At 46.2% G+C, this 142,250-nt stretch overlaps 5 protein-coding genes across 5 annotated transcripts; 3 read left to right on the top strand and 2 right to left on the bottom strand.

The window, feature by feature from the left end:
* Positions 1-31,474: 31,474 nt before the first annotated feature.
* LOC148047191 (major histocompatibility complex class I-related protein 1-like) lies at positions 31,475-43,919 on the top strand. Its single transcript, XM_087711118.1, has 7 exons — positions 31,475-31,507; positions 34,263-34,608; positions 36,303-36,578; positions 37,182-37,469; positions 37,998-38,050; positions 39,238-39,597; positions 43,668-43,919. Exons 1-7 carry the CDS (start codon positions 31,475-31,477, stop codon positions 43,917-43,919), a joined length of 1,608 nt encoding a protein of 535 aa, XP_087567244.1.
* Positions 43,920-54,263: 10,344 nt separating this feature from the next.
* LOC106545318 (major histocompatibility complex class I-related protein 1-like) lies at positions 54,264-57,803 on the top strand. The gene is made up of 4 exons (XM_087711117.1): positions 54,264-54,270; positions 54,644-54,880; positions 56,577-56,852; positions 57,460-57,803. The coding sequence occupies exons 1-4, from the start codon at positions 54,264-54,266 to the stop codon at positions 57,801-57,803; spliced, it is 864 nt and encodes a 287-aa protein (XP_087567243.1).
* A 26,144-nt stretch (positions 57,804-83,947) lies between these two features.
* LOC148047189 (uncharacterized) lies at positions 83,948-116,831 on the top strand. Its single transcript, XM_087711249.1, has 13 exons — positions 83,948-84,185; positions 84,691-84,966; positions 87,643-87,930; positions 88,911-88,973; positions 94,292-94,437; positions 96,131-96,227; positions 96,852-96,901; positions 98,569-98,665; positions 103,202-103,471; positions 108,370-108,645; positions 114,816-114,989; positions 116,012-116,043; positions 116,640-116,831. The coding sequence occupies exons 1-13, from the start codon at positions 84,071-84,073 to the stop codon at positions 116,664-116,666; spliced, it is 1,911 nt and encodes a 636-aa protein (XP_087567375.1). The 5' UTR covers positions 83,948-84,070; the 3' UTR covers positions 116,667-116,831.
* On the bottom strand, positions 100,838-101,714 carry LOC148047190 (uncharacterized). Its single transcript, XM_087711338.1, has one exon. The coding sequence runs from the start codon at positions 101,712-101,714 to the stop codon at positions 101,097-101,099; it is 618 nt and encodes a 205-aa protein (XP_087567464.1). The 3' UTR covers positions 100,838-101,096.
* Positions 116,832-124,690: 7,859 nt separating the features above from the next.
* On the bottom strand, positions 124,691-134,472 carry LOC148047188 (major histocompatibility complex class I-related protein 1-like). Its single transcript, XM_087711116.1, has 4 exons — positions 134,364-134,472; positions 128,677-128,952; positions 127,775-128,098; positions 124,691-124,761 (listed from the first exon to the last, which is right to left on the bottom strand). The coding sequence occupies exons 1-4, from the start codon at positions 134,455-134,457 to the stop codon at positions 124,691-124,693; spliced, it is 765 nt and encodes a 254-aa protein (XP_087567242.1). The 5' UTR covers positions 134,458-134,472.
* Between the last annotated feature and the right edge of the window lie 7,778 nt (positions 134,473-142,250).

Below are 142,250 nucleotides of genomic sequence, written 5' to 3'. Positions count from 1 at the left end.
TGTCCCCACTATTATTTATATTGACATTGGAAGTATTAAATGGAAACATCAGACAAGATATAGAGATAAAAGGTGTGGAAATTAAAAAGGAACAATATAAACTATAGGTCTTTGCAGATGACTTGGTTTTTATTTTGGAAGATAGCAATAGGAGTAGATCCACAAGAAACAGGACCTACATTAATTAAAAAAATAGAAGAATATGGAGAAGTGGCAGGTCTGAAAATAAATAACGAGAAAGCCAAAATCCTATTTTAAAATCTTACAGATAAACAGAAAAAAAGAGCTAATGAAGGGAATAGAGAGTCAGATTGTAAAGAAAGTAAAATATCTAGGGATCCAGCTGACAGTAAGATGTGTAACGATTAAGGAAGACAATTTCTATAAACTGTTGAAACAAATCAAAATAGATCTGGAAAAATGAAAAACACTGCAATTATCTGTAGGAAGAAGAGCTACAATTAAAATGAGATTATTGTATTTATTTTAAACAATTTCAATAAAATTGGGAAAAAAATATTTTGAAGAACTTAATAAAACAATACATAAGTATATTTGGCAAGAGAAAGTACAGGAGGTTTTGGATTACCAAATTGAGAATTGTACTATCAGGCAGCTGTATTAACATGGATGAACGAATGGATAGTATTGAGGAATACAAGATTATTGACCTTGGAAGGGCACGATTTACAATTGGGTTTGCAATCTTTTTTGTGGCATGGGAAAAATAAGATACATGGATACTTTCAGAGACATTATATAAGGAATGCATTAATATTAGTATAGGAGAAAATCAAAGAACAGCAATATTTGAGGATGCCAGTTTGGCTTTCAACAATGAAAGCATTGATTCACCCAAATGTCATTAATATGGGAAATATTGTTAGATATAAAGACATTTGGAATGAAAAGGGGGAACTTAAAAGAAGAAATGAGTGAGCAAGGGATTGATTTAACATGGTACAAGTGCAGATACAATCCAGATATGAGAAGGATGCTAAACTGCATGGCTTTTATAAAGAATTAACAGAATTAGATAACATATTAATAGGAACAGAAGAAAGATTGATAAAGAAATTATATAGTTACTTATTAGGCATAAAGTTGGAAGAGGAATAAGTAAAAGAGACAATGATTGCATGGTTGAAAATTTTTGGCTATCCAATAGAATTAGATAAATGACAGAAACTGTGGGAAAGGAATTATAAATTAACAACGTCAACTGCATATAAAGAGAATTTGTATAAGATGTTTTATATGTGGCACCTGGTACCGGAAAGACTGGCAAAGAGCCAAGGTGGCGCAGTGGTTAAATGCAGCACTGCAGGCTACTGCTAGATCAGCAGTTCAGCGGTTCAAATCTCACCGGCTCAGGGTTGACTCAGCCTTCCATCCTTCTGAGGTGGGTAAAATGAGGACCCAGATTGTTGGGGGCAATATGCTGACTCTCTGTAAACCGCTTAGAGAGGCCTGAAAGGCCTATGAAGCGGTATATAAGTCTACTGCTATTTAAGATGAGTCAGCTAAATGTTGGAAGGGCCACCAGATGCCTGGATCTTACTCTCATATGTGGTGGGCATGGGTAGAAGCAAAAACAAATTGGACAAAATTAAAGACATGGCTGGAAAGGATAATAAAACAATGCATTGAGTTAACACACGGGGATATAATAAATATATTGCTGTATTTATAGAATTCTTTAATGGCCAAGTGGACACTCAAGGAATTTGTCTTTGGTGATGCTCTTGCATCATTTATGTGATACAAGGTGCATTTTTTTACATTCAACTAATCTGCCAGCAGATGTTCCATCATGGGGGAAGCTGTTTATGCATGGAATCTGGAAAGCACTTTAATCAGAAGGCTGACCTTAATGCATGGGTCGTCAACCTGGTCCCTACCGCCCACTAGTGGGCGTTTCAGGATTCCAGGTGGGGGGTAGGGACTCCTTTTGAGCGAGTGGACAGGTGCAAGCACACACATCAATAAACCAACGTGCGCCTGCACGCAAACAAGCAAACACGTGGCAAGGGGAAGGGGAGGAGTGGAAACTGATAGCAGGGACAGGCAGAAGCCAAGCAGAGCAGTTGCAAAACAGGAGAAAGAAAAGTTATAGGCAGGAGAGAATTGTTATTGGCTAATAATAATAAGTAGGCTAACTAGTTCAGCCTTACTTTTGTACATTGCCCTAAGGAAGGTAAAAAAGGAGATAAAAAGGAAAAGATGAAAAAAAATTATCAAAAAAGGGAAGAAAAATAGAGAAAAGGAGGTAAAATAAAGGAGGAGAGTAAGCAGTGTTTAGTCTGGCTCATAAATTAAGTTTTGTTATCTTATGAAATAAAAGAAAGAAATAAGTAAAGGAAGGAGAAAATAAAAAAGGGAAAAAGAGATCCTTGATATAGTGAAATACTATAAGCAAGGTAAAGAAGAAGAAGGCAGGAAAAGGATTTTTTTTTTATGGTGACACTTAATAAAAATGGGCACCTAATACAGCATTGTTTTTGGTGTTTGTAATAAAGGGGAAAGAAGAGGGGGAAAAGCACTGTGTGAAGTGCAGATCAAAACATAAGAGTAAAAGTAGTTGCTAAATTGTGAAACAAATTTAGAACCCATGTCTGAAAAAAAGAAATATGCTCGTGGCTATTTACCAGAGTATCTGAAGATGGGTTTCATTGAATCTGTTACAAATAAACAGCTTCCAATGTGTTAACTGTGCCACAAGACATTATCTAATGAAGCAATGAAGCCGATTGCAAGAACATCTTGCTACAAAGCATTCGCAAGATAAAGATAATCCCATTGAATATTTTCAAGAAATCTATAAAAGATTTCAAAATTGTTCAACAATAGCTGCATCATTTCAAAAACAACATGCCAAAAATGAGGATGGATTAACTGCAGCTTATCGTATATCACACTTAATTGCAAAAAGTGGTAAAAGTCATAATATTGGAGAAACTTTGATAATACCCTCTATCAAAGAATTTATCTCAACAGTAATGCATCAGGATATACCTGAAGTTTTAAAAACATTGCCCCTTAGCGATAACACAGTAAAGAGATGCATTGACGAAATGGCAGCTAATGTTGAAAATAAACTTATTGGTATTCTCCAAAACTCTTCATTTTCCATACAATTGGATGAGTCTGTCATTGCAGATAATAATGCTCTACTGACGACATATGTACGGTACCTTGATGAAAACAATGCATTGCAAGAAGAAATGCTATTCACTGTCAATCGGAGTACAGATACAAAAGGATTATCAATATTTAATGCTGTGAAATCATACTTTGCAAAAAATAATATACCGTTGAACAATATTGTTACATGTGCTACTGATGGAGCACCATCAATGGTAGGCTGCTATCGTGGGTTTGTTGCTTACTTGAAGGAAGAAGTGCCAAATGTTTTGTGTATTCACTGTGTTGTGCACAGACAACATATTGTAGGAAAACATTTAAGTACAAGTCTCCATTCATTATTAAGTATAATAATTAAAGCTGTAAATAAGATCAAATCTAATGCCAAGTGTGATAGAATGTGTTGGGAGTATACTCCTAGTGTTGAGTAGGTGATATATATATACATACATACATACACACACACACACACACACACACACACACACACACACAATAACAAATGGTCATTGTTGCTTTAAATGAGTGGATGTACTTAACAACTGTAATTAACTTTACTATAAGAAGGAGTCAAAAGAACTCACTCTCTCTTTCTGCTTGTCCTATGCTTGATGACTTGATGACTGGAATGTGAACTGCGACTGTAAGCTATTGTTTGTTCTTTGAATCGTGTTTGGACTAATATCTACTATCTACTATCACTGCTTGTGAAGCAATTATCAGTAGTAAAGCTACTTGTTTTTACTAGCAGTGTCTGAATCTCTATTCGTGTGTTTCTACTAGCAACATTCTTTCTCTCTATCTGTACATTCCGCTGCACTACTTTCTGTCTCCCAATGGAGATACCCCTAACAGAATGTTTCGACAGCTGTGCCAGGACAATAACGAGCAGTTTATTAGGTTACTTTTACACACAGAAGTTCGATGGCCCTCAAAGGGTACATGCTTGTCTCGTTTTGTTGCATTATTTGATAGTGTCGTACAGTTTTTTTAAAGTGATAATGAGGCTGGTCTCTATGAACAGTTAAAAACCATAAAGAATGATGCCTTTTATTTGGCAGACATTTTCAAGAGATTTAATGAAATTAATTTGCAGCTTCAAGGAGCCAATATAACTCTTATAAGTTGCAAAAATATTGTGTCATTATTAATCGAAAAGCTTGATCTTCTCCGTCATAATATTTTAAAGAGAGAATTTCATCAGTTTCCTGAATTGTCCTCTATAAACAATGATGTAACTCCGGGGGAAATTGGAAGGTTCAGTAGCCACCTCAACAAACTCAAATTGGTTATGGAAAAATGATTTCAAGATATTTTAAACTTAAAGGTACATGACTGGATGATAAATCCTTTACAGCAAATGTTGCTGAGGTTGATATAACTTGCCAAAAAGAACTATTAGAACTTAAATATGACGAAGAGAGTAAATGTAATTTTGGCAGTGGTGGATACCAAAAACTCTGGAAAAATAAAAAAATGCCTGCGTTATATCCAAATATATGGAAAATGGTGTTCAATTTATTGATACCTTTCCCTACCACATATCTTGTAGAATCAGGCTTTAGTGCTGTTAATCATATTATGAGCAAACAGAGAAACCGTCTGAATATCACCAAAAGCGGAAAGCTTGGTTTGTTCCTTACGAAAATCGAACCAGATATCAAATATTTAGTCTCGCAGCATCAGCCTCAAAGATCTCATTAATCACAAGTAAAGCTAATTTCAATTTACTTTATTGTTTTCTAATTAAACTTTATAAAGTTAAAAACATTATAAATATGCATAAAGTAGAAATAAAAAGATGAATGTACGTACATATCTTTTTTTTAAAAAAGACACCCTCCTTTCTAAAAAATATTCCGCACTTGCGCAAAAACTGGTGGGTGTAAGGACATTTTTTCACCAAGAAAGATCCATTAGTGGGCGGTAGGTAGAAAAAGGTTGACTACCACTGATTTAAATGTTGAGACGGCATATCTCCATGCACCGTTACAACATACTGTATATCTAAAGAAGCCTTTAGGGTTAAACACTGGTAATAACACTGATTGCTGGAAGTTAAAAAAAGAGTCTTTATGGCTTAAAGCAATCAGGCTATGAATGGAATCAATGCATAGTGAAAAAGTTAACTAAGATGGGTTTTAAAGCTGGCATAGCTGATCCATGTTTATTTAAAAAAGAAAGTAATGGTGTGATTTCATTGTTGCTATTGTTCACTGATGACATAACATTAATCACTAAAACTGAGCAAGAAGCTACTGAGATTATTACACTGTTAAGGACGAAATTCAGTATAAAACATCTCGGTGAGATTAGGCATTATCTTGGTTTACAAATAAATAAAACTAGGGGAGGATACAAAATCTCACAAACTGAGAAGATTAACCAGCTACTCAGAATGTTCAGTATGGAACTGTGTAAACTAGCTAAAACTCCAATGGGACTGGAATTTAGCCATGATGATATAAAAAGCCCTGTGTTTGATAAGGGTATTTATCAATCATTAATTGGTAGCTTATCGCATCTGAGTAATTGGTCAAGGCCCAACATAGCATATAGTGTAAATCAATTAGCCAGGTTTAATGCTGAACCTACTGAAAGGCACTAGCAAGCGATCTGCGCATGCGTGAGAATGGGAGATGGCTGCCGAGTCTCACCGCTCCGGCTATCGAAATCAAAAAAACAAAAGACTTCAGGTGACCAAGACCCCGGACATGAGAATGGAGGGGTCCCTCCAAGATACTAACGCTCAGGCTTCCTGGGGAGGTAATTATTTGAGGAGGGGGCTGCCTCTGGGTGGCTCCTGGACGGTGTTACCTCCCTCGACGATCTTCTTAAACAGCTGGTCGGCGGCGGCTTTACGCGAGCGGTGGTGGTTCTGGCCTCGCCGCCCTGAGAAGCTGCCCCATTGCCCTGGGAGACCCGGTCTATCACTAAATAACTTTTATTGTTGGCGTGCGGGCTTATGTCCCAAACAGGGGGTGGGGAATCCTATGGAAGTGCCTGCCTGGACTAGAGAACTAGCTCTCTCCCCTCACTACAATCCTGCAGCTCTGCAACGCAGTCCAGCTGATTTTCCCTTTTCCCCTTTGGCACGGCATTTATCTTACATCTTGCCATTACCTTCGTCGGCTTCCACCTATTGTTTAACTGCCGGGGCTGTGACCCCAGGACTTCAACGACAGGTTCCTCGCTGTGCTGGCTGTGTTGGTTATTGTTTGCTGCTGTTGCCATCTCAAGAGAGCCACGTCCGACGGAACTATTTACGGAACTCTTCTACATTGGACGCCATTGCTCTGGAAAGGCAAGGTACCTGGAGCTTAGACTCCCTCCAGTGGCCACTACTGGTACTTTTTTTCATCTTTGGGCTGGTTTACTATTTTAGACTCCCCCTGTGGCCATTACTGGTACTTTTTTCATCTTTTTTAACATCTACCCACCCTTTCTGCAATTACATCCTCTGGGCTTCCACACGCGCGAACAAACTGTATCTGCCCGACCAACATTACTTTTCGCCACCCCAGGGAAACCATCTCAGTCACCTAGACTTTGCCTTCCCCAACATCGTTGGCAAACCGGACTAAACATCGTTGGCGGTCTTTTTAACCGCCTAGACTCTTGGGACCTTTCCAACTGCGTAAGAAGGGAAGAAATGCCATCTTCCCCTTCTGTATATTTTTTGTATGACCTTTTGTAACATCTTCGCACGCTGCGCAAATTTTTTAAATGGTATGGTGAGTGTATGGGACTTGTATGTGTGAATTGAATGATCCCACTTTTATTGTTATTATCATTGTATTTTTGTGTTTTAATTATCATGTGGGGATTGTTTGTGTGAGCGCCTGAGTATGTCTGATTCGGAGGACCTGCCGGGGAATGCGGGGGTCACTGGGGTGGTTGGGGGGACCACGGCCACGGGAGTGGGTCGGAGCATTGCGGTCGTAACAGGGAGGGGCAGATATGGCGGGGACTTTAGGGCTGGCCATTACTGGGGAAGGAGGGTTCGCTACATCACAGAGATCCCTCCTTCCGGCCCTATGAGTCCCACTCCGAGGCCAGATGGCGCGAGTAATCAGGACCCTGGTCTCAGGCTGCTGGCGCTAAATGCCAGGTCTGTTGTTCACAAGGCTCCCCTCGTCCAGGACCTAATTTTAGACGAGAGGGCAGACCTGGCATGTATTACTGAAACCTGGCTGGGCCCGGAGAGAGGAGTCCCCCTCGTAGAGATGTGCCCAGAGGGTTTTCAGGTGCTTCATCAGCCGCGATCTCAGAAAAGGGGTGGGGCTGTGGCTATTGTTATCCGACAGTCTCTAGTACCTCGTAGGATCCCTGCTCCGGAGCTTGTCGGGATGGAGCGCAGGAGTTCATGGCTTCCATGACAGCCATGGGCTTGACCCAGGTAATCCGAGGCCCAACCCACTCAGCGGGTCACACACTCGACCTCGTATTCCTCTCGGAGCAGTGGATTTGTGATCTTGGTCTGAGGGGTAATGAGATCATACCCCCGTCGTGGTCAGACCACTGCCTACTGAGGCTAGACTTCCGGAGGCCAAACCCCCACCGTAGGGAGGAGGAACCGACCAGGTGGTTCCGCCCCAGGCGACTTATGGACCCCTTAAGGTTCCAGACGGAGCTTGGGGCTATTCCTGATACTCTCGCCCACAGTTCGGCAGAGACTCTTGTTGCTGCCTGGCACTCGGCAGCATCGGAGTCTCTTGACCGGATTGCGCCACTACGGCCCCTCCGGGTCGGCGGATCCCGGAGGCCTCCTTGGTTCACCGAGGAGCTCCGGGAGATGAAGCGCCGGAGGAGACGCCTAGAGCACTTGTGGAGGTCCGATAGGTCCGAATCGAACCGAGCACTTCTGACAGCATGCACCAAGGAATACATCCGGGCACTAAGGACAACTAAAAGAACACACATTACCACCTTGGTTGCGTCCGCCGAGTCCCGCCCAGCTGCCCTGTTTAGGATAACCCGCTCCCTCCTAAATAGGAGGGAGGCAGGGGACCCCTTACAGGGTAAGGCTGAGGAGTATGTCCAGTTCTTGGCGGACAAAGTTGCTCGGTTTCGGTCAGACTTGGACTCCACTCCTGCAGATCCAGCCGAGACACAGGGGGATAACTTGGCAGACCATCTCTGGGTTGAGTTTCAGGATGTTGCCTCCAGGGATGTGGACAAGGCTATGCGAGCTGTGAGCGCCTCCACCTGTATACTGGACCCATGTCCCTCCTGGCTGGTTGCCAACAGCAGTGAGGTGACACGAGGCTGGATCCAGGCGGTCGTTACCACCTCCCTTCGGGAGGGGCACTTCCCCGCCGCACTTAAAGCGGCGGTGGTGAGACCCCTCCTGAAGAAACCATCCTTGGATCCAGCCGTTCTTAATAACTACAGTCCAGTCTCCAACCTTCCCTTTGTTGGGAAGGTTGTTGAGAAGGTGGTGGCCTTCCAGCTTCAGCGTACCTTGGAGGAAGCTAGCTATCTTGACCCCTTCCAGTCCGGCTTCAGGCCCGGCTACAGCACAGAAACCGCTTTGGTCGCATTGACCGATGATCTCTGGAGAGCCAGAGATGGAGGCCATGCGTCCATCCTGGTTCTCCTTGACCTCTCAGTGGCTTTCGATACCATCGACCATGGTATCCTTCTGCGACGACTGCGGGAGGTGGGAGTGGGAGACACTATTTTGCAGTGGTTCTCCTCCTACCTCTCGGACAGGTCGCAGTCGGTGTTGGTGGGGGGGCAGAGATCGTCCCGAGGCCCCTAACTTATGGGGTGCCGCAGGGCTCGGTCTTATCCCCCCTACTATTCAACATATACATGAAACCGCTGGGTGAGATCATTCGGAGGCACGGAATAAAATACCATCAATACGCGGACGCTACACAGTTGTATCTGTCCGCCCCGTGCCAACTCAATGAAGCGGTGGACGTGATGAACCGGGGTCTTGAGGCCGTTAGGGACTGGATGAGAGCTAACAAACTGGTACTCAACCCAGACAAGGCCGAGTAGCTGTTGTGTTTTCCTCCCAACAATTTGACCAACGTTCCATCACTCAGGCTGGGGGGTCAAAATTTATACCCCTTAGACAGGGTCCGCAACTTGGGAGTCCTCCTGGACCCACAGCTGACTTTTGACCACCATTTGTCAGCTGTGACCAGGGGGGCATTTGCCCAGGTTCGCCTGGTACGCCAGTTGCGGCCCTACCTGAATCGGGAGGCCCTCACAACAGTCACTTGAGCCCTTGTGATCTCTAGGCTGGAATACTGCAATGTGCTCTACATGGGGCTGCCCTTGAAGAGCATCCGGCGACTTCAGCTAGTCCAGAATGCGGCCGCGCAAGTGATCGTGGGCGCACCACGGTTCGCCCACATAACACCGATCCTCCGGGAGCTGCGCTGGCTACCTGTTGATCTTCGGGTGCACTTCAAGGTGCTACTTACCATTCATAAAGCCCTCCATGGTAGTGGATCTGACTATTTGAGAGACCGCCTTCTGCCAATTACCTCCCTGCGTCCCATCAGATCGCATAGAGTAGGCCTCCTCCGAATTCCATCCGCCAGTCAGTGCCGACTGGCGACTACGCGGAGGAGAGCCTTCGAGAGCAGCTCCGACGCTTTGGAACGATCTCCCCGTGGAGATTCGCACCCTCACCACAGTCCAGACCTTCCGCACAGCCCTCCAGATCTGGCTATCCCGTCAGGCCTGGGGATAAGACCCTAACCTCGCCCCACCCGAATGCTGAATGAATGTTGTGTTTTACTGGTTTATTTTTTTTATTCACATTTTTCTTTTTCTTTTTTGTGTTCTGTCTTGCACTCCCTCCCTATTAATTGTAAGCTGCCCTGAGTCCCCTCAGGGAAAAGGGCGGCCTATAAATGTCAAATAAATGACAAATGACAAAATGAAAGCTGCTAAGAGGATATTAAGATACGTTAAGCAAACGATGCATTATTTTTATGTATGTATTTATTATGTATTTAGAACCTAGAAATGATCTGAGCTTGACTGCATATGCTGATGCAAGTTTTGCTACAGATGCGTCTACACGGAAATCAACATCAGGGTTTGTTGTATTTCTGGGAAAGGCACTAATTGGATGGCAGTCTATTAGACAAAAACATTTAAGTCTATCAACTATGGAGGCTGAGTTCTCATGTCTGTCATTATTATGTACAGATTTGGTGTGTTATAAACAACTCCTACTGGCTATGGGAATTAATATACAAAAGCCTATTGTTGTTTATGAAGACAATCAAGCAGCAATTCAATGGTATACAATCTTGCTGTAAAAATTGGGTCAAAACACACTGATATAAGATATCTGAATGTACGGCAAAGTGTGAATAGTAAATTAATTTCACTGGAGTATTGTATGTCTGAAGACAACATTGCAGATCACTTTACTAAGGCTCAAGGTAATATAAAGCATAAATGTTGTTGCGAGGAATACGGATTAAGATTGTAAGATTCATATATTGTCCTACCCAAAGGGGAGAATGTTAGGAATATAATTCTAACGGTTGGGTTGGCAATATATAAATCATGTAACAATGCTATACCTGTTTCTTTAAAGCATACTGTACAATGTGATTGGTTGCTGTTTTCCTCAATCGGCCATAAGAGGGAGCCAGAACGTCTGTTAGCTCTCTCTCTGTTAGATGCTGGGCTGATCTGGAAGTGCCTTGAGCTATTGTAAGTTTTGCAACTGTTAGCAAAATTTGAATACTGAACTGATTATATGATACTGGACTATGTTATTTGGATTATCCCTTAACTGAAAGACATTGATGACTGACTGTCTTATCCGTGTATGACTTGGACTGTTTGATGGACTCTGAAAGCTCTATTTCCACGAAAGTAAAAGCCAATTGAAACTGCAGTGTCTCTGTATGTTGGTTTGTGTGTTTCTCCAACACAACTCTAACAACGCTTCGCTGAACGTACTCGCTTTCCCACAGGGAGCTTACCTAACACCTACCGTACTATCAGGAACAATCTATTTGTTCAACTTTGGTTGAATTACTTTCCCAAAAATGTGGAGGGATGAGGGCGGCATCTTCATGTCCTTTGCTTCATGCACTGTCTTGGATGTTGTCCTTCTTTTCCACTGACATACACACCTGCACAATTTCACATCTGTTGGTGCTGCACCAACCTCAGAGCCTGAAACCACCAAGAGAGGCTTCTAAAAAAGGATGAAAGGGCAACGGATGGAGAGACAGTGCAGATGTTGATCAAAAGAACTTCTGAGAAGAGCAGTGTTTAGCAACTTCGTGGAAGTTAACTTCAGTGGGGAGGGGCACCAAATGGGGCAGGGGGTTGGGGAAGTCCTCCTCTTCCTTCCCTGTAGCCTCCTTCCACACGCAGGACATCCAGAGTCCATTGAGGGTCCCTGTGGACCTTGTTGACCCAGGATGTCTATGGAGATTCTCAACCATCCAGGTCTGGGTGGTCTCAAAGGTTTCTGTTTCCAAAAGGCAACTGGACTTTCTTAGGTTTTTTGTCCTTGAAAACGTTTCCCTTCTCATCCAAGAAGCATCTTTTGGAGAATTGAAGAAGCTTCTTGGATGAGAAGCAAAATGTTTTCAAGGAAAAGACCAAGAACATCCAGGTACCTTTTGAGAAAGCATCTTTGGGTTGATCCAGGATCCTCCAGGGAAGAGCCAGAAATCTTTCTCTTCTTTCATTGCTTCCTTCATGATGCTCCAGTTTGTGGCAGCTCTCTCGTGGAACAGGCAAGAAATGACACCCCAAAGAAGACAAGATTCCCCCAGAGGAGACAAGACAGTGATTTTTGAGGTTCCTTCTCTGTAGATGCTGGGCTGCTGTTCCTTCATTGTTCTCTCACTCCCTGCAATGACTCTGCCTGCCTGGAAAATTATTCCATAGAGGAGCCTAACCTTCCATACTCTTCAGGGTCCCTCCTGGAAGTAACAGGAGAGGGGAGGGGAAGGGAGAGGAAAGGAGAGGGGAGGGGATGTCTCCCAGTCCGAGGGAGCGAGTGTGACTTTAGGGCAAGAAAAGAAAGAATAACCTGAACTGAAAAGGGAAGCAGTAAAGGAAAGAAGAGGGGAGGGAAGAACAGAAGCTACTGGGAAGGGGAGGGAAAGGATAGGGGAGGAGAATGGGAGCTGGAAAGGGATAGGGAAAGGGAAAAGGGAGGGGAAGGGGAAGGAAGAGAGGGACCTTCGGAAGAGCAGAAGTCAAATAAGGCAGGAGAGAGAGAGAGAGAGAGAGAAACATCTCAGTTTCAAGGACACATGAGGGAAGGGGGCAAAGACCAGAAAGAGAGTTCTTCAGTTCAGTCTTTGTCAACAGCAAGAGCTCATGCCCAATGTTCCCTCTAATTTTTTTTCAGTGTGAGCAGAAAAGTATAGTGTTTGAGCGGCATATTTTCATGCCTGAGCACCTGAATTTTTTTCACAGATGTCACCTAAGACAACAACAAAATCAGTATTATTTGAAACTCAAAGTTATGTTTATTCAAGGTACCCGCTTAATTAAAAGTGTTATATAATATCAGTATCACTTAACAACGCTCCTGCTTAGCAACCAAAATGTTGGCTCAGAAAGTCTGGCATTTGAAGCACGCAAGTCTTAAAGCTGTTGTTACAAGACCCTTGCACCCCTAACCCTTTAGGGGGAAAAAACCCCAGGGGTCTTCAAACGTGACAGCTTTAAGACTTGTGGACTTCAACTCCCAGATTTCCTCCCTGGGGAATTATATATTTGGGCTGTTTCATAGTTACATTAGAGAACTACATTGTTAGAACTTAGCACAAAAGATACCTTTTATCTGAAAATCCAAATAAACCTGCTATTATCCCAGAGCACTAATGTCATTTGTCCCAATCTGTTTTACGAGTCTGTATTAAAATAGATAGAAATATTTTCACTAAATTTTATAGATCTATATTTCAGGAACCTATCAGACGTTAGGGCAAGATAAGAGTGGAAGAATGAATTTTGTTGCAGGTCATGGGGATTTTTGCAGCATCTTAAAAGTGGAGCGCATGTGTATTGAACTAGCAATACCCATTTAATAACAAAAGGAAATGGCTGAATTAAATTTGGTAAAGTTGCAAGCGAGCTGTAAAAAGCTTGTGGTTTTTAAAATCATAGAATCAGAAGGGATACTGGAGGTCTTCTAGTCCAGCCCCTTGTCCAAGGTAGGAGTCTTTATATCATCTGAGACAAATGGCCGTCCAGTCTTTTGAAAACCTGTAGCAAATGAATTAATATTCCATTGATTTTAATTGTTCTTACTGTCAGATTTCTCCTTATTTCCAGCTTGAGTCTCCTTCTGACAAGTTTCCATTGCTTCTTGTCCTGTCCTCAGGTGCTATTGCTGCTGCCTCCTCCTCCTCCTCCTCCAACAGCACCAACACATTTGCTGCCCAGCGCTGCGGCTGAGGTGAAGCCGCCAAAGCTCCCGCTGGCGCCCCCGCAGTGTTGGGCGGAAATCCGGCAGTGCTGTTGGAGGAGGAGGAGGTGAACCAGCCTGCCACCGCTGGCCACCGCCAGCCCCACCGCTCTTCCCGCCCCCTTCCAAGCCCCACAGTCCAGCAGACGCAGCAGAAGCAGCTCCGGGGCTCCGCTGCCGCTCCCCGCATTTTCTGGACGGGGTCTCGCAGGAAGGAATCCCCCTTTGAAGAGCCGTGCTCTTCAAAACAAGTCTGGGGAGGTCCTTTGCAGGCGGCCAGTTGTAGCCGCCTGCAAAGGACTTCCCCACGTTTACTTTACAGAAATCTCTGTGCGGCAGTTAGAAACTGCTGCACTGGGGTTTCTTTCCACGTGCGCGGCCGCGCAGCCGCGCACCTTAGAGGGAACAGTGCTCATGCCCCACTTTTCCTTCGTACCACAACCAACTGCAACAATCTGCTCCATATTGATTTTTAGAGAAGATGATGTTGAAAAGGCACTATGCAACCTAAAGCCATCTCTTTTTATTGATGGATTATGTGCCTACTTCTTGAAAAAGCTTTCCATTACCTTATCAGGACCCCTAAGTACAAGCTGTGAGGTATCTTTCAGAGCCAACTCCTTGCCCGACCTACCATCATTAGCCATGATCATACCTATCTCCAAAAAGAGAGACCCAGCCTAGTAGAAAATTACGGTCCAATCTCACGGTGTTGAGTCACCTGCAAAGTCATGGAATCAATTATAAACCAATCCATTACCCTCCACTTTGAGACAAACATCCTAATCTCTAATAAGCAGTTTGATTTCAGAAAAAAATCATCCTATAATCTGCAGCTCTTACACTGCAAATACATTTGGACTACTCAACTCAACCAGGGTAAAGCAATAGATGCAATTTACATAGACTTCTGCAAAGCCTTTGATTCAGTGGTACACGATAAACTACTTGTCAGCCTCTGTTTTGCTTGCTACGCTTGCTTGCTATCAGCTGCCATAGTATTGGGGAAGGGAATTATATTGTATTGGAGGAGTCTTGTTCTCACCATCTTCTGCACATGCTGGTGGCTGATGTTTGGACTTGGTCAAGGCCAACCGTTTCGCATACCAACTTGATGAGGCTGTTTGAAGATGCACCCCACATGACACCTTAGGGAGTTGCAGATTGAACAATGGGTTGGGGAATTGGGGGGAGGGTGCTGGGTAAACATTTGATGTGCGTATGTTCCCGCCTTTCTGGCTCAGATCTTGCTTTCCTTTTGCTATTTTCACTTCATATCTAGTAAAAGTACTTTATCTCTATTAAAATGGAGTTGATGTTTTCTTTTCTTGGATATTGAAGGAGGCATGCCTGACACTACTGTTAAAACTAAACTCTTATGGCATTTCCAGATCCCTGCACAAGGGTATAGCTGCGTTCCTGTACAACTGGCAACAAGTAGTCAAAAGAGGGAGTGCCCTATCAAATCCTGTACCAGTTAACAGTAGTGTCCCCCAAGGCAGTGTTTGAGGACCCACACTCTTGCTACTCTACATAAATGATCTTTGCTGATGACACAAAACTATTTAACACCACCGACAATTCTGCTGCCCTATGAAGCGACCTTGACTATGTGTCAGAATGGTCAAACAAATGGCAACTCCAAATCTCAACCAACAAATGCTCCGTCTTACACATTGGCAATAAAAGTAAGAACATCAAATACAAGCTGGGCTGACACGACCTTGTAGATGACCCTCACTCTGTCAAAGACCTAGGAGTACTCATCTCAAAAGATCTAAGCCCCAGAGCTCACTGTAACAGCATTACCAAAATGATGATATGATTTTTTAACCTAATTTTGCAAAGCTTCTTCTCCGGTAACATTGTACTGCTAACTAGGGCGTACAAAACCTTTGCCAGACCAATTCTTGAATACAGCTCACCTGCCTGGATTCCACACTGTGTATCGGACATTAATACAATTGAGCAAGTCCAGAGGTATTTCACAAGAAGAGTCCTCCACTCCTCTGCTCACAATAGAATCCCTTATGCCACCAGGCTCAAAATTTTGGGCTTGGACAACCTAGAACTACGCTAACTACGGTCTGACCTAAGTGTAGTACACAAAATTGTCTGCTACAATGTCCTACCTGTCAATGACTACTTCAGCTTCAACTGCAATAATACACACACACACACACAATAGATACAAACTCAAGATAAACTGCTCCAAACTCCAAACCCACAGGGAGGTTTGGGGATGAGGGATCCCTGCCAATTGTGCATGAAATCACCAGAAGCTTCTCACCAGGGAAAGAACCAGCTTCACGACTGGGGCATTTGAGCCTAAGAGTGTCATGTGAATAGAGCCCAACAGATGCCAAATCTGGGTCATTCTGGCATTTTAGCTGAAAGATAAACGGGCTCTAGGGTGATGCTGGGGTTATTCAGCCATTGCCACGGCCCTTGGGAGCAAAGTTTCCATCTTTGGAGAAGGAGGGTCACAATCTTTTGGGGGACTGTGAAGGCTATGGGAGGGGAGCCTCCTTTCCATCTCCCAGAGAGAGGGTCCCTTCGAGGGGCTTTGGGGAGCGACAGGCCCAAAGAGCGAAGAGCTATTCTTTTAGTCTCCATGAAATTCCTTCTCCAAGCCATCCCTGGAGCTAAATCTGCAGTCCTCTCTCCAGTCTTCTTCTGGTATTTTGTGTCCAGGTGCTGGAGCCCCTCCTCAGGGAACTTCTCCCCCACCCTGAAGATGCAGAAGCCTCCCCTGTTGTTTTTTTAAATAAAATTCTAGAGGGCACACAGGACCTGCCTGTTCCCCCAAGCACTGGGTAGGTCAGAGTGGAAGGATGTGTGATCTTTTTTTTATTCCATTTTATTCTTTTTTGCTTTATGATGTTTCCCTGAAGCGTATATATTGCTGTTTGTTCTGTGTAAACTGCCCACAATTTCGTTTCAAGAGTGGGATAACTTTCCAAAGGTTTTCAACAAAAGATAAAAATAAGGTAAGACTAAAATTTCCAGCGAGGCAGTTTAATTGAGGGAGGGGCTTAGACTCTTCTCTCCATTGAAACCTGCCCCTTCCCACCGGAGGACTGGTTGAAATCCTGGCTAGGAATCATTTTGCCCAGATTGGGCTGCAACACCAGCTGACCCTCTGTGGTTGAGTGAGAGTCCCAGGCCCCGCCCCCACTTTTTCCCCCACCCCCACGTTGAGATCAACAGCAGCGATTGTTGAACCAAAAACCTGACCGGCTATTTGCGGTGGGTCAGAAAACCCCACAGCGCTGGGTAAAATCGGCCCTCCGGCAGCCCCTTTGCCAGGAAGGGAGCAAAAGGGAGCAGCTTCCAGGAAGGGTGGGAAGGGCAGTGAACCCACAAGGTTAGGGAAGGGACAGTCCCACCGAGGAAATGTGCGTGTGTGTGGTGCGGGTGTGTAAAGAGCCCATGGACTCCCCAGCCAGCCCTCTCAGAGACAAATCCCTAGTACAGATCTCCTGCATGAACAGGGAGTTGGACTAGATGACCTCCAAGGTCCCTTCCAACTCTGTTACTGTTACACGCTGTTACTGTTACCCCCCTAACCTCGCCCCACCCGAATGCTGAATGAATGTTGTGTTTTACTGGTTTATTTTTTTATTCACATTTTTTTTTCTTGTGTTTTGTCTTGCACTCCCTTCCTATTAATTGTAAGCCGCCCTGAGTCCCCTCAGGGAAAAGGGCGGCCTATAAATGTCAAATAAATGACTAAAAAAAAAAAATGGATGCCACCTAGTTTGGGTAGTGAAACTGAGTACTGAAAGGTCAGCAAGAGAACAAGGAAGTTCAGGTATCAGTAAGGGGCTCCCATTTCAACTCTAAGCTGCAAACATTCTCTGTCAACCTGCAAAATGACTTCAACTGAAACCATGCTTGTTTCATTCTGAGGCAGGTGGGAGAAGATAAACCAAAACATCACCTGGGTATAGGAGCCCCCTGGCTCTAAATTCTTATTAGCCTCTGAGCATTAATACATACTTAATCTATACTTTTATTAAATTTGATCTTATTTACTCTGTGTTAACGTATATTACTGGAACAGTGTGGCAAGACGCTGTAAAAGGGGGGGGGGGCACAAGCCAAGCCAAGCGGGGGTGTAAGATAGAACAGCGGTGAAACTGCGGTTAGCTTAAGACATTATAGGAATTCTCTTTTTGTATTTTTCCTATGCACTTCTTTTTTTGTAACATTCCAAACTGAACTTCTCTTTTTCAAAATGTTATGTTTGTCTCTTGTATGGAAACACCGTGAGAAAGCTCAGTTTGGAGAACGGTATAAAACTAACGTGCTGGGCGGAGCCCAGGCAGTTCACATCTTGGTGTGTTAGCACTCTGAACTCGATGCATCAATGAACCTGTATCTCTTTTACCTTTGTGGTCTCATGTCCCGTTCTTAGAATTGACATGTGGTAAAAGCTACTGGCTGCTGCTACAATTCAAGAGTGGAGGGAAACCTAGGAATGTGGTGCCTTATAACCTGGCATGTGAACCAAGATCATGTCATCGGATACCTGTCAGAGCCAGTGACTGGACTGATTGGCCCATGTGACCTGAGAGACCCCGGGTGGGTGGGTGGGTGGGGGATCCTATTCTTTTAACTATCCCTATGTGTGGGAAATGGAGGGATGCGGTGGCTCAGTGGCTAAGATACAGAGCTTGTCAATGAGAAAGGTAGGCAGTGTCTGGTGATGGTGTGATTCAGGGAGGGTCCTGAGTTGTAGATGTAACAGCATTGCCAAAAAGGCATTAAGAGTTGTTAACCTAATTTTGTGAAGCTTCTTCTCCGGTAACATTGTACTGCTAACTAAGGCTTACAAAACCTTTGCCAGACCAATCCTCAAATTCAGCTCATCTGCCTGGAATCCACACTGTATATTGGACATTAATACAATTGAGCGGGTCCAGAGGTATTTCACAAGAAGAGTCCTCCACTCCTCTGCTCACAACAGAATTCCTTAGGCCGCCAGGCTCAAAATTTTTGGCTTGGACAACCTGGAACTATGCCACCTGCAGTCCAACCTAAGCATAGTACACAAAATTGTCTGCTACAACGTCCTACCTGTCAATGACTTCTTCAGCTTCAACCTCAATAATACTCAGGCAAACAATAGATACAAACTCAAGGGAAACCGCTCCAAACTCAATTGCAGAAAATACAACTTCAGCAACAGAGTGGTCAATGCCTGGAATGCTCTACCTGACTCCATTGTTACATCCTCAAACCCCCACAGTTTCAACCTCACACTGTCTACCATGGAACTCACCCCATTCCTAAGAGGTCCATAAAGGGGGCGTGCAAGCCTGTGCTGCCAAGCCAGTTCCGTCTTTTGGCAGGCCCAGCCAATCACCACGAGCAACTTAAAGGCAGTCATGAATAAAAGGCGGGAGCGTCTTGGGAGTAGATTCGGCCTCCGCAGAAGGAAATGTGTGATGGACGGGAGGGAAGCGGCAGTGGAGAGGGAATTGCGGTGGTACCTCAGTTCGGATGGGCACGTCGAATCCTTTTTGCTGTGTGGTCTGGGGGGCGCTGGGGCTGCTCCTGGTGGTTGCCTCCTCTTTCCCTGAGGGGAGAGCGGAGCGCTTCAAGCTCCCGAAACCTGCAGCCCCCCCCCCCCCCCCCGTTGCTTATTGGCGTCTATCCGGGACTGTTTTTTGAAGCTCTGAGTGCGTAAGGCAGGCAGCGAGTCCGCAAATTCTTTTCCTGAAAGTAATCTCCACTTAACGGAGCGGAGCTTCCTTGTGATTGTTGAATACTAGCGCGGGAAATACAAGCGCGCGAATAAAGGACTCCTTCCCTGATTGGTTCCCGGGCGGAGCCGGTTCAATCCTCGCCCTGATTGGTCGAGCTACTCGACGCCCCATTGGCTCCTCGTTCAAACCCGGGGGTATAAATGTTTGGCGCGAACCACGCCACGTCGAATCGCAGTTTACTATGAGCTGAATAAAGTCACTTTCACTTATCTCTTGTCGCGTCCTTCCCTTCGCTCCAAGATACAAAACTGGCGACGAAGGTGGGATCCCGATTCCCGCGACCACGGAGAAGAGCAAGCCAGCTGCCACCGCGTCTGAACCAGCTCGAACGCTAACTTCAGACTGAGAATTCCGGCAGCGAACGCGAAGTTTTTCTCCGCCTTTCCTCTCTCCCCCTCCGGCTCCACACCTCGATGGCATCTTCGCTTCCTCCTTTCGCGCCATTCGGCGGAGCCAGCGGAGAATCATGGGACAGTTTCATGGAACGTTTCGAGTGCTACCTGATCGCCTCGAAGAACCAGGCTCAGACCGACGAGGAGAAATGCAGCTTCTTCCTATCCTGCTGTGAGCCTTCCATGTTCGCCTCTGCGAGAGCCCTGGCCGCCCCGAGGCCAGCCTACAAACTCGGGTGGAGCGAGCTGATGTCCAGGCTGAGGAACCACTACGCTCCCTCACCCTCTCTCTTTGCACGCCGTTTCGCTTTCCGCCGCCGAGTGCAAAAGCCCAACGAATCCATCAGCCAGTTCCTGGAGGCTTTGCGCACAGTGGCCGCCCAGTGTGATTTTGCAGACCTGGAGGAGAACCTCGCGGAGCAGTTTGTGTGCGGGGTCCGCGACGTGCAATTGCGCAGCCGAATGCTCCGGAATCACAAGATTACCCTGATGCAAGCCGTGGAGACAGCGCGAGCGGCCGAACTCTCCGAGCAATCCACGGCCGACATGGAACGCCTCCAGCTAAACCCCCCCGCGCAAGCCGCCGCGGGGCCGTCCACCCAGACGAACCTCGTCGACGATCTCTCTCCTGCTGAAGACGAGGAGGAGGAGGAGGAAACCGTAGGGCAAATGAGGATGCAGCCGAAGCGGAGGCCACCCCAGCAACCGCCGACGCCCGTTCAGCCAGCCTCAAACGCACCTTGCCGCGGATGCGGCGGCCGCCACAGCCGCGCAGCCTGCCCGTTCCGCTCTGCCGTCTGCCGCCGCTGCCGAGGAGAAGGGCACCTCGCCAGAGTATGCCGGGCTCTCCTGCCAGCCCCGTCGTTTATGCAGCCCAGCGACCAGCGCCAGGCACCGCAACGCCGCCAGCAGCCACGTCCCGCGAGGCGCTCCGAGGACTGCCACTCAACCTACCAGCCCCCCAGCGCCGACTGCGTGGTCTACCAGGCATCCCACGTTCCCGCTGGCAACCGGAAAATAAGCACCGCCGTCCGGCTCGAAGGTCAGCTGTGCCAAATGGAGGTGGACTCCGGTTCATCCCGTTCTCTCCTTTCTTGGGCTTTGTTCTCCCGCCTTTGCCCCGGGGTCCCCCAGAGAAAGCTGCGCCCCGCCGGGGTCTCCCTCCTAGACTATCAGGGAAATGGGATTCCCACAGCTGGGATATATCACATCCGGGTGGAATATGGGAATTTTAAAGGGAAACTCCCAGTTTTAGTCGTTAGGAACAACCTGCCCGCTCTCCTGGGGTTAGAATGGTTCCCCGCCTTGGGCCTCACCATAGAAGGGGTACACAGGGTAGTTCCCCTCCCCGTAGATAGCGTCCTAGACGAGTTCGCAGATGTGTTCGATGGGAAATTGGGTTGTTACAAGGGTACCCCCATTTCTCTCTGCCTCGATCCCCAGGTCGCTCCCGTTAGGTTGAAGGCACGCAGGGTTCCTTTCGCATTGAGAGCAAAGGTAGACGCGGAACTGGATAAGCTTATTGAGCAAGGGGTACTCGAGCCCGTAGATCACGCCCGTTGGGAAACCCCCATAGTCCTCCCGGTCAAACCCGACGGATCGGTGAGAATATGTGCCGACTACAAGTCGACCATCAATTTGGCCCTGCAGGCAAACCCGTATCCGGTTCCCGTAGTGCAGCACCTACTCCACTCCTTAGGACAGGGCCGCATCTTCGCTAAGCTAGACATGGCACAGGCCTACCAGCAGCTTCCCGTAGACGACGATGCGGCTACAGCCCAGACCATCGTCACCCACCGCGGGGCTTTCCGTTGCCGCCGTCTCCAATTCGGCGTTTCGGTTGCCCCTGGGATTTTCCAGAGCCTCATGGAGCGGTTGCTCCACGGGCTCCCAGGTGTCGTTCCCTACTTCGACGACGTCCTGGTCGCAGCCCCCAGTCACTCGGAACTCCTGAAAACACTGCGGGAGGTCCTCACACGTTTCAGGGAGGCAGGACTGAAATTAAAGCGCAGCAAATGCGAAATTGCTGTTCCCAAAGTTGAATTCTTGGGGTTCCTCATTGATGCCCAAGGCATCCACCCCACTCCTTCCAAAGTTGCCGCCATCAAAAACGCACCCGCACCCACCTCTAGGGCGGAATTACAGGCGTTCCTGGGGCTCTTAAACTTCTACGCCCCTTTTATCCCCCACAAGGCGTCACTAGCTGAGCCGCTACACCGACTACTTGACCGGTCAGCGGCCTGGAAATGGGGTAGCCGTGAAGCGCACGCGCTCGCGGCTATAAAGGACATTTTAACTTCATCGGCAGTCCTAATCCAGTACAGCGATAGGATGCCTCTAATTCTGACTTGCGACGCCTCCCCCTATGGCATAGGGGCGGTCCTGAGCCACGTCCTCCCGAACGGCTCAGAAGCCCCCATAGCTTTCTATTCCCGGACACTCTCCTCCACGGAGCGGAACTACAGCCAAATCGATAAAGAAGCCCTGGCTGCAGTGTCCGGCATTAAGCGGTTCCATGACTACCTTTATGGTAGAAATTTCACCCTAGTCACGGATCACAAGCCCCTCCTGGGGCTACTGGCGGGCGACAAGCCAACTCCCCCCATTTTGTCCCCCCGCATGACTCGGTGGACGGAGTTCCTAACGGCGTATTCGTATACGCTGTTATACCGTCCGGGCAAACAGCTAGGGCACGCAGACGCCCTGAGCCGTTGCCCTCTGCCAGAGACGGACACAGCCCACGTGCCCGCACTCTCTGTTCTGTCCATCGCCGAATCCGACCTCCCCGTCTCGGCCGCGGACGTTGCAGCCTGCACAAAGGCTGACCCCGTCCTATCTCAGGTTGCTTCATGGGTTTTGAGGGGGTGGCCCACGGAAAAGGTAGCGGAAGAATTCCGCCCATTTAAAGCGCGACAAGCCGAACTCGCCCTTCACGGGGGTTGTCTTGTCTGGGGGGATAGGGTAGTGATCCCCAAAGCCCTACGGGCACGAATCCTGCCCGCACTCCACAAAAACCACCCAGGCATAGCGCGAATGAAAGCCTTAGCCCGTAGCTACGTGTGGTGGCCCTTGTTAGACTCGGAAATTGCAGACTACGTTGGCCGATGCAGGGTCTGCCAAAACTCTAGGCCGAATCCCCCCACAGCCGCCCCTCGTGAGTGGGAAATCCCTAGAGGCCCATGGTCCCGTATACACATCGACTTCGCCGGCCCCTTCCACGGCCGGAACTTCATGATAGTGGTCGATGCTTACTCCAAGTGGGTGGAGCTGGTAATCATGACCTCCACCACAGCGGAGAGTACAGTGAGGGCCCTCCGTAAGATGTTCGCTACCCATGGGTTACCGGATGTGATAGTTTCCGATAACGGGCCCCAGTTTACCTCCACCACGTTCCAAGAATTCCTGGCCGAACAAGGAATCAGACACGCGGCCACGGCCCCTTATCACCCAGCTAGTAACGGCCGGGCGGAGCGAGCAGTTCGCTCAGCGAAAGAAGCTTTGGGCCGCATGGACCAGGGCGACTGGCAAGAAAGAGTAGCGGCCTACCTCTTGAGCCAGCACTCCATACCCTGTCCGACGACCAATAAAAGTCCCGCGGAGCTCTTGATGGGTAGGAGATTGCGGACCCCCCTAGACAGGCTCCATCCATTATACGCAGGGGATCCGCCAAGCAACCTGGGGGCCCTTCCTTCCCACGCGTTTAAGTTAGGGGACCCTGTATGGGCCCGTTCCTTTTCTGGGGATCCACGGTGGGTTCCCGCAACCATCACAACTCTGACCGGCCCCTGTTCCTTCAGGGTCGCCCTGGCCGACGGAACACAATGGAGGCGCCACGTGGACCAGTTAAGGCGTCGCCTTCCCGCAGAAACAGACGGCCCAAGCCCCTCAGACACCCGCTCACACCAGGAGCCACCCTCGTTGACCTTTTCCCCAACGGACCGTTTCCACCCGGGGAACGGGAGGCATGCCGATGCGAACTTTCAAGACAGGCGCGCCCCAACCGGCTACTCTTTTCCTCGAAGCCCTTATCGAGACTCTGAACCTACACCCCAACTAGACTGCGCGGGGCCGCTACCGGACACTCCTGTTGCCACGGAGACGCTACCCCGGACAGATGGACATCGGGCACGGGACCCGGGGCCAGCGCCTCCTCTCGGGGTCACGCCGCACGCTCACCGCCCCACCACGGACACTCCTCCACCGGCGGTTCCCCCCCCGTCGACAACCGCCGGGGAGCCACGAAGATCGGGACGAGAACGCCACCGGCCCGCCTACCTACAGGACTATGTTTGCCCTTCCTAAAGGAACTCTTTGACTGGGGGGGGAGGGGTGTTGAATACTAGCGCGGGAAATACAAGCGCGCGAATAAAGGACTCCTTCCCTGATTGGTTCCCGGGCGGAGCCGGTTCAATCCTCGCCCTGATTGGTCGAGCTACTCGACGCCCCATTGGCTCCTCGTTCAAACCCGGGGGTATAAATGTTTGGCGCGAACCACGCCACGTCGAATCGCAGTTTACTATGAGCTGAATAAAGTCACTTTCACTTATCTCTTGTCGCGTCCTTCCCTTCGCTCCAAGATACAAAAGTGATAATCGTGAACAGGACCACCGGCCCCAAAGGGCTGCTGGAAGCACATTAGAGCACTCTGCCTTAGGGGAAGGGGTTGGATTTCAGGATCCCAATCGGTCTGTTGCACTTATCTATTGCAAAGTATAGGCGCGAAACACACACACACACACACACACACACACACACACGTTTAGTCTGGGAGGGGATTCCTTTCTGGTTGATTCTGAAAGTGTAGGGTCATATACCCCTTTCCCTTATCTGTCAGGGGGAGGCTTTTGCTGACACTTGCATGCTGTCATTATGTATTTTCTTTTTAAATGCTTTGAATTAGTCTTCTGTTTTTTTACCAATGGCACAAGAGAAGAAAGGGATAATTTTCAGGAAATAGAAAACTAAGCTACGGTATTGGTTCGCATCTTTTATGCATCTTTGTATTTTTACATCTGAAAATTAGTACTTACAAATCACCACACATTCCATGCATTATTATACTATTTGCATCTGAAAGGGCTGTATATTAAATGAGCCATTTAATATATTGAAAGCCAACTTTATTTTCTGTTGGTTCATCCTCTCAAAGGTGACTGATCAGATTTCTTTAGCAAGTTCAAATTGGCCTAACCTCCATGTAGATTGTTTTGGCAGCAGTAAAGAGTCTACTCGTTTTTGGGGGATCAGCCATGGTCAGCTAGGTGTTACCACCCATAGCATTGATACAGCAAATGGTTCCAGTTCTTGGATCATCATATAAAAACAAATGGATAAATATAATTTACAGCCAGCCAATATATAAATGTTGTACACATGCAACTCAATAAATAATAGGTTTATATACCCCAATTGCTAATCTACATCAATGGGTAATTTATTCACTAAGTTTCTCCGGACTTCTTGCAGTTGCGTTGGCGTTTCTCCCCAGCCAGACGTCTCTTAGTAAGGCTGCTAGCATAAGGTGGCCAGATTATAACACGGGGCGACTTACGATAGTTTGAGCGGGCGCGGCCGGCGCAAACTACCATCAGTCACCCTGCGCTCATCAAAACAAGTCCGGGGAGAGTAGGTGTTGGGCAGGAAGGCTTCTGGCGGTTCCCGGGCGGCGATCCCACCACCATCCGCTCGCGGCTCTTCTTCCCGCCCGGACGCTTAAAGCCTCCCAGCCCGCCCGGGGCGAGTCAGCTGCAGTGCAGCCGGTGTTGGGCAGGAAGGCTTCTGGCGGTTCCCGGGCGACGATCCCACCACCATCCGCTCGCTCACTCGCTACGCTACCCCACCCTACCCCACCCTACCCCACCCGACACTTATTCTGGGTGAGTTCGGAGAAGCGGCAGCCCGGGAGAGAGAGAGTGAGTTAGTTAGTTGGTGGGCAAACTTTGTTAAGTTTGTTTCTCTGTGTGTTGTGTATATATACATGTCTCAATGGGTGCAATTGTGCAAGCATTTTTTTCCTCTTTAAAAGAATTTTTGGATTTCTCCTCACCAAACCTTTAAGATTGAAAGAGTTAGAGTTGAAATATAAAGAGATTGTCAATCGCCATACTGTTAGATTGATAGGCAATTATGGACTACCTTGATTATATCCTCCTTAGAAAGAATATGCTACTGTATGGTTGAGAAAAAGATCAAACTTCATTCCATGGAAACCCAACAAAGTTCATAGGGAGCGTTTCTTTCTACGATGGGCTTTTTGGGTCAACGTGAATATCAGTTATCAAAAATGTAGGTAGAAAATTAAGCAGGCAATAGGCAATTACAAAAAGGGAAGCCAACTTTCTGAATCTGTTTCTTTGCACTTAGTGACTTATAAATAGACTAATGTTCTGAAAACCTGACCTAAATTACTATATATTTTAAATAGCTGTAAAGCTATGCTGAAAAAGTGGTTCTCATGGTATTGTGATAAATTCAATAAAAAGAAGGGAATTCTTGATGAATTTAAGGAGAAATGAGAGTATTGGATAGTAAATGGACAAATAAAATTACCAATCAAAGAGAATATTTGCACCTCAGGGTTGAAATGAGATGTTTTCTCTTATTCTTTCCTCTTCCTCTCTTCTCTCTCTCATCCTCTTTCTCTTTGTCTCTCTTCTCTTTCTCTCTCCCTCTTTTCCATTCTTCTGTCACTTTCTCCTTCTCCCTTCTCTCTTCTCTTTGTCTCTTTCTGTCTTTCACCCTCTTTCTCTTTGTCTCTCTTTCTCTCTCCTTCTTCCCCACTCTTCTGTCACTTTCTCTGTCCTTCTCTGTCTCTTTCTGTCTCTCTTCCCTCTTTTTTTCTTCCTCTCTCCCACTCTTTTATCACTTTCTCTCTACTGCCCAACCTGTCCCCATACTTATCTTCGATTGATGATGTTTGCAATAATTTACCTTCTTTCCTAAATAGGCGCAGTTCCCTTACAGGATCCCTCACTCACTCAAACACACACACACACACACACACACACACACACAAACAAAAACACAGACTCAAGCACAAAACCATTTTTCTCCATTCCAATTCGGATCCTATAAATCAATTGCTCTGTGAAACATCTATGAAAAAAATTCAGGTGCTCAGGCATGAAAATGTGCCGCTCAAATACTATAATTTTCCGCCCACACTGAAAAAAAATTAGAGGGAACATTGGTCCCAGCTCCAATCTCACGATCCTCCGGTTTAGATTACTGCGCCGTTTATTACCCTTCAAAACAAACTTTTATTACTGTGACGCCACAGATCCGCAGACTTTGAACGGGCAGAGAACTTTGTGTTTTGGTGCAGAAAGTAACCTCGGCTTCATTACGTTTGAGCTCTACCGTTGCCTGGTTCTGGACAACGTCTCCCTAGGACCCCCCCTCCCTCCAGGACCCCCGGAAGACAATAAGGGAGCAGCGTTTTTTTTTCTCTTTTCTTCGCGAACCTGGACGGAGCGGAGAATTTTGGCAGAGTTGGACTTTTTTGCGGATCCGGACGGGACCCGAACGGGGGCAGCGCCTAAGCGACTTAACGGACGGCGTCTTCGGTTGGAGGTGCACGGGGGCGCCTGGTTGGAGAGCGATGCTGCTGCACCGGGCGCCCCTCTTGCTCTTGGGAGTTGTGCTGGGGTCCTTCGTGCTTGGGACTTTTTGCGGTGAGTTTGCGACGGGGAGGGGGGAAGGAAACAGACGGGGAGGGGATCTCATGTCCTGAGCCGGGTCTTTCTCTCCCCCATCCTCCCCCCTCAGTCCCAAACGCCTTTCCCAGAAGGGAAAATCCTCCTCTTCTCGCGATTCAGTAACTGATTTGTAATCAGCCCCCATTTTTATTTCTGGGAAAACAGAGAGTAGAAGTGAAAAGAGAAGTTTTTAGACTTCAGCCCTGCCGTCTTTCTCCTGGTCGATCCTTCTCCTGCCTGGGCGAAGTCCTCACCATCCAGCTCCACGATTGTCATCAAGCTTTGCCCTCACTGGAAAGATCCTCAGCTCATTTGTTCCAGTTTAGAGAACCTGTTGGGGAGGGGCTGTTTCTGATAATAGCACTTAGATTTCTGTACAGCTTGATACTGCTTGACAGTCCTCTCTAATAAACGCTTGAAGGGGATGGTGTTGTAGTACAAACCCCACAATTCTGCTCTTCTCCCTCTTCCCTCTCCAGCCTCTCCTTCACACTCCCTGTGTTGAATGGATATCATCACCACTGGAGATCCAGCAGCCCCCTCCCCCTTTTAATCTTCCCCAGAACCCTCCTGATCTGCCTGTAGCCCTAAGCGCTGGGAAGACTGAAGCCAGAGGGGAAGGATGGGTGGCCTTTTCTTTTAAAAAATCCTTTTATTCTTCCTTTCTTTTTGGTTTTATTATTTTTCCTTTAGGGGCATGGACAGATAGACCTCGAGTTATGACCACCATTGAGCCCAACATTTAGGTTGCTAAGTGAGAATTTGTTAAGTGAGTTTTGCCCCAATTTACAACCTTTCTTGCCACCGTTAAGTGAATCATTGCAGTTGATATGTTAGTACCCCGATGGTTAAGTGAATCTGGCTTCCCCTGGTCAGAAAATTGCAAAAAGGGATCGCATGATCGGTTCTAAGTAGGGATCAGTGGCCAAGCATGTGAATTCGGATCACATGACCATGGGGATGCTGCAAAGGTCCTAACTGTGAAAAACAATCCCTTTTTTCAGTACTGTTGTAACTCTGAACTGTCACTAAATGAGCTGTTGTAAGTGGAGGACTGCTTTTGTTCCATGTAAACAACCCAGAATTTGGTTTTAAGAGGGAGGAGGCTGTTCAAAGGTTTTCAACAAAGACAAAAATAGCATATAGGAATAAAATGTCCAGTGAGACCACAGTGTAGGCCAATTGGGGAAGGGGCTTAGACTCTTCTCCCCGTTGAAATCTGCCCCCTCCCACTGGAGGACTCATTCCAGGTTACACTGCAGGTTACATTCCAGGTACACCCCTCCCAAAGATCTGGTTAGGCCGGTTAGCATACTGATAAGCGTAGGCGGAAAAGAAACACCTGCGGACTCTCTCCCATGTTTGCCCCTTTTATTACTGCAAAACAAGCTTTTATTACCGTTCATAGTTTCTTTCCTTTAACAACCAGCAGACTTTAGACTTCAGGAGAGACCGAAGGGGCGGGACGATGTCATAGACGGAGCATTTAAGGTCGGATCCTTCTTGCTGGGGGCGGCAGAAGCACCAAAGGAAAAGAGCTCTTTGGCGGGTCTCCCGAGGCCGTTGGCGGAAGGGAGCGAGGTCCGAGCCTGACGCTGCCCAAACATCCTTCCCCTTCAGATCACAGACAGCCACCTTCTGCCAAAAGGTCCCGCAAAGCCCTTTGGGGCGAAACGGGATCGATCGGAGAGGTTCCCAAGAAGAATTAGCGAAGAGGGCATCGCAGTGGCTTAGTCCAGACAACCGGGGAAACCAGGACGCTTGAACGCTAACGTTGCCCGTTTTTGGACAGTGTCTTCCTCGGACCCCTCCCTCCTTCCAGGGACCCCGGAAGAGTCCAAGGGAGCAGCGCCGTTTTCTTTCTTCTTCGAGGACCCAAACAGGGCGGAGAATTTTAGCAGAGTTTGATTACTTTCTGGATCCAGACGGGAGCCGAACTGGGGCAGCGCCTAAGCGACTTGCCCTTAGCGGACGGCAGGCGTCTTCGGTTGGTGGCGCACGGGAGCGCCTGGTTGGAGGGCGATGCAGCTTTACCGGGCGCCCCTCTTGCTCTTGGGGGCGGCGCTGGGGTCTTTTCTGCCAGGCGGCCTTTGCGGTGAGTTTCTGGAAGGATTTGCGAGGGGCGGGTGGGGAGGAAGAAAGAGAAAGGGAGGGTCGCATGTCCTGGATTGGGTCTTTCTCTCCCCCATCCTCCCCCCTCAGTCCCAAAGTCATTTCCCAGATGGAAAAACCTTCCTTCTCTCGCGTTTCAAGCAAGTTATACACCCCTCGGAGAGGGCCCGCAATTTGGGTGTCCTCCTGGATCCACAGCTGACGTTAGAACACCATCTGTCGGCTGTGACCAGGGGGGCCTTTGCCCAGGTTCACCTGGTGCAGCAGTTGCGGCCCTATCTGGACCGGGAGGCACTTCAAATAGTCACTCACGCCCTCCTCACCTCAAGACTAGATTACTGTAACGCACTCTACATGGGGCTGCCCCTGAAGTGTGTTCGAAGACTGCAGTTGGCCCAGAATGCAGCCGTGCGAGCGATAATGGGTGTACCTAGATACACCCATGTTACACCTATCCTCCACGAGCTGCACTGGCTCCCCATTGGTCTCCGGTCGCTTCAAGGTGCTAGTCTTACTTTTAAAGCCCTACATGGTATTGGACCTGGCTACCTGAGAGACCGCCTCCTGCCATTCACCTCCTAACGACCAATAAGATCACACAAGTTGGGCCTCCTCTGGGTGACAATGCTGGCGGGCGGCTCCCCGAGGGAGGGCCTTCTCTGTAGCTGCGCCGGACTTATGGAACGAGCTACCCAGCTACCCGCAGAGATCCGGATCCTTACCACTCTCCTGGCCTGAGACCTGGCTCTTCCGGCAGGCCTGGGGCTGTTGATTAAAATCCAGCCCCACTTGATTGAATGGATGATATCTTATTTTAAATAATTGTATTTTAAATATTTTTATGTTTTTGCTTTTGTTGTGAGCCGCCCAGAGTCCCTAGGGAGTGGGCGGCATACAAGTCTTATTAAAGTGGCAAAGTTGCAAAGTTACTTAAAACTTTGGTAACTGGTCGGTAATTAGCTCCCATTCTGCGAGAACAGAAGTAAAAGTGAAAAGAGAAGTTTTTAAACTTCAGCCCTGGGGGGTCATACTTCTGGCTCCCGTCCTCAATGGGCCAGCCAGCTCGCTCGCGATGAGAAAACTTTGTTTGGAAAGGTTGCCTCTCTAGCCACCATTCAGACCTTCAACTCCTTTGTTATCTTCCATGCAGATCATAGCGCCTACCTGAGTCTTTCCTTGTGTTGTGATTCCCCCCCCCCCGCCCAATTTTCTCTTCTCCCTCGCACAAGACATCCCATGAACTGAAAAGGACTTGGAGTGATCCAGAAATCCCGTCTCGTCATTGTGGAAAAGTTGGAATGGGAGAAACCTCTCCTTCAAATTGAGGAGGTGGTTCTTTCAAGAATTGGGAACCCTTGAGGGGGTCTATTGAGGGGCCCTATGGATCATCTTGTAGGAGATGGAAAGGCTGAGCTGGAAGGAGGGGTTAAAATTCTCATCGGTCTGTCCCAAAGGGGCTTTTCCAAAAGGCAACTGGACTTCCTTGGGGTTTTTTCCCCCTCTTGCCTTGATTAGAAGCACCCGCCCACAAAAGATTGAGACCCCGCCCCCTCTCTGAAAGCGCTGACCACCCGAAGACTGTTCCCCGTCCTCCCCTTCTCCTGCTTTCCCCCTGAACCCCAGGGGAGGTCTTGTGGGGAGGGGACTGAGTCATATCCTGGGGCAAGCGATCCCTCCTCCGGAGTGGGGAAGAACTGCAAGGCTGGCCTCTATTCAGCAGGGAAGAGTCAACCTCGCTTATCTCTCCTGGAGAAGAGGAATCGATCAATCAGAAGGGAGCTGGAAGGGACCTTGGAGGTCTTCTAGTCCAGAATTCCCCAACCTTTCTGGGTTGGTGACCTGGAGGGGGGGAAGCTGCAGGGGGGGGGAAGCTGCAGGGGGGGAAGAGGGGATGATTTTGTGGGAGGGACAAGTGCATGTGTGCGTGCGTTCATGTCGGTGATGTTATTGGCGACGCTCACGCGAGTGGGACCATAAGCTCCCTCAACGAGGCTCGCGCGAGTGGGGCTGTGTGTCCCTGCGGAAGTGTATGCACTCAGTCACGCGGCCCGGTGGCCATTAGCCCTTGGCCCGGTAGTGGGCCACCGCCTGAAGTCTGGAAACCCCTGTTCTAGTCCAACTCGAGCAGGAGAGCCTGTGCCATTTCAGACACGTGGCTGCCCAGTCTCTTCTTTAAAAGCTCCAGTGATGAAGCCTCTGAAGGCAACTTCTGTTCCCCTGGTTTACTGTTCTCACTGTTAGGAAGTTTCTCCTTCATTCCAGGTTGCTTCTCTCCTTCATCAGTTTCCATCCATTGTTTCTTGTTCTGCCTTCAGAGGCTTTGGAAGATACAAGCTGACCCCCCTCTTCTCTGTGGCAGCCCCTCAAATTCTGGAATCCTCCTGATCCTCCTTTTCTCTAGGACATCATGAAGGAGGCGTTTCCCCGTTTCGGTTCAAAGAAGGCAGCGGCTTGTCGCAGAAAGCTGCAGTCCCAGAATCTAAGTGGGACGTGAAGGGCGGAGTGGGGATAACGGAAGGGAACAAGGACGCCAAGGCTGCAAGGCTCCCGCTCCTTCCTCTGTGACGTTGGGAAGTCCGTAGCGCGGTCTAGAAGGGGCGCCGCAGTCTGGGCGACGGTGGGCGGAGAAAGCCAGCCTGGATCCCGGAGACAGCGAGTGAAAATGGTCCCCTGGGAGTTTGGGTCCCTCTTGAACCTTCATCCTTTGGCCGCACCGGCGGGAGGGAGTGGATCCTTTCCCTTTCCCTCCCTTTTCTTCGGTCTTTCCTCTGGTTATAAATGGAAGAATATACGAATTTCCATTCACCCAACGCGGCTGAAAATCGAAGCGAAGGAAGAGGGTGAAACACCCCCCCCCCCTTACTCCCCTCGGAAGAGATTGCGGAGGTGCCAAGATCCCTTTTTCCCTCCTCGGATACAATTAACACTGCCACCTAGTGGACTTGAAACATTGTTACTAAGTTTTACTATCTGAATTGTTTAGAGAGAAGCTGTTCCCTTGAAGGCTACTTGGTTAAGAACTGATAGGGGCAGGAACACAGTTGTTTGTTTATACAGCTGTGGAAACTTTCAGTATCTGGAAACCTACTTTGGAATAAACAGAAGCACTAAGGAAAAGCTCAGAGTGACCATGGAAAGACTTTCATCTTAAAAAAAAAACTTTATTTTCTTTTCCTCTTGTTTTGGTGGCAGAGCTTATGACTATCTTGGTGGGGAGGTGGTGATTTTTTCCTTGGCTCCTTGGCTCCTTTTTTTCTGCAGCTTTGAAGTATTAATTCCTGTTTTTTCTTTGCTCTCTTTTCCTTTTGGAGATATTGGAGACATATGGATGGCTGGTTTTAAACTTTAAGTGAATTGGACTGAAGAATTTTTTCTTCCTTTTTTCTTTTTTAAGTAAGAGATCTCTCTCTCTCTCTCTCTCTCTCTCTCTCTCTCTCTCTCTCTCTTTCTCTCTCCTTTTTTCTTTTTTCATTTTACTCATAATTCTGTATTTTTATAGTTGACACTTAATTTTTGTGATACTCCAGTGGATAATATCAAAAAAATACTCTTAATCGCAATTTATGCACCCAATGAAAAACAAGATGAATTTTACAAAAAACTCCACAAAAAAATTTCTGATGTGGACTATGTTGATATTTGTATGATGGGAGATTTCAATGGCATTGTATACCAGAATATGGACTACAAAACACACAAAACAACAAAGTTAAATAGAAAATTGCTTCCGAAATCCTTTTTTCAGGATGATAGATGAAACAAATTTAAAAGATATTTGGAGAGAAAGAAACCCTACAAAAGAACAATATACTTTTTATTCAAATAGATATTCATCATTTTCCAGAATTGATATGATATGGGCCTCAACAGAACTGATTTGTAACACACAAGAAGTCAAGATTGAAACAAGCACCTGGGCAGATTATAATCCAATCACAATCAAATTTCTTTTTGTACTTCTGTATTTTAAACGCTGATAAATTAAGAAAAAATACTAAGAAAAATAATAATCCGTGGCTCCTGTGGGACAATAGCCTTTGGGGTTTAATTTGTCAACAATTCTGAATGAACTTCTGAGCAAGGTATTCAAATCAAAAGAGAATGTTTAAGTTTGGCCCAATTCCAGTGTATTGTACCTTGGTCCCCTTCCCCCCCCCCACCCAATAAGGGATGTGGTGGCTCAGGGACTAAAATGCTGAGCTTGGTGATCAGAAAGATGGGCAATTCATCGCTTTGAAATGCACATAATACATCCCACCCACAGGCCACAAGTTTGACAGCTAAATGTTTCCAGTTCTGTGTAAATGTTTGAGCGAGGAGTGAAAGTGAAAACAGGATGTTCAAAGTTCTGTTGTCCTCCTCCGACTCCTCCCCACTCCTACCAGGAGAAAGGCTGAGCCTCCCTCCAGTCTAGCTCCCTCCTGATCAGGAAAGTCTCCCCGGGAGGCCTGTGACCAAGAGTGGCTTCTTCTGGGTGTGGTGCAGCTTCCAAGGATCAGGAAGTCTCCCTACTCAGGTGAAACTCCAAGCAGTTCCTGCCCTGCTGTCCTTCAGGCCATGGGCATGAGGGGTCCAATGGGGTCAGGCCCAGAAGCAGTCGAGTGAGCCCTGAGGGTCCCCTCACCTGAGGTGGCCATGTCCAGTTATTTCCCAAGTCAACCAAGAGTCCCCAGGGTCTCCTTTGGCCACTTTCCAGGATGACTGGAATCATCCAAAGTAGAGCAGACAGTTGGCCTTCTGTTTGAGAGCTGCTTTTCATGAGAGCATCGAGGGAGGAGCTGGAGCTGGAGACCCTCCTAATTCTGTCCTTCACCCTCTTCTTCTTCTAGATTCCCCCAGGCACTCCCTATGCTATTCCTACCTGAAGATATCAGAGCCCAACCAAGGGCTGCCCCAGTTCCTCTCCGTGATCCATCTGGATGATCATCCCATTGCTCGATATGACATCCTCAATGGGATGACAGTTCCTCTGGTGCCCTGGATGGAGACAGAGGAGTTAAAGACACCTGAGAGGATTTTCAGAGCTGACCTGGAGTGGTTATCAAACCGCAACCCCCAGATTGGAGGTGAGAGAGGCTGAATTGTCTTCAAGCCCCGAATTCTCTCCCAAATCTCACCTTCCCACCTCTTGTCACTTTGGTTAATGGGAAAAGAGGCAAGTAGGCAAAGAACAGAAAAGGGGGTGGGTGGGAGCTTAGGGGGTTGAGATAAACCCTGTGCCAAAGTTCTGACTAATGAACCCAACCAAATCATAATTCTGAGACTGGAACCTTCCTCAAAGAACTTCTTTATCGGCTACAACATATCGGCATGAGTAAAAGCAAAAGCAACTCTAAATGTTTCCCACGGTTTCAGTATAAATAAAAGAGTAAATGATCCCCCCCCCAAGTGTCACATGTCACATTGGCCAATTCGGTTAATTGGAGAGCTTTTAGGTCACTCCTCTCCATCTCCCTCAGGGACCTCTGGAGATGATCTTGGTTCCTATGGGACAATTACCATATTTTTCGGAGTATAAGACACACCGTTTTCCCTCAAAAAAGAGGCTGAAAATCTGGGTGCATCTTATACACTGAATACAACATTTTTTGCTTCCCGAAACCCTGTCCCCTTCACCCAAATGGCCGTGCATAGCCTCTAGGAAGATTCCAGAGTGCTCCTGGGGGCTGTGGAGGGCGGAAACGAGCAAACATTGGGTCATTTTTTGCTCAATTTCTGCGCCCCCCAACCCCTAGGAGCATTCTACAAGGCTCCTAAAGGCTGTTCATGCCCTTAAAAAAATACAAGCCCATTTTCATGAAAAACGAGCCATTTTTGTGAGGTCTGCATAGTGCAAAAACTTTTTTTTAATTTGCCTCTTCAAAATCTTGGTGCGTCTTATACTTTGGTGTGTCTTATACTCCGAAAAATACGGTATGTGTTATGTCTGGTCTGGACTGGAGTGACATTCCAAACCTCTCCCTCCCCCTCATTCCTGTGTGGCAACTGAGAAATGGAAAAATGGCTGGTGCCCGATTTTGGTAATTGACACTCCTTCCCAAGAAGGGATAATATTGTCTCTGCCCTTGACCACCAATGGGTGTAAGGAGCATGAGGATGAAAGATCCTTTCCTGCAAAGGAAAGAAAACAGCTTCTCCTCCCCAAGATCTTCTCTCTCTGTCAGGGTTACAAGTAACACCCCCAACAAAAGAAGACTCCAAGGCCAGAAGTTCCTCAAAGTTCCATTTTATTAGAGATGTCATATTGGCACATCTGGGGAAACCCGAATCGGAAAGCTTCCAGGTTTTTCCCACCCAAAGGAAAGTCCAAGTCCCTGCCCCAGCACCCACATGTCCATCACATGGTCCAATCAATGCACCGTCCCAACTGGAGATGCCTCCCAGCCACACCACTCCAGGGGCAGGGCAAGATGTCCTTGACTCTCTGAGAAAGGAATGTTATTATGGCTAGATATCTCCCCTACTCCATACAATCCCCCCTCCCAGTTTCCCACAGCACTAAATGTGGCAGGCCTGAAGATCCAAAGTAAAAGATGGCTTCCAGGACAGACACTCTTATGGTCTTCGTGATCTTCTAGAAGTCTTAGTGTAGCCCCAGATCACAGAAAAAATCTCCCACCATTGAAAAGAAGAGGAGAGGCAACATCTCTTTCCCTCCCCTGGTGGGATAGGTGGGAAGTAGACACTTCAATCGTTTTGAGCAGAAAGTCTCTAGGGAGAGGAACTCTGGATATTTCTACGCCCTCTCTGTGCATTTCAGGGCTTCAAACCTGGCAGGTGAATTTGGGCTGTGAGCTCATTGAAGACGGGAGCAAAGGATGGTTTTTGCACTATGGCTACGATGGGATGGACTTCATCAGCTTCCACAAGGAGACCCTGAGATGGGTGACAGCTCAGCCCCAGGCCCAGAAGGTCAAGGAGGAGTGGGAGAAAAACCGATGGTGGTCCCAGAGAAGCAAAGACTTCCTGGAGAAGACCTGCATTGAGTGGCTACAGAAATTCCTGTCCTACCAGAAAGAGGCTCCGAAGAAGACAGGTGAGTGGCCAAATGGGCTCAGATTGTGCTGTTTTTTTCTAGGCCTCCACATCTTCCCCTCCTCAGGTTTTGTGCTCTACACAGCCAAGCCACCCTTCATGTGCCTGGCAGAAACAGAACTGGGAACTTACCAAAACAAACTAGGGGAATTTGCCACAGTAGGGAAAAGAAGTTCCAAACCGTCACCCCTCAAAAAGCAAGTTCTTCAAAGAAAAAGAAAAGGAAACCAAAGGAACCAGATATTAAGGCTGAGATCCAATCCTTTTTCATGAGGAAATCTAATTTTTGCATCCTGCATTTGTGGCAGAATCAAAAGCTGATTGATTCTCTTCCCAATTTCCACCTTGGACAACAAATTCAATTTAGGGTGTCAAAACTGAATCAAAGCCCAAGCATTGCAATTACTTTGGTCGGAGTGAGAACTTTACCCCCAACTCCATGTGTCCCTTTCAAAAATGAATCTAAAGAGTTCAGTGTCCCAGAGGTTCAAGGGAGGAGAGGGAGCAGAGGGAGAGGATGGGCAAAGGAGATCTTTCCACTTATTAAATCACCTTGACAGAAACTCTAGAAATCCCAGGAACTTTGTTGTTACTCTTTCTTCAGAGCCCCCAGTGGGGAAAGTGACTCGCAAAGTGGTGGATGACAGCCTGGAGGTCCTCATCTGCCAGGCCTTTGGCTTCTACCCCAAGGAGATCCAGGCCACCTGGATGAAAGATGGAGAGGTCTGCCAGTATGAGACCCTCCATAGGAATGTTGCCCCCAACTCAGATGGGACCTATTATGTCCAGCTCAGCACTGAGATCGACCCCAAGGAGAGGAACCGTTTTCAGTGTCACCTGGAGCACGAGGGTTTGCAGGAGCCCCTGGTCTTGGCCTGGGAGGAGGAAACAGGTGAGAGGCTCAGCATTTGCAATATGTCACCTTGTGGTGAGATGGGTGGCATCTAAATTTATTAAATCAAATAATCAATAAAAATAAATGTAGAAGTAGATTGGGTTCAATCAATACCATTTTCAGTGGGGGAGGTTGGCCCTTTGTCAGCCCAACAAGGGAGACCAGAATAATAATAAAAAAAACAATGCCAGGTACAATCTGGCAATCTGAAAATGCTTCTGCCTCCCTCCATTTATCTTCAGGTGATCTTGAGAAGGGCCTGTTTAACATGTCTACTTAAACTGATTTCTTGGCCCAGGTTGAAATCTCCTCCTTATCTGCCTTCTCCCTTGGTTGTGGCTCCTCCTTTGCCACTTCAAGGCCATTTGCTCTTCCCTCTTCAGCCTCAGGGGAACAGGGGGCTTCCTTCATGTGGAGACACTGCATGGAGGCCAGTTCAGATTGGGAAATGCTTCCATTGCTCAGCATATCCATGTCAGGGAAGTCAGAATCTGTCTAATCAGAACCATGTTTCTCTTTCTTTAGATATGTGGTTATTTCATTTGGTGGAAGTTGTGATGATCATAATCTTGGGAGCTGTGATTCTCTTCCTGATCTGTAAGTGAAATGCATCCATTGACCTCCCCCCCAAGTCCTGTGTCTTTCTGTGCTGATTGAGCTTACGTGGGTGGGAGAGGGTCTCCCTGATAGTTGCAGCCAGGATCCCCACAAGATCCCCACAAGCAACATTTTGAATGAGAGTCAGAAAGGAAGGAGAAAGGAAGGCAGCCATTTTTCTACTTCCCCTAAATCTCAGAATGTTCCACCTTCCTGTTGTCTGGAAGGAAGCCTCTTTGGCCTTAATGGACGTCCTTCAAAGGAGCAAATATCAGGGGCTCAAGAATCAAAGAAAAGTCCCATAAATGGTCTGGAAAGTGCTTGAAAAACAATAATCCCGACCCTGATAAAGATCAAGGAAGTTCTGGTGGAAGGTGGGGGCAATGGAGGGAGGGGCCTTGTGTCCTCTTCCCCTGCTTGCAGTCACACCTGGGGACAGACAACAATAGGAAGGAAGCCCCAGTGGTAAAAGCAGCCGCTGCTGCTGCTTCTTCTGCTCCTACTCAGAGCAAGAGACGTGAGAGGGAGCAGGGATGTGGGAAAGGTCTTCTCAGTTGAGCTTCACCAAGTGTGAGTCAATGCATCCATGTTATTTTTTCAGAAATTGTCCCATTTCCTCCTTCCAGGATGGGCCTTGCTTGTGATTTCTCTTGCTTGCCAGCTAGTCTCAGGTGCAACTGCTAAACCAATCAGACCCACCTTAGCTTTCAAGACCAGATCTTCAGTCTGCCTAGGTTGGGACTGGGGTTTTGGAGTAGAAATCAAAACAAATGTTGCGAGAGTTGGATTAAGAACTGCCATGTTTGGATTATGTGGGGAACACCACCTGCCTTTTACCAATTCCCAAAAGTCTAACATCCTTGCTTAAAAACAATTGATGGTGGCCAAGGTCCTTTCAGGAGAGGTTGGGATTGGGGTTTTGGAGTAGAAATCAAAACACACATGGGGGAGCGCCTTCTCTCTTGTACCAATAACAGAATTCCCAGAGGTTTAGCATCATTGAATAAAAGTCAGTGATGGTTTAGTTAGAAACCCCAACCGGGAACAGCCCTGCTGGGCAGCTTTAAATGGCTTCACTGGTGTTGGAGAAACAGGACTGTGATGTCCTATAGGAGCTCTAATGGGAACACGGACAGTTTCAACTTGATCATTTCTCAATAACTCCCAGGAATTTCCCTTCCAGTTCCCCATGGTCAGCACCTCTAGACAGCCAACAATTTTGCCTTTCATTTATAATAAGCAAATCAAGATGCTGAGTTACAATCCAGGCAGTTTTACCACCTGGCCCCCTTGGGGTCTTCAGCTTAAATCCATCTCAGGCAGGAGCTGCTGCTCCAGAAATAAACTAGCTGTCTTCTCTCTTTGCCATCTATTAGGCTGCTGGAGGAAATACAGGAAAAATCTCCCTCAGACAATGACAGCTTACGTCAAACACCTTCCTTTAGAAAACTGTTGTTCTTCCTCTACTTGTACCACTGAAGATGAGATTCAATCACAGGCAAAGTTCCCACCCAAAATGATATCAGAGGTGAGCCTCACTATTGTTGAAGTCTATTTAAGAGACAATACTACTACTACTACTACTACTACTACTACTACTACTACTAGTAGTAGTAGTAGTAGTAGTAGTTCTTCTTCTTCTTCTTCTTCTCCTCCTCCTCCTCCTCCTCCTCCTCCTCCTCCTCCTCCTCCTCCTCCTCCTCCTCCTTCTTCTTCTTCTTCTTCTATATCTGTCATCAGACGTTGGAGATCATGTTGGTGATCCTATTTTTTATCAACAACTGCATGAAAAAGTACTGTTGAGTTTTGTCCAAATGGGTCCCTTAGATTTTGAAGCCATAATGTTCTTCTTCTGCCTCATTTGAGGTTTGAGGTTTATTTTATTTATATGCCGCCCTATTCCCTGAGGGACTCAGGGTGGCTCACAAATCCAAGGGGAGGGGGGAGGTAAACACAAAGAAACTACAACAGAAAAGGTACAGGGGAATTTTAAAGACAACCAACAGCCACACAATCGAGAGGGGAGGGGAACTCATCAACCCCAGGCCTGCCGACACAGCCAGGTTTTAAGGGCTTTTCGGAAAGCCTGGAGAGAAGTGAGGGTCCGAATCTCTGCGGGGAGCTCGTTCCAAAGGGCCGGAGCAGCCACAGATAAGCCTGGAAGCCCGGGTAGTAGCCAGATGACATTGGCCAGTAAATGGAACCCGGAGGAGGCCTAATCTCTGGGATCTAATGGGCCTTTGGGAGGTAATTGGCAGGAGGCGGTCTCTCAAGTACCCAGGTCCAATACCATGTAGGGCTGTATAAGTAATGACTAGCACCTTGAAGCGTATCCGGAGACCAATCGGTAACCAGTGCAGCTCGCGGAGGATAGGTGTAACGTGGGTGTACCGAGGTGCACCCACAATCGCTCAAGCGGCTGCATTCTGGACGAGCTGAAGTCTCCGAATACTCTTCAAGGGCTGCCCCATGTAGAGCGCATTGCAGTAGTCCAGTCTTGAGGTCACAAGGGCATGAGTGACTGTTGCGAGTGCCTCCTGGTTCACGTAGGGACGCAATTGGTGCACCACGTGAACCTGGGCAAATGCCCCCCTGATCACAGCTGACAAATGATGTTCTAAGGTCAGTTGTGGGTCCAGGAGGACTCCCAAATTGCGAACCCTGTCTGAGGGGCGTAAAATTTCACCCCCCAGCCTGAGTGATGGAATGCTTAGCCAATTTTTGGGAGGGAAACACAGCAGCCACTCAGTCTTGTCTGGATTGAGCGTAAGCTTGTTTACCCCCATCCAGACCCTGACAGCCTCCAGGCACTGGCACATCACGTCAACCGCTTCACTGAGTTGGCACGGGGCGGATAGATACAACTGGGTATCATCCGCATACTGGTGGTATTTTATCCTGTGCCGCCGAATGATCTGGCCCAACGGCTTCATGTAGATGTTAAACAGGAGGGGGGACAGGACCGAACCCTGCAGAACCCCATATTTCAGGGGCTTAGGGGTCGACCTCTGCCCCCCCAACCAACACCGACTGCAACCTGTCTGAGAGGTAGGGGGAGAACCACCGAAGGACGGTGCCTCCCACCCCCACCTCCTGTAACCGCTGCAGAAGGATACCATGGTCAATGATATCGAAGGCCACTGAGAGGTCAAGAAGCACTAGGACGGAGGCATGACCTCCCTCCCTGGCTCTCCAGAGATCATCGCTCAGTGCGACCAAAGCAGTTTCCGTGCTGTAGCCAGGCCTGAATCCAGACTGAAAGGGATCCAGATAATCGGCTTCATCCAAGGACCATTGGAGCTGAAAGGCCACCACTTTCTCAACAACTTTCCCAACGAAGGGAAGGTTGGAGACTGGATGGTAGTTATTCAAAATGGCTGGATCTAGAGATGGCTTCTTCAGGAGGGGTCTCACCACCGCTGCCTTCAATGGCGGGGAAAGAAGCCCTCCCGAAGGGAGGCATTCACTACCACCTGGATCCAGCCCCGCATCACCTCCTTGCTGTTCGCGACCAGCCAGGAGGGGCACGGGTCCAGTGCACACGTGGCGGCACTCACTGCTCCCATGGCCTTCATCAGGAGTAACAAGTTGAAAATCAATCCAGAAATGTCGCTCAAGACCTTCCCCCGGTGCCTCGGCTGGCTCAACGCAATTGGAATCCAGGTCTGTCTGAAGCCAAGCAACTTTGTCCGCGAGGAACTGGACAAACTCCTCCGCTCTACCTTGTAAGGAATTATCCACAACCCTCCCATTCAGGAGGGAGCGGGTTACCCTAAACAAGGCGGCTGGGCGTGACTCAGCGGACGCAATCAGAGTGGCAATATAGGTGTTCTTAGCTGTCCGGATTGCTGAGAGGTATACTCCGATGCAAGCTTTTAATAGTGCTCGGTCTGACTCGGATTTACTGGACCTCCAGCGGCGTCTAGGCGTCTCTTTTGGCGCTTCATCTCCCGGAGGTCTTTGGTGAACCAAGGAGCCCTCCTGGATCCAAGCAGCAACTAAGGTCTCCACCGGACTGTGGGCGAGAGTATCAGGCACAATACCAAGCGCCGTCTGGAAACCCTGAGGATCCATAAGACGCCTGGGGTGGAACCACCTAATCGGCTCCTCCTCCCTACAGTGGGGGATTGGTCTCCGGAAGTCGAGCCTCAGTAGGAAGTGGTCCGACCATGACAGGGGCAAGATCTCACTACCCCTCAAACCAAGATCACAACTCCACTGCTCCGAGAGAAATACGAGGTCGAGCGTGTGACCTGATGAATGAGTTAGGCCCTGAATTATTTGAGTCAAGCCCATGGCTGTCATGGAAGCCATGAACTCCTGCGCTCCATCAGAGTGCTCGCCGAGCGAAGGCAGATTGAAGGATCATAAGTCTGGGGAACTCAACTGCCAGTTCAGCTACTGACTCGAGAAGCGAGGGGAGGGCTGTTCTCTCGCTGTTGGGAGGCAGGTACATTAACAACAAGCCCACTTGACCCGCAAGGTCCAACTTCACCAGCAAGGACTCATACCCGACAAGCTCTGGAGCAGAGGGACTAAAGACTTTCGGATAACAATGGCCACTCCCCCACCCCTTAACTGGGGCCGCGGTTGATGAAGCACCTGAAAATCCTCTGGGCACATTTCAGTGAGGAGGACTCCTCCCTCCGGGCCCAGCCAGGTTTCAGTAATACATGCCAGGTCTGCCCCCTCGTCTAAAATTAGGTCCTGGACGAGGGGAGCTTTGTGAACCACAGACCTGGCATTTAGCAACAAAAATCTGAGACCAGGGTCCTGATTACTTCCGCCATCTGGCTTTGGAGTGGAACTAACAGGGCCGGAAGGAGGGATCCCTATGACGCAGGGAACCCTCCTTCCCCGGTAATGGCTTGCCCTGAAGTTCCCGCCATATCTGCCCCTCCCCGTTATGACCCTAATGTTCCGGCCCATCTATGGTCCCTCCACCCTCCCCACTTGCCTTCAATCTGTATGCTGTATGTTTCTGGGTATCGCATCACATGCCTGAAACATTCTAACTTTTGCTTTTTAATTGTTTTGATTATTTCCCTTGGCTTTCCCAGGCAACTTATCACCTCTTCATTTCTGATTTTAGACAAAACCTGGGGCTTGGAGAATACCTGAGAGCCAACACCTTCAGGATTGTTGGGGTGGGGAATCCATCCTCAAAGTCTTCCCAAGGCAGCCATGGAGGGACGGTGGGCTGTCTGGGGCTCCTCTGGGGCTCAGCCCCTCCTCTTGGGGACCCTCTGATCTGGTTGCAATACAAGGGAAAATCAGTCAAAGCTCAGCTTCTCTGGCCCTCCAGCTCCAAGGAAGGAGAATGTGACAGGAAAAGGGCTGGGAACAAGAAGTGGGGCACCCTGGGAAAATGGGGGATTTCTGTCCAGGAAGGACTGGAGGGGAGGGGAAGAAAGAGAAGGTGAGCTAGAAAAAGATGGGTAGAGGCCTTCTAGGATAAAGGCTTCTTGGTGATGATGAGCTGGAGGTATAATAGAGACAAGAGAGAGGAAACACTGGTGGGAGAAGTGATGTCCCTTCCTAGAAATTCCTCTCTCTCTCAGGGAGGACCTGTTTATATGATTGCTTCCTTCCCTACAGGGTGGCTGTGGTGAGAAGACAGAGCTAAGGGAAGGAGAGAAAAGACCTCTGAAGGCTTCCCCAGATGCCTATTCAGATAAAGTGGAAGGAGCAGCTCTGGAGATTTCAGAGGGGGCCCCTCAGAGAAACAACCAGTGGAGCACCTGGCTGGAGAGGAAATGGGAGAAATGGAGATCTAGCTGGAGGGCTCACAGACCCAATCAGAAGCCCAAGATGGAGAAGGATTTTGCTGTAGCTGATCAGGAGGGATGAGAAGAACCCGTTGAGTAGGACTGAACAGAGGGAGGCACAATGGAGGTCGGTCGATTGCCTCTTTCCTCCTATGGAGTAATACCAGCACACCCTCCTTAATCCAAGATTCGCACAATGTAGTGTTAGAAACAACCACACATTTTTCCCTGCCATGCAGGTACTGTCACTTTGTGGCTGCTGTTTACATGACTTCCAGCCTGCACTCCATGTGACCTCCGTTTGGACTTCAGACCTGCTTCTCAGACTTTGGCCTTGCATAAGGTGACCAGATTTTCAGATTGGTAAAGAGGGTCACCTTTGACCGCGGGGCGTGGGTGGGGGGGTGTTGATTAAAAATTTTATACGGAGCAACAAAAATTTTCATACAACGCAAAAATAGTATTGTAATATTTTTTTATTTAAACATAACTACATTTTACAAATATAATACGTTTATTTACATTTATATTTATTAAATATATTGACAAAAATTATGTACAGAATAATTTTACTCTTTGGCATATTTCTCACTTGAGTGAATTTTTTTTAGTAGATTGCTGTCATTGTTTAAAAGGTCATGAAATTTTTCACACAAATTTGTTAAATTATATTTCACACATAAAATGGCTTTCAAAGTCTCAACACTTAATTGTGATTTTTCTGATGTCCACACTTTATTTACCGTAGAAAAAACGTGTTCAGTCGCAGCATTAGTTCCTGGTAACAATCAGGTAACAATCAGGAAGATACATTGGCATTGAAAAAAGTGACTGATGACCATTTTTCACACTTAGCGACCATTTTCACACTTAGCGATTGTTGTGGCATCCTCATGGTCACGCGATCAAAATGTTGATGTTTGGCAAGAGATTTGTATTTCTGATGGTCGCTAAGTGTGAAAAATGGTCATCAGTCACTTTTTTCAATGCCATTGTATCTTCCTGATTATTAAAAGTGCAAATTCACTCAGTGCCAATCATGACTCCTGAGTCCATTTCAAAGTATTGTGCATAGAAATTTTAAAAATGGCTTGTTTCAATTTATTTTGGATAGAATCTTTTTTTAAATAGTTTAAGACAATTTAAAAAAAGAATCAACACAGAATACCACTATTTAAAAAAATCATATGCACAATAAATAAAATATTATTTTAAAATACATTAAAAAAATAAAAGAAAAAAACCCGGCTCACTTACCAGCAGGCAGGCAGAGTCAGCAGATCTTCGTAGCGATGGATGGAAGCACACAGGGAGCCTATATATACGCAACTGCAGTAACAATGACAATGATGAAGGATTGGATTGAGTTAAAGAATAAAAGAATTCTGATCTTAGAAGGCCATGACCTGCAGGCGGTTCCACCACAAAACCGCGATGCCCTTATCCGCGCCGACATAAGTGCGGAGGCAAATCCGCGGCGTCCGAAGCGCTAATAAAAAAACGACCCTACCGCCGCAACAACAGCGCGGTGACAGAAGGGCGTTCTACATGCTTCGTTCTTTGCCTCCAAAGGTAGCCCTCCTCCTCCAGCTGACAGCGGCAGCGGGCACGGGGCAAAGCGGGCTGCCCAGCAGCAGCAGCCCGCGGGAAGGGTCCAGCACAGCCGCGGGGGGCATCAGGAAGCGGAGGAGGACGCGGCAGCGGCGGCGGCTGAGGCTCTCCCGGGCCGGCGAAGCGGGCTTGCCCGGCGGAGGCAGGCTGCCCTCTTCTTCCTCAACAACATCTCCTTGGACGGGCGGCCTCCGCCGCCGGCGCCTCCCCCGGAGGAAGAGGCAGGGCGGGCGGCGGCGGCGGCTGAGGCTCTCCCGGGGCCGGCGAAGCGGGCTTGCCCGGTGGCGGCGGCCGCCCATCCAAGGAGATGTTGTTGAGGAAGAAGAGGGCGGCCTGCCTCTGCCAGGCAAGCCCGCTTCGCCGGCCCCGGGAGAGCCTCATCCGCTGCCGCTGCTGCGTCCTCCTCCGCCGCCAGGGCCCCCCGCGGGCTTCCTGCTGCCCTCCGCGGCTGAGCTGGACCCTTCCCGCGGGCTGCTGCTGCTGGGCAGCCCGCTTTGCCCCGTGCCTGCTGCCGCTGTCAGCTGGAGGAGGAGGGCTACCTTTGGAGGCAAAGAACGAAGCATGTAAAACGCCCTTCTGTCACCGCGCTGTTGTCCCCGCGGTGATGACGCGCGATGATGACGTCGCGACTTTAGTGACGCGATTTAATCTCCGCTATTTTGCGTAGCGCGGTTTTGTCGTGCCACGCCTGCAGGCAGGCTGGCATAATTTCTTATGGAATGACAAACATAAAACGCACAAATACTTTCAAAATCATTTAATTATGAGAACTTTACTGCAACAATGGCTCAAAATCAAAAAAATCCACTATGTGAAAACCCCAAATTGGCTATCACCAACAGAAAGAACGACACACCCAAATTTTACAGATTGGAACAAAATTCTAAGATACAGAGATCTAACTGACAGACAGGGAAATTTAAAAACAATTGAAGAATTGGCAGATCAGAATATGAAAGGTGATTGGCTAACCTACCTCCAAATTAAAATTAAATACAATAAAGACACTAAAATAAATGGTATTGAAACAGAACCACACGAATTGGATAAAATTATTCAAAGCCTGGACAGAAAGATGATAGGGAAAATATACAAATTCCTCTTGAAGTATCAAATGGAAGAGGAAATTGTAAAAGAACCAATGATAAAATGGGGTCAGAACTTTGGCTATAACATTGAACTAGAGAAATGGGAAAAATTTAAGAATGACACTATCAATCCCATATAAGGAAAACCAGTACAAAATGCTTTATTATAGATGGCATTATAGATGGCATCTGGCACCGTCAAGGTTGGCCAAAATTTCAACAAATACCTCGCTAAATTGCTGGAAATGTGATTCAATACATCATGGCACATATTATCATTTATGGTGGACTTGTGAAGAGGCAAAAAAATTCTGGAAAAGGATCAAAAATTGGTTGGAAGGAATAACAAAGGTTAAGTTAGATTGGAAACCTGAACTCTTTCTATTAGGAATTATACCGCCTCTAAGTTTACTTACACAGGTAAGTTTCTACCACTTCTCAACATCAGAGTCAAAACTTTTTTTTTAATTAGAGGAGACAATCTTTCATGGCAGATTTTTAAAACTCAAAGACTTCTAGTATTAGAGAATATTGCTATTTTGAGATTATAGGGGCCGCCACGCCGGCAGAAGCTCCGTGACAAGTGGAAGTTAGTTAACTGCGCAGGGGAGGGCGGCAGGAAGCGACCACGCCTCGCGGACTCGCGGCGTGGTCGCTGGGAACCACAGCACAGGCGTCGCTACGCCGGCAGAAGCTCAGTGACGAATGGAAGTTAGTTAACTGCGCAGGGGAGGGCAGCGGGAAGCGACCACACCTCGCGGACTCACGGAGTGGTAGCTGGGAAGCGCAGCACAGGCGCCGCCACGCCAGCAGAAGCTCGGTGACGAGTGGAAGTTCTCTGTGTGAGTGGCGGCGGCGGCTGTTTCACTCGTGCAGAGAACTTCCATGGTTCCGGAGTTTCTGCTGCCCATGGCGGCGCAGCAAGGGGCCTGTGAAACGCAAAGAGGGAGAAGGAGGAGAGGAGGGCTGTCTCCTCCCCCCAGCGCCTCCCGATTCCCACTGGTACCATCCATTACTCACCAGTTAAGCTAAGCCTAAGCAGCTGCAACCAAAACAAAAGACGAAATGAAATGGAGACTCGCCCAGGCATGCTAAGTTAAGCGGAGTCCAGCCAATCAGTGAGCGGCAGGCTGGGCTGGCTTAGATTTTTGTGTAGGATAGAATGGAACAAGCCAGCGAGCTAGCTGCTAGCAGCTGATGGGCGGGGGAGTGAGGGAGCTGCGAGCGCCAAAATAAAGTGTGTTTTTTTAAGAACGGCCTGGGACGCGGGAAAAATCATGAAAAGGTGTGCCTGTCCCGCCAAATGTGGGACATCTGGTCACCCTAGCCTTGCACTTTGGATGTGGGTGGGGATTCTGAACTATGCCTGGATTTGGTCTGTGTGTGTGTGTGTGTGTGTGTATTTGGGGACTTATCCCTTTCCCTGGCATCTTTGCAACTCTCAGCCAAGCTGAGCAACCTTCACTATGTGAAACAACTGTCAACCTCGCACAACCTCATCACTGGAATGGGACCAACGGTAGCCTCCCCACCTCTGGTGTTGGGCCATCTGCACTCCAGAGGCTGGACAGGGCGAAAAACATCCCCAACGGCCGAACCGGAAGTTTGGGAACCAAGAAATAAAGCCTATTCATCTATTAGATCCAATAAGTCCTATGGATGATAGAAGGTCCCAGAAGAAAGAGATATGAAGCAAAGTTTTCAGCTAGGATGATTTCAAAATTTACCAGAAATATTTGTAATCCTGCTGAAGCATTGCTAACTGTGAAATACCATATTTTTCAGAGTATAAGATGCACTGGAGTATAAGACACACCAAGGTTTTGAAGAGGCAATTTTTTTTTTAAAAAAAGTAGGTTCGTAGATAGAGGGAGAGAAAGAGAGAGAAATACAGTAGGGAGGGAGGAGAAAGAGAGAGTAGTTAGTTAGTTAGTTAGTTAGTTAGTTAGTTAGTTAGTTAGTTAGTTAGTTAGTTGGTTGGTTGGTTAGGTAGATAGATAGATAGATAGATAAATAGATAGATAGATAGATAGATAGATAGATAGATAGATAGATAGATAGATAGATAGATAGATAGATAGATAGATAGATAAAGGGATAGCAAAAACGGCCTCCCTGGCCCTCTGGAAATATGAAAAATCAGTTGGCAGGTGCACACATGTGCGCCAGACCTGACAGCTGGCATGCCACCCAATATGGTTCTGTGTGCCACCTGTGGCATGCGTGCCATCGGCTTGCCATCACGGTCTTACCCCATCCCACCACCATCCGGCATCCCCCCAGACAATGATCCGGTGATGGGATCTCAGTGGTTCAGCCGGGGGATTGGCTGCTTTCTTCATTTCTGGCAGAGAGTCTCCAGGACCTCCAAGAGAATGTTCCCCTTGGGGCTGCCCCGAGATTTTGCCACCATCTACAAAGCATCTCTCTGCCCACCGCCCCCCCCCCAAGAAATCCCTGTGCTTGGAGGCTCAAATAGCCCCAAAGAATGGAAAGGTATCACACATCTCCCCCCCCCCATTTCCCATTTTGGTTGATTTACTTTCCCAGGAATGGGCAGGGATGCGGGTGTGGGTGTGTCATCTTCATGTCCTTTCCTTCATGCACAATCTGGGGCATCCTTCTTTTCCCCTGACTTACACACCTGCACAATTTCACATCTGTTGGTGCTGCACCAACCTCAGAGCCTGAAAGCACCAAGAGAGGCTCCTAAAGAATGAAGACAAAAGCAATGGATGGAGAGATGGTGCAGATGTTGATCATGAGAGCTGAGAAAAGCCATAGTTAGCAACTTTACAGTGGGAAGGGGGCATCAAATGAGGGGCTTCTTCCAGGGGGTTGGGAAAGTCCTACCCTGGGCCTCTACCTCCTCCTTTCCCCTCCCCTGTAGCATCCTTCCATAAGCAGGGCATCCAAAGTCCCTTTCCATCCCTTAGGACAGCCTAAGGTGGACAATTGAGGCTTGAATGCTTCTGCTCCTTCCCAGTCTGGTGGTTGAGGCTTGGTAGCCACTCCGAGTCAACCCTGAACAATCTGGGGGAGTGGGGGCACAAGAATAGCACAGGGAGTGCCTGGAGGAGCCTGGAAGGGGAAGAGGGTGAAGGACAGAATTAGGAGGGTCTGCAGCACCAGCTCCTCCCTCCATGCTATCATGAAAAGCAGCTCTCAAACAGAAGATCAACCGTCTGCTTTATTTTGGAGGACTCTGATCATATTAACCCTGAAAGAAGTTCTCAAGCAACTCCTGGCTGGCCCTGGAAACAGCTAGGCACATCTGGGGAGGGGAACCTCTGGATTCACACAGCTGCTTGTAGAGATGATCCCTAAAACCCCTATGCTTGGAGTGTTACACCTGAGTAGAAAATATGGAGGCTCCTCTCCAGAGTTTTATGGTCAGGAGGCAGCCGATTGGAGGCTCAACCTTTGCCCTTTTGGGGGATGGAGAGAAGAAAGAAAGAAGGTGAACAGCAACCCTTCTCTTTTGACTTTCACTTGATTGATAGAAATGTCCTCCTGGGTTCGGCTCCAAGTGGGGAAAAGGACACTGGAGACATGGAGGCTGCTTGGAAAGAGGGTTTATTGGTGGACAGGACCACGTGGCTTGAGCCCTGAACAGAAAAGGTGATCACATGCTTCAATGTTGGTGGAGAAAAGAGAAGGAAGAACTCAGATGCTGAATCCCTGGTTTTATGCCCTCTCTGGCCTTTGATCTTGAGCTTGTATTCTGATTGGTTGTCAGACTCCCATGGGGCCATGCAGGGGCAACTCTCTAGGCTGCGTTTTGAATCCAGGTTTGGTTGAGTTCTCAGATGCCATGTGGGGAGTTGGGTAAAGTGCCAATATTATCATGCCTTAATCCCATCCCCCTGGAGCTGGTGGAGAAGTCTTTATTATGTAAAGGGACTAACTTGGCCTTCTTAATAGCCCATTGACAAAGTGGGGATGGGCAGGAAGCTACAGGCAGCTATTCTGTCTTTTAAAACGTGTTTCTTTCTTTTCACATCCAGAGAAATATTTCAATATTTCCTAGGATATTTCATTTTTCTGCGCGAGGGCTGGGTGATAACTTCCTACAATGAGATGGAGGATGAATTTGGTGGGGGGGGGGGGAGACCCAGGCAGGACATGCTTTCAGCTTCCTCCATTTAACCCACAATTGAATGGATATCATCACCATCCTGCTGAGTCTGGTCCTGAGGGGTTGCTTTTCCCTGCAAGGAGAAATCAAGACCTCCCACTGGAGATCCAGCAGCCCCCTCCCCCTTTTAATCTTCCCCAGGACCCTCCTGATCTGCCTGTAGCCCTAAGCGCTGGGAAGACTGAAGCCAGAGGGGAAGGATGGGTGGACTTTTCTTTTAAAAAGTCATTTTATTCTTCCTTTTTTTGGTTTTATTATTTTTCCTTTAGGGGCATGTACAGGTAGACTTCGAGTTATGACCACCATTGAGCCCAACCTTTAGGTTGCTAAGTGAGAATTTGTTAAGTGAGTTTTGCCCCAATTTACAACCTTTCTTGCCACCGTTAAGTGAATCATTGCAGTTGATACGTTAGTAACGCGATTGTTAAGTGAATCTGGCTTCCCCTGGTCAGAAGATTGCAAAAAGGGATCGCATGATCGGTCCTAAGTAGGGATCAGTGGCCAAGCATGTGAATTCTGATCACATGACCATGGGGATGCTGCAAAGGTCCTAACTGTGAAAAACAGCCATCAATCCCTTTTTTCAGTACTGTTGTAACTCTGAACCGTCACTAAATGAGCTGTTGTAAGTGGAGGACTGCATTTGTTCCATGTAAACAACCCAGAATTTGGTTTTAAGAGGGAGGCGGCTGTTCAGAGGTTTCCAACAAAGACAAAAATAGCATATAGGAATAAAATGTCCAGTGAGACCACAGTATAGGCCAATTGGGGAAGGGGCTTAGACTCTTCTCCGCGTTGAAATCTGCCCCCTCCCACTGGAGGACTCATTCCAGGTTACACTGCAGGTTACATAGCAGGTACACTCCTCCCAAAGATCTGGTTAGGATGGTTAGCATACTGTTAGCATAGGCAGAAAGGAAACACCTGCGGAGTCTCTCCCTTGTAGGCACCTTTTATTACGTTCAAACAAAATTTTTATGACCGTGCACTGTTTCTCTTTTATAACTCTTTCCCTTTTATAACTCTGTTCAGGCAATAAAACAACAAGCAGACTTTAGACGCGGAACTTCAGGGGAGATCGCAGGGGGCGGGACAGAGACCGAAGGGGCGGGGCGAGGGTGGAGAGCGGCGCTGTCATTGGCGGAGCGAAGGTCCCCCCAGGGAAAAGGGCGGCATATAAATAAACTTCTACAATCTACAATCTACAATCTACCTGCAAAAGAAACCAGAGTTTAGACTTCAGGAGAGACCGAAGGGGCAGGACGATGTCGTCAGACGGCCCGACAGGTATAAATGCTCTTGAGCGCAGCTGGGGACGGCAGAAGCACCAAAGGAAAAGAGCTCTTTGGCGGGTCTCCCGAGGCCGTTGGCGGAAGGGAGCGAGGTCCGAGCCTGACGCTGCCCAAACATCCGTCCATCTCATTCAGATCACAGACAGCCACCTTCTGCCAAAAATTCCCCCAAAGCCCTTTGGGGCGAAGGGGGATCGATCGGAGAGCTTCCCAAGAAGAATTAGCGAGGAGGGCATCGCAGTGGCTTCGTTCAGACAACCGGGGAAACCAGGACGCTTGAGCGCTAATGTTGCCCGTTTCTGGACAGTGTCTTCCTCGGACCCCTCCCTCCCTCCCTCCCTCCAGGGACCCCGGAAGAGTCCAAGGGAGCAGCGCCGTTTTCTCTCTTCTTCGCGGACCCAGACAGGGCAGAGAATTTTAGCAGAGTTGGATTACTTTCTGGATCCAGACGGGAGCCGAACTGGGGCAGCAGCGCCTAAGCGACTTGCCCTTAGCGGACGGCAGGCCTCTTCGGTTGGTGGCGCACGGGGGCGCCTGGTAGGAGGGCGATGCAGCTTTACCGGGCGCCCCTCTTGCTCTTGGGGACGGCGCTGGGGTCCTTGCTGCCAGGCGGCCTTTGCGGTGAGTTTCTGGAAGGATTTGCGAGGGGCGGGTGGGGAGGAAGAAAGAGAAAGGGAGGGTCGCATGTCCTGGATTGGGTCTTTCTCTCCCCCATCTCCCCCCTCAGTCCCAAAGTCCTTTCCCAGGTGGAAAAACCTTCCTTCTCTCGAGCTTCAAGCAAGTTATACACCCCTCGGAGAGGGCCCAATTTGGGAGTCCTCCTGGATCCACAGCTGACGTTAGAACACCATTTGTCGGCTGTGACCAGGGGGGCCTTTGCCCAGGTTTGCCTAGTGCACCAGTTGCATCCCTATCTGGACCGGGAGGCACTTCAAATAGTCACTCACGCCCTCCTCACCTCAAGACTAGATTACTGTAACACACTCTACATGGGGCTGCCCCTGAAGAGTGTTCGAAGACTGCAGTTGGTCCAGAATGCAGCCGTGCGAGCGATAATGGGTGTACCTAGATACACGCATGTTACACCTATCTTCCGCGAGCTGTACTGGCTCCCCATTGGTTTCCAGACCCGCTTCAAGGTGCTAGTCTTACTTTTAAAGCCCTGCATGTATTGGACCTGGCTACCTGAGAGACCGTCCCCTGCCATTCACCTCCCAATGACCAATAAGATCACACAGGTTGGGCCTCCTCTGGGTGACAATGCTGGCGGGCGGCTCCCCGAAGGAGGGCCTTCTCTATAGCTGCACCGGCCCTACCCGAGAGATCCGGATCCTTACCACTCTCCTCAGTGGGGCTGTGTGTCCCTGCGGAAGTGTATGCACTCACCGGCCAGTCACGCGGCCCAGTGGCCATTAGCCCTCGGCGCGGTAGTGAGCCACCGCCTGAAGTCTGGAAACCCCTGTTCTAGTCCAACTCCAGCAGGAGATCCTGTGCCATTTCAGACACGTGGCTGCCCAGTCTCTTCTTGAGTAGGGGAGATATCCCGCTCCTTCCTCTGTGACGTTGGGAAGCCCGTAGCGCGGTCTAGAAGGGACGCCGCAGTCTGGGCGACGGTGGGCGGAGAAAGCCAGCCTGGATCCCGGAGACAGCGAGTGAAAATGGTCCCCTGGGAGTTTGGGTCCCGCTTGAACCTTCATCCTTTGGCCGCACCGGCGGGAGGGATCCGCTCATGATCCTTTCCTTTCCCTCCCTTTTCTTCGGTCTTTCCTCTGGTTATAAATGCAAGAATACATTTCCATTCACCCAACGCGGCTGAAAATCGAAGCGAAGGAAGAGGCTGAAACACCCCCCTTACTCCCCTCGGAAGAGATTGCGGAGGTGCCAAGATCCCTTTTTCCTCCTCGGATACAATTAACACCGCCACCTAGTGGACTTGAAACATTGTTACTAAGTTTTACTATCTGAATTGTTTAGAGAGAAGTTGTTCCCTTAAAGGCTACTTGGTTAAGAACTGATAGGGGCAGGAACACAGTTGTTTGTTTATACAGTTCCTGGAAACCCATTTTGGAATAAACAGAAGCTCTAAGGAAAAGCTCAGAGTCACCTTGGAAAGACTTTCATCTTAAAAAAAAAACTTTGATTTTTTTTCCTCTTGTTTTGGTGGCAGTGCTTATGACTATCTTGCTGCGGAGGTGGTGATTTTTCTTTGGCTCCTTGGCTCCTTTTTTCTGCAGCTTTGAAGTATTAATTCCTGTTTTTTCTTTGCTCTCTTTTCCTTTTGGAGATATTGGAGACATATGGATGGCTGGTTTTAAACTTTAAGTGAATTGGACTGAAGAATTTTTTCTTCTTTTTTTCTTTTTTAAGTAAGAGATCCTCTCTCTCTCTCTCTCTCTCTCTCTCTCTCTCTCTCTCTCTCTCTCTCTCTCTCTCTCTCTCTCTCCCCTTTTTTCTTTTTTTCAGTTTACTCATAATTCTGTATTTTTATAGTTGATACTTAATTTTTGTGATACTCCAGTGGATAATATCAAAAAAATACTCTTAATCGCAATTTATGCACCCAATGAAAAACAAGATGAATTTTACAAATTGAGAGCTGCTTTTCAGGAGAGCATCGAGGGAGGAGCTGGAGGTGCAGACCCTCCTAATTCTGTCCTTCACCCTCTTCTTCTTCTAGATTCCTCCAGGCACTCCCTATGCTATTCCTACCTGAAGATATCAGAGCCCAACCAAGGGCTGCCCCAGTTCCTCTCCGTGATCCACCTGGATGATCATCCCATTGCTCGATATGACATCCTCAATGGGACAACAGTTCCTCTGGTGCCCTGGATGGAGACGGAGGAGGTGAAGATACCTGAGAGGATTTTCAGAGCTGACCTGGACTGGTTATCAAACCGCAACCCCCAGACTGGAGGTGAGCAGAGGCAGAATTGTCTTCAAGCCCCGAATTCTCTCCCAAATCTCACTTTCCCACCTCTTGTCACTTTGGTTAATGGGAAAAGAGGCAAGTAGGCAAAGAGCAGAAAATGGGGGGTTGGGAGTTTAGGGGGTTGAGATAAACCCTGTGCCAAAGTTCTGACTATTGAACCCAACCAAATCATAATTCTGAGACTGGAACCTTTCTCAAAGAACTTCTTTATCGGCTACAACATATCGGCATGAGTAAAAGCAAAAGCAACTCTAAATGTTTCCCACGATTTCAGTATAAATAAAAGAGTAAATGATTCCCCCCCCCCAAGTGTCACATGTCACATTGGCCAATTCGGTTAATTGGAGAGCTTCTAGGTCACTCCTCTCCATCTCCCTCAGGGACCTCTGGAGATGAACTTGGTTCCTATGGGACAATTACCATATTTTTCAGAGTATAAGACACACCTTTTTCCCTCAAAAAAGAGGTTGAAAATCTAGGTGCGTCTTATACACTGAATACAACATGTTTTGCTTCCGGAAACCCTGTCCTCTTCACCCAAATGGCTGTGCATAGCCTCTAGGAAGATTCCAGAGTGCTCCTGGGGGCTGTGGAGGGTGGAAATGAGCGAACATTGGATCATTTTTTGCTCAATTCCCCTCCCTAGCCCCTAGGAGCACTCTACAAGGCTACTAAAGGCTATTCATTCCCTTAAAAAAATACAGGCCCATTTTCACGAAAAATGAGCCATTTTTGTGAGGTCTGCAGAGTGCAAAAACTTTTTTTTTTAAATTTGCCTCTTCAAAATCTTGGTGCGTCTTATACTTTGGTGTGTCTTATACTCTGAAAAATACGGTATGTGTTATGTCTGGTCTGGACTGGAGTGACATTCCAAACCTCTCCCTCCCCCTCATTCCTCTGCGGCAACTGAGAAATGGAAAAAAGGCTGCTGTCAAGTTTTGGTAATTGACACTCCTTCCCAAGAAGGGACAATATTGTCTCTGCCCTTGACCACCAATGGCTGTAAGGAGCATGAGGATGGGAGATCCTTCCCTGCAAAGGAAAGAAAACAGCCTCCCCTCCCCAAGATCTTCTCTCTCTGTCAGGGTTACAAGTAACACCCCCAACAAAAGAAGACTCCAAGGCCAGAAGTTCCTCAAAGTTCCATTTTATTAGAGATGTCATATTGGCACATCTGGGGAAACCAGAATCAAAAAGCTTCCAGGTTTTTCCCACCCAAAGGAAAGTCCAATTCCCTGCCCCAGCACCCACATGTCCATCACATGGTCCAATCAATGCACCGTCCCAACTGGAGATGCCTCCCAGTCACACCACTCCAGGGGCAGGGCAAGATGTCCTTGACTCTCTGAGAAAGGAATGTTATTATGGCTAGATATCTCCCCTACTCCATGCAATCCCCCCTCCCAGTTTCCCACAGCACTAAATGTGGCAGGCCTGAAGATCCAAAGTAAAAGATGGTTTCCAGGACAGACACTCTTATGGTCTTTATAATCTTCTAGAAGACTTAGTGTAGCCCCAGATCACAGAAAAGATCTTCCACCATTGAAAAGAAGAGGAGAGGCAAAATCTGTTTCCCTCCCCTGGTGGGATGGGTGGGAAATAGACACTTCAATCGTTTTGGGGGGAAGGTCTCTAGGGAGAGGAACTCTGGATATTTCTACGCCCTCTCTGTGCATTTCAGGGCTTCAAACCTGGCAGGTGTTTCTGTGCTGTGAGCTCATTGAAGACGGGAGCAAAGGAGGTTTTTTGTGCTATGGCTACGATGGGATGGACTTCATCAGCTTCGACAAGGAGACCCTCAGATGGGTGACAGCTCAGCCCCAGGCCCAGAAGGTCAAGGAGGAGTGGGAGGAGGATCCAAGGTGGTCCCAGGGAAGCAAAGACTTCCTGGAGAAGACCTGCATTGAGTGGCTGCAGACATACCTGCCCCACCAGAAGGAGGCTCCGAAGAAGACAGGTGAGTGGCCAAATGGGCTCAGATTGTGCTGTTTTTTTCTAGGCCTCCACATCTTCCCCTCCTCAGGTTTTGTGCTCTACACAGCCAAGCCACCCTTCATGTGCCTGGCAGAAACAGAAGTGGGAACTTACCAAAACAAACTAGGGGAATTGACCACAGTAGGGAAAAGAAGTTCCAAACCTTCACCCCTCAAAAAACAAGTTCTTCAAAGAAAAAGAAAAGGAAACCAAAGGAGCAGGATATTAAGGCTGAGATCCAATCCTTTTTCATGAGGAAATCTAATTTTTGCATCCTGCATTTGTGGCAGAATCAAAAGCTGATTGATTCTCTTCCCAATTTCCACCTTGGACAACAAATTCAATTTAGGGTGTCAAAACTGAACTCAAAGCCCAAGCATTGCAATTACTTTGGTCGGAGTGAGAACTTTACCCCCAACTCCATGTGTCCCTTTCAAAAATGAATCTAAAGAGTTCAGTGTCCCAGAGGTTCAAGGGAGGAGAGGGAGCAGAGGGAGGGGATGGGCAAAGGAGATCTTCTTCCCACTTATTAAATCGCCTTGACAGAAACTCTAGAAATCCCAGGAACTTTGTTGTTACTCTTTCTTCAGAGCCCCCAGTGGGGAAAGTGACTCGCAAAGTGGTGGATGACAGCCTGGAGGTCCTCATCTGCCAGGCCTTTGGCTTCTACCCCAAGGAGATCCAGGCCACCTGGATGAAAGATGGAGAGGTCTGCCAGTATGAGACCCTCCATAGGAATGTTGCCCCCAACTCAGATGGGACCTATTATGTCCAGCTCAGCACTGAGATCGACCCCAAGGAGAGGAACCGTTTTCAGTGTCACCTGGAGCACGAGGGTTTGCAGGAGCCCCTGGTCTTGGCCTGGGAGGAGGAAACAGGTGAGAGGCTCAGCATTTGCAATATGTCACCTTGTGGTGAGATGGGTGGCATCTAAATTTATTAAATCAAATAATCAATAAAAATAAATGTAGAAGTAGATCGGGTTCAATCAATACCATTTTCAGTGGGGGAGGTTGGCCCTTTGTCAGCCCAACAAGGGAGACCAGAATAATAATAAAAAAAACAATGCCAGGTACAATCTGGCAATCTGAAAATGCTTCTGCCTCCCTCCATTTATCTTCAGGTGATCTTGAGAAGGGCCTGTTTAACATGTCTACTTAAACTGATTTCTTGGCCCAGGTTGAAATCTCCTCCTTATCTGCCTTCTCCCTTGGTTGTGGCTCCTCCTTTGCCACTTCAAGGCCATTTGCTCTTCCCTCTTCAGCCTCAGGGGAACAGGGGGCTTCCTTCATGTGGAGACACTGCATGGAGGCCAGTTCAGATTGGGAAATGCTTCCATTGCTCAGCATATCCATGTCAGGGAAGTCAGAATCTGTCTAATCAGAACCATGTTTCTCTTTCTTTAGATATGTGGTTATTTCATTTGGTGGAAGTTGTGATGATCATAATCTTGGGAGCTGTGATTCTCTTCCTGATCTGTAAGTGAAATGCATCCATTGACCTCCCCCCCAAGTCCTGTGTCTTTCTGTGCTGATTGAGCTTACGTGGGTGGGAGAGGGTCTCCCTGATAGTTGCAGCCAGGATCCCCACAAGATCCCCACAAGCAACATTTTGAATGAGAGTCAGAAAGGAAGGAGAAAGGAAGGCAGCCATTTTTCTACTTCCCCTAAATCTCAGAATGTTCCACCTTCCTGTTGTCTGGAAGGAAGCCTCTTTGGCCTTAATGGACGTCCTTCAAAGGAGCAAATATCAGGGGCTCAAGAATCAAAGAAAAGTCCCATAAATGGTCTGGAAAGTGCTTGAAAAACAATAATCCCGACCCTGATAAAGATCAAGGAAGTTCTGGTGGAAGGTGGGGGCAATGGAGGGAGGGGCCTTGTGTCCTCTTCCCCTGCTTGCAGTCACACCTGGGGACAGACAACAATAGGAAGGAAGCCCCAGTGGTAAAAGCAGCCGCTGCTGCTGCTTCTTCTGCTCCTACTCAGAGCAAGAGACGTGAGAGGGAGCAGGGATGTGGGAAAGGTCTTCTCAGTTGAGCTTCACCAAGTGTGAGTCAATGCATCCATGTTATTTTTTCAGAAATTGTCCCATTTCCTCCTTCCAGGATGGGCCTTGCTTGTGATTTCTCTTGCTTGCCAGCTAGTCTCAGGTGCAACTGCTAAACCAATCAGACCCACCTTAGCTTTCAAGACCAGATCTTCAGTCTGCCTAGGTTGGGACTGGGGTTTTGGAGTAGAAATCAAAACAAATGTTATGAGAGTTGAATTAAGAGCTGCCATGTTTGGATTATATGGAGAACACCACCTGTCTTGTACCAATTCCCAAAAGTCTAACATCCTTGCTTAAAAGCAATTGATGGTGGCCAAGGTCCTATCAGGAGAGGTTGGGACAGGGGTTTTGGAGTAGAAATCAAAACACACATGGGGGTGTCTTCTCTCTTGGACCAAAAACAGAATTCCCAGAGGTTTAGCATCATTGAATAAAAGTCAGTGATGGTTTAGTTAGAAACCCCTACTGGGAACAGCCCTGCTGGGCAGCTTTAAATGGCTTCACTGGTGGTGGAGAAACAGGACTGTGATGTCCTATAGGAGCTCTAATGGGAACACTGACAGTTTCAACTTGGTCATTTCTCAATAACTCCCAGGAATGTCCCTTCCACTTCCCCATGGTCAGCACCTCTAGGCAGCCAACAATTTTGCCTTTCATTTATAATAAGCAAATCAAGATGCTGAGTTACAATCCAGGCAGTTTTACCACCTGGCCCCCTTGGGGTCTTCAGCTTAAATCCATCTCAGGCAGGAGCTGCTGCTCCAGAAATATATCAGCTGTCATCTCTCTTTGCCATCTATTAGGCTGCTGGAGGAAAAACAGAAAAAAACGCCATCAGGCAATGACAGCTTGCCTCAATCACCTTTCTTTAGAAAAACGTTTTTCTTCCTCTACTTTTACCACTGAAGATGGGATTCAATCACAGGTGATATTCCCACCCAAAATGATATCACAGGTGAGCCTCACTATTGCTGAAGTCTATTTAAGAGACAAAACAACAACAACTACTACTACTACTACTACTACTACTACTACTACTACTACTTCTTCTTCTTCTTCTTCTTCTTCTTCTTCTTCTTCTTCTTCTTCTTCTTCTTCTTCTTCTTCTTCTTCTTCTTCTTCTTCTATATCTGTCATCAGACGTTGGCAATCATGTTGGTGATCCTATTTTTATCAACAACTGCATGAAAAAGTGCTGTTGTGTTTTGTCAAAACTAATCCCTTAGATTTTGAAGCCATGATGTTCTTCTTCTGCCTGGACCTCATTTGCCTTCAATCTTTCCTTGGAGGATAAAGTGGAGGATGCTGTATGTTTCTGGGTGTCCCATCACATGTCTGAAATATTCTAACTTTCACTTTTTAAATGTTTTGATGATTTCCCTTGGCTTTCCCAGGCAGCTTATCACCTCCCCATTTCTGATTTTAGATAAAACCCGGGGCTTGGAGAATACCTGAGAGCCAACACCTTCAGGATAGTTGTGGTGGGGAATCCATCCTCAAAGTCTTCCCAAGGCAGCCATGGAGGGATGGTGGGATGTCTGGGGCTCCTCTGGGGCTCAGCCTCTTCTCTTGGTGACCCTCTGATCTGGTTGCAATGCAAGGGAAAATCAGTCAAAGCTCAGCTCCTCTGGCCCTCCAGCTCCAAGGGAGGAGAATGAGACAGGAAAAGTGCTGGGAGCAGGAAGTGGGGCACCCTGGGAAAATGGCGGATTTCTGTCCAGGAAGGGGAGAGGGAGAAAGAGAAGGTGGACTGGAAAAACAGGGGGAAGCTGTCTAGGATAAAGGCTTCTTGGTGATGATGAGCTGGAGGTATAAGAGAGACAAGAGGGAGGAAACACTGGTGGGAGAAGTGATGACCCATTCCTAGAAATTTCTCTCTCTCAGGGAGGACCTGTTTATATGGAGGGGCAGTGGAAAACTTTCTCCTCTTTGATTGCTTCCTTCCCTACAGGGTGGCTGTGGTGAGAAGAAAGAGCTAAGGGAAGGCGAGAAAAGACCTCTGAAGGCTTCCCCAGATGCCTATTCAGACAAGGTGGAAGGAGCAGCTTTGGAGATTTCAGAGGAGGGATCAGAGAAATGTCTGGAAGATGCTGATGCCCCGAAGCCAGGAATGGAGGGGCTGGAGGAAGAAGTGAGCCCAGGAACTTCAGAAGGGCCTTCAGAGGAACAACCAGTGGAGCACCTGGCTGGAGAGGAAAGGGGAGAGACACAGCTGCAGCTGGAGGGCTCACAGACTCAGCCAGAAGCCCAGGATGGAGAAGGATTGAAGCTGCAGCTGATCAGAAAGGATGAGAAGAACCTGTTGAGTAGGACTGAACAGAAGGAGGCGCAATGGAGGTCGGTCCATTGCCTCTTTCCTCCTAAGGAGTAATACCAGCACACCCCTCCTTAGTCCAAGATTTGGACAATGTAGTGTTAGGAACAACCACACATTTTTCCCTGCCATGCAGGTACTGTCACTTTGTGGCTGCTGTTTACATGAATTCCAGCCTGTACTCCATGTGACCTCCGTTTGGACTTCAGAACTGCTTCTCAGACTGTGGCCTTGCACTTTGGATTTGGGTGTGGATTTTGAACTATGCCTGGATTTTGGTGTCTGTGTGTGTGTGTGTGTGTGTGTGTGTGTGTGTGTGTGTATTTGGGGACTTATCCATTTCCCTGGCATCTTTGCAACTCTCAGCCAAGCTGAACAACCTTGCATTCAGTAGAATTTTGCCATCGGTGTGAGTGGGACCTGGGGAATATTATCGGGGCTTTCACCCTCATTTAAAGTTTAATCTAAGGTTAAACTCAGATCATCTCAGGGCCAAATAGACCCTTGGATAGTGGCCAGGGAGGGTGCAGTTTCCTTTTGTTACTTTTCTTTTCTCGACTAAAAGCAAACCCTCTTTTTTATGGGGGTGGGGAGGCAACCACTCTGGTTTCCTTAAGAGAAAGGCAGGATGTGGGTTGAACTCCTTTCCAAGTGCTGGAACTGCTTCCCAGGTCAGCCTCTCGTTCTGATTGTTCCTGGTGGTCTCCCATCCCATCCATGGAAAGAGAAAGCAGGGCAGCCCTCCTTACTTGAGGGGCCCATGATCCCTCCAGAGGAGCAGTGCCATGCAGTCTGGGGAGGCAGGGGAGGCACAGCCTCATCGCCCTCATCATGAAAAGAAAAAAATGTAAAAGGGAAAAGGCGAGTGCTGAGGTGAGGCTAGCTAGCTGCTGCCTCACCGTGATTGACTGCCTAACTGTTTAAAAAAGCCTCTAAAAAGCGCCCTCTACTGTGAGGCAGGAGAACTGCATGTCTCATCTAGTCTGACTTCTAAGGTGTTTTATGATCGCTCAAGCAGAGTTAAGCGAGGGTTAAAAGCCTGAAAAATCCCGACTCACACTGACCTGAGTCTAGCACTAAGGAGTCTCCTGCACACGCTGTCCCATTCCCCTCCTTCCTGAGCCAACATGAAGGGGACTGCGGCTCGCACTGACCCGAGTCTAGCGCTAAGGAGTCTCCTGCACAGCGTGGCTCTTCTCCGCAGTGCAGCGGAAGGAGTTGCTGTCCCCGCCACTGTGATCCTGGGGTATTTTGGTTGCACACGCAAGAAAGAGATGAAAGAGAAAAGGGGAGAAAGAGAGAGAGAGAGAGAGAAATGAAAGAGAGCTGGAAGGAGAGAATGGGAGAGAGGGAAAAGAGAGGGAAACAAATTAGAGAGAGAAGGGGGAGAGGGAGAGAGAAATGAAAGGGGGCTGAAGGGAGAGAAAGAGAGAGAGAGAAAAGAGAGGGAAACAAATCAGGGGGAAAGAAAAGAAGAGAAAAGGAAGAAAAGAAAGAAAGAAAGAAAGAAAGAAAGAAAGAAAGAAAGAAAGAAAGAAACAAACTAACTTTCTCAGACCTATGATGGAAGCAATGGCAAGCTAGATCTCTTGCCAAGAAAACTGCAGTTTGCCAGAAGGCACAAATTGGAAGCAAGTCTGATTTTTTAAAAAGAAAATAACAGATGGCAAAAAATGCAGCTGAAAATAAGATTATTTATAATTTTGGATAACGTATTATATTGTCAAACTCAAAAGGGTTTTGATACTTAATTGTCATCTTCATCATCATCATCATCCCTCTCTCTCTCTCCTCACCCCCCCTTGGAGGGACTGTCCTCCCTTGTGGAAAACACAACAAGGAACTCCTCGGCTCCTTGCTCCCCCACCCAAAATCTCTTTTTTTGTTGTTGTTGGCCACTGGTGGTTGCCGTATACGTTCCTTGGCGATATGTTCTTGCCCGCCACCCCTTCGAAACACGCAAGGACGGGACAAAACGGTGCAGATCCTTTTATTTAAAACCCCTGTATTACAAAGGCATTTTAATAAAAAGATTGTGATGACATCAGTGCCTCACCAGCCATAAACCTCACCGCATGTCACTGCAGAGGAGATAGGGTGGGCACAGTCCAAGTCTCTTCCCTTAAGCTTTGGCCCCTTGTGGGTCCTCGGAAGTGTGACTTTTCTGTTACAGCCCCTGCCCCAATGGAAGATTTCCCCCTGAAGCTCCAGCAGCCCCTCCCCTTTTAATCTTCCAGGGGAAACAGGTGACTTGCTTGTACCCCAAAATCCCTGAAGGTCCAAGTGGGAAGATGTGTAGTTACTTTTTCCCTTTTGGTTATAATTTTGAGATGTACTTTTTATATACATTTTTGTTAACATTTATATATCTGTGAGAATGAAGAAACATAGCCTATTGATCTGTTAGATTTAATATGTCTTATGGATGATAGCAGGTTCAAGAAGAAAAAGATATGAACCAAAGTTTTCAGCTAGGATGATTTTAAATTTTACCAGAAATGTTTGTAATCCTGTAGAGGCATTGTTGTGAAATGTGTTTTTTTGCAAACTATGCACTTGTATGGATTTGTGTCTTATGGAGCAAAACATCTGCACCTGCTTTCTCTGCCCATTTAGAGCAGAGCTGAAAATAGGTCGCAATACATAATAGTCCGTGACCCGTCAAAACCGCGGAGGACAAAATCGCGCTCGACGAAAGCGCGCATTTGACGTCATCACAGCGCGACGAAAAAAATTAAAAATTGAAATAAAATTAAAATTAAAGCAAGCCGATTCACATAAAGGTAAGGGTTAGGTTTAGGTTTATGGTTAGGGTTAGGTTTAGAGCATTAGGGTTACGTTTAGCGTTAGGTTAAGGGTTAGCGTTAGGTTTAGCGTTAGGTTAAGGGTTACGTTTAGGGTTAGGGTTAGGTTAAGGGTTAGGTTTAGGGTTAGGTTTGGGGGGGTTAGGGTAAGGTTTTCGCTTTATTTTTACATTTTTCGATCACAGCGCGATGTTTTCGTCGCGCTGTGATGACGTCAAATGTGCGCTTTCGTCGAGCGCGATTTTGTCCTCCGCGGTTTTGTGGTGGAACCTAATAGTCGGGTTGCGGGGGGGAAGGATTTACATTTCTTGCAGCCAGCTGACCATTTGCATCCATTTAGAACAGGGGTGTCCAAACCTTTTGCAAGGAGGGCCAGATTTGGTGAAGTGAAAATATGGGGCCAATCATTCAGCCTGACATTCTTTGAACCACTAACATTAAATGCAAATGAACTATTTTACGAAAGACTAAACAAATAACTTAACTGCACTAATGTGAAGGGTGATACTGAGATCTCGACTGCATTATATAGGCCAGGTCTGGCTCAAAAACAGTGATTTCCATGTGCATGATGTCACGCAGGTGAAAGTCACTTAGTCTCATTCTCACACGGTTCTTCTTAATGTTCATAGCCGAGAATGTCTCCTCGCACAAGTATGTCGAACCAAACAAGCTCAGCATTTTCTTAGAAAATATCCGAATCTCTTGGAACCTCTCTTTATCCAGCTGTTGGTAAAAGTTGACAAGAGGGAGCCGTTGGTGCCAACTGCGGCACTTGGCATCACACTGCAGCTCAATGAGCTCCAGCTGCAGGTGGTCTGGAGCGTCATCAGGCTCCACGGAGAAAGGAGAGAGGAAAAGCGGGATCTCGTTTTCAACAGCTGCAAAATCCCGAAAGCGCTGTTGAAACTCCTCCGTCAGAGATGAGGTGTTTGCTTCTTACCTCCTTATTTGCGCACTTATATTGTTCTGCGGAAAACTGGCCCTTATTTCCTGCAGCGATGGGAAATGCGTGGTATTGGGCTGCGTTTGTGACAGGTGCCTTTCGAAAAGTAACAGCTTGGTCCCGAAGGCTTTGATATGTGAGTACAGTTGGTTTGGTTGGTTTATTAGATTTATATGCCGCCCTTCTCCCAAGGACTCAAGGCGGCGTACAACATTAAAAGAAACACATAATACAAAAGTTAAAAAAAAATTAAATAGAATATCCCATACAAACCCAATTAGAATTGACAATAACATTTTTTTAAAAAAATCAAATTAAAATTAACAATGATCAATAATTTATTTTGTTTTGTTCAGGCCAGGTTGGCTTGCTGGAAAAGCCAACTTTTTAGGGCGCGTCGGAAGAACCTGAGGTCGGGGATTATGCGAAGCTCCGGGGGCAGCTCATTCCAGAGGGAAGGGCTCCCACAGAGAAGGCTCTCCCCCTGGGGGTCGGTAGCCGACACTGTCTGGCCGACGGCTTACCGCTGTGTTTTGCCCCTAAAGGCTCAAGTTCAGCACGATGTCGTGTTATGTCTACTAAAAATCCAGAATCAGGCAGCTAAACAGGATCCGAGAGTTCTGGCATTGGTTGTCCCTTTTTTTGCCAAAAATTGCTCGGTTTCCTCCCTAAGAGAGCAGAAGCGCTGCAGTGCAGACCCCCGACTGAGCCATCTCACCTCGTTGTGATACATTCAGCCTGGATGTCGAGTAGAAACTGTAGAAACTGTTAAAACTGGAGCAGAGCTTTGGAGCAATGTTCCCTCTAATTTATTTTCAGTGTGCGCAGAAAAGTATAGTGTTTGAGCGGTATATTTTCATGCCTGAGCACCTGAATTTTTTTCAGATGTCACCAAGACAACAAGGGCGTCCAAGGGACCCCAATGTGGTGGCGGTGGCCGCTGCTTTGGGAAATGGGGGGGGGAAGGCTATGAGTTGTTGGAAAGGGACACACGTAACCCACGCAACCATGCAACTCTGGAGTCGCTTGCCACCCTGCGATGGAATATAGAGAGGGGGGATTTATATAGGACCTGGCAAATGACAGACTCCATGCTGAATTTTCCCTGGGAAACTCCCCTTCCCACTTAAAAAAACCCTATATATATTAATCTCCCCCTCTCTATTATGGATTTGATGAAGCCATCCCATGCAGCGCTGGCTCAAATACTTTGCGGACCGCGTAGATTTCTCGGAAGTGATTTTGGGTGGGTGGGTAAGGAAGAGCTCTCGATCACCTCACGATCAAACCAGCTTCCTACCCCCACCGCCCCCTCCCCCTGCTAACCCTATCCAGGACAGAAAAACTGAGGCCCCTCAGCTTCCGGAGCCTGTGACATTAGAAATCACTGAGCGGCAGTTGGAAACTGCCGCATGGTGTTTTCTTGCCACGTGTGCAGCGGTGCACCTTAGAGGGAACATTGCCCAGAGTATTCTCCCTGCTGCCTATATCCTTGGTTTCCATAGTCCCCCCCCGAAAGGAAGAACCATAGTCCTGGTTACGAAAGGACAAACCAAGGTCTTGCCCTCGAAAGGACGGACGCCTGGGATAAGGAGCTGGACGATTGAAGCCTTTTTTAGGTGCGGTAGGGAGGACCTTCCTCTTCTCCTTATTCCCCACCAGGTAGGGATCCAACGCATCCCCAAAGAGGGAGCGGCCTTTAAACGGAGCAGAAGCCAGTCTCCACTTATGGCGCACATTGGCCTGCCATTGCCATAGCCCCAGCAGTCTGTGTGATGCCACCAATGACACTAGCTGCAAATCTTGCAGATGATAGGCGAATTGCACTGTTGCCACTAGCTTCGCAATGTCCTGGTGTGCGCATATATCCGTGATTGGGATATGCTGCTGAAGGTCCTGAAGCCAAAGAAGACAAGGTTGGGTGAAAAAGGAGGCCGTGGTAGAAGCCCTTACCGCCCAAGCAGCGGCCTGATGTCCTCTCTGCAGTGTGAGGTCTGCTTTCTTCTGGCTTCAGGACATCCTCTGAGGCTCCTGGCATCTGAGCTGGAGTGTATAGTGCAATTACAGGAGCGTCGATCGAAGGGATGGACATGAACTGAACCAATTCATTAGCTACATTGAAACATTTTTTTATCTAAAGCCGAAGGGCTTGGCCCAGATGTGGGATTTGCCCATTGATGTTGAATTAAGTCAACGAATATTTTTGGCATAGGTACTGTTTCTGCTGGAAGAGATTGCTCTGAATACAAAGATTCAGTGCAGATAGTTATTGTCCTGGGGGTTGAAGCCGCTGGCTGAGACTCAATCTTTGAGACTACTTTAGCCTTGTAGAGCAGGGATTGGAAAAGAGTTGGAGGGAAGAGGCCTGAGAAGGCTTTTTGCTCCATCTCCCTGCCCTCATCCTCCAAAAGCTCAGCCTCCTTAAGTTCACCCTCCTCTGATTCAGAGGAGTCACCCTGTTCTTCCTGATCAGATGTCACCTGCCCTGCAGAGGGCGCCATTGGAGCCTGAGCTGGTGGTATTGTTGCAGGGACAGGGGCCTGCTTTTGTGTCAGGGCATCCCTTTGCTGCAACCCTGCTGTGATGCCCTGTGAGATGGCACTGGCAATAATATCTTGAAGGTTAGGCAAATACATAGGATGTGTCTGCCCCATAATAGCTGCATTCATCCTTTGGACAGCTGGTGGAAGTATGTCATCTCTAACAAGTAGAGGGGCTTGGGGCTCCTGAGGTAGACCCAGATATTTGAGACATCAATGGGGTATATTGGATTAGCAGAAGGCTCTCTGTTTTACCTGCCTCCTGGGGAAAGCATCAGTGAAAGGTGGCTCTGAGCTGGAGGTGTCAGATCAGATGGCAGAGTAGAAGAAGAAGCCTTTTTACTGGCTGCCTTCTTATGAATTCTCTTTAAGTCTTTGTCCTTCTGTTTCTCATAGCGTGAACTGGGCTTGGAAGATTTCTTTGATTTTTTTTTCTCTTTAACTGAGGCTTGTGCTGTCTTTTTGCTGGCCCTGGCTGCTTCCCTGCCATCAGAAGTAGAGGGCTGCGGGGAGGAATGAGGCACTGAGGCTGCTTTAGGTGTGTTGGATACTTGAGCCTCCGCAGGAAATTCAGGAGCCGATATGGAGATTTCTGCACTAAGCGCAGCCTCCACGTTACCAACTGACAGCAACTGACAAGCGTTCAAAATGGCGATTCCCGCCTTTTCTAAACTGTCACGAAGCGCGCGCTAAACAGTAAGGTAAAATTCGCCCTGAGGCTCAGTCACACTAGCGGCGCTCCAAAGCCCTTTTTACACTTTTATTCTTACTCACAAAAACTCCCTCTGGTTTTGTATTTATATAGCCACAGGCTGCCGCGGTTCGCCTCTCAACTGCTTGACAGGAGTGGCGGAGCGTGTTCCCAGCAGGGAGCCAAATAGTTTCTTTGTTTGAAGATAAGCAGCAGGAAGCTAAATGGTTTCTTTTCTGAAGCCTTTTAAACAGGGAAAGCGAAGCTGACAGCCAGCGGGCTGTTACAAAGTGCGGGAAGCTGATTAACGCCGTTTGAGTCGCTTCTGCCCAAGCGACAGTCTATCTACCCTGACAGGGTTTTGAGGCTCAGACCCCTCCAAATCCACTGTCCCACGAGGGGCTTTGATTCTGGGGTCACTTTCTGGCACTCCCTATTATCTCACAAACGCCTTAATTGAGCCTCCAACTCTTTTCAATCCACATCCAACGTTGTTTAAAGACCGGAGAAAGCGATGAGGCAGCCGCCCTCATGGAGGGACTGAGTCTAAAGCTGGTCTACCTAGGAGGGGCGTGGTTAAACAACGATATAAGACTCAGTCCTCGAGATGAGTGCATGAAGGTTAACCCCGGTCTGGATGCTGCCTCGAGTGGAATTAGTGGCTAACTGGCTCTCGGGGAATTTTACTGAAGAAAAAAGAGGCAGCGGAGGTAAAGCACCAAATCCTCAGTGGATCTTTTCCTCCGCAAATTGGAAATGAAGAAATTAACTAACCAAAGAAAGACCCAAGGGGGAAGTTCCTTTTCTCTTTATTTTATTCTATTTTTTGTGGATTTGAAGTGCTTTTGACAGCAATTGACAGTCAGCTGTTGAATTGTATTGCGGTTTGGAAAGAGCCATCTAGTGGCGAGTACAAAGTACTACACCAGCTAATGAAATGGGGGGACGTGAGATTGCAGCTGTGAAGTGTGATCTTGGCTACAGGAAGGGACTCTTTGAAACAGTGAGAATTGCTAAGGAGTATTTGTTTTTGTAACATTGTTTGACTGCTGCAACTACCTATAGCTGTGGAAGAGAAAGAAAACTTCAAATTGGACTGGACTGGATTAATTCTAAAATTGAGCAATAGAATTTGGAAGACCCTAAATTGGCAATTAAATGGGGTATAACCCCAAAATTTAAAAATCTGTTAAAATAATTAAACGTATAATGGAGATTTGGATGTATGATGAATTATTTGGGATGCTGAAAAGTGCACATAACAGGTTATTTTTTTTTAAAAAAAGCTAGAAAATCAAAGGGAACATACAGAACAAGAAATAGGAGAAAAGGGGGCAAAAGAGGGCACAAATGAGGTGGAAAAAAGAAAAATTGAAAATAAAGTGCAGATAAAAGATTTAACTAGGATTTACAGTCACAAAGGAAAAGTAGATAAAGGGGGAGATCCCCCCCAAAAGAAACCCCAAAATAGTAAGGAAAGGAGGAGAACAGGGAAAACCCCAGGGAACGTTACTAGAACAATCAAAGTAAACACATTGAAGAAAAGATACAATAACCACAAAAATAGGAAAAAGAAAAAGAAGAAGTTAGGAGAAAGGGAGAGAAGAAGACAAATGATTAGAAGTGGAATTCTTGAGAGGCCAAGAGAAAATGGATAAAAGAGGAAGAAAGGGGAAAAGAGTTACATTAGTAGACCAAAGAGAATGGTAGCAAGAGTGTTATTACTGTATGTAATTAATTAAAAAATAAAGATATTATAGTATATTGTTAATTGTAGAAAAAATAGAAAGAAATGCTCTCTATATTTAAATTGAATTAGAGGATATATGTTATTTATAGCAAAGTGTAACTTTGAAGGAGCAATTGAAGCTATTGTTTGTGTATTAAGAAAAAATAACCATAAAGATGAAAAATAATGGAAGAGAATAATTTGGCTGAAAGTGAAAACAAAACCATGATGTAAAATGGACTATCGAAATGAGAGGGTGTAAAAGAAAAGACCTGGACAATGCTTTGTTCCTATAATATCTATAATTTGTATTAAAAAAATAAAAAAAACCTTGAATTAGAAAAAGAAGATCCCAGACAGGAGGGGCTGAGTCCCAAAGGAACTCCAGGCAGCCCATGACTTCTTCCTGGTTACATTGGAAAGACTGAGAGGCTGGATTCCCCCATCCCACCCCAAGCCAGATAGCCTTTTCCAAGCGTGGAGTGTTGCCTCTTAAATAGACTTCAGCAACTGTCAGGCTCACCTCTGAGCTAACTGTTAGGTGGGAGCATCGTCTGTGACTGCATCTCATCTGTGTCATCCACAGGGGGAGAAAGATGTTCTTGTAGATCAATATGATCACAGCAAGTTGTCACTTTGCAATGGAATTTTTCCCTGCATCTCCAACACTGGTGTGATAGATGGCAAAAAGGGAGGATAGCAAGTTAATTTTGGGGCAGCAGTTCCTGCCTGGGAAAGAGAAGAATTTATGCTGAAGACCTCCAGGAGGCTCAGAGGGACCAACTGGGTGGATTATAACCCAGCATCCTGAGACATTTGCATGAGGGCTTCCATCTGTTTACGACAAAAGGCAGAATTGTTAGCCACCAAGAGCTGCTAATCAGGGGAAATTTGATGAAACTCAATTCTTCCTATATCCACTTCCCACATTCACTCTCCCTCTCGTGTCTCTTGAGTGGCTCCTCCCACCACTGGACCCCTTGATCCTGTTTTTCTTTGTCTGCAGTTGGGATTGCAAGTAGGGGCAGAGGACAGGGGGCCCTCCCTCCATGGCTCCACCTTTCATCAGAGCTTCCCTGAAGGTCCCTCTTCCCAGATGAAGTGGCACATGGATCTTCTTCAGGGGCAGGATTAGGGATTTTCTAGTGCTTGTCAGACCATTTAAGGGACTCCTGAGCCCTGATATTTTCTCCTCTGTCCACTGAGGCCAAAGAGGCCAGGAGTTGGGAAAGTGGCTCCTAGTTTCTTTTTCTTTTCTGATTCCCATTTAAAGTCCTGTTTCTGGGGAAGGGTCTTGTGGGGGCCATGGCTGCAACTCAGAGTCACTCTCTCTCCTCCACACCAACTCCATCAGCACAGAAAGACTGTGTGAGAGAAAGAGGGGGGAGGGAGGATGTGTTTCTTTCACTTACATATCAGGAAGAGAATCCCAGCTCCCAAGATTAAGCCAGCTGCAATTTCCACAGGAATCCACCACGCTACAGCTAACAAAGGGGAACCATGGTTTAACATCAATTAGATAAACAGTTCCCTAAAGCACAGATGCTGAGCAATGGAATCATTTCCCAATCTGCACTGGCCTCCAGGATGTGCCCCCACCTGAAGGAAGTCCCTTGGAGAGGAGGGGCCTTGAAGGATAGAAGGAAGAGCCTATAACCATCCATCTCACATATCACCTCATCTCAGATAGATAGATAGATAGATAGATAGATAGATAGATAGATAGATAGATGCTGTAGATAAATACTGTAGATAGATAGATAGATAGATAGATAGATAGATAGATGCTGTAGATAAATACTGTAGATAGATAGATAGATAGATAGATAGATAGATAGATAGATACTGTAGATAAATACTGTAGATAGATAGATAGATAGATAGATAGATAGATAGATAGATAGATAGATAAACTCTGCCAAACGACATTTATACCTGCAAATGCGGACACCTTCGCTCCGCCAAGGACAGCGGCCGGCCTCCACCCTCGGCCCCTATCCTCCTCCCCCCCCCATCTCCGAGAGCTCCGCTGACGTTCTCCGCCGGTCCAAAGTTTGCTTGGTAAAAAGAGTTTCCTTTTGCAGGGTAATAAAAGCTGCAAAGAAACGGAGAGGAAATAGCAGGTGTTAAATGCCTTCAGCCCTTCTGAGAATAGCAACTGTATGGCAACCAGATTGTGGGGTTTTTGGTGTTGGTGGTGGGGATGGGGATGGGGGTGGTTTTGCCAGAGGTTTTGGGAAAGTGCCACTTCTGGGCCTCTGCCCCTCCCTCCCCTCCCTCTCCCCTCGGACAAGCCAGCCAGAGTCCCTTGGAGGGACGGCCCTGAGGACACTTGGACCCAGGATCTCTAACACCCAGGTGATGTTTCTGCACAGTCTTCCAGGGGAGCCCAAGGAAGATCACATTGCAGCACAGGTAGTCCTCGACTTACAACACTTTATTTAGTGACCGTTCGAAGTTAACAACAGCAAAAGTGACGACTGTTTTTCACAGTTACAATCTACCTCTGTAGTATCCCCATGGTCATGGGATCAAAATTTACATGCTTGGCCAGTCACACTTGAATGACTGGTGCATCGTCCCAGGATGACGTGATCCCTTTTTGCAACCTCCTGACCAGAAAAGTCCCGGGAGAAGCCAGATTCAATTAACAACTGGATTACTAACTTATCAACTGCAGTGATTCACTTAACAACGATGGCAAGAAAGCTTGTAAAATGGAGCAAAGCTCACTTAACAAATACTCACTTAACACCATAAATGTTGGGCTCAACTGTGGTCATAACTCGAGGTCTACCTGTACATGCCCCTAAAGGAAAAGGTCCCCCAAAGCCCTTTGGAATGAAATGGGATCGATCGGAGAGCCTCCCAAGAAGAAAGAGCGAGGAAGATATTGGGGTGGCTGCATTCAGACAACAGGAATACCCAAGATGACCGGACGGGATCCGATCGAGGGCAGCGCCTAAGTTTCCTCAGAGGACGGCAAGGGTCTTCGGTTGGACTGGAGCTGCATGGGGTGCTTGGTTGGAGGGCGATGTCATTGCACCGGGCTCCCCTCTTGCTCTGGGGAGCTGTGCTGGGGTCCTTCGTGCTTGGGACTTTTTGACTTCTCTGTAGATGCTGGGCTGCTGTTCCTTCATTGTTCTCTTACTCTCTACAATGACTCTGCCTGCCTGGAAAATTATTCCATAGAGGAGCCAAACCTTCCATACTCTTCAGGGTCCCTCCTGGAAGTAGCAGGAGAGGGGAGGGGAAGGGAGAGGAAAGGAGAGGGGAGGGGATGTCTCCCAGTCCGAAGGAGCGAGTGTGACTTTAGGGCAAGAAAAGAAAGGATAAACTGAACTGAAAAGGGAAGCAGTAAAGGAAAGGAGAGGGGAGGGGAGGGAAGAACAGAAGCAACTGGGAAGGGGAGGGAAAGGAAGGGAGGGGAAAGGATAGGGGAGGGGAATGGGAGCTGGAAAGGGAAAGGGAAAAGGAGGGGGAGGGGATATTGAAAAGGCTCTATGCAACCTAAAGCCATCTCTATCGATTGATGGATTATGTCCCTACTTCTTGAAAAAGCTTTCCATTGCCTTATCAGGACCCCTAAGCACAAGCTATGAGGTATCTTGGCTCTGAGGAAACTTAGGCGCTGCCCTCGATCGGATCCCGTCCGATCATCCTGGTTATTGTCTGAACGCCATGATCCAACCTATCTCCAACCTATCTCCAAAAAGGGAGACCCCAGCCTAGTAGAAAATTACAGCCCAATCTCACGGTGTTGCATCACCTGCAAAGTCATGAAATCAATTATAAACCAATACCTCCACTTTGAGACAAACAACCTAATCTCTAATAAGCAGTTTGGTTTCAGAAAAAAATTGTCCTATAATCTGCAAGTCCTACACTGCAAATAAATTTGGACTATTCAACTCAACCAGGGTAAAGCAATAGATGCAATTTACATAGACTTCTGCAAAGCCTTTGATTCAGTGGTACACGATAAACTACTTGTCAGTTTCTGTTTTGCTTGCTACGCTTGCTTGCTATCGGCTGCCATAGGAACGTGGGGGGGGTGCATAATATTGGGGAAGGGAATTATATTGTACTGGAGGAGTCTTGTTCTCACCATCTTCTGCACATGCTGGTGGCTGATGTTTGGACTTGGTCAAGGCCAACCGTTTCGCATACCAACTTGATGAGGCTGTTTGAAGATGCGCCCCACATGACACCTTAGGGAGTTGCAGATTGGACAATGGGTTGGGGAATTGGGGGGAGGGTGCTGGGTAAACATTTGATGTGTATATGTTCCCGCCTTTCTGGCTCAGATCTTGCTTTCCTTTAGCTGTTTTCACGTCATATCGAGTAAAAGTACTTTATCTCTATTAAAAGGGAGTTGATGTTTTCCTTTCTTGGATATTGAAGGAGGCATGCATGACACTACTGTTAAAACTAAACTCATATGGCATTTCCAGATCCCTGCACAAGGGTATAGCTGTGTTCCTGTCCAACTGGCAACAAGTAGTCAAAAGAGGGAGTGCCCTATCAAATCCTGTACCAGTTAACAGCGGTGTCCCCCAAGGCAGTGTTTGAGGACCCACACTCTTGCTGCTCTACATAAATGACCTTTGCAATCATATTACATCTTCACTGATGACGTAAAACTATTTAACACCACCGACAATTCTGCTGCCCTATAAAGCGACCTTGACTATGTGTCAGAATGGTCAAACAAATGGCAACTCCAAATCTCAACCAACAAATGCTCCGTCTCACACATTGGCAATAAAAGTAAGAACATCAAATACAAGCTGGGCTGACACGACCTTGTAGATGACCCTCACTCTGTCAAAGACCTAGGAGGACCCATCTTAATGATATTAAGATTTTTTTAAATATTTTATTTTTTTATTGTTACATAAACAACACATGCCCACAACAATGGGGGAAAAAATCAAAACAAAAAAGAACAAAAAACAAGACAAAAAAAAAAACAAAAAAAAAAACACAACAACACTTGAAGTGAATGGATTGATTTTTTTTCCTCTATTTTTTACCACCTTATTTTTTTTGGCTTAAATTAAAACTCTCTTTTTTATTTTAACAACTTCTCCCTTCTATTTGTTATTAAATTTCACCAAAGACAATTAAAGATTTTTGTTTTCCATAAAATTGAGAAAAGTATGAAAAAGTGGAATCTGCCATTCGGAAGCAATGTATCCTTTGTTCGTTCCTATTTGATCTTACTGACTTTGTAACTGAAGGGTTTGCAACTTGCTTACAAAATCTGATAAAGAGTCAAGGGCACAAATCGTTTTTTGCAGGTGCTCTTGGAAAATATTTTGGCAAGAGAAGGAAAAGGAAAGAAAAAGATAAGAACCCTTCTCCTTTGAAGAGTACAAAAGAATGTGCTTAAGACTTTATACACACACACACACACACACACACACACACACACACACACACACACAAGAAGCTTGGAAGGTTAGAGTGGCAGTGGCTATTAGACTCCTTTTTTCTTTTTTTCTACTTCATTTTCTTTGGAAAAATGCATCAATATCCAGATGAGGAAACCTTAAAATTTGAAACATCCTGGCTGGAATTCAAAATATTTTAGAAGGATTTGGGAGATTTGAGAAGAAGTTGGATAGACTATTGTTTCTCACAGCAAAAGATGATGTGGTTGGAACCCCAAAAATTAAAGAAGAGAAAGAAAATATAGAAGATAAAGACAAGACAATAGATGAACTTATAAATGGAGCAAATATGGGTGAAAGCGGAAAGAAGGGAAGATGGAAAAGTGAATTTGACAATTTGGAGCTTTATCCCAGATTTCAAGAAACAGGAGGAAAAAAAGGGTGATAATGATGGAGTTAAGAAGAGAAATCTATTCAGAAATAAGTTTGACAACCAAAGACAAACTAATGTTAATAACAATTCAAGGGCAAAGAGACTATTTGAGAGATCTTTTAAGCAATAAAGTGCGGAGATAAGTTTATAAAAACTTTATAAAGGAGCTGAAAAGAGAATTGACACAACAACTGGCAAGAGAGATAAGACTGTTTTGCTACTGGAAAGATACAGGTTGATAATGAAAGTTGATGATAAAAAGTTATCAAATTTTTGGTGATTAATAAGTAGGGATTTCAGTATTTTGTAGATTGTTTTAGATTATTATGGAATGTTTATTCATTAACATACAATTAACTACGATAACAATAATGAAATGATAACCTTAAATAGTATAAGTAACCTGGTTATAAATTGTAAATTGGGACTTGGTGAAAAGACTTAAAAATTTTATTCATAAATTTTATTTATACACTACTCTTTGTCTTAACATTAGAGGTCCTAAACAGAAAGATCAGAGAAGAAGAAGAAATAAGAGGAATGAAAATTAAGAGAGAAGAGTATAAGCTACAAGCGTTTGCAGATGACCTAGTTTTTATCCTTGAAGATCCACTAGAAACAGTACCCAAACTGCTAGAAAGAATAGAGGAATATGGAAAAGTAGCAGGCTTGAAAATAAACAAAGATAAAACAAAGATTATGACAAAGAATATCCCAGCAACACAAAAGGAAGAGTTGTCAGAAACTTTGCAGATTCAAACTACAAGTAAGGTTAAATATTTGGGGATATACTTATCAACTAGATGTAGCACTCTTAAGGAGGACAACTATACCAGACTAAAACAACAAATAGCGATTGATCTGAAGAAATGGGAAAATCTACACTTATCAATGATGGGAAGAATTTCTACAATTAAAATGAACATTTTACCTAGAATTCTATACCTGTTTCAGACAATCCCAATCAGATTGGGTAAGGATTTTTTTCAAGATTTAAATAAAATAGTTCTGAAATTTATTTGGCAAGGAAAAAAAGCTAGAATAAAACTTAAATTGCTACAAGATGCTAGATCTAGAGGAGGATTTGGCCTACCTGATTGGGAGCTATACTATCAAGCAACAAACTTGATGTGGATTAAGGAGTGGATATGATTAAAAAACTCTAGATTATTGAATGTAGAAGGTCATGATTTATTGTTGGGATGGCATGCTTTCTTATGGTATAAGGGAACTAAAGCACATGGTTATTTTAGAAGACATTATATAAGGGAGGCGATGCTATTAAACTGGGAAAAGGTAAAAAGATTACACTACTTAAAAATTCCAGTCTGGATATCAACAATTGAAGCATTTTCATATCCAATAATATATAAAAAGGAACAAACAGTTAGATATATTGAATTATTGAATGCAGAGGGTGAACTCAAATCTACTCAAGAGTTGAAACAAGAAGGGATAGAAATGAACTGGTATTCATATGCACAGATACAATCTAGATAGAATGAAGATAGAAAAACCAAAGGTTTTTACAATAAAATGACTGAGTTAGACAAAATCTTAACAGGTACCGATGAAAAAGTAATTAAAAAACTATATGGCTATTTATTGGAGGTTAAATTGCAAGAAGAACAAGTTAAAGAAACTATGATAGCTTGGGGGGAAAAATTTAGGTATGGGATTGACTTAGAGAATTGGCAGAAATTGTGGTCTCAAAATTATAAAATGACAATGTCTACTGCATATAGAGAAAACTTGTATAAGATGTTTTACAGGTGGCATCTACCCCCAACTAGAATTGCAAGAATGTTCAAGAATAAATCAGAAAAGTGTTGGAAATGTCATCAGATATCTGGCTCATACTACCACATGTGGTGGACTTGCACTGAAGCTAAAAGATACTGGACTAAAATCCACATGTGGTTGGAGAAAATGACACACAAACAAATAGACTTTAAACCAGAGGTCTTTTTATTGGGGATCATACCAGAAATCTACAACAAAGACTTAAAATATTTGATTGTAAATGTGTTAACAGCAGCCAGAATTGTATTTGCAAAAAACTGGAAAAATGAAACAATACCAAAACAGGAAGAAATTATCCGAAAAATAATGGACTGTGCTGAAATGAGTAAATTGACACTTGAAATTAGAGAGCAAGAGGACGAGCAATTTTATAAGATATGGGATTTGTTTTATCGGTGGCTAGGGGGAAAAAAAACTTGAAAAATGATATACTTATGCTTTAATTGAAGAAGTTAAATGATGATACAACTATGCTGTAAAATAAACTAACAATGATACAATGAAAAATTAATATATCAATGAATTGAATATCCTAGAATTTTTTGCTTTAAAAAGGATAAGGATAATAATGATTTTATATATATTCAATAGAGGTCTGGTGATATAATGTATAATGCTAAGAACGTATTATAATTATATTCTGCTGTTGATAAATAATTTTAATAAGGGAATAATTGAAAACTGGTATATATATGTAGTGACTTTTTGTTGAAAAATGAAGGAATAAGATCTCTGTTGGAAAGTATGAAGTACAAGGATAATAATGAACATAAGTATATTTTCTGGGAAAAAATAATACTAATGGTAACTGAATATATATTGTAGAATGAAAGTGAGGTATTTAGTTATACTAGATGAAAAGTCTGATATGGTAAATATTATTTGAGGATGTGGAAGTTAAAACACCTGTAACCAAACGACATGCTATATGTAATGATGGTTTTTTTTCTTTTTGTGTTTTTTTTCTTTTCTTTTGTGTCTGTGTCTGTGTGTTTATTTTATTTTATTGTTGTGTGTATTAAATATGTAAATAAAAACTTTTTAATAAAAAAGGCCATTTGCTCTTTCCTCTTCAGCCTCTGAGGGGAGGCTTCCTTCAGGTGGGGGAACTGCCTGGAGGCTGCTTCAGATTGGGAAAAGCTTCCATTGCTCAACACCTCCATGTCAGGGAAGTCAGCATCTGTCTAATCAGAACCATGTTTCTCTTTCTTTAGATATGTGGTTATTTCATTTGGTGGGGAAAGATGATGATCATAATCTTGACATCTGCGACTCTCTTCCTGATCAGTAAGTGAAACACATCTATTGACCCCAAATCCTGCGTCTTTCTGTGTTGATGGATCTGGTGTGATGGAATAGAACCTCCCTGACATTTGCAGCCAGGATCTCCACAAGGTCCTTGCCCGCAATTCTCATTTTGAATGAGAATTAAAAAGGAACTATGCAGCCATTTTTTTCACTTCCTGTAAATCTCAGAATGTTCAACCTTGCTGCTGTCTCCACTTTCTTCAGAGGAGCACATACCAAATATCAGGGGTTCAGGAATCAAAGAAAAGTCCCATAAATAATGTCTGAAAAGCCAGAAAAGCCATAATCTCGCCCTGAAGATGATCCCAATGCCTTCTCACTTGGCAAGAGGGACCTTCAGGGAAGCTCTGGTGGAAGGTGGTGGCTATGGAGGGGACCTGTTTTTTCTGCCCCTGCTTGCAATCATACTGGGGGGAGACAGAATTGCAGAGGGGAAGATCCAACAATGGAAGGAGCCACTGCTTCCTTGGCTCAGAGCAAGAGATGTGAGATGTAGAAAGTGTTTCCTCAGTTGAGCTTCACCAAGGGTGGCTCAACACAGCCAGGTCATTTTCTCAGCAACAAGGCAGAAGTGCTTTGCCATGTCTCTCCTCTAGGATGGGCCTTCTGACTTTCTTGCAATTGGTCTGGCTTGCTTGCCAGTCTCAGATGAAAGTGATAAACCAGTCAGACCTTGCTTAGCTGTTCAAGATCAGCCAAGATTGGTGGTACTTGGTTCTTACTGGGTTGGGACTGGAGTATAAATCAAAATAAATGTTGTGAGAGTTGGATTAAGAATTACCATGTCTGGAATATATGGGGAACACCATCCGTCTTGTACCAATTCCCAAAAGTTTAACATCCTTGCTTAAAAGTAATTGATGGTGGCCAAGGTCCTATCAGGATAGGTTGGGATTGGGGTTTTGCAGTATAAATCAAAACACATCTGGGAGAGCGTCTTCTGTCTTGACCAATAACAGAATTCCCAGAGGTGCAGCATCATTGAATAAAAGTCACTGACAATTTAGTTAGAAACCCCTACTGGGAACAGCCCTGCTGGCCACCTTTGAATGGCTTCAGTGGTGTTGGAAAAACAGGACTGTGATGTCCCATAGGAACACATAATAGGAACACAGACAGTTTCAACTTGATCATTTCTTAACACCTCCAGGAATGTCCCTTCCAGTTCCCCATGGTCAGCACTTTTAGGCAGCCAACAACTTTGCCTTTCATCCATAATGAGAAAGTCAAGATGCTGAGTTATAATCCAGGCAGTTTTACCACCTGAGCCCCTTGGGGTCTTCAGCTTATATCCATCCCAGGCAGGAGCTGCTGCCCAGAAATAAACTAGCTATTTTCTCTCTTTGCCATCTATTAGGCTACTGGCTGAACTATAGGGGAGAACTCCATCAGGCAATGAAACTTGCCTTAAGGAACATCTGGAAGATGCTGAGGCCACCAAGACAGGAATGGAGGGGCTGGAGGAAGAAGTGAGCCCAGGAACCTCAGTGGGGCTCTTAGAGGAACAAGCGGATGAGCATCTGGCTGGAGAGGCAAGGGGAGAAGCGCAGCTGCAGGTGGAGGGCTCACAGACCCAGCCAGAAGCCCAGGATGGAGAAGGATTGAAGCTGCAGCTGATCAGGAGGGATGAAGAGAAACTGACTCCTCAACCAGAGGACTGAATGGAGGGAGGCACAATGGAGGTTGGTGAGGCCTCTTTGCCTCTTTCCTCCTAAGGAGTAATTCCAGCACACACCTCCTTAGTCCAATATTTGGACAATGCAGCATTAGAAACAACCACACATTTTTCCCTGCCATGCAGGTACTGTAACTTTGTGACTCTTGTTCACCTGACTTTGGATCAATGCTTCATGTTACCTGGATTTTGGTGTGTGTGTGTGTGTGTGTGTGTGTGTGTGTTTGGGGACATCCCTTTCCCTGGGGTCTTTGCAATCCTCTTCCCAGACTGGGCAACCTTGCATTCCGTGGAATTTTGCAGGAGATGTGAGTGGGACCTGGGGAACACTACAAGGGGCTTCACCCTCATTTTTTGGACATGATCAGCATCAAATTCAGACAATCTGTTGGCCAAATTCCATCAGGACAAATGATCCCTTTGACAGTGGCCAGGGAGGGTGCAATTTCCTTTTGTTCCTTTTCTTTTCTCCATTAAAAGCAAACCCTCTTTTTTTGGGGGGGGGGGAGCGGAAGACAAACACTTTCAACCCCAATGTGGTTTCTTTAACAGAAGGGCAGGTTCTTTGGGCCTCTGCTGAGGCTTTCTGTCCCATCACTGGCTGGCCCCGCCCCTCGCCCTCTCCTCCCAGTCACTCCTTGCCTGGCCTGAGAAGGTAAGGCTGATGGCAGGGGATGGAGAAGTAGTGGCACCTCACTCTTGCTGGGCCTTCTTCTGGCCCTTGTTGGTGCTGGGCATGCCTCGGTCGCTTGGGGAGATGCACAACCTTCTCTCTGCCCCAAGACACTGGCCCAACCTAATCATGACTGACACCAGCCTCGCCAATACGAGGGCTTGTGGGGTGGGAATAGGGTCTGGGAGGAAGGGATGATGGAAAGGGGGATGGGCCTGCAGTGCCCAGCTTTAAGAAGCTCAGGGCAGCCAAAGGAAGCTAGAGAGCCCTTGCCAAAGATGCTTACCTGTCAGTCAGTCAATCAGTCAGTCAGTCAGTCAGTCAATCTCTCTCTCTCTCTCTCTCTCTCTCTCTCTCTCTCTCTCTCTGTATTTCTCTCGCTCCCTGTCTTATTGTTCAATACCGTCTTTTTGCATTAACTTGCGTGAATAGTGTGATAGTTTCGTATTATACATTTTGATACAAATAAACATATTATTATTCCATTATTACAGTTTTCTCATTGTTTCATATTATTTAAACATACCTAATACTACCGCTCTTCAGTTTCTAAACCTCCCTCTTGTTATTACATATACCTTAATGTATTAATATATATGTATGTATATGTATGATATAATTATTCCCCTCTTATTTCTATCTCTATTTTAACTTTTTCCCCATTTCACGGCAATAATCAAAGACATTTCTTTTCTTTTTTCCACCTTTCACCTGCTTTAATATTCATATTTCCCTTATTTCACCCTTCACATCTATTTATATTAAAATCCCATCCTTCATTCTTTCATTATTCAGTGTTTCAATGTACACTTGTAGTACCAATCACAATCATTTAAATCATTTAAATGCTCTCTCTCTGCTCTTCACAACTTCTGACCTCCTCTCTGTATTAATTAGGAGCCTGAGCCCATCCACCCCCACCTACGCCCCAAACATGCTGGGGAGTTTGAGAGGCAGTTGTGGGAGCTCCTGCAAAATGCCTTTTCCCCAGAATTAGCTGCTACACCCGCTGCCCCTCTATCGTGGAGCCTCAGCTCCAATCCCGTGATTTTTCTAGCTAGATTACTGCAGGGCGCTCTCCCTTGGGCTCCCTTGGAAGACTAGGCTGGCTTGTGGGAAGGGAAAGTGGAGGGAGGGGGTAGAGGGCCAGAAGTGGGGCTTTCCGCAACCCTCTGGCATAGCGCGCGCGCGCGCGCGCACACGCACGCACGCACGCACACACACACACACACAAACATACAAGATGTGGTTAGCAAACTGTTACTGTTCTCAGAAGTGCTGAGCTGCGGCTTTTATTCGCTGCTTTTATTACCGTGCGAAATAAACTTTTATCACAGTGCAGCTTCTTCCCCAAACCGCCCATGGACGGGGCGGGGCGACGGGGGGGGGGGCGTCGATCGGTAGCTTCGCAAGCAAAATTAGCGAGGAGGGCATCGCAGTGGCTGCGTTCACACAACCGGGGTAACAAGGACATTTGAGGGCTACCGTTGCCCCGCTGTGGGCAACGTCTCCTTAGGATCCTTCCCTCCCTCCAGAAACCCTGGAAAACACCAAGGGAGCAGCGCCGTTTTCTCTCTTCTTCACGGACCCGGACGGGGCGGAGAATTTTAGCAGAATTGGATTTCTTTGCGGATCTGGACGGGGCCGAGCTGGAGCAACGGCTGAGCGCCTTGTCCTTGGGGAACGGCAGGTGTCTTCGGTTGGTGGCGCACGGTAGCGCCTGGTTGGAGGGCGATGCAGCTCTACCGGGCGCCCCTCTTGCTCTGGGGAGCTGTGCTGGGGTCCTTCCTGCCGGGCGGCCTTTGCTGTGAGTTTCTGGAAGGATTTGCGAGGGGCGGGTGGGGAGGAAGAAATAGAAAGGGAGGGGCGCATGTCCTGGATTGGGTCTTTCTCTCCCCCACCCTCCCCTCTCAGTCCCAAAGTCCTTTCCCAGATGGAAAAACCTTCCTTCTCTCGCGCTTGAAGCTTCAAGCAAGCCGGGTCTTAAAACTTTGGTGCCTGAGTTGTAATCAGCTCCCATTCGCATTTCTTGGAGAACAGGAGTAAAAGTGAAAAGAGAAGTTTTTAGACTTCAGCATAAGGTCTTACTTCCTGGCTTCCTTCTCCTTCCTGGCAATGGGCCAGCCAGCTCCATCGTGATCAGCAGACTTTGCCCTTGTTTGAAAAGGTTGCATGATCTCCTGGCAGGTTTTCAGGCCTTCAACTGGCTTGTTAACTTCTATGCAGATAGCGCCTACCTGAGTCTTCCCTTGTTGGGAAAGGGTCTGAGCTGCGTCTTTCTCTCCCTCATCCTCCCCCCTCAGTCCCAAATGCCTTTCCCAGAAGGGAAAATCCTCCTCCTCTCGCACTATAGTAACTGATTTGTAATCAGCCCCCATTTTTATTTCTGGGAGAACAGAGAGTGAAAAGAGAAATTTTTAGACTTCAGGCCTGCCGTCTTTCTCCTGGTCCTTCCTTCTCCTGCCTGGGCGAAGTCCTCACCATCCAGCTCCACCCTTATTATCATCAAACTTTGCCCTCACTGGAAAGATCCTCACCTCATTTGTTCCAGTTTAGAGAACCTGTTGGGGAGGGGCTGTTTCTGATAATAGCACTTAGATTTCTGTACAGCTTGATACTGCTTGACAGTCCTCTCTAATAAACGCTTGAAGGGGATGGTGTTGCAGTACAGACCCCACAATTCAGCTCTTCTCCCTCTTCCCTCTCCAGCCTCTCCTTCACATTCCCTGTCCTACTTCTACCACCGACAGTCCGAGCACAGCCAGGAGCTGAACCAGTTCTTCATTAGGGGCTACTTGGATGACCAGCCCATCATCCGCTTTGACAGCCTCACCAGGAAAATGGAGCCTCTGGTGCCCTGGATGGAGGAGGTGGAGAAGGAGATGTTTCTGGCCCCTGAGTGGGTCTTCAGGGATGACCTGGACAAGTTATCAAAACTGGACCACCATGCTGGAGGTGAGCACAGCCAGGGACAGCAGTGCCTCCTGAAAAGGAAAGAAGACCCCAATCCCCACCCCCAATTATCTCTCTCACTTAAAAATTCTTCATGGCCTGACCTAAATAGTAATAGCAGCAACTAAATGTATATACTGCTTCACAGTGTTTTACAATCCTCTTTAAGCAGTTTACAGAGTCAGCATCTTGTCCCCAATGATCTGGGTCCTCATTTTACGGACCTCAGAAGGATGGATGGTTGAATCAACCTTGATCCTGTTGAGATTCAATCTGCCAAATTGCAGTCAGCAGAAGTAGCCTGCAGTACTGCCCTCTAACCACTGCACCACCATGGCTCAAACAGGGTTAACTGAAGTAAAAGACATTTCTCTTTGTGGGATAAAGAGGGGAAGGAGAAATCGGGTTTCTCTCCTTGGGAGGGATGGGAGGTAGAATAAAATTGGGTCTTAGGAGAGGAATCCTGGACCCTTTTCATTCACATCCATTCTTTCTGGATTTCTTTCAGGGCTTCACACCTGGCAGGTGAATTTGGGCTGTGAGCTCAGGGAAGATGGGAGCAAAAGAGGATTTTTGCATTATGGCTACGATGGGAGGGACTTCATCAGCTTCGACCAGGAGACTTTTAGATGGGTGACAGCTCAGCCCCAGGCCGAGAAGGTGAAGGAGAAGTGGGAGGAGGACTCAAAGTGGTCCCATGGAAACAAAATCTTCCTGGAGAAGACCTGCATTGAGTGGCTTCAGAGACACCTGTCCTACCAGAAGGAGGTTCTGCAGAGGATTGGTGAGTGGCAAAGGACGGTCTCCACTGTTCCCTCTAAGGTGCGCGCCTGTGCGGCCGCGCACATGGAAAGAAATCCCCGCGCAGGACTTTTCAACTCCCGCGCAGAGGTTTCTTTCATAGCAAACGTGGGGAAGTCCTTTGCAGGCAGCTAGAACTGGCCGCCCGCAAAGGACCTCCCCAGAGGAATCTCATGTCCTGCAGCCCAAACTTTCTCCTCCCAGCAACTTGGCCTGTTGGATACAGTTGTGGCAGGGGAAGAATGGGCTGGGTGGGCTGGCTGGCTGGGGAGGGGGGAGCCCTTTAAAGCCCTGCTGCCGCGTCTTCCCAGCAAGACTTCCTTTCGGCTCGCGGTTTCCCTTGCCTGCCTTAACCAAAGCTTGGCGCCCCGCCTCTGCTTTCGCTCTCCCTCCCTCAGCTGTGCAGCAGCAGCAGCTCTCAGCCTAGGGCGTCACGCAGGCTGTGGAAGGAGGGGGAGGAGGAGGGAACCAAAGAGAGGATTTTAGGGGCCTGCGCCCCACAGCCAGGACCGTCCTTGCGCCTCAAGCTGCGTTTCTTCGTGCAAAGCCCTTTGGGCGTCAGGCGGAGCTCTCGGGTTGCCCAAACCAGTTCCTCCCAGGTTCAAAACTACGGAGGAAGGAACTGGATTGGGCAACCCGCGCTCACACACACACATACACACAGAGAGAGATTCGGCTGCGTCCGGCTCATTTGCAAAAAGCCCAGAAAAGGAAGTCGGTCGGGGGCAGAGGAGGGGGGGAGACCCGTCGGAGAAACCGACGGTCCCAAGGCCGGAGGAGGGGGGTTCTTCCCCAGACAGGGCTCCCCAGGAGAGGGCGAGGCACCCCTCCCCCATCTCCCTACTGTCAATGTCGCACAGGAGGGCTGTTTCTATCTCGGTGCTTTCATGGAGAGTCAGCGAGAGATCCAAGCCATCCAGCGAAGGCAGACTGCTGTTTAGTAAGAATGTTTTAAATATTGCATTTCAGCTTATTTGTCATGGATTGGTGATCAACCTACTTGCAAATACAAATTCTTTTTCATATGGCGTGCTGGTGCTCTGCAGATTTTATTTGATTTTAGAAAAAGAAAATAAAGGCTTCTTGGTCCACCTGGACTGGAAAGTCAAAATCCAGAAAATTAACCTTGTTTAGGAAAGTTTTGCACTGATGGAAAAATAGTGTTTTCCAGTGAAAGTTTTTTCCCTACTTTTCCTTGTTTGCTTTTTTGGCCTCTATTCCTTCTCTACTCTCCTCTTTTCTTTCTTCCTTTTTTCTTCCTTTTTTCTTTCCTTCCTTCCTTCTTTCTTCCTTTCCTCTTTCTCTCTCTTTCTTTTTTCTGCCTCTTTTTCTTATCCTCCCACCCTCCTCTCCCCTTTCTTTTTCTCTTTCTCCTCTTTCCTTTTTTGTCTCTCCTTCTGTCTCTGTTTCTCTCTCCCTCTCCCTTCTTTCCTTCCTCCCTTCCTTCCTCTCCCCTCTTTGTTTGCTTCTTTAAGTGCTCCAATTGCTAATCTACATCAGTTGGTAATTTATTCATAACTTGCTAAATCACTGCAGACTATTGGATAGTAAGGGGGAAAGTATAGTCCTCAACTTACAACAGTTCACTTAATGACTAAAGCTACATCAGCACTGAAAAAAGTGAATTACAGCTGTTCTTCACACATGATCATTGCAGCATCCCCATGGTCATAGGATCAAAATTTGGATCTTTGGCAACTGCCTCATATTTATGACGGTTGCAGTGTCCTGGGGTCACCTTTTGCAACCATCTGCCAAGGAAAGTCAGTAGGAAAGTCAGACTGACTTAACAACCAGGTTACTGATTTAACCGCAGTGATTCACTTAACTGTAGCAAGAAAGGTTGTAAAATGGGGCAAAACTCACTTAACAAATGTCTCATTTAGCAATAGAAACTTTGGGCTCAATTATGGTCGTAGATTGAGGACCACCTGTTTAGGGAGATTTCTTTACTTAATGGATATTTACATGGTAGAATTGAGTTTCAAATAACACTAATTTCGTTGTCTTGGGTGACATCTATGAAAAAAATCCAGGTGCTCAGGTATGAAAATGTGCTGCTCAAACACTATACTTTTCCGCTCACACTGAAAAAAAATTAGAGGGAACATTGACGGTCTCCACTGAGCATGTTTCTGTAGGCTCCCCCTCCCCATATTATTTCTACCCTATATAGCCAAGACACACATTGCAGAGATTCAGGAGAAATCTCACATCATATTACAGAAGGAAAATAATCTTCAATGCCCCCAAAATAAGGACTTCAAAGACAAAGAAACTGAGTGGGAAAAGAAGATCCAGTCCAATTGCAGTGAGAAAATCTTAGAAAGCAAAAGAAACCAACTTTGGGTCAGAAGGAAAAGATCAGTTTCTGATTCCTATGTGGAACTTGATCAAATTCAATTGGGGGGGGGGGTTAAAACTGAATCAATTCCCAAATTAGGGTTTATGTTGATTAATTAGACAACTTAATCTCGAATTCTATGTATTTGTTTTTTTAAAAAGGAAGAGCTTCAATGTTCCCATCTTTGTGGGTACCAGAGGTTCAGAGGAGGAGAGGGAGAAGGGGGAGAGGGGGACCAAAGGAGGACTTGATATTTAAATCAACTTGCCAGAAACTCTAGAAATCCCAGGAACTCAGGTGTTGCTGTTTCTGCAGAGCCTCCGGTGGGGAAGGTGACTAGCAAGGTGGTGGATGACAGCCTGGAGATCCTCATCTGCCAGGCCTTTGGCTTCTACCCCAAGGAGATCAGGAGCACCTGGACGAGGGATGGAGAGGTCTGCCAGTATGAGACACTCCATAAGAACGTGGCCCCCAACTCAGATGGGACCTATTATGTCCTGCTCAGCATTGAGATCGACCCCAAGGAGAGGAATCGTTTTCGGTGTTACCTGGAGCACGAGGGCTTGCAGGAGCCCCTGGTCTTGGCCTTGAAGGAGGAAAGAGGTGAGAGGTTGGATGATGAAGACATGGATCAGTGTCATCTCTACTGTTCAGATAGAGCTATGATATACAGTCCTGCATTTAGCAATGGGAGAGATGAGATGATCTGGAAATCTGGAAAGATATGAGGCTCCGAAACTGAAAGAGTTTTCCTTTCTGATAGAATTATCTGGTCTTAAGAAGTTATCCCGTGTTATTCAATGACTTTTTCCACTGGTCTTTTGTCAATCCAACAAGATAGACTGGCAGAAGAAACCAACCTCATGGTGCTTCTTTTGCAGGAAGTCCTCAACTCACCATAGTTTGTTTAGTGACCGTTCCCAGTTACAACAGCACTTTAAAAAGTGGCTTGTGACCAATTTCATAGTTACAACCCTTGCAAGCATCCCCATGGTCACGTGACCAAAATTCAGACGCTTTGCAACTGTCTCATATTTATGACAGTTGCAAGGTCACCTGATCCCCTTTTGTGACCTTCTGGCAACCAAAATCAACGGGGAAGTCAGATTCACTTAATAACCATGTTACTGCCTTAACAACTGCAGTGATTCATTTAACAACTGTGCCAAGAAAGATCATAAAATGGAGGAAAATTCACTTAACAACTGACTCAGCCTCAGAAAAGTTGTGCTCAAATTTGATTGTAAACCGAGGACTATCTGTATTATAAAATGAAATTTACAGAATCTTGCAATCTGAACATTTCTCTTCAGGGGAACCAAGAAGGGTTTGTAATTTTTCCTTAATCTGATTTCTTGGCCCAGGCTGAAGCCACCCTCATCTAATCAGTCTTGGTGATGGCTCTTCCTTCTGCCCTTCAAGGCCATTCCCTCTGCCATCTAGAGCCAGGAGGGGAGGGGCTGTAGGTGGGGGCACTTCCTGGAGGCCAGTGCAGGTTGGGAAATGCTTCTGTTGCTCAGCATCTCCACTTCAGGGAACTCAGCAATTGTCTAATTGGAACCATGTTTCTTGTCCTTGTTTAGCTATAATATGGTGGATTTCCTTGGGAATTGTGATTGCCATGATCTTGATTCTCCTCCTGATATGTAAGTTCCCAGTTTTTAACTTCCGGGGGGGCTGGTGGGAGGAGCTGCTGGCTGTGAGTGAGGGAGACTGAGAGGGAGTACAGAGGACAAAGGTAGCAGCCCGCATGCGTAATGGCGCGCAAATAATTTTACTGTAAAGCAAAAACAGCAATAATACATTCAGGGTTAGTGTGCTTGATATTGTGATTTGATTTGATTTCAAAATGACTGGGTTAGTTCGTGCAATACTTGCTTTGCAGCTGTCTTTCGCAGTACTCTTTTCAAATTTGAATACTGTCCCCTTTGTAATCAAATTACTAGTCTACATGGACAGATCACCTATCTAGAATCTCTAATCTGTGCTCTCCAAGCAGAAGTTAGGTGTCCAATTCAGCTATTCCACTCTATTGAGCTGCCACCCTATCAGCCCCCTCTACCACAAAGATCCTGCCAGAGAAGGGCAGGATGGATAACCGTGGGATCTGGCAGGGTGAGAGCTGTGGACCACAAACACAAAGCTTTCGCTCTGTCCCAGCATAACAGATGCAGTGCCCTTGCTGACCTTAATAGGGACACTAAAGTGACAGGTCAAGATAGCTGTGATGATGATAACTCAAATAAGCAGAGGATCGTGGTCCAAAATGAAGAACTTACTTTTGAAAGGGGAAAGTGTGAAACAGATATTACACATCAGTCACACAAGAAGAGCAAGGTATCCAAAAAGAGAAGTCATCGTCTGGTTGGTGATTCAATGGTAAAGGATGTAAATTTAGGAAAGGATATGGAGGTTTTGAAAGAGGTCAGGTGTCTGCCAGATGCTACTGCCAGCAGAGACAAGAGGCATATTCTTAAATAGTCTGGAATGCCAGTAAGGATTGTGATGTTGGTGCTATTATACATCTTGGCACAAATGATCTCTCCCATCTGTACTTTCTGTGCAGAATGATTTCCAGAGCTTGGAGTATGAACATTCTTTGATATTAGTTTAACATCCTGTTGCAAGTTGTTCCATGGCAAGTTGGCTGTAGTGAGTTGCCCCAAAGTGAGTTGGGAGAGGCAGGTTGTCATAGACTGACCCACCATAAGCCCCTGACCCACCAACAACATTTTCAATGGGAGTCAAAAAGGAAGAAGAAACTATGCAGCCATTTTTCAATTTCCTGTAATTCCAGAATGTTCACCCCTAGAACAGACAAAAGAGAGAAGGTGCAGTGGTAGAAATTGCAAGTAGGGGTAGAGGAGAACATTGGGCAAGAACCACCAGGCATGTTCCTTTATGTATGTGGTGACCACCTCTTGTCAATCAAGAATTGTGATGTCCTGGAAGATCTCTAAGAGGAACTTAGGGCGTCTTAAGTTTGATTTTAACTTTTCATTTTCTTGTAGTCCAGCACATCTTCTCAACCAACACTTTTGCCCTTCGGCCATCATAAAAATAATGGGATAAAACATACTCCTTTCTCCCTCCTTCTTCTCTCTCAGAGCCAAGGTAGTGTAATGATTAGAATGCAGTACTACAGGCTACTTCTGCTGACTGAAATTTGGAACTTCAATTCTCACCAGGCTCAAGGTTGACTCAGCCTTCCAGCCTTCCGAGGTCGGTAAAATGAGGACCAAGATTGTTGGAGGAAATAGGCTGACTCTGTGAACTGCTCAGAGAGGGCTGTAGAGCACTGTGAAGCGGTATATACGTCCGAGTGCTATTGCTATCTTCAAGATGCTGAGTTAAAATCCAGACAATTGTATCATCTGGGCCTTTCAAGGTCTTCAACATAAATCCTTCTCCAGGACAGGCAAAAGCTCTTTACCTAAGCAATAAATGAGATGTCCTCTCTTTTTTGTCATCCATCAGGCCAGTGGTGGAGATTTAGGAAAAATAAATACCAGCAAGTGAAATCTGATTATATTTTTTCTGAAGTGGCTGCTTTCCCCCTTTGCTATGGTACAAAAGGGGAGATTCAATCACAGACAATTCTCCAACCGCAAGTAACTGTAGAGGTGAGTCTGATTATTGCTGGAGTCTCAACACAAGACTGTGGACTTGAAATACACCAGAAACTCAAGACCATGAAGGTTGTTGGGGTGGGAAATTGATACCCAAGACAGCCATGGAGGAATTATGGGCTTCCGGAGTTTCTCTGGGGCTGAGTCCCTTCTGCTGGGGACCCTCTGGTCAACTGCTCTGCAAGGAAGATCCAGCCCAGCTCAGTCCTGCTGGCCCACCAGCTCAGAGGGAGGAGTGGGAGACAGGGAAGGAACAGGAGTGGGCTGAGGAAAGGGGGAGCAGGGTTCTGTCTAGGAAGAATTGGAGGGAGGGAGAAGGAAATGGGGCTTGGAAGAGCATGGGGGGGGACTGTTAGGATTGTGGTGATAGGAGGAGGGAAAACACGAATCACTTATATGAACTGGGATGCTGACTTCATTTTCTCTCTTTACAGCATGAAGCATCCTGTGGGTCATTGAGGCCGCAGAATGCTCTCAAAGCCACTGTATCAAAATTGTCCATGCAAAAACAGAAGTACCAGAGGGTCGCAAGGTGTCAATCGTCGGCTGGAGAGTTGGTGGTTTCTTTGCAGACGCCGGCTGAAGCAAGAGCAACAGAGTCTGGAGTGAGAACAATCAACCAGCCTATGGACAGCCCAGGATCCCCATTCCAGTGCCCGGAAGTCTCAGAAGGTGAAGTGTTTGTACTTTCAGTGTTTGAAAACCTGTTGCCCGTTAACGTTTACATGGCCAGGTGTCAGGGCTGCAAGTAATACAACCTGTTCAATAAGAACTCTGAGGCAGACAGGTTCCTCAAAGAATAGTTTTATTAGGACATATCAAATTGGCATATTCCTGGTGGAAAACCGGCTCTAAGTTGACACCGGTTCCCCCCTTCCCAATTAAAAGTAAAACGTCGTCACTTCTGCCCAGTCTCAGTCACATGGTCCAATTAACATACGGCCCAATTCCGAGGTGGGTAAAATGAGGACCCAGATTATTGGGGGAAATAGGCTGACTCTGAATGGCTGCTTTCCCCCTTGTTTATGGTACAGGTGGTGAGATTCAATCACAGACAATTCTCCAACCCCAAGTAACTGAGGTGAGTCTGATTATTGCTGGAGTCTCAACACAAAACTCTGAACGTGGAATACACCAGAAACGCAAGACCATGAAGGTTGTTGGGGTGGGAAATTGAACCCCAAGACAGCCATGGAGGAATTATGGGCTTCTGGAGTTTCTCTGGGGCTGAGTCCCTTCCAATGTTCCCTCTAATTTTTTTTCAGTGTACGCAGAAAAGTATAGTGTTTGAGCGGCACATTTTCATGCCTGAGCACCTGAATTTTTTTCACAGATGTCACCTAAGACAACAACGAAATCAGTATTATTTGAAACTCAAAATTATGTTTATTCAAGGTAGCCGCTTAATTAAAAGTGTTACATAATATCAGTCTCACTTAACAACGCTCCTGCTTAGCAACCAAAATGTTGGCTCAGAAAGTCTGGCATTTGAAACAAAAAATAGCCTTTAAAGTTGTGGTGTGTTAGGAGCATTTTTATTCCTGCATTTTAAACATACACACACACACACACAGACACGGAGAGAGGGAAACATAGGAACTTCGAAGGGTGAATAATTTGAAAATAGTTTCTTTTTACATTCATTTCTGTGCTCATTTTCTTGGGAATGAAATTCCTTGAGGCTAACTTAATTTTTGGAACAAAAAAAATAATGCCTGTAAACCAGCAAGAAATTTAAGACAATCTTTAAAATTTGTATTCGAAGAATTTAACAAGAAGGCATTTCTGTTTGCATTGCTTTCAGCAAACATTTCCTATTTTTACTGCCTTTCATTCACCCACTTTTCACTGATATGTTTATACATATTCATTAAGTGACAGCATTTTGGCAGACAGCATTGCTTTTTCTACATTACTGTATGAAAATGTCCTGCATCTAAAAATGACTGATCTATGGACTTATCACTGCTGTGACGAGCCCCCCCTCCAGAATAACTCCTGCCACCGCCTCCTCCTCCTCCAACAGCGCCACCACATTTGCTGCCCAGCGCTGCAGCTGAGGTGAAGCCGCCAAAGCTCCCTCTGGCGCCCCCACCCATGGCAGTGGCGGCGGTGCGTGCCTCCCCCTCCGCTTGGAACACCTCACCTAAACAGGGGTGCTGGCGGGAGCTTTGGCGGCTTCACCTCAGCTGCAGCGTTGAGCTAGAAGGACTGGCGGTTTTTTTTAATATCTCTCCCAGTCTGGGGAAGTCCTTTGCGGGCGGCCAGTTCTAGCTGCCTGCAAAGAACCTCCCCACATTTGCTTTGATAGAAATCTCTGCACGGCAGTTAGAAATTGCTGCGCGGGGTTTTCTTGTCACGTGCATGGCCGCGCACCTTAGAGGGAACAGTGGTTCCTTCTGCTGGGGACCCTCTGGTCAACTGCTCTGCAAGGAAGATCCAGCCCAGCTCAGTCCTGCTGGCCCACCAGCTCAGTCCTGCTGGCCCACCAGCTCAGAGGGAGGAGTGGGAGACAGGGAAGGAACAGTAGTGGGGTGAGGAAAGGGAGAGCAGGGTTCTGTCCAGGAAGAATTGAAGTGGGGGAGAAGGAAATGGGGCTTAGAAGAGCATTGGGGGGGACTGTTAAGATTGTGGTGATCCGAGGACGGAAAACACCCATCACTTAAATGAACTGGGATGCTTACTTCCTTCATTTTCATTTTCTTTACAGACACCGGCTGAAGCAGGAGCAACAGAGTCTGGAGTGAGAACAATCAAGCCTATGGACAGCCCTGGATCCCCATTCCAGTGCCCGGAAGTCTCAGAAGGTGAAGTGTTTGTACTTTCAGTGCTTGAAAACCTGTTGCCCATCAACATTTAAATGGCCAGGTGTCAGGGCTGCAAGTAATACAACCTGTTCAATAAGAACTCTGAGGCAGACAGGTTTTATTTTTATTAGGATATATCAAATTGGCATATTCCTGGTGGAAAACCGGCTCTAAGTTGGCACCGGTTCCCCCCTTCCCAATTAAAAGTAAAACTTCATCACTTCCCCCCAGTCTCAGTCACATGGTCCAATCAACATAGAGCCCAATTCCCAGGTCGGTAAAATGAGGATCCAGATTATTGGGGGAAATAGGCTGACTCGGTAAACTGCTCAGAGAGGGCTGTAGAGCACTGTGAAGCAATATATATGTCCGAGTCCTATTGCTGTTTTCAAGATGCTGAGTTAAAATCCAGACAATTGTATCATCTGGGCCTTTCAAGGTCTTAAACATAAATCCTTCCCCAGGTCAGGCAAAAGCTCTTTACCTAAGCAATAAGTGAGATGTCCTCTCTTTTTTGTCATATATCAGGCCTGTGGTGGAGATTTAGGAAAAATATATCCCAGCAAGGGAAATCTGATTATATTTTTCCTGAAATGGCTGCTTTCCCCCTTGTTTATGGTACAGGTGGTGAGATTCAATCACAGACAATTCTCCAACCCCAAGTAACTGAAGAGGTGAGTCTGATTATTGCTGGAGTCTCAACACAAAACTCTGAACGTGGAATACACCAGAAACGCAAGACCATGAAGGTTGTTGGGTTGGGAAATTGAACCCCAAGACAGCCATGGAGGAATTATGGGCTTCTGGAGTTTCTCTGGGGCTGAGTCCCTTCCAATGTTCGCTCTAATTATTTTTCAGTGTACGCAGAAAAGTATAGTGTTTGAGCGGCACATTTTCATGCCTGAGCACCTGAATTTTTTTCACAGATGTCACCTAAGACAACAACGAAATCAGTATTATTTGAAACTCAAAGTTTTGTTTATTCAAGGTAGCCGCTTAATTAAAAGTGTTACATAATATCAGTCTCACTTAACAATGCTCCTGCTTAGCAACCAAAATGTTGGCTCAGAAAGTCTGGCATTTGAAACAAAAAATAGCCTTTAAAGTTGTGGTGTGTGAGGAGCATTTTTATTCCTGCATTTTAAACACACACACACATACACACACACACACACACACACACAGAGACACATACACACGGAGAGAGGGAAACATAGGAACTTCGAAGGGTGAATAATTTGAAATGGTAGTTGGAGAAAATAGTGTAAGTAAAGTAGTGCTTTATATAATTAATGAACAGGATTTTTTTTAATAGTTTCTTTTTACATTCATTTCTGTGCTCATTTTCTTGGGAATGAAATTCCTTGAGGCTAACTTAATTTTTGGAAGAAAAAAATGATGCCTGTAAACCAGCAAGAAATTTAAGACAATCTTTAAAATTTGTATTCGAAGAGTTTAACAAGAAGGCATTTCTGTTTGCATTGCTTTCAGCAAACATTTCCTATTTTTACTGCCTTTCATTCACCCACTTTTCACTGATATGTTTATACATATTCATTAAGTGACAGCATTTTGGCAGACAGCATTGCTTTTTCTACATTACTGTATGAAAATGTCCTGCATCTAAAAATGACTGATCTATGGACTTATCACTGCTGTGACGAGCCCCCCCCCAAGAATAACTGCTGCCGCCTCCTCCTCCTCCTCCAACAGCGCCACCATATTTGCTGCCCAGCGCTGCAGCTGAGGTAAAGCTGGCGCCCCCGCCCATGGCAGTGGCGGCGGTGCCTGCCTCCCCCTCCGCTCGGAACACCTCACCTAAACAGGGGTGCTGGCGGGAGCTTTGGCGGCTTCACCTCAACTGCAGTGTTGAGCTAGAAGGACCGCCAGTTTTTTTTAATATCTCTCCCAGTCTGGGGAAGTCCTTTGCGGGCGGCCAGTTCTAGCTGCCTGCAAAGGACCTCCCCACGTTTGCTTTGATAGAAATCTCTGCACGGCAATTAGAAACTGCTGCACGGGGGTTTCTTGCCACGTGCGCGGCCGCACAGCTGCGCACCTTAGAGGGAACAGTGGTCCCTTCTGCTGGGACCCTCTGGTCAATTGCTCTGCAAGGAAGATCCAGCCCAGCTCAGTCCTGCTGGCCCACCAGCTCAGAGGGAGGAGTGGGAGACAGGGAAGGAACAGTAGTGGGGTGAGGAAAGGGAGAGCAGGGTTCTGTCCCGGAAGAATTGAAGTGGGGGAGAAGGAAATGGGGCTTAGAAGAGCATTGGGGGGGACTGTTAAGATTGTGGTGATCCGAGGACGGAAAACACCCATCACTTAAATGAACTGGGATGCTTACTTCCTTCATTTTCATTTTCTTTACAGACACCGGCTGAAGCAGGAGCAACAGAGTCTGGAGTGAGAACAATCAAGCCTATGGACAGCCCTGGATCCCCATTCCAGTGCCCGGAAGTCTCAGAAGGTGAAGTGTTTGTACTTTCAGTGCTTGAAAACCTGTTGCCCATCAACATTTAAATGGCCAGGTGTCAGGGCTGCAAGTAATACAACCTGTTCAATAAGAACTCTGAGGCAGACAGGTTTTATTTTTATTAGGATATATCAAATTGGCATATTCCTGGTGGAAAACCGGCTCTAAGTTGGCACCGGTTCCCCCCTTCCCAATTAAAAGTAAAACTTCATCACTTCCCCCCAGTCTCAGTCACATGGTCCAATCAACATAGAGCCCAATTCCCAGGTCGGTAAAATGAGGATCCAGATTATTGGGGGAAATAGGCTGACTCGGTAAACTGCTCAGAGAGGGCTGTAGAGCACTGTGAAGCAATATATATGTCCGAGTCCTATTGCTGTTTTCAAGATGCTGAGTTAAAATCCAGACAATTGTATCATCTGGGCCTTTCAAGGTCTTAAACATAAATCCTTCCCCAGGTCAGGCAAAAGCTCTTTACCTAAGCAATAAGTGAGATGTCCTCTCTTTTTTGTCATATATCAGGCCTGTGGTGGAGATTTAGGAAAAATATATCCCAGCAAGGGAAATCTGATTATATTTTTCCTGAAATGGCTGCTTTCCCCCTTGTTTATGGTACAGGTGGTGAGATTCAATCACAGACAATTCTCCAACCCCAAGTAACTGAAGAGGTGAGTCTGATTATTGCTGGAGTCTCAACACAAAACTCTGAACGTGGAATACACCAGAAACGCAAGACCATGAAGGTTGTTGGGTTGGGAAATTGAACCCCAAGACAGCCATGGAGGAATTATGGGCTTCTGGAGTTTCTCTGGGGCTGAGTCCCTTCCAATGTTCGCTCTAATTATTTTTCAGTGTACGCAGAAAAGTATAGTGTTTGAGCGGCACATTTTCATGCCTGAGCACCTGAATTTTTTTCACAGATGTCACCTAAGACAACAACGAAATCAGTATTATTTGAAACTCAAAGTTTTGTTTATTCAAGGTAGCCGCTTAATTAAAAGTGTTACATAATATCAGTCTCACTTAACAATGCTCCTGCTTAGCAACCAAAATGTTGGCTCAGAAAGTCTGGCATGTGAAGCAAAAAATAGCCTTTAAAGTTGTGGTGTGTGAGGAGCATTTTTATTCCTGCATTTTAAACACACACACACATACACACACAGACACACACACAGACACACACACACACACACACACGGAGAGAGGGAAACATAGGAACTTCGAAGGGTGAATAATTTGAAATGGTAGTTGGAGAAAATAGTGTAAGTAAAATAGTGCTTTATATAATTAATGAACAGGGTTTTTTTTTATAGTTTCTTTTTACATTCATTTCTGTGCTTATTTTCTTGGGAATGAAATTCCTTGAGGCTAACTCAATTTTTGGAAGAAAAAAAATAATGCCTGTAAACCAGCAAGAAATTTAAGACAATCTTTAAAATTTGTATTCGAAGAATTTAACAAGAAGGCATTTCTGTTTGCATTGCTTTCAGCAAACATTTCCTATTTTTACTGCCTTTCATTCACCCACATTTTACTGATATGTTTATACATATTCATTAAGTGACAGCATTTTGGCAGACAGCATTGCTTTTTCTACATTACTGTATGAAAATGTCCTGCATCTAAAAATGACTGATCTATGGACTTATCACTGCTGTGACGAGCCCCCCCCCAAGAATAACTGCTGCCGCCTCCTCCTCCTCCTCCAACAGCGCCACCACATTTGCTGCCCAGCGCTGCAGCTGAGGTAAAGCTGGCGCCCCCGCCCATGGCAGTGGCGGCGGTGCCTGCCTCCCCCTCCGCTCGGAACACCTCACCTAAACAGGGGTGCTGGCGGGAGCTTTGGCGGCTTCACCTCAGCTGCAGCGTTGAGCTAGAAGGAACGCCATTTTTTTTTAATATCCCTCCCAGTCTGGGGAAGTCCTTTGCGGGTGGCCAGTTCTAGCCGCCTGTAAAGGACCTCCCCACGTTTGCTTTGATAGAAATCTCTGCGCGGCAGTTAGAAACTGCTGCGCGGGGGTTTCTTGCCACGTGCGTGGCCGCGCACCTTAGAGGGAACAGTGGTCAACTGCTCTGCAGGGAAGATCCAGCCCAGCTCAGTCCTGCTGGCCCACCAGCTCAGAGGGAGGAGTGGGAGACAGGCAAGGAACAGTAGTGGGGTGAGGAAAGGGAGAGCAGGGTTCTGTCCAGGAAGAATTGAAGTGGGGGAGAAGGAAATGGGGCTTAGAAGAGCATTGGTGGGGACTGTTAAGATTGCGTTGATTGGAGGACGGAAAACACCCATCACTTAAATGAACTGGGATGCTTACTTCCTTCATTTTCATTTTCTTTACAGACACCGGCTGAAGCAGGAGCAACAGAGTCTGGAGTGAGAACAATCAAGCCTATGGACAGCCCTGGATCCGTATTCCAGTGCCCGGAAGTCTCAGAAGGTGAAGTGTTTGTACTTTCAGTGCTTGAAAACCTGTTGCCCATCAACATTTAAATGGCCAGGTGTCAGGGCTGCAAGTAATACAACCTGTTCAATAAGAACTCTGAGGCAGACAGGTTTTATTTTTATTAGGATATATCAAATTGGCATATTCCTGGTGGAAAACCAGCTCTAAGTTGACACCAGTTCCCCCCTCCCCAATTAAAAGTAAAATTTCATCACTTCCCCCCAGTCTCAGTGTTAGATCGTGGGAATGGATGAGGCAGATTCAGGCTTCAGTAAGAACAGCTCTTTATTAGTGTCTCAGATAACTAGCAAAAACCCTGCCTGGCTGCAGCCCTTTTATAAGTCCCTTGGGCCACCCCTTCCACACCCAGTTCAAAACTTGCTTCATTGTCTGATCTTTAGCAGTGTGGTGGGCGACCTCACTGGAGGAAACAGGGGCAGCTTCTAGGCAGCCTATCAATAGGACTGGCATCTTGGAGGTTGGGTCAGCAAGCAGTTCTGGTAAGGGGCACCAGCTGAAGGCGTCGGCATGCTCCACTGTGGTGCCCGGTCTGTGGACGAGGTGGTAACTGTATGCAGCTAAAAAATAGGGGTGCAGGTGCTAGTCAGTCCCCAGCCAAAAGTCCCAGGAGTGGCTTGTGGTCCATGACAATCTCAAAGTCATGGCCATATAAGTATTCATGGAAACGCTTGATTCCAGCGGCAGCAGCCAGAGCCTCCCGGTCCCACTTGACTGTAGTTCCTCTTGGCCAATGAAAGAGTCCTGGAATAATCGGCGATGGGTGCCTCAGTTCCGTTGGGCATGCGATGGCTTAGGGCAGCTCCAACGCTGAAGGGTGAGGCATCTTAAGTCAGTACAAGTGGCAAGGTCTGGTTGTACTGAACCAGGAACATGTCTGCTGAGTGGAGTTTCTTGGCCATGACAAATGTGGCGTCCTTGACTTTTCCCCATTTCCATGTAGCCTTTTTCCCCAGGAGCCAATGCAATGGTTCAGCAACTGTGGCTTTCTGCTTTAGGAAAACACTGTAGAAATTAAGCAGTCCGAAGAACGCTTGGAGCTCGGTCTGGTTTCATGGTGTGGGAGCCTCCTGAATGGCTTTAATTTTTTTGTTTGTGGGGTGAATCCTTAGCCGTCAATGAGGTACCCTAGGAACTCAATCAGGGCACGTTAATTTGGCACTTTTCATTTTTTTAAACGGAGACCCTTTTCACTGATACTGGTCAAAACAGTTCTAACTCTTTTAATTAGTTGTTCCTTATTTGCGGCGGATATCAATATGTCGTCAAAATAGGGGACAACTCCTGGTATCCCCTGCAAAAGTCATTCCATGACACTTTGGAACAGTCCAGGGCAATACTAACGCTGAATTGTAGGTGGTTGCATTTAAAGGCACCCCTATGCATCACAATGGTTTGGGCCTCCGCTGTGGCACCATCTACAGGCAACTAGGTATGCCTGCACCATGTCTAGTTTTGCAAAAACTTTTCAAGGCTCCAATGAATGCAGTAAATGCTGTACAATGGGTACAAGGTAAGCGCTCTGTAGCAACACTTTGTTTATTATATACTTATAGTCTGCACATGTGCGGACTGACCCATCCGGCTTGACCAGGGTCACTATAGGGGTCTCCCATCTGGCATGATCTACCGGCTCTAGGATTCCCTGGCCAATTAATTTTTCCAATTCTAAGTCAATTTTGGTTTGGAGAGCGAAAGGCACTCTCCTGGGTTTCATTCTAATCGGAGCTACGTTGGGATCTAGATTGCATGAAATGGGGGTTCCCATGTACTTACCAAGCCCGGTGCCAAAGACGTCCATGAACTCCCTAAAGAATTCTTTGGTACTGTTGTCCTGGATGGCATTGATTCCGGTTACTTCAAGGCCCAGGGGTTTGAATCAATCCAGTCCTAGGAGGCTTGGCAACATGCCGCTCACTACCGTTATGGGAAGAAGTCCACTGAATGCCTTGTATTGCACCTGGAAGGTGCCTTGACCAAGAACCGGGACTCGGTTCCCTTGATATTCGCTCACTATGTCTGGAACACACAGCTTGTGCCTTCTCAGGTTGGATATGATTTTCTTGAGAGTGGTCTAGGACATGATGGTCAGCGATGACCCAGTGTCAATCTCCCTGGAGCATGGTGATCCTTCCAGGAAGACGGTGACCTTCTGCTTTTTGGGTCACGGCTGCCATGTCCCCCATCTTTGCGGTTGTGAGTGCATTGGTAGATGTTTTGGATGTCGGCTGGCTGCTGGGAACTTGCTCCTGCAGACTCTGGCGATGTGTCCCTTCCATTCGCAGTGCTGGCAGACAGTGTCCCTGAAGCGGCAACCTGATCACCGGTGATTGCCTCCGCAGCCGGTGCAGGGTGGAAACTGCAATTCGAATTTCTGCGCCGATTCCTTGCAATCATTGTGTATGCGTTATACATCATCATTGCTGTCTGATGCCTCAGGCTCTGCGGTCTCATGATGCACACCGGTGGTTTTGCGTGCGCTCTTTGGGCTGTTCTGTTTCTGTAGGGTTTTCGTCAACTTGGTCGAGGATTTGGTAGCCCTGGCTTCATCGAGGGCAAGCTGGAGCATGAGGTTAGTCTTCGCAAACAGCCTCCTCTGCAAATGAGTGTCCTGAACACCACAAATTATGCTGTCGAGGAGGAGTTCATCCAGATCCCTGAATTCACAATATGCTGCAGCTTTTCGGAGTGCAGCAACATACTGATTTATCGACTCAACCTCCCTTTGGTTCCAGAGGTTGAATTTGTCCCTCCGGATGTATTTAGACGGTCTGGGAGCGTAGTGCATCATCAGCGTCTGTTGGAGATCCGACCAAGCGACCAAATGAAGTGGCGTTGGCTCGGAGAGATCTTTCATCATCTCGAACACCTTGGGTCCGCAGTAGCTTAAGAATATGGCTTTCTTCCAGCCTTCAGAAAAGCCATGGAGGTCGTTTGCTTCAAGGAAGCAGTCAAACCTCATCATGTAGGACTCCCAGTGTTCGGTGGCTGGATCAAACGGAGTTGGTGGGGCATGTGTCGTCATCTCGTAGCTTGCTTGTAGCCGATTCAAATCTGTTGCCTTTAAGATGGTTGCTCACTGCCGTGCTTCGCTCCGGGCTGGATTGCTTGCTGGGTTGTTTCTGTTCTCGTGCCTAGTTGCCTTCCAATCCCACCTTCGTCGCCAGTGTTAGATCGTGGGAACGGATGAGGCAGACTCAGGCGTCAGTAACAACAGCTCTTTATTAGTGACTCAAATAACCAGCAAAAACCCTGTCTGGCAGCAGCTCTGTTATAGGGCTCAGGCAGGGCCATCGACCAATCAGGTTTGAATGAGTTACTGCAGGTAACAGAGGACCTGAGTGGAAACTACTTACAATGCTATTTACATAAGAATCACTCCAAGTACTTAACACCCAGTCACATGGTCCAATCAACATACAGCCCAATGACTAGATGACCTGAGTCTCCACCCTGCAAACACCTCCATGAAAGTCCTTGTTTCACAATTATTTAGGCTACAACATCCAGCTAATTTCTACAACCCCCTTAGTCCCCCTGGCCCTTTCAGCCAGGCTGTGTCAGCCCTGAAGCAATGAGAAAAGAAACCTCCCTAGAAACTACAAAACTACAAACTGCAATAAAGAAAATGGCCACAGTTCAGCCAACTTTAGGGTTGACAGGCTTCCCCCCTTCAATGGAAGATAATTTCCTGTAAGACAAAGAGAGCAAGCATAGAGAAGTTAATGGGGAAGGTCCCTAACCCTCTCTCCCCCTCCCAGGAGGACCCTTGGGCTTATGAGGGTACCTCATGGAATTGCTGGAGCAATCTCTCTGCCTTTATTTTCCCTTCCAGTGGACTAAATACTGCAACTGTTCCCAATGTACTCTGGAATCTAGGATCTTCTTTGTGTCATGATGAGTTCTCCTTTCAATTACAAATGTTAATTGATCTACTGGCCTGAGCTGGGAACTCACCACTGGCTTCAGCAAGCTACAGTGGAAAACTGGATGCACTTTCCTCAACTGGGGGGAAGTTTCAATTGAACCGTGATGGGGTTAATTACTTTCACTATGAGGAATGGATGGTCCGATGAACTTTAGACCCAATTTCCTAGAGGCTAATTTTAATCTCAGATATTTGGTGTTTAAGTAGCCTCTGTCCCCCACCCAGAATTGCAGTTGTAGAGATCGGGGTTTTCTCACAATAAATGTACAAACGGAATGGAGCTTGCTTTCATCATTTCCTCACTGCCCCCTCCAACTTTCTGGGGACTTTGTCTTGGTGGAATTTGTCTTAGTTTCTTTGTGATGGGTTTCCTCTGAACGGGCAAAGGGATTGGTCTTTGCATTGACAACTGCCGAGATTTCAGCTGACTGTTTACAAAACCATCTCCCAAAGACTTCTCAGTCCGTAAATACTCCAAATACTGAAGTGGGGGGGGGGTCAAAAAGGAGGTCCATGACAGGGACATGGAGCTGATCTTCCTGTGAGAGACTAATTCCTCTTCTCTGTGCCCATTTTCTCTCCAGGGTTTCAGAGCTGGCAGAATGGCTGTGAGCTGAGTGAAGATGGTCACAAGCATGGGAGTTACCAGAATGCCTGTGATGGGGAAGACGTCATTAGCTTGGATCGGAGGTCCTGCACTTGGCCCAGAGATGAGGTCCACCCTCTGGGGACCAAGAGAAGGTGGGAAGTTGAGCCTTTCATCGCCAAGAGCAGGAATAACGTTTTGGAGAACGAGGGGATCGAGCCGCCTCAGAAGTTCATGATGTATGGAAAGGATTGTTTGCTGAAGAAAGGTGAGGAAAGGAGGGAGGGAGCCAAAGGTTGCCAATGTCACAGGATAGTGCTGGACATGTGGTGCAATGTCCCCATGTTACACAAGTGCAGACTTGATATTTATTTATCAAACTTAAAGTCTATAGAGGTTCTCAGTCATCCAGGTCATGTTTGTCCCAAAGCTGCATTTTCGGAAGTCAACTGAACTTCCTTAGCACTTTTTTTAGAATATTTAGAATAACAGTGTTGGAAGGGACCATGGAGGTCTTCTAGTCTAACTCTTTGTTTAAGCAGGAAACCCTACACCACTTCAGAGAAATGACTATCCAACATCTTCTTAAAGACTTCCAGTGTTGGGGCATTCACACCTTCTGGAGGCAACTTCTGTTCCATTGATTAATTGTTCTAACTGTCAAGACATTTCTCCTCAGTTCTAAGTTGCTTCTCTCCTGGGTTAGTTTTCACCCATTGCTTCTTGTTCTACCTTGACTCCCTCTTCTTTGTGGCAACCCCTAAGATATTGGGACATTGATATCATGTCTACCCTACTCCTTCTTTTCATTAAACTAGACATATCCAGTTCCTGTACCCGTTCTTCCTATATTTTATCCTCTAGTCCCTTAATCATCTGTCCCTTTTCTCTGCACTCTTTCTAGAGTCTCCACATCTTTTTTACATTGTGGCGACCAAAACTGGATGCAGTATTCCAAGTGTGCCCTTACTAAGGCATTATAAAGTGGTATTAACACTTCTCGTGATCTTGATTCTGTCCCTCTGTTGTTTATGCAGCCTAGAACTGTGTTGGCTTTTTTGGTAGATGCCACACACTGCTGGCTCATGTTTAAATGATTGTCAAATAAGACTCCAAGATCCCTCTCACAGTTACTACTATTGAGTGAGGTACCACATCAGTGGTGGGTTTCAAAAATTTTTAGAACATATTCTGTAGTTGTGGCCTGTTTCATGAGAGTGGTTTGGCAGTCATGTGACTGGGTGGGAGTGGCTTGGTGGCCAACTTGGAAAATGTGGTGAAACTCACTTAATGACACTATTATTAGCAACCAAAATTTTGGGCTTAATTGTGATCATAAGTTTTCTTTCTTTCTTTCTTTCTTTCTTTCTTTCTTTCTTTCTTTCTTTCTTTCTTTCTTTCTTTCTTTTTCTCTCTCTCTCCCACTTTCTTTTCTTTCTTTCTTTTTTCTTTCTTTCTTTTTTCTTTCTTTCTTTCTTTTCTTTCTTTCTTTCTCTCTTTCTCTTTCTATCTTTGTCTCTCTTTTTTCTCTCACTCTCCCTCCATTCCCTCCTTCCTTTCTTTCTTGTGTGCATCTCTCCCACTTTCTTTTTTCTCCCTTCCCTGCACCCTCTTTCTTTCTTTCTTTCTTTCTTTCTTTCTTTCTTTCTTTCTTTCTTTCTTTCTCTTTGTCTCTCTGTCTCTCTGTCTCTCTCTGTCGCTCTCTGTCGCTCTCTCTCTCTTTCTAAATCACTCTAAGGTTTGATGAAAGCAGTGACAAGTTTCGGATGAATTAAGTCTTTCTCCAAAACTTAAACAAGGATTCCAACAAACACCTCTAGGTCAGCATCAAACTCAGGTTTTGATTTTTATCCAGAGCCCCCCAGCTTCAAAAGTTCGGGACAGACCTGGTTTCTCCAGTTTAGATTTCCCGAATAGCCCTGGCAATCAGGAAACCATGGATGTGTGCAACCTCTGTACCCTCAGCCACCCTTGATACTACAAGAGGACTTATTGATGCTGAACTATCATGGGCTTTGGGAGAGTAGCCACTGTTAGGAATGTAATCCAACAGTTGGGTTGGCAATATATAAACCATGATAGTAATACTGTATCTTTAATTACTCCTGAAAATGTGATTGGTTGCTGTTTCCTCAAGTGGCCATAAGATGGAACCAGACTGATTGTTAGATGCTGATTGTTGGATGATGGTTGTAGATGTGTCGTGTATTGATCAGCGTGAATTACTGTGAGTTTTGCAACTGTTAGCGATTTTTGTGTACTGAACTATTTATACGATTCTGGACTGTGTTTGTTGGATCACCCCTTAACTGCGAACGCTGATGACTGACTGTCTTAACCGTGTATGAATTGGACTTGCATACCTCTATTTCCACAGAAGTACAACACTATCTGTTTTACAATTCAGTGTCTCCGTATGCTGGTTTATGTGTTCTTCTACACCACTCTCACTACACTTCTCTGCACGCACTCGTTTTTCTAATGGGGAGCTTACCTAACACTGGTTATGGGCCCAGCTTATACCAGATGTAACTAAAGGAGAGTTGGTATTGATACGCAATACCGTATACAGACAGCTGTTTATTTTGTAATTGTTACTATCCTGGAGAAGATGGCACACGACCCATCAACAAGTCTATCACTGATAACCCGGTTGGATGGAACAAACTATGTTTCCTGGTCTATGAAGTGCACTCTACTCCTTCATAGGGAGGGATTATGGGATGCTGTACAGAATCCACTGGATGTAACTTCTTGGGATTCAGATGATGAGGACGATGCCAAGAAGATAGCGGATGTTCAACGATGCAACAAATGAGCATTGTGCATAATTGGTCTAACACTGAATGACCAACAATTACTACATATTCATGGAGAAAATTCTGCTGCAAGATGTTGGGAGAATTTGAAGAGGATTTATGTATGTGACACTCTAGGTGCACATATACATATTACACGCAAACTATTTAGGGCACGTCTTCTGAAAGGTGGAGATATGTTAGCTCATTTAAACTTTATGAACGGAGTTTTCCAGGAGCTACATAAAAAAGAGCTGATTTTCTCAGAGCTACATCAAGTTTACATCATTTTTTCCTCACTGGATGAGAGTTATGATGATTTTGTATCTTCCCTTGAAGTCCTAACCCGAAATGAACTAACATTGAAATAACTGCATGACTGTTGGAAGAGTCAGGAAGAAGGATGGAAAGAGAACAACTGAGAGAGAACCACCACAACATGAGGAGTCATCTTCGACTGCCTATACTGTTAGAAAATGTTTTTCTTGTGGGGCTAAGGGACATATAGCTAGATTGTGTAAAAATGCAAAACAACAGAATACTAGAAAAGCTAAGAAAAACGCTAATGTCTACTTAGCTGTTCTGTCCTCCCTCCTTCTCTCGTTAACAGACGACAGGCAAACAAACTTAAAAGGAACTCTCTTTATCAGTCCTCGGCTCAAACTGGCTGCGAGCCCAAAAATAAATCTAAATAAAGTCTCTGCCTGAAAATAAGGAAATGCAAAACAAATCTCTCTTACGGCAACACAAGGTGTACAAAAAGAAAGCAAAGCACTTCTTCAAAAGTCTCTTCGAATCAGGGTTACAGAAGACAAATCACTTCTCCAAGTGTCCATCAAAGACACCACGACCCAGGATCAATGAACGTTGAACAAACGAAGGAACGTTGACTCCTGCAACCAGGGCGTGGCACCATCCGTCCTTTTATCCCCAGAAGATCCCCCTAACGAGCCCAGCTGCATAGTTAATCTTGCATCCCAAAAAGACTCACAGAAGACTGCTGCTGAGTCACAACACTTAGCTATGTCTACTTTGGCTATGTCTAGCATGCGCCAATAGACCATGATTTGTGGGTAGTTGATAGTGGAGCATCACAGTGCATTACTAGAAATAGAAAAAGTTTTGTAAAAATGTTCATGACCAAGCAACATGTATTTTGGGCAAATGGATGGAAAGTGAAAGCATCTGGTGAAGGAACTGCATATTGTTCATTTGTAAATGAGCATTTATCTATGTCATATGTACCTAAACTGAAATTTAATTCAGTAAGGGCTCTAGTTAATATTGGCTATGTAGTAATCTTTAGGGGAGATAACTGTATAATTGAAAAAGAAGGTAATAGGGTTACTGCTATATTAACAAATGGTTTATACGTTATACCTGATGCCCAGATAGCTAACTCACTCCAGGCTGTGTCAGCCCTGAAGCAATGAGAAAAGAAACCTCCCTAGAAACTACAAAACTGCAAACTGCCAAAAAGAAAATGGCCACAGTTCAGCCAACTTTAGGGTTGACAGGCTTCCCCCCTTCAATGGAAGATAATTTCCTATAAGAGAAAGAGAGCAAGCACAGAGAAGTTAATGGGGAAGGTTCCTAACTCTCTCTCCCCCTCCCAGGAGGACCCTTGGGCTTATGAGGGTACCTCATGGAATTGCTGGAGCAATCTCTCTGCCTTTATTTTCCCTTCCAGTGGACTAAATACTGCAACTGTTCCCAACGTACTCTGGAATCTAGGATCTTCTTTGTGTCATGATGAGTTTTCCTTTTAATTACAAATGTTAATTGATCTACTGGCCTGAGCTGGGAACTCACCACTGGCTTCAGCAAGCTACAGTGGAAAACTGGATGCACTTTCCTCAACTGGGGGGAAGTTTCAATTGAACCGTGATGGGGTTAATTACTTTCACTATGAGGAATGGATGGTCCGATGAACTTTAGACCCAATTTCCTAGAGGCTAATTTTAATCTCAGATATTTGGTGTTTAAGTAGACTCTATCCCCACCCAGAATTGCAGTTGGAGAGATCAGGGGTTTCTCACAATAAATGTACAAACGGAATGGAGCTTGCTTTCATCATTTCCTCGCTCCACCCGCCAACTTCCTGGGGACTTTGTCTTGGTGGAATTTGTCTTAGTTTCTTTGTGATGGGTTTCCTCTGAACGGGCAAAGGGATTGGTCTTTGCATTGACAACTGCTGAGATTTCAGCTGACTGTTTACAAAACCATCTCCCAAAGACTTCTCAGTCTGTCAATTCTCCAAATACTGAAGCGGGGGGGGGGGGAATCAAAAAGGAGGTCCACGACAGGGACATGGAGCTGATCTTCCTGTGAGAGTCATACCTCTTCTCTGTGCTCATTTTCTCTGCAGGGTTTCAGAGCTGGCCGAGTGGAATCAACTGTGAGCTGAGTGAAGATGGTCACAAGCATGGGAGTTACCAGAATGCCTGTGATGGGGAAGACGTCATTAGCTTGCATCGGAAGTCCTGCACTTGGCCCAGAGATGAGGTCCACACTCTGGTGACCAAGAGAAGGTGGGAAGTTGAGCCTTTTATCGCCAAGAGCAGGAATAACATTTTGGAGAAGGAAGGGATCGAGCCGCCTCAGAAGTTCATGATGTATGGAGAGGATTGTTTGCTGAAGAAAGGTGAGGAAAGGAGGGAGGGAGCCAAGGGTTGCCGATGTCACAGGATAGTGCTGGACATGTGGTGCAATGTCCCCATGTTACACAAGTGCAGACTTGATATTTATTTATCAAACTTAAAGTCTATAGAGGTTCTCAGTCATCCAGGTCATGTTTGTCCCAAAGCTGCATTTTCAGGAGTCACTTTTCAGGAGCATCCCACTGCATTACTAGAAATAGAAAAGGTTTTGTAAAAATGTTCATGACTAAGCAACATGTATTTTTGGCAAATGGATGGAAAGTGAAAGCATCTGGTGAAGGTACTGCATATTGTTCATTTGTAAATGAGCATTTATCTATGTTATATGTACCTAAACTAAAATTTAATTTATTATCAGTAAGGGCTCTAGTTAATATTGGCTATGTAGTAATCTTTAGGGGAGATAACTGTATAATTGAAAAAGAAGGTAATAGGGTTACTGCTATATTAACAAATGGTTTATATGTTATACCTGATGCCCAGATAGCTAACTCAGTTTATAATAATGTGAGACCACATGACGAATGTATACATTTACTACATAGACGTATGGGGCACATTAATTTCAAGATGCCAGAAGGAGTAAAATTAAAACCTTGCAGTAAATATTTAAACTGCAATGTGTGCAATCAGGAGAAAAGCAAGGTTTCTCCAGCAAACAGACGGAATGGTTTTAAAACAAAGGAACCTCTGGAGGTTGTTTTTGCTGATATAATTGGACCTATGAAATCCAGTTTGGGAGGTGCCTGTTATGTTTTGAGTATCATGGATCATTATTCAAGATACGGTTTCTGCTATTTAATGAAAACCAAAACAGAAACGTTCCAACATTTCTTTAATTGGCTAAGATTTGCTGAAAGAAAGATGAAAATTAAGGTGATTACTGTTGTAACAGATAACGGGACTGAGTTTACAAACTATAAATTTCAAACGATGTTAAAATCAGCTGGTATTGAACATAAACGTTCTCCTTATAGGCCACAACATAAGTCGTTTATAGAAAGAAGGGGGCAAACATTACAAGCCATGGCTCGAACTATGTTAGTTGATTCAGGTTTGCCAGAAACACTGTGGGGTGAAGCTATAATGTATAGTAACCATGTTTTAAACAATGTGGTGAATACAATAACTGGTGAAATGCCATTCACTCGGTGGTATGGCAGAAAACCTGATTTAAGTTATCTACACACATTTGGAGCTCCGGCATGTATATTCCCTCTCAAGTAAGACTGAAAAGGCAACATAGAACTCCACGGTTATTTTTCGTAGGTTACGAGGCCAACCATAGGTCGTTTAGATATTGGGAAAAAGGCACGGCTAAGGTATACTGTAGTGCTAGTGCTACATTTATTGAAACCATTGGGTAGAATAAATTGGAATTTAATAATGATGTAGTTATCAACACCCAGTAGTCCCTTGTGATGAAATAGTAAAACCAGCAATAGCACTTAAAGAAGAAGTGCAGATACAGGAGGAATTAGAAGAATGGGAGCAGGTGAAACAGGAGAGTCCACTGGTGAGCCCTGAGATTCCTAGACATTCAACCCGTGTAACACGACCACCTGACAGATATCAAGCTATTATAGCATGTCAAGTAAATAAAGTTCCTGCTACTTATCATGAATTAACCCTGTATCCTAATGAGGACCAGATAGCTTGGAAAACAGCAATGAAAAAGGAACTGAAATCCTTACAAAATTTAGAGGTGAATGAAAATGTAAAGCTACCACCAGGTAAACATGCCATAGGATGTAAATGGATTTTCAAAATTAAAAATAGTGTACATGGGACTGTAACTCATAAAGCCAGGTTGGTTGCACAATGGTTTGCACAGTCAGCCAATGACTATGATGAGGTCTTTGCACCTAGTTTAAAGGCTACAACGTTACGTGCAGCATTAGGTTGGGCAGCTAAGAATGAATATATAGTTAATCATTTAGATGTAGAGACAGCGTATCTTCATGCACCATTGCAACATACTATATATTTACAGAAGCCTGAAAGTAAAACTGCTGGAGGTTGAAAAAGAGTCTTTATGGCTTGAAGCAATCAGGATATGAATGGAATCAATGTATAGTTAAAGAGTTAACTAAGATGGGTTTTAAAGCTGGCATGGCTGATCCATGTTTGTTTAAGAAAGAAAGTGATGGTGTGATTTCATTGTTGCTATTGTTCACTGGTGACATAGCATTAATCACTAAAACTGAGCAAGAAGCTTTGAGGAAGCACTTCTTCCAACAGCCGAGGCCAGAGCCATGTTGCACCGCCCTCCAGCCTCGTCTCCTCTTCTGTCCTCAGCTGTTGGAAGAAGTGCTGCACCTGCTTTGTTTTCTTTGAGAGAGGCGCCAGGCAGATGTCCTGGGCAATGTTCCCTCTATTTTTTTTTCAGTGTGTGCGGAAAAGTATAGTGTTTGAGGGGCACATTTTCATGCCTGAGCACCTGAATTTTTTTCACAGATGTTTCACAGAGCAATTGATTTATAGGATCCGAATTGGAATGGAGAAAAATGGTTTTGTGCATGAGTGTGTGTGTGTGTGTGTGTTTGAGTGAGCGAGGGATCCGGTAAGGGAACTGCGCCTATTTAGAAAAGAAGGTAAATTATTGCAAACATGATCAGTCGAAGATAAGTATGGGGACAGGTTGGGCGGTAGAGAGAAAGTGATAAAAGAGTAGGAGAGAGGAAGAGGAAGAAAAAAGAGGGAAGAGAGACAGAAAAGGAGAGAGAAAGTGACAGAAGAGTGGGAAAGAAGGAGAGAGAAAGAGAGACAAAGAGAAAGGATGAGACAGAAAGAGACAAAGAGGAGAGAGGAGAGAAGGAGAGAAAAAGTGACAGAAGAATGGAAAAGAAAGAGAGAAAGAGAAGAGAGACAAAGAGAAAGAGGATGAGAGAGACAGAGAGAGAAGAGAGGAAGAGGAAAGAGGAAGAGATAACATCTCATTTCAACCCTGAGGTGCAAATATTCTCTTTGATTGGTAATTTTATTTGTCCATTTACTATCCAATACTCTCATTCCTCCTTAAGTTCATCAAGAACTTCCTTCTTTTTATTGAATTTATTACAATACCTTGAGAACAACTTTTTCAGCATAGCTTTACAGCTATTTAAAATATATAGAAATTTAGGTCACATTTTCAGAACATTAGTCTACTATTTATAAGTCACTAAGTCAAAGAAACAGAATTCAGAAAGTTGGCTTCCCTTTTTGTAATTGCCTATTGCCTGCTTAACTTTTTACCTACATTTTTGATAACTGATATTCACTGTTGACCCAAGAAGCCCATCGTAGAAAGAAACGCTCCCTATGAACTTTGTTTGGTTTCCATGGAATGAAGTTGGTCTTTTTCTCAACCATACAGTAGCATATTCTTTCTAAGGAGGATATAATCAAGATAGTCCATAATTGCCTACCAATCTAACAGTATAGCAATTGACAATCTCTTTATATTTCAACTCTAACTCTTTCAGTCTTAAAGGTTTGGTGAGGAGAAATCCAAAAAATTCTTTTAAAGAGGAAAAAAAATGTTTGCACAATTGCATCCATGGAGACATGTATATATTATGCACAACACACAGAGAAACAAACTTAACAAGTGCTAAGTCTGCCCACCAACACTCTCCCTCTCTCTCTCTCTCTCTTAAAGAGAGGAGAGAGAGAAGAGAGAGAGAGAGAGAGAGGAAGAGAGAGAGAGAGAAAGAGAGAGAGAGAGAGAGAGAGAGAGAGAGAGAGAGAATCCCTCCTTCCTTCAGCCCAACACTCTTGCTGGCATCCCGGCCAGATGAGAGGGACTGCAGAGGGTCTCCTAGAGTCTAGGGCAGCGAGTCATTCGATGGGAAAGTTCCCTCTTGGAAGGAATGACCCAGATTGGCTTCCACTTTCGATCTGCCGCCCAAAGACCGAACGAAGTAGCAAAGAGGCAGGAGAGACAAAGCAGGAGAGATGAAGCGAGAGCCAATCCGGGTCATTCCTTCCAAGAGGCAACTTTCCCATCGAATGACTCACTGCCCTAGACTTGAGGACACCCTCTGCAGTCCCTCTCATCCGTCCGGGATGCCAGCGAGAGTGTTGGGCTGAAGGAAGGAGGGATACTCTCTCTCTCTCTCTCCCTCCCTCCCTCCCTCTCTGGCAAATCTAAGCAGCCACTGCTGGGAGCCTGTCCCATGCCTTCTCCCAACCCCCACACCTCTTCTCTGAGCTACTTACTTTCTGCCTTGTGGATCTAGAACTGATTGCTGTCTCCAGGCTGGCTCTCCTCTCCTATTATGGTGGAAGGCATCTCACAAAAACCACTGCGCGGCAGTTGGAAACTGCTGCGCGGTGTTTTGTTGCCACGTGCGCGGCCACATGGCCGCGCAGCTTAGAGGGAACAGTGGTCCTGGGACTGCTGCACATGTGCACCACCTGCCCTCCTGGAGCACTTTCTTCCTTCTTCCACCGCCAAAAGAAAGATTATCCCACTGTCTGTTGGTGCTGAGGCGGTTGATTCAGCTAGGTAAATGGGCCTCTGAAGGCAGGGTGTGCTCTGTTGCTGGTGTCAGCGCTGCTGCCACCGGCCACATCCATGCAGGAGAACTCCCCATGGCAGTCCAGTTCTGAGATAGCAGAGTATTCTTTCTTTCGGCAATGGGAGAAGGAAGAAAGTGCTGTAGGAGGGCAGGCACCAGGAAAATGTCCCAGGCCTGCTGCTCATGTCCACCCCCTGACCTCCTGGAGTACTTTCTCCCTTGTCCTGCCGCTGAAAGAAAAAATATCCCACCATCCCAGAACTCCGCCCTGCAGGACCAGCAGGATGGCGGGATGTTCTTTCTTTTGGAAGAGGGAGAATGAAGAAAGTCCTCTAGGAAGGCAAGCGAACATCTAGGAGCTGCTGCACATGTTCCAGTCCCCTTTCTGCAAAGGCAGAGCCCCCCCCACTGCAGGTGATTCAAAGAGGGGATGGGGAAGCTGCAGAAAAGGCTGCCTTCCCCCAGGGCCCACATGCCTCTCGTACCAGCTCTGCGGGGCTCCAGGCTCTAAAACAGCCACCTGCCTGCTTTCTTTGCAGATCGGCCCGTCAAACCATTGGCACTACTCTGGGAACTTGGCCTGTGGAATCCGGCACTCTGTGGGGGAGGAGACCTGGCTGCGGCCCATTCCAGACATGAGCAGGTGCCCCCCACCCCCCACCACCAGTGGCTTCCACCTCTTGCTCTGCTTCTCCACTGGCAGTAAGCAGCGGCATGGCCAAGAAGCAGGCAGGTGATTGGGTGGGAAGCCAGTGGGCTGCTTTGGAGCCTGAAGCCCCACAGAGCCGGCATGAGAGGCACGTAGCCCATGTGGAAGGCAGCCTTTTCTGCAGCATCCCCTCCCCTCTTTGGATTGCCCTGCAGCAGGGGGGCTCCGTCTTTGAAGAAACGAAGTGGGTGCATGTGCAGCAGCCCCGGATGCCCTTCCGCAGCATCACTGCCACCACCCCTCTCAGCCCCAGCACGGCATCTGTGTTTCCACCAAAGGCCGCTTGCCCACCCACTGGCCAAGCCGGGCTGGACACCAACCTCAGAAGACAAGCAGGCATGGGGGATCACCAGTGAGGCTACGTGGAAATCAGGGAAGCATTGCAAGGCCATGGGGAAGGGAGTAAGCTGCTTGCCCCTTCCCAGCAGTCCCACCATGCTTCCCTGCCTTCCACACAACCTTCTGCTTATCTGCCGTCACAAGCTGGTCATGGAAATGCTGGGAAGGCTGCGTGGAAGGCAGGGGAGCATGGCAGGGCTGCGGGGAAGGGTTCATGGGCAGTTAGCTAAGCCGCAGCTCACTGGCTTACCTGGCAGACAGATCAGGGGTGCAGCGCTTAAGCAGACAAGCTGCAGAGGAGAGACTGGGTGGGGCTGGGCAAGCGAGTGGTGACTGGGGAACTGGTTCAGGGGTGTTACCAGGCTGCCATTACTACCAGTTCAGAAAGGTATGCCAGATTTTTACTACCTATTCAGCAGAACTGGACTGAACTGGTAGGAACCCACCTCTACTTAGGGGCCCCAAGAGCTACCCAAGAGCTGCCTATGTTCGGTACCAGCTGACCTTATGGACAGTCTTCAAATGTAGAGTGTATTGCAGGGGTCCAAGTGTGAGAGGACCAGGGCTTGTGGGACTGAAGGCAGAGTTGTCTTTTTTGCAGATCGCCCAGTGGCTGAAGTAACTCCCAGGATCCAGAACAACCACTCGGACTGCCAAGACTATGGCTTCTGTTCCAAAGAGATGGATGCCACTTGGAGAAAGGATTGGAAACTCTCGGTGAAAGGTTTTCTCCCAACTCAGATTGTGTTTAGTATGCTTCGCTACATAGAAAAAGGTTTGTACATATTTGTGTATCTATGGATTTATTCATGAGAATTTCTAAGCTGCCCAATAGCCAAACCTCTCTGGGCGCTTCACAATAAAACACAATAAAACGCTGAAAGATATGCAGATGGTAGCAAAAGTTGGTCCTCTGATCAACAGTTTCATTAATTGATTTTTTCCCCGCAGTCCGGATCAAGAGGCAAAGCTCTTGATAGAGATAGAAAAGCTGCAATAAATGAAACTAAGTGCCAGCTGTGCTTAACAATCAACCTTCTCTAACCTTCTCTATCCATTCAGTTCTTGAGGAACATATTTTGAAAAACTCTTTTTTTAGATGATGGTTGTTATGAGGTGGCAAAAGGAAACTCTTTTGATGTTTTTCTAAAAGGGGGAATACATGTGGGAGATGCCCAGAACTTTGCATTTCTTGTGTGGTGAAATTCATTTTTTCCGCCTACTGGTTCTGTAGACATGGCTTGTTGGGTGTGGCATAGTTTTTGGGCATGGTGTGGCTTGGTGGGCATGGCTTGGTGGGCATGGCAAGGGAAGGATACTGCAATATCCCCATTCCCTCCCCACTCTGGGGCCAGTCAGAGATGGCATTTGCCGATTCTCTGAACTACTCAAAATTTCCACTACTGGTTCTCCAGAACCTGTCAGAACCTGCTGGATTTCACCCCTGGTGTGATCCCTTAGATCACTAGTGTCACACTCAAGGCCTGTGGGCTGAATCCGGCCCTTAGGGTGCTTAGATCTCGCCTGCTGAGAAACAGCCAAGAAACAGCCTGCAGTGCCTCTGCTCGGAAAAATGGAGCCCAGGAGGACTGTGAGCTCCGTTTTTGTTGGCAGAGGGCTACAGGACAATACGCCAGCTGGCCACACCCATCCTGGCCACGTCCCCTCCCCTTCCCCGAGGTCCCCTGATGCAGCCCTCAATGAAATCCAGTTTGACACCCCTGCCTTACATTGTTTGGCAAAAGAGGACACTCCACATCATCCTGAATCTTGCTTTTTCTCACCTCTCTATTACAGCCAGCAGCCAGGATTCTGAAAGGCCTCCAGTGGTAAGTAGGCCATGCAGGGCTGTGAGTCCACATATCATTCATGAGAAGAGGGAAAAAGTAAAATCCTGAGTGCTGCAACAAAATGTCCTAGCATTCCCCCCACCCCCATCCATGAGCTCACCTGACAGGTAGCCTTATTCTGAATACAGAGTCTTGTATTGCTCTTCAGGACTTGCACTGGGGAAAACAAGACATGGTTTCTCTTCAGTACTGATGATGTTACCCAGTTTGGTAATGAAAGGTCTGCAAGAAAACCACCAAGCTCAGAGAACAGCCCCCACGTGGGTTCCGTGGCTGAAGCAAGATTAGAATCCGGGTTTTCTCTCTCCTCATCAAGTACCACTAGCACTACCTGTAACAGCATCTGAGGAATTGGCACCCCTTGAAAGAAGGGGTGAAGAGATGGGAACGAGGAGTAAAGGGAGGGCATAGCCTCAGCTGTGTGGGTTCTTTTATGGTCTGCCAGGAAAATGCTCAGAGTGAAGATGTTTCCACACCCTGTGCCCTGATTTGGTTTCTCTTCTGTGGGGGTGTTTTGATGGGAATGAAGACTACAGGGCTGACAGAACCTCTTTCTACATTCCATGCATTTATAGGGTCCCTCTGCTGCATGGATCCATTGATGGGAAGAAAGCGGAGTCCATCACCTGAAGTTCCTTCCACATTTCATGTGTGGATATTGCTTCACCCCAGTGCAGATCCCGTAATGAAGAGTCAATTGACTACGTATTTGGGGGAAAGCTCTTTCCACAAACCACATTGATGGGGCTTATATTTGTATGTCTATCAGTGACGTGCGGTGAGGTTTATGCCTGGTGAGGCTCAGCTGGGCATCCTTTTGCGAAGCAGGGCAGCGTTCGGCCTCGGCGGTGTGGGGGGGAATTTGCATCGCGGGAGCCGCCAAGCGCCCAGGTCTGCAGCAAAGGCGCTTGGCGGCTCCCACGATGCAAAGTGCCCCGCCGCCCCTGATGCCGCCGCCCACCCGCTGACCCGGCCTGCGGCCGCTGCTTCTCCAAGCTCCGCCGCTGGAAGTCTCAGATTGCCTCTGGGGGAAAGCTGAGTGAGAAGCGGAGCAAAGCTTCTCCGTGGCCTCCCAGCGCTGCGCAGAGGCTCTTGCAGGAGCGCGTGCCAGCGGCCCGGAGCGGCCCTGGCTGTGAGACTCAGCGGGTGGGCGGCAGGGCACTTTGCATCGTGGGAGCCACCAAGCGCCCAGGTCTGCAGTAAAGGCGCTTGGCAGCTCCCGCGATGCAAAGTGCTTGTCTCCACAAGAAAGAAGCGAGGGCTTCTCCCGCCTGGCTCTTGTAAGGAAACCCCCGGCTAAGCGTTTTGTGGCTGGCTGAAATGCGCGGACATTTGCAGCCACCCACAGGGGGACTAGGAGGGAAGGTGTCGCTCCTCGGGAGTCTATCTAGCCAGCAGCCCCAGGAGATACCCCGCACCCCCCAGAGAAGAATTGGGGCCACCAAAGCTCCCACACCCACCCACCTTTGGGATGGAAGAGACAGCAAGGCTTGCAGCAAAGGGAATCTGGACCCTGGGAAGGTTGGGGAGGGGTGAAGAGCAAGCCTCCTCCTTCTCCCCCACTCCTCTCTCCTCTGAAGTGCGCCCTCCGAAATAATCCGCCCAACGTAAGCGTGCTCAAGAAGACATGATTGGCTGCTTCCAGATCAGGAGGCGGGAGAATTAGTGCCTCTTTTCCATCTAAACTTCTTTGCCTTTTAACTCTTTATTAACTTTTAGAAGGTGAAAAATTCCTTATGGAAAAGAGGCCCCGAGTTCTCTCGCCTCCTGCTTTGGTTAACACTAAGCAGACACCAAGCCACTGTGACCTGGAATCTGGTAGCAACTATCTTGGCTTTAATTATTTAAAAAAATATATTTAAATTTCTTTTCTTTTCCTGAGGAGAGTGGTGTGACTGCACGTCCCTGCCTAATTAAAAAAACGTCCCTGATGTCTATGGAGATTCTCAGGTATCCAGGTCCTGGTTGTCCCAAATATGCTTTTTGGTGAGGCAACTGGACTTCCTTGTTTGTTTGTTTTTTGAAGATATACTAAAAAGAAAACGACACTTTTATTTTAAATAACATTGCCCCCACCCCACAATCGATCTCACGCTGGCTCCTGTCTGCCAGACGAACAGTGTGGCGTGGAATAGGGGCCAGGGTGAACAGCTAGGGTCGTGTCAACCGAGAAAAGCTAGAGGACAATGGCCGGAAGCGGAACCTTGGCAGAGAAGCAGGTATGGTCAAGGGTAGGAGCCGAAAAATCCCATTGTCCATTCCTGGGCTCCGCAAGAGAGCAAAGGAGTGGCACAGTTTCTTCTCTTCCTTCCCAGACCCCCTGGGAGGATGCGGTCGGGTGTCTTCAGTTGCGGGTGTAAAAGCCCAGGTGGTTGGAGGGCGATGACGCTGTAATGGGTTCCCCACTGGCTCCTGGCAGAGGGTGCTGCGGGTCTTTCTGCTGGGGAGCTGCTACAGTGAGTTCCCGGAGCGACTTGCGATCCAGAGGGGAGGAAGCAGAAGGGGAGGGTGGAACCGTGTCCTTGGCTGGGGTCTCTCCCCCTCTTAAGCTCCTTTCCCGGAAGGAAAAATCTGCCTTTCTCTCCTGACGCTTCCCTAAGCTTCCTTTAGGAACTTTCGGGGTTTCCTTTGTAACCAATTCCCATTTTTATTTGTAAGAAAATAGCAAAAAAAGTTATTTCAGAAATGAAAACCCAGCCAACCTAGGTCTAATTTATATAGAAGGGGGAGAGCTGAACCTGTTTTCCCTCTTTCCCCTCCTGGGCTGGGAAAACAGTCACCCTTGAAGGACTGGAGTTGGGGGGGCGGCGGAAGGTGTCTGGGTTTTGCCTGTCTGGAGAGCAACCCGGTCTGACTCTCCTATTGAGGCTCCAGACTAATCGTCCCGGGTGCCTGTGACCCTCCCCGAGCAATGTTCCCTCTATTTTTTTTTCAGTGTGTGCGGAAAAGTATAGTATTTGAGCAGCACATTTTCATGTCTGAGCACCTGAATTTTTTTCACAGATGTTTCACAGAGCAATTGATTTATAGGATCCGAATTGGAATGGAGAAAAATGGTTTTGTGCATGAGTGTGTGTGTTTGAGTGAGCGAGGGATCCAGTAAAGGAACTGCGCCTATTTAGGAAAGAAGGTACATTATTGCAAACATGATCAATCGAAGATAAGTATGGGGACAGGTTGGGCAGTAGAGAGAAAGTGATAAAAGAGTGGGAGAGAGGAAGAAAAAAGAGGGAAGAGAGACAGAAAGAGACAGAGAAGGACAGAGAAAGTGACAGAAGAGTGGGAAAGAAGGAGAGAGAAAGAGACAAAGAGAAAGAGGTGAAAGAGACAGAAAGAGACAAAGAGGAGAGAGAAGGGAGAAGGAGAAAGTGACAGAAGAATGGAAAAGAGGGAGAGAGAAAGAGAAGAGAGACAAAGAGAAAGAGGATGAGAGAGACAGAGAGAGAAGAGAGGAAGAGGGAAGAATAAGAGAGAACATCTCATTTTAACCCTGAGGTGCAAATATTCTCTTTGATTGGTAATTTTATTTGTCCATTTACTATCCAATACTCTCATTTCTCCTTAAATTCATCAAGAATTCCCTTCTTTTTATTGAATTTATCACAATACCATCAATGTTCCCTCTAATTTTTTTTCAGTGTGTGCGGAAAAGTATAGAATTTGAGCAGCACATTTTCATGCCTGAGCACCTGAATTTTTTTCACAGATGTTTCACAGAGCAATTGATTTATAGGATCCGAATTGGAATGGAGAAAAATGGTTTTGTTTGTGTGTGTGTGTGTGTGTGTGTGTGTGTGTGTGTGTTTGAGTGAGTGAGGGATCCAGTAAGGGAACTGTGCCTATTTAGGAAAGAAGGTAAATTATTGCAAACATGATCAATTGAAGATAAGTATGGGGACAGGTTGGGCAGTAGAGAGAAAGTGATAAAAGAGTGGGAGAGAGGAAGAAAAAAAGAGGGAAGAGAGACAGAATGAGACAGAGAAGGACAGAGAAAGTGACAGAAGAGTGGGAAAGAAGGAGAGACAAAGAGAGACAAAGAGAAAGAGTGTGAAAGAGACAGAAAGAGACAAAGAGGAGAGAGAAGGGAGAAGGAGAAAGTGACAGAAGAATGGAAAAGAGGGAGAGAGAAAGAGAAGAGAGACAAAGAGAAAGAGGATGAGAGAGACAGAGAGAGAAGAGAGGAAGAGGAAAGAGTAAGAGAGAACATCTCATTTCAACCCTGAGGTGCAAATATTCTCTTTGATTGATAATTTTATTTGTCCATTTACTATCCAATACTCTCATTTCTCCTTAAATTCATCAAGAATTCCCTTCTTTTTACTGAATTTATCACAATACCATGAGAACAACTTTTTCAGCATAGCTTTACAGCTATTTAAAATATATAGTAATTTAGGTCAGGTTTTCAGAACATTTATGTCACTAAGTGCAAAGAAACAGATTCAGAAAGTTGGCTTCCCTGTTTGTAATTGCCTATTGCCTGCTTAATTTTCTACCTACATTTTTGATAACTGATATTCATGTTGACCCAAAAAGCCCATCATAGAAAGAAACGCTCCCTATGAACTTTGTTGGGTTTCCATGGAATGAAGTTTGATCTTTTTCTCAACCATACAGTAGCATATTCTTTCTAAGGAGAATATAATCAAGATAGTCCATAATTGCCTATCAATCTAACAGTATGGCGATTGACAATCTCCTCATATTTCAACTCTAACTCTTTCAGTCTTAAAGGTTTGGTGAGGAGAAATCCAAAAATTCTTTTAAAGAGGAAAAAAATGCTTGCACAATTGCACCCATTGAGACATGTATATATACACAACACACGGAGAAACAAATTTAACAAAGTGCTAAGTCTGCCCACCAACTAACTAACTAACTAACTCTCTCTCTCTCTCTCTCTCACTCAAAGAGAGGGAGAGAGAGAGAGAAAGAGAGAGAGAGAGAGAGAGAGAGAGAGAGAGAGAGAGAGAGAGAGAGAGAGAGAGAGAATCCCTCCTTCCTTCAGCCCAACACTCTTGCTGGCATCCCGGGCGGATGAGAGGGACTGCAGAGGGTCTCCTCGAGTCTAGGGCAGCGAGTCATTCGATGGGAAAGTTGCCTCTTGGAAGGAATGGCCTGGATTGGCTCTCATTTCACCTCTCCTGCTTTGTCTCTCCTGCCTCTTTGCTTCTCCGTTCAGTCTTTGGGTGGCAGATCGAAAGTGGAAGCTCACGCTCTCCCTCCCTCACTCCCTTCCTCCCCTCCTCCTCCTCCCTCCCTCCCTCTCTCTCTCTCTCTCTCTCTCTCTCAAATGGCAAATCCGAGCAGCCGCTGCTTGGAGCCAGCCCGGTCCCATGCCTTCTCCCAACCCCCGCACCCCTTTTCTCAGCTACTTCCTGCTGTGATTGCTGTCTCCAGGCTGGCTCTCCCCTGGTGGAAAGCGTCTCACAAAAACCACTGGGCAGCAGTTGGAAACTGCTGCACGGTGTTTTGTTGCCACGTGCGCGGCCACTCACCCACGCACCTTAGAGGGAACAGTGCACCACACAGCTACAGGCAGCCCATCCTGGTCCCAAAACTCTGCCAATCTTCACAATTTCAAAGTCCAGTTCTTCAGAGATTTGGAAAAGTTCTGTCTGGCTCCTGCAGGATTTATGGAAAGTGGTGTGTTTTTTGTCAAGGAATATTTTGAAGTCGTTCAGTTGCTTGATGTCTTTTATGGAGTCATCCAGCACAGGTTGGAGGCAATAATAGATCATGAAGCCTGCCGGCGCTCTCGGTAGTATTTGCCACCCACAGGGTGCCCTGCGAAGCCACCCTCTGAGCACCGAGACTTCGCTGTCTATGCGGGCATGGGGAGTGGTGGCAAGGAAGGCCTCAGCCAGTCCCCAGACTCACAGAGACCACAAAGCCCGCCGGCACCCTCGGTAGCTTCTTGCTGCCCCCCTACCGTCCATGCCCTGTGAAGTCACAGCTGTAGGTTTACTTACCTTTAGACAGCCACAGGAGGAGGCAGCAGTAACACAGCAGAGCAGGCAGGCCAGGAAGTCAGCAAGACTCAAGAGTTGACTAAACTATAAAGCCCTACATGGCATCGGTCCTTGGATGAAGCCAATTATCTAGACTCTTTTCAGTCGGGTTTCAGGCCTGGTTACAGCACGGAAACCGCTTTGGTCGCGCTGACCGATGATCTCTGGCGGGCCAGGGATGGAGGTCATGCCTCTGTCCTAGTGCTCCTTGACCTCTCAGCGGCCTTCGATACCATCAACCATGGTATCCTTCTGCGACGGTTGCGAGAGGTGGGGGTGGGAGGCACTGTTTTGCGGTGGTTCTCCTACCTCTTGGACAGGTCGCAGTCGGTGTTGGTCGGAGGGCAGAGATCGACCCCAAGGCCCCTCAAGTATGGGGTGCCGCAGGGTTTGGTCCTGTCCCCCCTCCTATTTAACATCTACATGAAGCCGCTGGATGAGATCATACGCCGGCACGGGATTAAAGCCTCCACCAATATGCAGACGATACGCAGCTGTATCTGTCTGCCCCGTGCCAACTCAGTGAAGCAGTAGAAATGATGTGCCAGTGCCTGGAGGCTGTTAGAGTCTGGATGGGAGCAAACAAGTTGGCACTCAATCCAGACAAGACCGAGTGGCTTCTGATGTTCCCTCCCAAAGATTGTCCAACTGTTCCATCTCTCAGGCTGGGGAGCGAAATTATACGCCCCTCAGAGAGGGTTCACAATTTGGGAGTCCTCCTGGACCCACAGCTGATTCTAGAGCACCATCTGTCGGCTGTGACCAGGGGGACCTTTGCCCAGGTTCGCCTGGTGCACCAATTGCGATCCTACCTGGATCGGGAGGCCCTTCAGACAGTCACTCATGCCCTCGTGACCTCAAGACTGGATTATTGTAATGAGTTCTACATGGGGCTGCCCTTGAAGAGTGTTCGAAGACTCCAATTAGTCCAGAATGCAGCCGCGCGAGCGATTGTGGGTGCACCAAGGTACACCCACGTTACACCTATCCTCCGTGAGCTGCACTGGCTACCTATTAGTCTCTGAATCTGCTTCAAGGTGCTGGTCGCTACCTATAAAGCCCTACATGGCATCGGACCTGGGTACCTGAGAGACCGCTTCCTGCCGATTACCTCTCTCAGACCAATTAGATCGCACAGGTTGGGTCTCCTCCGGATTCCATCTGCCAGCCAATGTCGGTTGGCGACTCCCCGGGGGAGGGCCTTCTCTGTTGCAGCTCCGGCCCTCTGGAACGAGCTCCCTGTTGAGATCCGGACCCTTACTACCCTCCCAGCTTTCCGCAAAGCCACCAAGTCCTGGCTGTTCCAGCAGGCTGGGGGAGCTGAGAAGCATCTACCTCCATAGAAATTGTGCATGTTGGTTTTGTTTTTAATATGTTGTCTTTGTCTTGTTCCCCCCTTTCCCTTGTCTTTTGTGAGCCGCCCGGAGTCCTCCGCGAGTGGGCGGCATACAAGACAAATAAATGACAATAATGACAAATGACTAAGGGAAGTCAGCAAGTGACGACGCGAGGGCGAGGCCAGTAACGGTAGTGGGCCGTGTGGTACATATCAGGGATGTGCAGTCAGGGGAGGCAGGGGAGGCAGAGCCTCACCACTGTCATCATGAAAAGAAAAAAAATGTAAAAGGAAAAAGGCAAGAGCTGAGGTGAGGCTGAGCTAGTTGCTGCCAGAATCACCATGGATGATTCTGATTAAGCTTAGTGCTTAACTATTTTAAAAAGCCTCTTAAAAAGTGCCCTCTACAGGAGGCGGCAGGAGAACAAGGTGTCTCATCTAGTCTGACTTTATGATCACTCGAGCAGAGCTAAGCAAGGGTTAAAAGCCGAAAAATTCCTGACATAGATGAGGCACGTCATTCTCCTGCCTCCTGTAGAGGGCATTTTTTAGAGGCTTTTTAGAGGCTCTGGCAGCAACTAGCTCAGCCTGACCTCAGCTCATGCCTTTTTCCTTTTACATTTTTTTTCTTTTCATGATGGCAGGCAAGAGCAGAGTTGAAATCCTCTCTGAAACAGCTGGAAAAGGTACGTGTGTGGGTCAGAGGGAGGGGGAGGAATTCAAAAAGTGTGATTGCATGCAGAGCCACGTTGCCTTTTCAAACACACATACACACACACACCTGGATAAAAGTATATAAGCCCAGCTTCACTGATTACAAGTTTGAAAAGGCAACATGGCTCCACCTGCAATGAAAGGCTCGGATCGGAAGGCAGCAGGGGAATGGGGGTGGGGTATGGCAGAGGACCTGCTTTCAAGTCATTGGAAAAGATATCGAATCCAACTTCTGTGTTTGTGTTTGTTTGAGAGTGAGTGAAAGAAGGATCCAACTTCTCTGTGTGTGTGTTCTGTTTGAGAGCGGGGGAGGGAGGGAGAGAGGAAGGAAGGAGGGGGAGGGAGAAGAAAAAGAATGAAGGAAAACTTTTTCGCAAAGGAGAAAAACAAATGCTGTCGCTTTAAATCGGAACTGAGCATGCCTGGCTGTGGAATTCTGGGAGTTGAAGTCCACAAGTCTAAAAAAATTTGAAACTCCTGTTTCAGTGCCTCACCAGCCATAAACCTCACTGGACGTCACTGCTACATATATATAAACTCAGAGGTGGGGCAATCAGCGAGCCGGCTAGTCAGTGAGTAGGTAGGCGAGGCAAACATGGTGCAGATTGGTGGGGTAAGAGAGCGAGTGAGCAGCAACTGGGCACACAGGGAGAGGGAGCGGGGACAGGTCAGGGGACTGAACCAGTTCAGGGGGCGTGGCTGGGCTGCCATTATTACTGGTTCGGAGAGGCATGCCATATTTTTACTACCTATTCAGCCAAACCAGACCTAACTGGTAGGAACCCACCTCTGGACCATAGCCACTCTGTAGGAGTGGCGAAGCAAAGGGGGACCGCCTAGCAGGTAGAGGGGAGCTGCATCTCCCCTCCCTAATTTGGAAAGCCCCCTCAGTTGACAGGGAGCAGCAGCAGCAAACATGGCTGCCATGAAGCAGAAGACAGTCTGAAAACCTAACATTGTGCAGGAGAGAAAGTGAGTGGCTTGTAAACTGGGTAAGAGAGTATTTTTATTGAAAAAAGAAATTCAAGAGGGAAGCATATGGGAACTATTGGCTAGTGGTGGAACAAACACATTAAAAAATCTGAATATTTAAGAAGAGAATTTTTTAAAAGAAAATTAAGGAAAGGAAAACTGAACTCTCAAAGTGAAGACATGGGATTTGAAAAGATATTTTTAAACATACTGGAATTCAATCTGGAGCTTGTTATTTACAATTATAAATGTTGCCCTACTCCTGTATCTATAACTTAAAACAATTAATGTGATTATATAAAGGTATATTATTATTAAACAGACAATCAAGAATGTAAGGGAATTAGGTTTATTGAAAAAAAATATTAATCGTTATTGAATATACGTTGTACAATGAAAGTGACGTATTTAGTTATATTAGATGAAAAATCTGTGATTGTATATGTAATTGAGAATATGGATGCAAAAACACTTGTAACCAAACGACATGCTGTATGTAATGGATGAGATATATTATATATTTATATATATATATATATATATATATATATATAAAATAAAAAAACAGATTGCAAAAAAATAGATATTTTTAAACATACTGGAATTCGATCTGGAGCTTGTTATTTACAATTATAAATGTTGCCTTACTACTGTATTTATAAAAACAATTAAAATTGGACTATTAGCATTATGCAGAAAGGCAGAACCAAGTGGAAGTCTGAGCGCCATCTGCTGCTAAAAGGAGAGCTGTGCAACTTTGGGACTGTTTAAATTGCTGGATTATAAATATCTACCTTAAAATTACTGGAGACTTATACAATAAACAAGACTTTTAACTAAGTGATTCTGAATATTGTTGAGCAAATTAAAGTGATTGGAACAAATTAAACCCCTGGTTTCTTTAAAAAACAAATTGAATTGACTGTAAAATGGAAGCAAGTGGAGACAAAGAAATGGAGCTGATCTACCAAGACATTAAGGATTTTATAAAAGAACAACACAAGGAGATGAAGGAAATATTTGGTTATATAGAACTTATAGCTCAAAAATTGGAAAATATAATACAAGGAACAACAAATAAAGAACAGGACAAGGAGGAAAGAATGGAATCACTAGAACGAGCAGAGGAGTGGAAGACAACAACAACAAGATATTAGTACAATTGATGGTGAATTAGGGATTAGAACAGGAGGGAAATATTCTGAAAGACGTGAAAAGGAAATGGGAGAAACAGGAGAACAGCTGGAGAGAGGAAAAATGGGTTAGAACAGATAGCCATAGAACTAGACAGTGGAGGAAAAAGGACGAAGGAAGAGAAAACTAGAGGGCATAGTCCAGTGGTGGGTTTCAAAAATTGTTCGAACCTACTCTGTGGGTGTGGCCTCCTTTGTGGGAGTGGCTTGCCACCCATGTGAAGGGTGGAGCTGGCGAGAGGAAAGGGGGGCTTAGAACAGGTAGCCATAGAACTAGACAGTGGGGGGGAAAGGACGAAGGGAGAGAAAACTAGAGGGCATAGTTATAACGCAGATTCAAAAATAGGTGAAATAAAAGAATTAAAAGAAATGTATGGGAGACAACCCTCCCCCAAAGAAGATTAAAAATTTGGATGAGGGTGAAAGATGTGGGATAAAAGGAAAAAAATGAATGTAAAGCAAAATATGCTATGAAAGTATTTCAACAATGTGTATGAATATTAGAATTATATAAATTGGACAACTGCTTTGTATGTGGTGTAAGAGATAAAAATCATTTCTGAATATATATTAGTAAGGTAATAATATAATGTATATTATTATTATAATTATATAGGTTGAAAAGTAGTTTATAAATTAGATAAACAGAATTTCTATAAGGGTGTTATGAAATATGTATAAAAATGTGATTAACAGTGAAAAGTTAGGATTAAGTAATTCAAGATTGGAGAAAGAACATATTTCAATGAAAATAAGAGTATTAATAGCAGAACCATAAGGATTGAAGTTTTGGGAAACTATTAAATATGTGATTAACAATGAATATAGACCAAATGCTTGAAAGATCATGATTGATGTTAGTATATATTGAAATATTAAATAATGAAGAAATGAAATATCACATCCTTGAATATTAGATTGATAAGGGAAGAGGGGAGACTAAAATAGAGGTAGAAATAAGTAGTAATGGCAGAAATATGAGAAGGTTTAAAATTGAAGGATGATAGCAGAAGTTATGTATTAGTAAAACTAAAAATGAAAAGTAATTATTAGGAATAATACTGTTACGTTTATTTGTATTGAACTGTATGACACCCAGGAATCAAACCATTCATGCAATAAGATGTATAAAGATGAAAACAAAAACATTATTAATAAAAAAACATCCAGCCTCCCCTGCTGTAAAGGGCATTGAATGATCTGGTGCAACTTGTCCCATCAGATAATTCTGCCAGAAAACAAAACCGTGTTTGGAATCTCTCATATCTTCTATCTCCATATCGTATCATATTCTTTATTTTTAAGTTTCCACTTCCAACTCCACTCTCAATAATCACTTCTTTACCATCGCTGGACAAAGTCCTAAATTTTCTCATTTCCTTCAGAAACTTTTAAATGACAAATCAGAAAACGAGCCAACATTGGTGAACAATCTACAAATTTTTATTTGTTTATTTATTGAATATATATGCCACGCATCTCACCGAGATGTGACATGTTATAACTGCTCAGGCTCTCACCTATTTCCTCCTTCAAGGCCAAGACCAGGGGCTCCTGCAAGCCCTCGTGCTCCAGATAACACTGAAAGTGGTCCCTCTCCTTGGGGTCGATCTCAATGCTGAGCAGGACATAATGGGTCCCATCTGAGTTGGGGGCCACGTTCCTATGGAGGGTCTTGTACTGGCAGACTTCTCCATCCCTGGTCCAGGTGGTCTGGATCTCCTTGAGGTAGAAGCCAAAGGCCTGGCAGATGAGGACCTCCAGGCTGTCGTCCACCACCTTGTGAGTCACTTTCCCCACAGGGGGCTCTGCAGAAACAGCAACAACAGAGTTCTCAGGATTTTCTGGTCTTTGTGTCAAGACAATTGAATAGGTAGTTAAGACTTCATTTGGCCATCTTCTCCCACTGCTCCCTCTCCTCTCCTGAATCTCTGGGACCCTCAAAAGATGCAGACACTGAACTCTTTGCTTTTATTTTTGAAAGGGACACATACCAAAATAATTGTACTGCTTGGGTGCTGATTTAGTTTGGATATCTCACATGGAATTTGTAAAAGTTGGTCCAGATGGAAATTAAGAAGAAAACCACCTTTTGGTTCAGCTGGATGTGAGAATTAAACTTTCTTCTGCTCTGCAAGATTTTCTCATGGAAATGCCAATGGATCTCAGCCTCCATCTCTTGCTTAATTAGTTTCATTGGTTTCTAGCTTTGAAAAACTTATTTTAGGGGGCATTGAAGATGTTTTCCCCTGCCGTCCATCTGTACTTTTTGGTAAGTGCCCAGATCTCTTCCTGTCAGACATGTGAATGTGCAGAAAAATATGGGGGAGGGAGAGGAGGGACCCCTGAAGAAAACTGCACAACAAGAGCGCATTTTGCCATTCACCTGTTTTCTTCAGAGATTCCTTTTGGTAGGGCAGGTATTTCTGCATCTTGTTAATGCAGGTCTCCTCCAGGTAGACTATATTTCTCTGGGACTTCCTTGTGTCATCCTCCCACTTCTCCTTGACCTTCTGGGCCTGGGGCTGAGCTGCCACCCATCTCAGGGTCTCCTTGTCGAAGCTCATGAAGTCCATCCCATTGTAGCCATAATGCAAAAACCCTTCTTTGCTCCTGTCTTCCCTGAGCTCACAGCCCAATCTCACCTGCCAGGTGTGAAGCCCTGAAAGAGATCTAGATGTGATTGAATAGTCCAAAGTTCTACTCCCCTAGACAACCTGCCAGCTGCCATTCAAGTGTCACCAGTTGAAGCTGAAATACTTTGGCCATCAAGTGAGAAGAGAGGACTCACTGGAAAAGACCCTGATGATGTTTGGAAAGATGGAAGGCAAAAGGAGAAGGGAGATGGATGCAATGGTTACTGTTGTTGATGTAACATGAATGTGGACAAACTCTGGGAGACAGTGGAGGATGGGGGTGCACTATGGTCAGGGGGGAATGGATCTTACCTGCCCTCTTCTTTCAATTGTAAGTGGCCTTTTTTGTAATCAGGGAAAATGAATAGAATATGGAAAGGAAAAGGAAAAATGGAATGGAGCAGAACAGAACAATTATTGGCGAAGTGCAGTGGTGAAATTCTGTTTTTTTTTACTACCGGTTCTGTGAGCGTGGCTTAGTGGGCGTGGTAGGAGAAGGATACTGCAAAATCTCCATTCCCTCCCACTCTGGGGCCACCCAGAGGTGGTATTTGCTGGTTCTCCAAACTACTCAGAATTTCTGCTACCAGTTCTCCAGAACCTGTCAGAACCTGCTGAATTTCACCCCTGGCCAAGTGTGATTGGACCAGTGGTGGATTTCTACTGGTATGCACCGGTACGCCAGGACCGGTACCAGAAATTGAGCATACATTTGTGAACTGGTTAGAGCTGGAGGTCTCCTACCGGTACGGTCTCTCCCCTGATCTGCCCCCCCCACTTGCTCCCCACCATCACTAACAAAGGGGTCTCGGTTACTCAAAGGATCTCAAAGGAAAGAAGCAGGGATGATAGCCAGCTTCTCCACGCTGGCTGCAGCCTCGCTTGCCCTGCTTAGCTGGGCAACCAGCAGGAAAAGCAGTGAACGGGCAGGCACGGCTTGGCTTCCAAGTAGAAAAACGAGCGCCTAGACCGGACAACTCTATAGGAGAGAGGCTCCTGAAAGTAGCCAAAAAAAATTTGGTCCATCTTTGTGCCTTCAGATGGAGCAGAGCACAGAGCCATGCACACGGCCGCTTCCCTCCACCCAAAGGCACAAAAACAGAAAAAACAGAACGCAAAAGGAGGAACCCAGAGTGGGATGGAGGCACTATGCAGGACAGAAGCACACACCACACATGCAATTCAGTGTCAAATCCCATACCTGGGAGTCAGTGACGTGCGGTGAGCTTCATGGCCAGTGAGGCAAGCGCGAAAGCCCTGCTGAAGCCCCAGCACCGCGTCCGCCATATGGCGGACGGTGCCGGGACTTTTTTTTTTTAATATTTTTTTAAATATTTTTTTTTTGTTACATAAACAACACATACCCACAACAGTGGGGGGAAAAAAAGTCAAAACAAAAAAGAACAAAAAACAAAACAAAGAAAAAACAACAACACAAGTATATGTTATAAAAAAAGCATATCAGCTGGTTACAACAAGTTTTTGTGCATTTCTTCCATTAATTCATATTAATTCAAATATCTTAACTCAAATGTTTACCATATTAACATTGTCATACCTCCACTTTTAGTTGACTACAGTTGTTTAAACATCCTTCATCCTTAACTATACCAAAGATTTAATCCATAACCACATGCTGGCATTTCATTTACTTGTTTATAAAATCCTCCATTAACATCAAATCCTCATATCCTGTTTTAGCTAAACATCCATAATATTTAATACCAAAAATTTCATCCTCCATGTATATAATTTATTATCATTCTCCTTTCTTTATTTAATTATATCGTATATCATAGCATTTTCCCCATATTAGTTAAGATTTAACTGTATATAGTTTTATTTTATTTTTTATAATGATTGTTATTGTTATTAATGATCTTATATATAGTCCAAATACATTTCTAACCTTCCCTTCTCATATCCAATTATTACCCATCATATCAACTCAACATCATATACATTACTATCATTATCAATTTTTATTCATCTATACCTATTGCAAATGAATTCAACTAAGTTTAGCTAATTTTAAGTTATACTCCTCCATTAACATTAATTCCTCATATCCTGTTTTAGCTAAACATCCATAATATTTAATACCAAAGATTTCTAATTTATATAATTTATTATCATTCTCCTTTAATTATTATTGTGATTAATAACCTTTATATATAATCTAAAGATATTTCTAACCTTCCCTTCTCATATCCAATTATTATTTATCATAGCAACAACATTATATACATTACTATCATTATCAATTATTATTCAACTATATCTATTATAAATGAGTTTAACTAGGTTTAGCTAGTTTTAAATTATACTCTTCCATCTATCAGCCTGTGTCTCTCCAGTAACAGAACCACCTTAAATTTGTTGCCATTCGTGGGTCCAGTTCTCCAAACATCTTTATGAGCAAGTCCATACAAAAAAAATCTTCGCACCTTTTTGCTTATGGTGCCTCTCATATAATGCTGCTGCCCTCCTTTTATTTCCTTTATCAGCTTGTCTTTAATCCTCAGTGGTGGTATCAAAAGTTTTGCAGATGGTATTTCATAAAGTATAAATTCTTTAATGCTTCTCACTCCTCCTCTTTCGAAGTAAATCTTCTGTGTGGCTGCTCCCCCTTCAGACATTCCATCTTTTTCTCCCTCAAAGGTAAACCAGTTGCTCCGAATATCAGCAAGTTGAGAATCTTTATCTCTGACATCCTTAGCTTGTATTTGAGGAACATTCTCAATTTTTCCCTCATATTTTGTTGCTAAAAACACCAAATGATCAAGTTTTCTCTCAATTCTAGCCTGTGTAGCAGATAATTTCTGTAGCGCTGAAAAAATAATTTGAGTAGAGGCTTGAATAGATGCCATGTTTATACGCAGTTAGTATTTTTTCTTGAGAGCTCTGAAGTATTTTGCAAATAAGAGCGGGCTGGGGACTATGCAATCTTATCAGATCTTAGACCAATACAGCCAAGCAATAAAAGTGTCAAGTTGTAAACAACCAAATTATAGTAAATTGGTTTACAGCCCACTTGCAGAAGATCAGAGGAGATGTTGGAGCAATCTATCCTTTGTCCGTGTGAATAACATTTAAAACATTTAAAAAGTAGAATAACCACCGTCCAGAAACCAATAAAAAAATCAGGATCACCGCTAGATTCTTCTGTTCATTAATTTAAATTAGCTTGAATTTTTAGGCGGACTGTTTATCTCTGAGTAATAAAATAATCTTACCAGTTGAAAACACTTTCGTCATTCTTTGGAGCCGCCTGCAGTTTCAATTAGCCTTATGGCTAATCCAGAAGTCACTGGCAAAGGAGGTTATTTTCCAATTTCCCAGAGACTTTGCGAACGTCTCTGGGACCACTGGATCTCCTCCTACCTTTCACTGTCTCTCCGGGACAGCTTGGGTCCAAAAAGGGACTGTCCAAATGCTTCAGAATAGAGGAATTTCAGGAATAGCCTGAAAGCCCATCTTCTCACTGCTAAGCCCCGCCTTCTTCCGGCGCCGGGACTTTAAAGTCCTGCCGCCGGGGCCCTGCTGCCACATTAAAGCCATGACCTCGGGCACCGACTGCTCCAGTGAGGCTTCCAGCTCCATGCCGGCGGGTGGAGAGGACGAGGGAGAACTGGAGGCGACGGGCAGGCGGGTGGTGAAGCGAGGCTGCTTGGAAGGCTGAGGCTCGGCTGCCCCTCATCCCACAGGAGGGCTCTGCCGGTGCAGTGGTGCTGCTGAGCCCGCCCACCCGCCCGTTGCCTCCAGTCCTCCATCGCCCTCTCTGCCTACTGAGATGAAGCTGGAAGCCTTGCTGGAGCAGTTGGCACCCTGCCGCCACTTTAAAGCCATGCCTCAGCTGCCCGAGCAGCCTTGCTTCACTGCCCGCCCGCCCGTCGCCTCCAGGCCTCCCTCGCCCTCCCCGTCTGCCGGGATGGAGCTGGAAGCCTTGCTGGAGCAGTCGATGCCCTGCTGTCACTTTAAAGCCATGCCTCAGCCACCCGAGCAGCCTCGCTTCATTTAAAAAAATGAAAAATGAAAAATAAATGTGCTAGCCCGCGCGCCAGCAGAGGCGGGTAAAAAACAACAACACACAAACATAATAAAAACAAATTACAATTACTTACATTACAAATAATTTTGAATTCCTCCCCCCTGCCCCCTCCCTCTGACCCACATACCTTCCAGCTGCGTCAAAAATGCAAGATTTGGTCTAGCCAGGGCCAGGCAGGCTAGGATAGTTGCTGCTAGAGTCACCACGTTGATGACTCTGCTTAAATGTTTTTAAAAAGCCTCTAAACAAAGTGCCCTCTGCAGGAGGAGGCAAGAAAATCACGTGCCTCATTTACATAAGGAATTTTTCGCTTTTTAACCCTTGCTTAACTCTTAAAAGGCAAAAAATTCCTTATGCAAAGGAGGCCCATAGTTCTCTCACCTCCCCCTACAGTTAGCACTAAGCAGACTCAGAGTCACTGTGACTTGGAGTCTGGCAGCAACTACCTTGGCCTTTTTAATTATTTTAAAAATTCTTTCCTTTTCCTCATGAGACTGGTGAGGCCCCGCCTCCCCTGCCTCCAGTGACTGCACATCCCTGGCATGAATGATGTCAAGTTGGCCGAACCCATCTGGTCATATGACCGCTAAGCCATGCCCACAAAGGCCACATAATAGGTTCTAAAAAAAATTGAAACCCACCATGGATTGGACACTCAAGGAATTGTTCTCCAGGGCTTAAGCTCTCAGCGTACATACAAACATGAAATATAATAATCATAAGATACCAATAGGAGAAGGTAATAGAAATCATGAAGGTCATGAATAAGATCTTGGAGGGATAAAGGGCACTTTCTTTCCTTTAAAAGGAACGGATCACTCACCATTATGCCCCTTGCAGCCCTTGTTAGTCACACAACACTTTCTTTTCCTGGAATGGGGCTCATCTCCTCCAGGGTTGTCTTAACAGCATTATGGACCCCAGGCAAAGCAGTGTACGAGCCCCTACGACAACTGCTCACAGGAATACAAATGTAAATGGTTGATAAAATTAAACATATATTTATTTGCATGTTAGTACTAATAAAAAATGCAGTAAAATGTAATAAATATATTGCTGTATTTATAGAATTCTTTACTGCTCAAGTGTGTGATTGGACACTCAAGGAATTTGTCTTTGGTGCATATGCTCTTGCATCATTTATGTGATACAAGGTGCATTGAAGGGTTAACATACACAGATTAGTATGGGGCCCCTATGTTCGTGGGGCCCACAGGCAAGAGCCCATCAGGCCCAGGCATTAAAACAGCCCTGATCTCATCTACCTAACCTCCAGCCACCCATTTCTGTTCTTTGCCTGCGTCCCTTTTCTTTGGGTAATGAAAGAGACAACAGTCCAAAGGGAGAATTGGGGAATTCCTGAATGCAGATCTGCCCTCTGCTCACCTCCAGATTGGTGGTTGAGTTTTGATAACTGCTGCAGGTCAGCTCTGAACTGCCTCTCGGCCTCCACAAAGATCTCTGCCCCCTCCACCTCCATCCAGGGCACCAGAGGAACCATCTTTCTGGTGGGAATGTCATATCGAGCAATGGGCTTGTCATCCAGGTGGGCCATGGAGAGAAACTGGGGCAGCCTCTAGCTGGACTCTGACACCTCCAGGTAGGAACAGGACAGGGAGTGCCTGGAGGAGCCTGGAAGAGGAAGAACATTTACCGACAGGATTAGGAGGGTCTTCAGCTCCTGCTCCTCCCCCGATGTTATCATGAAAAGCAGCTCTCAAACAGAAGACCAGAAGTGGTATTCTGCTGGTTCGCTCTGGTTCAGATGATCCAGTAGTGGCAGTGACCCATTCCAGTCCGGCTTCAGATCTGGTTACAGCACAGAAACCGCTTTGGTCGCATTGACCGATGATCTCTGGAGGGCCAGAGATGGAGGCCATGCCTCCATCTTGGTTCTCCTTGACCTCTCGGCGGCTTTCGATACCATCGACCATGGTATCCTTCTGCGACGACTGCGGGAGGTGGGAGTGGGAGGCACTGTTTTGCAGTGGTTCTCCTCCTACCTCTCGGACAGGTCGCAGTCGGTGTTGGTCAGAGGGCAGAGATCGACCCCTAGGCCCCTAACATATGGGGTGCCGCAGGGTTCGGTCCTGTCCCCCCTACTATTTAACATCTACATGAAATCGCTGGGCGAGATCATTCGGAGGCATGGGATAAGATACCACCAATACGCGGACGATAAGCAGTTGTATCTGTCCGCCCCGTGCCAACTCAATGAAGCGGTGGACGTGATGAACCGGGGTCTCGAAGCCGTTAGGGACTGGATGAGGGCTAACAAGCTTGTACTCAACCCAGAAAAGATGGAGTGGCTGTTGTGTTTTCCTCCCAATAATTTGACCAGTGTTCCATCACTCAGGCTGGGGGGCCAAATATTATACCCCTCAGACAGGGTTCGCAACTTGGGAGTCCTTCTGGATCCACAGCTGACCTTTGATCACCATCTGTCGGCTGTGACCAGAGGGGCATTTGCCCAGGTTCGCCTGGTGCGCCAGTTGCGACCCTACCTGAACCGGGAGGCTCTCACAACAGTCACTCGTGCCCTTGTGACCTCTAGGCTGGAATACTGCAACGTGCTCTACATGGGGCTGCCCTTGAAGAGCATCCGGCGACTTCAGCTAGTCCAGAATGCGGCCGTGCGAGTCATTGTGGGTGCACCTCGGTTCGCCCACATAACACCTATCCTCCGCGAGCTGCGCTGGCTACCTGTTGATCTCCGGGTGCGCTTCAAGGTGCTACTTACCACCCATAAAGCCCTTCATGGTAGTGGATCTGGGTACTTGAGAGACCGCCTCCTGCCAATTACCTCCTCGCGACCTATTAGATCCCACCGAATGGGCCTCCTCCGAGTTCCATCTGCCAGTCAGTGTCGACTGGCAACTACGCGGAGGAGAACCTTTTCAGTAGTAGCTCCGACCCTTTGGAACGATCTCCCCGTGGAGATTCGTACCCTCACCACCCTCCAGACCTTCCGCACAGCCCTCAAGATCTGGCTATCCCACCAGGCCTGGGGTTAAGATTATAATCCGTCCCCGCCCGAATGATGAATGTTGCTCTACTCTTTTAATTATGTATTGTGCTATATGTCATTGTATGTATCCCCCTCCTATATAAGTTGTAAGCCGCCCTGAGTCCCCTCAGGGAAAAGGGCGGCCTATAAATAAACTTATACAAATACAAATTATACAAATACAAATACAGTGGTGGGAGGCTCCCCCCACCTGCCCAGATGTCACCATGGATGTTCTGCGCATGCACAGAAGTGCCACGCTCCCGGTTCCGAACCAGTAGTGAAGGTAAGAGGATTTCATGCCTGCAGAAGATCAACCATCTGCTGTACTTTGGAGGATTCCAGTCATTAGATTAACCCTGAAAGAAGCTCTCAAGCAACTCTTGTGTCAGGTTCCGAAGGGTTAAGCAAAACAGCCAAACACAGAGGCAGTTTACCTCCTCCGGCAAGAACTGACCAACAAAGCACCAAGGCAATGAATAAATAGTCAAAGCTGACATCCGGTGCTCCCCATCACCTTTTATACTTTATTTGATGTTTAGGCTAAAGCCCACCCACACAGGGTCTGTGCACACCCATCACCTCTTGACCCAGAGTGAAAACCACCCGGCAATCCATCATGGCTTGTTCTCAGTCAGTTCTCAGTGATGGAGAGTTCTCAGCTGGATTGCTGGTGGAGGAGGAAGATCTCCAGCTGGTAAGCACAATTCCTGGCACCTCCCACACCTTCCCCTGCCGGAATGGCAGCTCCAGGCCTGTGGGCTTGCCAGAACTGACAACTTGGCTGACTTTGGAAACAGCTTGGCACATCTAGGGAGGGGTCCCTCTGGGTTGACCCAGCTGCTTGTGGAGCTGACCCCATTGGACCCTATATGCCCAATGCCTGGAGGACCAGCTGGATGGAAGCTGCTTGGAGCTTCACAGCAGAGCACGGAGTATGGAGTCTTCTGGCGCCAGTTGTGGTTTCGTTAACAAATAGTGATTAAAGTGATATGATCCATTACTGGACTTTTTGAGAGAGATTGAAATTAAAAGTTGAATTTGGGCTTTGATGATTAAATAAGGAATTATGGAAATAATGTAGACAAATGTTAATCTTAGAGTAAGAGTTTGATATATATATATATGTAACTTGTTATATATATATATAACTTATATCTGTACCAAAGAAAGTTGGAAGTCATTCTTTTTCAGTTTTCCTTCTTTTCCTCTTTCTTTCTTACACTTTCACTCTTTTTCTTTCCTGGGCCTTTTCTTTTTTCAAATCTGCTTTTTATTTGTTTATCCCTTAGCTTCACAATTTTTTTTTTATGTATGAAGGATCCAATACTCAGCCATTATAATTCTACATTTCTTATTTACAGAAATCATATCACAATTTAGAATGAAACCCACTGGGAGCCATCTCATACAAGGCAGGCTTCAAGACCCTCTTACCAAAAAGTGTTTGTCGATAGAAGAGAATATTTGTAGCTCTGGGTTGAACTGTGGGGTCCTTGGTGCTCTCTGAGCGTGATGGTTTTCTTGCAGATGTTTCATTAGCAAACTAGGTAACATCATCAGTACTAGAAGGGAGTGGAGTTTGCTCTTATTTTCATATACTATTGGATTACACTGGAAGTGTTGATCAGTTGCTTCACAAACAGTGTTTTGATTGGTGCCGGGTCTCTACAGCCTCAGGAAGAAAAGGGCTATTTTGCACCCCTCCCTCAAATGTTCTTTAAAACACAGAGTTTCCCAGCATTCCTTTCGGAACCTCCAACATGCAAACCGTGGTTACTCATCCTGAAATGAATCCTCTTTACCAGGAGCTTCAAAATTTGCTATTTGCTAGGAAGACGTGTAGCTAAAAGTCAGTCTGCATTTAGTGCACATCTGACTTTGGGGATATTTCTCCATAACCAAACAAAAGTGTATTTTCTGTGAAGTTCACACTCCTTGCCCACTGGGTCTGCATGTCACAAAGCCAAGTCCACATTTTGTAATTAACCCCCGGGCCCCGTTTTGGCTGGCAGAGTGCTGCATGCCCCCTGGCCATGCCCACCCAGCTGGTCATTAGGGCAGAGAGCCAGTTGTTAAATTATTTGCATCCCACCAATGGGGCAAACCCACATCTGGATAAGGTATCTCCACAGCTCCTCCCAGCTAATCATAAAATGATATATAATAATTCTGCCCAATATACTCATTTATATTTACACCCATTACAACACATTTCGGGTCTACAAATCCTGTTTATTTCCTGTTCCATCTCCCACCTCTCAGTTCCAACCATTGGTAAAATCTATTCCATATATCAGGATATTCTGTCTCTCCTTTATTCTCCAATTCTAACGTCAATCTAACTGCTTCTGCACAATCAAATACTTTCTTTATTATCTCTCTTTCTAACTGTATATTTGCACTTTTCCATTGTTGGGCGCATACCATTCTTGCTGCTGTTACAATGTGTAGTATTATATTACCAAGGACATCCGGTCGCATCCTCCTAGGAAGCGGCAAAATCCAGGGAAAGAAGGCCCCGTCCCTCGCACTCCAGATGCCAAGTGTCCTGGACTGAAGTTCTCTACGCCGTCCGCAGGTTCTCTCGTTATTTGGGGGGGTGGTCCGCGAAGGAAGAGGGGAAAGTGCGCTGCTTCTTTCCTCTCGCGGGGTCCTGGTCAGACACTCCCCGCAACACACAGCGATCCCCTTTAGGCGAATCCCCAGTCGCGTTTAGCACACACACGCCTTCCCTCGCCCCGCCACACACATTTAGCTGCCTCCCACCAGGTCCCAAATCCTTCCAGAAACTCACCGCATCGCCCCCCCACCCGCCCCCCCCGAGCACAGCCCAGAGGAGCAAGAGGGGTATCGCTCTCTCGGAGTGGGGGAGGGGGTAGCTGTCTGTTAAATACCGAGGGCTTTTTGCTCTGATCGGGATTTCAATTGCCAACCACACGGGGAGGGTCACAGGCACCCGGGATGGTTAGTCTGGACTGGAGTCTCAATAGGAGAGCCAGACCTGGTTGCTCTCCAGACAGGCAAAACCCAGACACCTTCTGCCCCCCCCAACTCCAGTCCTTCAAGGGTGACTGTTTTCCCAGCCCAGGAGGGGAAAGAGGGAAAACAGGTTCCCTTCTATATAAATTAGACCAGTTCCGGGATAATGTATCCCTAGGTTGGCTGGATTTTCGTTTCTGAAATAGCCTTTTTCGCTATTTTCTGATAAATAAAAATGGGAATTGATTACAAAGGAAATGCCGAAAGTTCCTAAAGGAGGCTTAGGGAAGCGTCAGGAGAGAAAGGCAGATTTTTCCTTCGGGGAAAGGAACTTAAGAGGGGGAGAGACCCCAACCAAGGACATGGTTCCACCCTCCCCTTCTGCTTCCTCCCCTCTGGATCGCAAGTCGCTCCGGGAACTCACCGTAGCAGCTCCCCAACAAGAAGACCCCTAGCACTGCTGCCAGGAGCCAGAGGGGCGTCCATCGCAGGGTCATCACTCTCCAACCACCTGGGCTTTTACACCCGGAACTAAAGACACCCGACCGCATCCTCCCAGGGGGTCCGGGAAGGAAGAGAACAAACTGTGCCACTCCTTTGCTCTCTTGCCGAGCCCAGGAATGGACAATGGGACTTTTCGGCTCCTACCCTTGACCATACCTGCTTCTCTGCCAAGGTTCCACCTCCGGCCATTCTCCTCTAGCTTTTCTCGGTTGACACGCCCCTAGATGTTCACCCTGGCCCCTATTCCACGCCACACTGTTCGTCCGGCAGTCAGGAGCCAGCGAGATCGATCGTGGAATGGGGACACTGGGGGGAAGCGTGGCACAACATAACCGCGAACGTCAAAAGCGCGCCGACAACACCACTGCGCTAAAACCGCGATATCAAATGCGCGCCGACAACAGTGCGCCGACAACAGCGCGCCGACAGAAGCGCGATTTAACTTAAGGTAAGGTTTAGGGTTAGGTTTAGGGTTAGGTTTAGGGTTAGGTTTAGGGTTAGGTTTAGGGTTAGGTTTAGGGTTAGGTTTAGGGTTAGGTTTAGGGTTATGTTACAGCGCGCTTCTGTCGGCGCGCTGTTGTCACGCAGTTTTGACGGTGCGGTTTTGTCACCGCGCTTTAGTCACACACGCTTTAGTCTACCGCGGTTTTGTGGTGGAACCAGGGGGAAGTGTTAAGAGAAGGAAGGGGTGGGGGTGGAAGTTCCCTGGTACCTGATCTTGCCTCCCTGATAACGAACAACAGGAAGGGAAGAGGGGTGGGGTGGGGTGATAAGTACACAGACTTCATTTAAAGAGAAGGGGGGAGGGAGAGAAGGGAGACACCATCTGCTTCTCTGAATGTGCTTCATAATATTTCAGTGTGTTTAGAATTATTCTCATATTATCTTTAATTTGTCTTTTAGGTTAAAAAAACCATTTTGCTCCAGATGTATAAATTAGCTATTCATGACGCATGGCAAGAGTTTATATCCCAAGGAAAATCAATACTCATTTTATTGACCATTTTATTGACCATTTATCTTGGTCAAGATTAGATATGATATGGGTGACAGCAGAACTAAAAGCTAATATAAAAGACATAAGTATAGAAATACAAAACTGGGTGGATCACAATCTGATAAAAGCCACATGGAAGGGACAAAAAAGAAAATTAAGATGGACATTGAACCAAGAAAAGAAATTTATTCAATTTATGAAAGAGAATTAGACTTCTTTTTTAAAGAGAATAGAAAAGAAGAAACATCATTATAAAATGTATACAATGTATAAAATGGGATACAGGTAAAGCATATATTACAGGATTAACTATAACACATAGAGAGAAACCGAACAAAAAAAGAGACAAAAATCAAAGGATACTAGAAGAAGAATGCAAGAGATTAGAGACAGAATTACAAAAAGACCCACATAAAAAGGATATAAAACATTTCTGCCTGCAGTATTTGCTTTGCTTATGAATTGAGCCATCTAGATAGTTGGCTTCTTCTTTCAATAAATGCTTTATCATCTTTAATGCTGGCACCTGCTGTGGGCTATTAAGAAAGACTGGAGGTTGTTTCTGCCTCGAAAACCTGTGTCTCCATGTCTCCTTTAGGGAAATATAATATTTTTCAATATTTCCCAAAATATTTCATTCTTCTGGGCGGGGGGGGGGGGGGGCTTCCCACACTTGGATCCAGCAACCCTTTCCCCTTTACTTAACAATAAAGAAGTCCCCGAAATGGCACCCAGATCCAAAAAGGTGTAACAGGCTGTGACTAAAGAGAGCCTCTTTTAGCTAATAAAGATAATCATCGCATAAATTGATTAAGAAATGAAAGGCACAACATATTGTATGTTTGAAAATACATTCCAAAATGGCCGTCCAGCAATGGAAGTGATGTCACCCCAACCGCCAGCTTTGGCTCACCAGCTGCTTTGAAGCAAAGATCCTGAAACTACTTGCACATGGTTGCTGTATCAGAGAGCCTTGAGGGATGATTCTAGGACTCTCCCCACCCCAGGAGAGTCAGATAAAGGAAATGAAAGCATCTTCCTTCTGTTAGTAGGTCAGAAGAAAAGGACTATCTGTCACAGGAAGCCCTGAGCTTGGTTGTTTTCAGGGAAGTCATCCCTTCCAACTTCCCCCAACAAAATAAAATCTTCTTCAAAATATCTGCAGCAATTTCTTTCTTTTTTTTAATCTCAAGGTTTCCATGGTTATTTTTTTCAGGACAATTGTCTTCATAATGACAATCTTTGAATCAAATTTTATGGAGGAAATCCAAGTTTTGTTCTCTTGTAACTTATAGGTGCAATTATTCTCTTAATTCCTTGAAGGCTCTTTTATTAAATTGCTATCATAAGGGATGTTGTGGCTCAGTGGCTAAGATGCTAAGCTTGTCGATCAGAAAGGTCAGCAGTTTGGCAGTTCGAATCTCTAGCACTGTGTAACGGAGTGAACTCCGGTTACTTGTCCCAGCTTCTGCCAACCTAGCATTTCCAAAGCACGTAAAAAATGGAAGTAGAAAAATCAGGACTACCTTTGGTGGGAAGTTAACAGTGTTCCATGCACCTTCAGCATTTATTCATGCCGGCCACATGACCACAGAGACGTCTTCAGACAGTGCTGGCTCTTCGGTTTTGAAACAGAGATGAGCACCGCCCCCTAGAGTCAGGAACGACTGGCACATATGTGCGAGAGGAACCTTTACCTTTACTTTCAACTTTGTCATTTGCTTGTAAAACATCTCCAGTGTTTTGAGAGGTGTCTTACTTTCATTTCATTCAACTCTCACAT

This window comes from Thamnophis sirtalis, unplaced genomic scaffold (genome assembly GCF_051295495.1).
Source record: "Thamnophis sirtalis isolate CommonGarterSnake01/CBP01778 unplaced genomic scaffold, rThaSir2_p1.2 scaffold_3, whole genome shotgun sequence".
Lineage (NCBI taxonomy): Eukaryota > Metazoa > Chordata > Lepidosauria > Squamata > Natricidae > Thamnophis > Thamnophis sirtalis.
The sequence above is the reverse complement of the archived record's forward strand: the minus strand, read 5'-3'. Positions and strand labels throughout refer to the sequence as shown.

What these genes read in the sequence shown, in the direction of transcription:
- LOC148047191 (XM_087711118.1), top strand. Translation starts at nt 31,475, where the DNA reads ATGTCGGTGATGTTATTGGCGACGCTCACGCGA. An exon ending in GGCCTGGGAGGAGGAAACAG is followed by an intron (nt 37,470 to 37,997) that starts GTGAGAGGCTCA and finishes CTCTTTCTTTAG; the next exon opens with ATATGTGGTTATTTCATTTG. An exon ending in CACCCAAAATGATATCAGAG is followed by an intron (nt 39,598 to 43,667) that starts GTGAGCCTCACT and finishes CCTTCCCTACAG; the next exon opens with GGTGGCTGTGGTGAGAAGAC.
- LOC106545318 (XM_087711117.1), top strand. An exon ending in CCGCAACCCCCAGACTGGAG is followed by an intron (nt 54,881 to 56,576) that starts GTGAGCAGAGGC and finishes TGTGCATTTCAG; the next exon opens with GGCTTCAAACCTGGCAGGTG. An exon ending in GGAGGCTCCGAAGAAGACAG is followed by an intron (nt 56,853 to 57,459) that starts GTGAGTGGCCAA and finishes CTCTTTCTTCAG; the next exon opens with AGCCCCCAGTGGGGAAAGTG.
- LOC148047189 (XM_087711249.1), top strand. Translation starts at nt 84,071, where the DNA reads ATGGAGCCTCTGGTGCCCTGGATGGAGGAGGTGGAGAAGGAGATGTTT. An exon ending in AACCCCAAGTAACTGAAGAG is followed by an intron (nt 94,438 to 96,130) that starts GTGAGTCTGATT and finishes TTTTCTTTACAG; the next exon opens with ACACCGGCTGAAGCAGGAGC. An exon ending in GGATTGTTTGCTGAAGAAAG is followed by an intron (nt 108,646 to 114,815) that starts GTGAGGAAAGGA and finishes TCTTTTTTGCAG; the next exon opens with ATCGCCCAGTGGCTGAAGTA.
- LOC148047190 (XM_087711338.1), bottom strand. Translation starts at nt 101,714, where the DNA reads ATGACGACACATGCCCCACCAACTCCGTTTGATCCAGCCACCGAACAC.
- LOC148047188 (XM_087711116.1), bottom strand. Translation starts at nt 134,457, where the DNA reads ATGGAGGTGGAGGGGGCAGAGATCTTTGTGGAGGCCGAGAGGCAGTTC. An exon ending in ACTCAACCACCAATCTGGAG is followed by an intron (nt 128,953 to 134,363) that starts GTGAGCAGAGGG and finishes GATCTCTTTCAG; the next exon opens with GGCTTCACACCTGGCAGGTG. An exon ending in TTATAACATGTCACATCTCG is followed by an intron (nt 124,762 to 127,774) that starts GTGAGATGCGTG and finishes CTGTGTGCCCAG; the next exon opens with TTGCTGCTCACTCGCTCTCT.